Source organism: Monodelphis domestica, chromosome 3, assembly GCF_027887165.1.
Source record: "Monodelphis domestica isolate mMonDom1 chromosome 3, mMonDom1.pri, whole genome shotgun sequence".
Taxonomy (NCBI): Eukaryota; Metazoa; Chordata; class Mammalia; order Didelphimorphia; family Didelphidae; genus Monodelphis; species Monodelphis domestica.
This window is the reverse complement of record NC_077229.1, coordinates 71,741,481-71,878,176: the sequence shown is the minus strand read 5'-3', so window position 1 is coordinate 71,878,176 and position 136,696 is coordinate 71,741,481. Positions and strand designations below refer to the sequence as shown.

The following is a 136,696-nucleotide window of genomic DNA, read 5'->3' as shown; positions in this document are numbered from 1 at the left end:
CAAACAGAACAAGTCAAACCTTCCAGGTGACAGCTGGCCTGTTCCACTTGGTCTCCTCTTCTCTAGACTAAACACCTCATTCCCTTTATTCCCATAACCAATATAGGATGGATTAACACGATTTGAGCACCCAGCCCTGAGAGCCCTGAACTCTTAACCATTCTTCTATCTCATCTCTTCCTCACAAGCCTAATACTTTAGTTTCTGAAGATCTCCTCTAGCTCTGACAATCGGTGCCATGTGGCGACTGGCCTGAACTCCCTCACATCCTCCCGTCTCCTCGTCCCCTACTCTAACCTAACCCATCATTCACAAGCGATTGCACTCATTTTTCCTCAAAGCTCACTTCTGATTCTTACTTCTCCTCCATTCAAAAAATGTCTCCACATGAGGGTCTTCTCGGATGACCCCAGAAGAAAATCCAAACTCCTCGCTCTGACATTCAAGGCATTTCCTCACTCTAACTCCAACCAGCCTTTCCATCTCCTCTTTCCTGATCCCCTTTGTGTTCTTGATGTTCTGCCACCATCAAATGATCCTTTCTTCCCCAACACATCCTAGACCCCCCCCCAACTTTGGCATTCCCTCTGTTCACCTGGATTGCCCCTATATCAAGCATGTCTGCCTCTTGTGATCCGACCTGTCCTACCAAGCCCGCCATGGATGCTGCTTTCTCCAAACTCCCCGACTCATTTCCCACCCCTCAAGCCCACAACGACTGAAGAGATCCCTCTTGTGAGTCCTCAGCACCCTGGGGGTCCCCCTCTTGTGACCTTGGTCCTGTCCTGCTGGGTTCCATGAGCTCTCTTCATCCACTGAACCACCCAGCTGCCCTGCTGGTTGTTCAATTTTTATATTCTCTGATTGCAGGTCCCCAGCTCCCAAACCCAGATCCCCATGGGACTGTAAGATTTTAAATAGGACAACAACAGGAGGGAGGTTGGGCTGGGCTTATTTTAGGGAAATTCTGCCAAGAGGCAAAGACGTGAAATATTTCTTGGTCCCAAGCAGAGCAGGATCTTTCTTAATAGTCACAGGTGGGGAGGAGAGAATGAAGGGGAGAAGTTGCAGGAGTCACTGATTCATTTAGGAATTAAGACCTGGAGGCTCAGTGGATTGAGAGTCAGGCTCAGAGATGAGAGGTTCTGGGTTCAAATCTGCACTCAGGCATTTCCTAGCTGTGTGACCCTGGGCAAGTCACTTAACCCCCATTGCCTAGCCCTTACCACTCTTCTGCCTTGGAACCAATACACAGTACTGATTATAAGGCAGAAGGTAAGGGTTTAAAAGAAAGAAAAAAAGACTAGAACGATTACTTTCCACTGACTTCACAGATCAATGAGTATTTTTAAGGATGTCCTTCTAGTCTTTTCTACCCTTCCCCACCAGCCAAGGGAGAGAAGGAAGGGGAAAAAACAATAAGAGAGGAAGACTTTGAGGGAATAACAACGGGAGAAATCCTCCAGAGTCTACCTAGAAAAGACCAAAAGCCACGTTAACAGGAACACCAACGGAGACCCTTCCCCTCTCCTGCCCTGGCAGCCTCCAAAGTCTAAGGCTAGGGCTGGCTTGAGAGTGGGGTTGGGGTGGCGGGAGGCAGCACAGAGGCAGTTACCCCAGAGCTTTAAGGGAGCAGGAAAGGGAGACAAGGCTATCCTGAGGAACAGGACCAGCCTGGTCCGGTAGGTTGGTGACAGGAGCCCTTCAGGGCATCACGGTCTCCCAGTTCATGGGATTTGAACCTAAAAACCCAAGTTTAATTAGGGCTGCCCTTTCCTACCTCAGGAGATATGACCTTATGAAAATCTCTTACCCTCTCTGGTCTCAGTTTACTCATTTGTCAAATGATCTCTAAGTTTCCTTCCAGATCTAAATTCATGAGCCTCTGCCCCCAATGCATTGTAGGGCTGCTTGGGGTTGTCTCTCCCTCACTCCTCCTCCTGGGGTCTTTGTGTGCCTCCTAGAATTGAGAGAATCCGGGAGAGCCTAGAAGGAGAGAGGTACAAATCCGGCCACTCTCTAGGCAGCAGCACCATGTGGGTGACACCGGACTCTTTAAAGGACAGTTTCACCATTTCATAGCCATCGGGTTCTCTCTGTATTACTCTGGGCCAGCCCCTTCCCCTCATCAGGCCTCATTTTTCTCCTCTGTAAAATGGGTATGTGGATTCCAAGGTCCCTCCTCACTTTGACATTCTATGAGCCCAAGAGGGAAAAGAATTTTTGCCTCCAGATGCTAGTCCTCCAGGGATGCTTCGGGTGCCCCTCAGAGGCTGGAGGAACCAGGCAGGCAGAGACACTCACCCAACAAGAGCAGCTTGAGCTCTCCTCGGTCCCTCTTCTTCTGCTCCATGAGAATCTTATTGATTTCTTGGTCAATCCTTAAGGCCGTCTTCTCGTCCTCTGTCAGGCACCAGGGGCAGCAGTGCCAGCTGAGAGAACGAGCCATGGCCCTGGAACGTGGAGGCTCGGAGCCGTCGCAGGGGCTAAGAGAGCATGCTGAGTCTCCCGGATTCCCGGGAGCCCTTCCTCCCCACAAGTGAGCAGATCCTACCTTTCCCCAATCACCCCAGCGGCCAACAGAGCTCTGTGGGACAGCTTCTGGCTCTGCCGGGTCCAGGAACGAGTGATGGAGGCCAAGGGAGAAGGAATGGGAGCCCTTCTGTGCCCTCTCCTTCGTGGGTCTCTTCAGAGCCTTAGCTTGTCTTTCAGCAGCAGGAGGTAGCGAGAAGAGGAAGAGGAGGAAGATGGTACCACATGCTGGACCCGGCCAGAGACGGAGAGGTAAGAGCCAACGTCCCAGCTTCCCCCCTTCTTCTTCCCAGTGTGGATGAATAAGCTCAGACACGGAGACCCGCTTCCCTTAGAAGGCAGGCGTGCAGAGGAAGAAACTTCAACCACAGGCCAGCCCCTGGCTGTCACCCAGTGGGGAGCTCCTTCCTCATTCCAAAACCAGGGTGTGCTGAAGCTCTCACCTGGGCCTCAGGGTGCCGCACCCCTTCTTGGCTGGGGTTCCCTGGCCCCTCTGGCTGGGAGGAGACAGGGTTCAACCCCCCTCAGTAAAGGCTCCTCCTTTCTCCTGGGTCCCTGGCCACAGGCCTTCCTCCTCATCCAACCACCCAACCACCATGCATGCTCTCTCTCGAAAAAAAAACCAAAACAACCTCTGCGCCTCGATGAGAGAACAAACCATTTCCGGAAGGGAAACGGGGTGTCGTCTCTGCTATTTTGGAGACCAACAGGAGAAAGGGGAGGCGTGAGGTCCCTCTGGTACAAAGAGCTTAGAAGCCAAGCCCTGGAATGAGGGGCCTACACCCTTCCCAGATGAGGAATTAATTCTCAAGAAGTGCTTTCTGGCTTCCTTGACAGGCAGGAGGAAGTGGACTTGACTCCAGTTCCGATAACTCAACGGCCAATGGCCGCCATGTTCCCCTAACCTCATCCCACTCCCCCACCCAGACCCAAGCTTCCCAGCCACAACCCTGACACAATTCCAATCTATATGCCCTCATTCATTGGCCTGATCCTGGGATGGGAGCCCCCAACTCCCAGGGAGCAGCAGCCATCTGCTCCCCAGTGCAAGCCATCAGGAAGTCTGCTTCCTCTTTAGACTGCTCCCCCTCCAACCCAAACTCACCCCCCCTTCCATGTGGACGTTTTGTGACTTCCCCACCCAGGAACTCAGTCTAAGAAAAACTAAGATATCCTGAGGCCAAATGATTTGGGAATTTCTTCCAATTTGGTGCTGGAAGAGCTCCTAGGAGAACATGGAGACCAGGCCGGAATCACAGACCTGACCACAGAGCCTCCAGGAAAGGATTCATTTGGGATTTTCAGTATTGCAGAAAAACCTATTTCTATGTTACTCCTTTTTGTAAGTGAATAATCTTATGGAACTCAACAAGTGATAAAGCATGGGCTTTAATCTACAGCTCCACTCCCACGGTTCTTTCTCTGGAGGTGGAGAGCATTCTTTGTCTTAAGTCCCTCAGAATTGTCCTGGGTCATTGTATTGCTGAGAGTAGCTAAGTCTGTCCCCTTGGATCCTTCCATAGTACTGTAGTCATTGTATCACAGAATGTTAGAAGAGAACTTAGAGACCGTCTGGGCAAACTCTACTACCGCCTTAATTTTTTTTTTTAAACCCTTACTTTCCATCTTGGAGTCAATACTGAGTATTGGCTCCAAGGCAGAAGAGTGGTAAGGGCTAGGCAATGGGGGTTAAGTGACTTGCCCAGGGTCACACAGCTGGGAAGTGGCTGAGGCCAGATTTGAACCTAGGACCTCCCATCTCTAGGCCTGGCTCTCCATTCACTGAGCCACCCAGCTGCCCCCTACCACCTTAATTTTAACAAAGAAATAAAACCAAGAGTCTCTGACTTACCCAAGGTTGCACAGTTAACAAGCAGAAGAACGAAGTTCCAAACCCAGGTCTTCTGACACCAAATTCAATGATTTTCCCACTATACCAAATTGTGTCATACCTTTTCTATTTAAATTCTATGTTCTTTTAGGGCAGAGACTGTCATTCCACACACACACACTCCATCTTTATAGTCTTCTTCCAGAGTACACATACTTGGTACTTAATAAATGTTTATTGCATTGAAATCAGTTCTTGGAAGAACTGATCCAAAAGGTAGCATATCCTGCCTTTGGCAGATCCATCCACTCATGCCAAAGAATGCTCAATCCACTTCCAACGAAAGAACTGCTTGAATTGGAATACAGACCAAAGCATGCGATTTTTCATTTGTTTATTTGAGTTTATGTTTTGAGGTTTTGGTTTTGATAAGATCACTCACAAAAATGGACAACATGGAAAGATGTCCTGCATGATAATTCATGTATAACCCAGATCGAATTGTTTTCCAGCACCAGGAGGGAAGAAGGGAAGGGAGAGAGGGAAATAAGGCCAATCACATAACTTGGGAAAATTTGTGTGGAAAATCAATATTATGTATAATTGGTGAAAAAATAAAAAATATATATTTTTAAAAGGCAGTATGTCATGGGGAGAGAAAGAACTGGTCTAGGACTCAGGAGAGCCTGAATTCAAGTATGGCTTCTGACACATTTTGGCTGTGTGACTCTGGACAAGTCACATCCTCCCAAAGCTCTAGACAACTTTCTAAGGCAAATCAATAATGAATAAGCCCTGCTGTATGACCCTGGGCAAGTCACTTAACCCCATTGCCTAGCCCTTACCGCTCTCCTGCTTTGGAACCAATACATAGTACTGATTTCAAGACTTCTGTCTAAAAAAAAATCAATTGGTCTCCAGCCCTGAGCTAAGGCACCTGGAATTTGTGTTGTATTTGTCACAGAAAATTCCCAAGACAGTGAGTTGTAGAGAAGGTACCACTTTGCACTGGTAGGATATCTCTCAAGTCCCTCACTAGGCACTTGCTACATCAAGGAAATGACCAGTTTAAGCTTTATAATTTTGTTACATTTATTTATTTCATTGAAGATCAGCTCATATAGCTCCTTCCCTGTGTCCCTGTATTCATTGCACACATAGTTTCTTATAATACAATAATATTCCATTCCATTCATGTACTACAATTTATTTAGTCATCCCCCAATCAATGGTCATTTACTTTATTTCCAATTCTTAGCTATCACAAAAAGTGCTACTATAAAAATATTTTGGAATATGTGGGGAATTTCTTCTTATTGATAATTCCCTTAGGGTATAATCCAGGAATCTCTGGTTCAAAGAGAATCGACATTTTAGTCAATTTATTAGTATAATTCCAAATTGCTTTTCAAAATGGTTGTTCCATTTCACACCTCCACAAAGAATGTATTAGTGGGACATCTAGGAAGCACAGAGGATAAGAATGCCAGACCTAGAGTCAGGAAGACTGGAGTTCAAATCTAATCTTAGATATTTCCTAGCTGGGCAAGTCACTTAACCTCATTGACCTAGCCCTTGTCCTTCTGTCTTAGAGTTGTTACTAAGGCAGAAAAGGAAGAGTTATTTTTTAATGTATTAGTGTGCCTATCTTCCCATAATCCCTTCATAATTGATTGTTGCCTTTTTTTGTTTTTTGCCATTTTTGACAATTTGCAGACCATAAGAGGAAACTTTAGGGTTGTGTTCATTTGCATTTCTTATTATTAGTTATTTGGACCATTCCTTCATGTGATTATGAATATTTTGAAATTCATCTTGCTTGTTTGCATCCTTTGATTACTTATCTATTTAGGAATGGCTATTAGTTATCTATTTTATCTTTTATAACTACCTCCATTTCTTGTTTGGTTAAGAATACATTTCTTATCCATAACTGTGAGAGAAGCATATGATTTGTTTTTCTTCTAATTTTTTTATAGTATGATCTTTAATATTAAGGTCATATATTCATTTAAAATGTATTGTGGAATGTGGTGTAAGATGTTGGTCTAAGCCTAATTTCTGCCAACTACTTTCAAGTTTTCCTAGCAATTTGTATCGATAAATTTTTCCTTGGTAATTTCTTTTTTTTCTCCATTTTATCAAACCAGGTTAGAGTTCTAGTGTTTCTAATTCTCCCTTGTCTAATTTGTTCCATTGATCTAGTCTCTCTATTTTTAAGTCAATCTAGATAATTCTGATGACTGCTGCTTTGTAATATGATTTAAGGTCTGGAAGTGCTATTCCTCCTTTGTCTTTACTTCTTTTCATTCTTTACCTTGATATTCTAGATCTTTTGTTCTTCCAAATGAATTTTGTTATTGTTTTATCCAGTTCTATGAAGCGTAAATTGACTGGCATAGCATTGAATGTGTAAATTAATTTTGATAATATCATCATGTTTATTATATTGACACAATCTAATAACAAAATGTTCCTCTACCTTTTTAAGTTGCCTATTTCTATAAGGAATACTTGGAATGGCATCTATCTAAATTCTTTGTGTGCTTTGGTAGGCTGGGCCCCAGATATTTTTATGTATTTTGTATTTATTTGGAAAAGGGATTTCCCTTTCTATCATTGCTTTTATTATATAGAAATGCCGGGTGATTTTTGAGGATTTATTTTGTAGGCTACAACTTTGCTAATGCTATTCATTGGCCCAATTAGGATCTTTGATAGTTTTCTACGATTTTTCAAGTAATAATATGCTGAGCAAATAGGGATAATTTTTAACTCCTTACCTATTATTGATGTTGATAGTACTTCCAGAACCACATAAAACAAAATTGGGGGAAGTAGGCATCCTTGTTTCCCTCCTGCATTTACTGGGAAAGATTCTAGTGTATCCCCTTTGCCTATGCTGCTTGCTTTTGATTTTAGTTCAGTGCTTTTTATGATATTTTTTTAAAGGTCTCTCTAGGGAAGACTAAGTTATAAAGGACTTTGAATGGCATAGAATTTTTATTTGATCTAAAAAGTGTTATAGAGTCACTGGATTTTATTAATTAGGGAAGTGACCTGCACTTTAGGAAAGTCAATTTGGTGGATGATGGAGGATAGATTGGAGAGGGGAGAAATATGAGGCAGTACAGACCCACCAACCGGATATTACAAGAATTCAGATGTGAACTGATGAAGGCCTGTACAAGTGGTCCCAATGTCAGAGGAGAGAAGGGACATATTTGAGAGATGTTGCAAAGATGAAAGACCTTGGCAAAAATTGGAAAAAAGTGTCAATTATTTATAAAAGTTCCATGAGGTACTGGAGAAACATTTAGATAATTCTGCTGTGTCACTTGGAAGATGCCATATGGCTTTTAACTCTAACTTCTCCAGAAATTTATTCAGTTCTACATATTCCCTTTTCTTCATCTCTGTTAGACTTAACCCAAACTAGGCTTCAATTTGAACACCAGTATGCTTTGGAACATATCATTCTATCCCTTCTGTTTTGGGGTTTTAAAGACTAGTGTTGGATTGGTCAAATTGTTTTTCCTTTGTATTTTAAGTCTTTCTTAAAATGGCTTACAGAATTTATTTCTAATTTAAATTATTGAACATAACCACTATGTCTTGAAGTCTGCAACCTTGGATTTGGGGGGGTGTATATGTATGTGTGTGTTTCTGGAGGTGATCTATGAACTCTTGCCATTAAAATTAATTTTCTACATTTGGAAGTTCTGGGTAGTAGTCTTTGATTTCTTTTATTGTAGTGTTAAGATCTCTGAACTGTTGTGTGCTTCTGGGAGACCTGTGATCTTTAGGTTGTTTCTGGGCATCTTGACTTTGAATTTTGTAAATTTTGCTTGCAAATTATTAGCACATTTTCTTATATTTTTCTCCTTCTCTTTTGCTATATAATTCTTTACTTCTCCAAGTTTGCACTCCCAATTTATTGTTCTCTTTTCTTTCTTTGGTGCAGTTTGCAATTGAAGATCCAAGTTTTTCTGTTCTGTTCATTGTTTTTGCTGCACAGGACACAGATTCTGCTCTCATAATTCTCATTTCTCTCTTAAACCACTCAAGAACAGCATTTTGTGGTTCCATCTTCTCCTCAAATTCCAAGAATGCTCTGTCTCTTCAAGTGTTGCATCATTTTCCTTTATTCTGGAGTATTTCTCCATAGACGCCAGAACTTATTATTAGACCTGGAAGTCAAATATTTCTTTGTTACTACTTCTCAGTTGATTTATGCTTATATTCAAAGTCTTTGAGTTCTCTTCTTCCTGAGATCTTGGTAATTTCAACCTGTTTTCCCCCTATTCGTGTTCTAATTCTGCCCACTCTGATGATGGTTCTCTTTGGGGTTGGATCCCAAAGCTTCTCAGTCTCTTCCCACCCTGAGAAATTCACAGTTGACCAGCCTATATCTCTGTCCCAAGTGACTTATGAGTGCTCAGAACTGGTCTCAGCTTGATGCTCTGCTCTTTCCCTCAGATTTAGTGGAGGGCTACACAGCTCCCATACCCACACAGCCCTTTCCTGGTTTCCTGCCCCTTTTGTTTCTTAGATCTCTGACCCAGCACCCACATTCAGTGCTTTGCAGTACTGGTACTACAGGGTCGCCTACCCCAGCTCTGCTGGTGCTATGAGGTTTTCCATCCCTGGCACGCTTTTGCTCCTGAAGGGCTATGGCTTCACTGGCAGGTTCTCCTGGATAGTTTCTAATGGCATTGGAAAGAAGGAAGGGGTACTGGGGCATGAGGGTGGATTTTGTGGTAAACATGGGTACATCTTTGAATTTGCTAGTGTAGCCATGATGTTAGGAGTGGGAGGTGATAAAAGGGGTCAGTGATGCCTAGATTTGGGTTTGGGTTTGGGTTTTTTAACCTTCTTTTGGATTTTGGGTATCCTAGACTATGGAGATAGTTGAAGTTGTTTTGTCTCTGGCACCTAATTTCATCTTTAGAAAGGTTTGAGAGGTTGTGAGGATCAGAGAAAATATCTAGACTGCTAGATTTTTGCAAACTCTACCCCAGTAAGCATGACTTCAAAATTCTGGAACAGATCATTTAGGTGATGATTAGCAAACACCTAGAAAAAGGAGGAGTAATTGCAAAGAGCCACCATAGCTTCATGAACAATAGTATCAATTTTTAGGATAATCGACTATAAATGACGTAGCTATACCAATCAAGATACTTCCGAAGGACCATATGAAAAAATGCTATCTGCCTCCATAAAGTTCTGAACTCAGTGCAAACTGAAATCTAATTTTCTCACTTTCTTTTTTTGGTGATATGGCTAATAAAGAAATGTTTTACATAATTGCATAATAAAATATGTAATAACATGTATGATTGATATCTTATTTGCCTTCTTAGTGGGTGGGAGAGGAGAGAAAAAATGGAACTCAAAATTAAAAAGAAAAAAAGAAAAATTTAAATAAATAAACAATGTTTAAAAAACCCCACCTAACTGGCACTTGAAAAGTGAAACCTGGATGATCATTATGTGTATAGTCCCAAAGAAAGGGAAATCACCTCACCACCCTTTGCTGGCCAAATAGGAACAGGTGATGGAACTGTAGTTTGCTGACTCTTGCTTTAGCCTTCAGCTATAGTACAGTGCCTGGCATATAGTTGGTGATTAAGAAATATTAATTGACTAAAGAGAAAGCCCACAGAATCCAGTGGATCATATCACCCAGGAGAGATTCTGTACTCTGTGAAGAGCCCAGTTGCTGAATGACCTACTCGACTTAGTAGTGGCCTAGCAGCAGAAATGATGTATTGGGTCCAGCCCAACAGCCACCAAGCCTGGTAAGGAGCCAGTTCAGGAGCCGAGAGACCTGCCTGACAATCCCAGCAGATGCCACACCCTAAGGGGAGCCAAGCCTGGCTTGGTCACTTGTCTAGCTGAGAAACTCTCCCTTCCAACAAGTCAGCCCACATGAGCAGTGGAGCAACTTGTCCATGACTAACATCACACCTCAAAGGAAATTAAGCTTCTTAAGGGTCTTCTGTAGCAAGGACATCAAAGGCCTGACGCTCCAAAGCAATGACTTGCATTGGCCATGTATGTTCCCAAATGTGGCTCATTGCCATCAGGCCCTAAGTGCCTATGCTTCCTTCCCACAGATTTTGTAAGAAAGGCACATTAGACAAGAACCAGGATCAATGGAAGAAATCCACAAAGAGAATTTAGATTTAATGTTAATTAATGACAATTAATGCCGTTCCATGGTGGAATGGGGGTCCTTGAGAGGTGGTGGGTTTCTTCTTCTAAGAGGTCTTCAAACAAAAACTCCAGACATTTGTCAGATACCTGGCAGTGAGGATTCTTCACCATTATGGGTTGGATGAGATAGCAGATAAGGGGACTTCCAGTTCTCAAATGTGGCAGTATTGTGCCTTCCCTCTAAATTTATTTTCCTGGAAAAGAACTCAAGACAATGAATATACAAAATGGGCTAATCACTGAAAATTGGGAAAATCAAAATGATTCTATTTTGTTATTGATTTCGTTCTGTATCAGGCAACTCTTTTGTAACTGGCTAAGTCATGTTTTATTTGTCTCAGAATTAAGTTTGGAAATTCAGCTTTCCTACAGATCACTCATTGTCTCTGAGTTGTTCAGAAGTTGTTCTGCTAATCACAATTCTATTCATGTCTCAAGGACATCTGTAATCCTTGAAAGATGCAGGTAGACACCAGGGAGTCTGATCTATTATCCAAGGAAGTATGGTCCACTATTGATAAACCATCCTTGTAGAGAGACTCAAATAAAGGACATTTCTTAGCAACAGAATGGAAGGAGGGGTTAATGCTCTAATCTCATTCTCAATTTCCAGTCAATCATATTGTTCCTCATATCCATAATGCTACAAGCTTTGTAACCGATCATACTGTTTTTTCCCATCTATGATATGTTTCTGATAATCTCATCCATAAAAGAAAGCTGTTCCTTTCACTTCAGGTCTTAGCTTTTCTAAAACCCTGCTTATTGGCAAATTCTCACTTTGTCAATAAATTGATCATGTCCTGAACTTTGAGCCTCAGTTTGCCTTGATTTCAATTGTAACATCATCATGGAGGATTTCCAAAAAGTGAATCTCTGGGCTCAAACCACCAAGTGATCATGGAGACTCTTCCTAGGAAAACCTCCTTAAGGAGAGTGGAAATGCCTTGCCCTTGCCCTTGCCCTTGCAAGGCAGTGCCCTGGGAAGAGATTTGATCTGAAGAACCCTCCAAAGTACTTGGGAAATCACGAAATCCAGAACTGATGCAGAAATCCCTATTTCATCCTTCACAAGAGATATGGTTGGGGTAGAGGGGAAGGAGAGAAAACACTTAGAGTAACTGTTATTTCTCCATTTCCTCCCTGATTCAGTCCTCTGTGTCTCTTCCTATGCTATTTTGTTCTCATTTTTTAGAAGATGTGCTTTCCTCCTGGAGCTGGGCCTGCCACAGGCTCCGGAGAGGTCTCTGCTTGTAATCCTTGGCAGCTGTTCATATTGTGCCACAGGACCAATTTCCCAGGATTCTAAGACTGAAGGCTCTAAGCCTCTCCCCTACCAGAGGATACAAATAATTTTGGGATAGGTAGGGGTGGGGAGGCATAGATTAGAGGAAGATGAAGTTTGGGGGAGAGAAATCAGGTCAGGACTGTAGCCAGGTGTAGACAGAGGGCCTCCAGGGATGTGGCAGGGAAGGGAACTTGCCCTGCCCTGCCTCAAACTAGTCATGGGGCTCATGAAGGCTGATGGTGACCTGACAGGGCTCAGGTCCCCTGCCCAGTGGTTCTATCATTGATTCAGTGCCTGTCTCCTGGGGCTAGGGAGGTAGGAGGAGCTGAGGAACATGCCAGGGGCAGCCCAGGCTAGGAGTCCTCTTTTCCCATCCCCTAAACTCTTTCCTCTAAGGTAGTAGTTTCCAGACTTGATTTGACTGCACATCCCTATCAGAAAAATATTTCTGAGCATGCAAGTTCTAATTTTTATTTGTAGCAGTATTTATATTCTTTATAAATCATATACATAGGGGTGCAACTAGGTGGCATAGTAGATTGAGAGCTAAGTCTAGAGTGAGAGATCCTGGGATCAATCTGGTCTCAGATACTAGCTGTTTGTGCCTGGGCAAATCACTTGACCCCTATTGCCTAGCCCTTTCTGCTCTTCTGCCTTGGTGCCAATACACAGTATTGATTCTAAGATGGAAGGTAAGGGTCTTTTTAAAAAAAATAAAAGATAAGCTCCTTGAGGACAGGGACTACTATTGCCATTTCTTTGTATCAACATTTAATAAGTGGTTATCGATGGACTGAACAGTAAAAAGAGGAGTGAATTACGAGTGTTGAGAAAATAAGGGTAGGGGTGCTCGTGTTGGAGACAAGCCTCATGCTTAATGCTGCCCAGTGAAGGTGTGATATCACTCATCTTTCCATAACTCAAACAATTGATCACATAATCCTTGGGATAAAAAGCTGGTCCTCTCAAGGCCCACAGTACACACGTTGGAGCCAACTCTTCTAGGGAACACTTCTGAAATCAACTGAAAGCAAAAGGGTTCCTATATTCTCTTGGGAAAAAAAGTTTGGCCTAGATTGTGATTTATATTTATAAGGAAACGTGGGAGGGGTTGTCGGCAAACGAGATCAAAGAAAGAGGAAAAGGACCTGTTCATATTTAACTCTGTTGTCAGTTTCCTCATCTGCAAAATGAGTTGGAGAGGGAAATGGAAAAGCTCTCTAGTATCTTTGCCAAGAAAACCCCAAATGGGGTCACAAAAAGTGGGACATGACTCAACAACAACAAATGGCTATATTCTACAGTTTTCTCTTTGGTATCTAATAATCCATAAAAATGCTGAGGGAGAAAAAAGGTATAGGCTGAAAAAAAATTTTCAAGTAAAAATTATATTCTTAATAAATGACATTCCTATGGTATATTCCACAATACTTTGCATGGATTTTGAGACAAAAGCTACTTACATTCATATGGGTAGAATTCTTTATTTTTTTTTAAAATCCTTACCTGTCTCAGAATTGTATCAATTCTAAGGCAGAATGATATGACCTAGGTTTGTGTTGGTGAACTTATGGCACGTGTGTCAGAGAGGGCTGCTCCCCTCCCCCTCTCCATGCATGCCTAAGGACATTTCTCACATGACCCAAGGAGGTTAGGGGCTCACATGTGGTCTGAGGGTTGCTGTTTGGGCACTCGGTCTCTAAAAGGTTTACCATCACTGGGTTAGGTGTTGGGCTTAAGTGACTTGTCCAGGGTCACACAGCTAGGGTTTACAGTCAGCTTTGAGCCCAGGGTCTTCCAACTCTAGGCCTGGCTCTCTCTTTCTAGCCACTGGGCCATCTAACTGCCCCATAAAGGCAGAATTCCCAACTTTTTGATGCTACATTCAGTAAACTTCCTATTAAATCTTGATTTTTAAAGTATATACTAAGGATCTTGTGTAGGAAATAAGAGGAAAAGGCAGGGTCCTATCCTTGAGTTCACAGTCTGTCCACAGAGCTAACCTATTCCATCAACCACAATATCCCTATGTTCCCTGGAAATAGAGATATAGTTGTTTAGGGACAAACTAGTTAGGTTGGGGCCAAAGTATGGAAGACTTTATGTCAGGCAAAGGAGCTTGGACTGGCTCCTCTGAACCATGAGGAACTATGAGGGCTGGCTCAACAGGACAGAAATGTGAGCAGAGTTAGACTCGATAACTGAGGTAGCCTTTACAGGAGGAATGAAGGGGAAGATATTGGAGGGAGGGAGTCCAAGGAGCTAATACTGTGGTTCAAGTGAGAGTGACTGGGGTAGGAAGTAAGGGACAAATTCCATATGTAAAATGGAGGGTCGAAAGAGGTCCCTTCCAGCTCTAAAGTGAGCCTCTGATTAATAATGAAGAAGGCCTGAGAGGATTTCATTTCTTATATTTGCTTTATGATTCCCAGAGCATATTCCATGCATTCTTTACTTCATGACTTGTCCTTTAAGGGAGCCTCAGACATGCAGACCCACCATGGATCTAGTCCCTTGGTTATTCCATTCAGTTGTATCAGACTCTTCGTGAGTCCCTGAAAATCCATGGGATTTTCTTGGCAAGGACACTGGGGTGGTTTGCCATTTCCTTCTCTAGTAGATCCTTTTGTGTGGAGAGCCATCATACCCCCTCTGTCTGACAAGAGTTGCAGAAAAGATGAGGCCCCCACTGTGTGACTTCTCCCTCTGACTTCCCTTACTAATGGAATTTTTCTCTTCCCAGTACAGGAGAAATAAGAGCAAATACATACAGGGTTAATTAACACACATATGTCCCACTTTAATCCCCCCAGATTATTACCCTGAAAAGATTACATTCACAGAATTAAAACCGAAAGATCATTACCCATTACCCCCTCCTTTCTCTCTTAGCAGAAGTACACTTAGATGCCCACACCCACTGCTGGCCAAACACATACGCACCACATAAATCACCCCTCTGAAGCACAAGCTACTGACACACTTCACTTGTTCATTGTTTACAATAACCAGGCAACATTGTCAAGGTGCCTTAATGAAATACAAGAAAAATGTAACATGGAAATTGAGGAAATTCCTGATTTCAGTCTGTCTTAAATTACCCTCTAACCCCATACCTAGCTACAAAATGTTTGTTACCCATCTCCTAAGTAAATGGGTTTGATTGTGAAAGCTGATCAAAAGCAACAATGATTCTCCTAGCTGGTCATCCCACAGGTAAGGGGAAACTAACCTCCAGTTCACCCTATCTATGTCATTCATCTCCATCACGAATGTTTCTGTTGTAACAACATGATAAATGAACACAGAATGCTGATTAAGTGATTTGTTAATGTGTGAGACACATCCAATTATCTGTAGAACATGTATGTTGAAAAATGATTGTGTGCCAGAAAAGCATGTACTCACTGAAGCTATATAATAGCAAACTCTGTGCCAAGGCAGAACAGCTGTCTGATGCCTAAGCACAGGTTAGTTGTCTCTCATCTCTTCATTACTCGCCTGACCGCTCCACCTAGATAGAAGGACCCTCGGCTTTGAGAGACTGCAGGCTCAGCTCTCAAAACTTATTAGGCAATCAGAGCTTAAATGACTTTCTCAGGGTCACACAGCTAGGCAGTACTGGGGCTGGATTTGAACACAGGTCTTCCTGACTCCAGGCCTAGCACTACCCATTTAACTACTTAGCTGCTTCCTAGTCCCTGCTCCACTCCCAAACCTCAGGGTCCTCATTTTTAAAGGAGGAAGTTGTGGACCAAAGGAACAACTTGCCCAAGACTGGGGATGTCAAATTGGGGATACAAGAAGACACATTAAGTCAATCCCAAAGTGAGGAGAGCCCAGCTCCCCTCACTGCTAACACAGAGTTCTTCCTTGGCACCTCACAGACTCAATCCTCTTTTCATCATAGTAAGCTGCCTTTCAATTTGTGGTGACAGAAAGTCCATAATGTGTCCAGCTAGGGAGCCGAGCAATGTGGTGAGGACACTGGAGAGTGGGAGTCAGGAGCCCTGGTGACCAATGCAAATCTGTGTGAGACTCTCTCTCTGCATCTGTTTTCTCCTATTAAATGAAGCTTTGCTACCATGACACAAGTGAACCAAATTTTCTTCTTCACTTCTGCTCTTAGAATCCCTAGCTTCCTTCAAGGCACAGCTTGGGTACTATCTTTTGCACAGGGTTTCTTCTAATGGCCTCAGTTATGCATGATCTCTTTCTCTCTTCCCTCAATAGGACTGAAGATTCTGTTTCATTTTTGTCTTTGTATGCCTCAGCACCTAGCACAATGCTTTGCACAAAGTAGATGCTTAATAAATGTTACGTACCACCTCAGACACTTCCTAGCTGTGTGAACCTGAGCAAGTCATTTAATTCCATTTTCCTAGTCCTTATGGCGTTCCTGCCTTAGAATGGATACAAATTGATTCTAAGATAGAAAGGGTTAAAAAAAAATTTCCAACCTCATAGAATTGTGGTAAAGATACAAGATAAGGGATATAAATACTTTAAAACCCTGAAATTCACATTTTTAATTACTATTAATAGTAAAGGTCTCCACAAAAGTCCTGCACTGACATTTCATGAGCTGTCTAGTTGTCTTTGGGTTCCAAGACAGAAGAGCACAAGCTCTAACAGATCCCAACCAATCAAAATGGAAACAGTTCAAAATACAGGCCTGATGCTCTGTCCTGTCATTCATCCAGCTAGAGCAGTCTACCTCGGTTCAGAGACGGTTCATCATTAGGGTGGTCATACTCTAAGGAATCTATCTCGGCACCTAAGCAGAAAATGGCCGCCAAGAGGGAATATCCACCCCAAAAAGTCATACATTTGTAAAGTGCTAAAGTGAGAGTGGGAACCCTGCTAGCCAGGGCCGAGAGGATGAGGAATAAGAATCAAGTCAGGCCCCCAGCTAAGACTCTATACTACCAAGATCTCAAAACTGAAAGGGTCCTTGGACTCTATAAACTGTAATCAGTTCACAGAAAAAGAGCTGTTACTTCTAACTTTTACTATGGTGTGGCCAGAAAGTTACACCACTCTGGGTCTGTTTCCCCACATGCTGAATATGTGCTTACTAAACTATACGTTGATTACATCATGTGGTCCACCCAGTAGCACCTGTGAAACAAGTATGATCTCCATTTTACAGATGAGGTAACTGAGGCTCAGCAAGTTTCTCAGTAGCACAGGAACATAGCTAGTGCTGGAAGCAGCAGTCACAGATTTTTCCTGAATCCAAATCCAGCATCCATCCCAAAGTTTTTTAAAAAATCCTTACCTTCTGTCTTAGTATCCATTTTAAGACAGAAGAGCAACAAGAGTTAGGCAATCAAGATTAAGTGACTTGCCTAGGGTCACACAGTGAAGTGTCTGAGGTCACATTTGAACCCAAGTCTTTCCCGTTCATAGGCTTAATGCTCTATTTACTATGCTGCATCCCCACCCCTTTAAATTCATACTTTTTACATTAGTATTGATTCTAAGAGTAGCAAGGGCTATTTCCTTTTCTCCTAATTCCCTTGAGAATCAGCAAGGTCAGACTTGCTGAATGATCCCAGACAAGTCACTTCTTCTTTCTCAACCTATTTCCATTTTTTGAAAAGTAAAGTTCTTATCAGTTCTGATATTTTATATCCTACAATTCCTCTAGTTGTGTGGTTTTACATGAACTCTCATCCAAAGTCCCAGATCTCCATGGGAGGGATCCTGCCAAGGGATGGCTCAGGGTGACACCTAATGGCCATTGGGGGAAATTCCCTCCCAGCAATCCAACCTTATTGACTGCCCTGGGGAGATCTGAAGTCAACGCCCTGATATACACAAGTGCCCAGGCTCAAATTCCCCTCACCTTGACCTCATGAACAACTCGCTCCACACACATACACACAACCTACATGCATATGATGAGACAGCTAGAAAGGGACTGGGACATGGTTAATTGAATCTACTCTTCAGTCCTTGCTGTATCATAACCAAAATAAAGATCCAGTCTCCCCTTTCCTCCCAATCCCAGATAATCAGAGAACCTAAGGCTCAGAAGGGCCTCGAAGGTCAAGTCCAACTCTTCTTGTTAATGCACGAAACCCTTTTTATAGTATCCATGTGATTACCTAGTCTAGTGACAAACTCATTACCCTCCAAGGCAAACCATTCTCTGGTTCTAGTTGTGAATGCTTGTTTTTCTTCCAAGTTTTAATGACCTCCTTGTAATTTCTGTCCACTCTTGAGTACTCATTTTTCCTGACTGATTATAACCAGGCAGAGTATTCTAGTAGAAGAACCCTGGATTTGCATTCAGAAAGCTTGGCTTTGAATCTTGGTTCTACAACTCAGCTTCCTCACAGGTGATGTGATAAAAAATCCACTTTTGCTATTTTAGTCAGTTTATTATAGAACAAACCTGCTCACTCTCCCATGTCTCAGCTCTTCAGATTATTTGACGAGAGTGGTCCTCACACTCTTAAATTCTCTTCTAGGCTCAATACCCCCAGTTCCTTCAACTGATTCCCACAAAAGAGTTTCAAGATTCCAATTCCAAATCCATTTCCTATAAATTGGTAGCACAATTTGTGAAAACTTCCCTAGCCTCCTAACTTTTACTTCCTCTTAGACTGTTTTCCATTGAGGCTCAGTTTGAATATCCACCTCTTGAACGGAATCTTGACTTGAGGCTCCCTTCCACTGATTCTATCTATAACTTCATGTGTACATTGTCTTCCCCCTTTAACCTAAGAACTCCTTGCGTAGACTATTTTTCCTGCTTCTTTGTATACCAAGCACTCAGCACAATGCTTAAAGTTTATGACTGATGTGAGATTACAAGTCAGCAAGTCCCAACAGGGTCACTGTTCAAGGATAATTGGTTTGAGGATCTAAGTCCATTTTTTCTTCAATACACTTGCCTCCGGAAAGGTCTGGCTATTCTATGTTGGGTCCTTAGTCAGTTGGGCCTCTTCCCCCACCGTGGAGGCCACTCACTTCACCCATTGTGCCATGACACCGAACATTTCCACAGGTCAGTCCTTCTACACTAACCTGACTCTTGACATCTGACAAGTGGCCTCTGGCTGCCTTTTCCCCATTCCTACTTTGCCAAAGTCGAGAAATAAGTCCAAAGGGGCCAGAGCTTTTAGGAACAAAATTTATTCCAATTTGAAACAGAGAATTTATTTCAGGAGAAAGATATGAAAATCAATTTCCATCAGGTATTTCTGGAATCAAGGAGTCAGGGCCTGACATCAGAGCAAACTCCTATCTCACCTAGCTGGAAGCCACAGGCACCCATGTGGCTAGCTGACAGGCCCTGGGGCCATCTCCTCTGCCCCACCCCTCTACCCTCCCCCCACCCCAACACTCACAACAATACATGCATTTCAAATGACAAGGTTTAAAAAAACAGCATCTTATATAGTATCTTTTTAAATAGGTTAATGTTTAAATTGTCTTAAATCAGGATTGTAGAATATACAAGTATTACCAAATAATTTCCACCACATTGGCACTTTTAAAGAATCTCGTGCACTACTATGAGGGGGCATTGGCACAACTATACTTCTTTAGAAAAAAGAGGGGGTGCTGCAGTAGATTTTTTTATCTTTGTTGGGAACTTAGAACACCTGGATTCAGCATGACAGAATAAATGGTCAGCACACTCCAGAAGCATTTGAGAAAAATGCAGTTTATCAAGTGATCAAAAAAAAAAAAACCACACACACACACACAAGCACACATGACCACATGTGCGCACACACATACAGCCACATACACACAGGAGGGAGACCTGGAGGGGCAATATGGCAGAGTGGTGCCCCACCCAGCTAAATGCAAAGCCAACATCATTGAGAGGCAAAGTCAAAAGGTTTGGCTTGGGCAAGAGGAGAAACAAAGAAAAGCTGGCAGAGATGGACAATCTGGAGCCTTGGGCACTGGATTTTTATGGAATGATGTGGAAAAATAGATTGGCCTCACAGTGGGTCACCTTTCCTGCCTCTCTCCCCGACCAGGTTGACATGCTAGCACTAGTGGCCAGCTAAACTATATGTCCTCAGTGGAGCAAAAGGGATACTGGGAAGGAATCTGGCAAGTAGTGGGAGGTGGTCCTCTGTTCCCACTCTATGACCGACCATCTTTCACATTCCTACTCCTCACTTCACATGCTCTCTCCACCTCCCCTTGCCTAGAGAGGAACAACAGGTGTCTGGTTTTGAGTTTGGCACTTTCTGATGAGTGGGTATATTGGAAAATTCAATAACTCAAACAAGGAGCTGCACCAGTGGGGTAAGAATGTTTACCAACCAGTCAGACTTTGGTCCCTAGGCTCTGCTCTGTGAAATCCCCAGAGACACATGATCTAGACCAGAACTAAACACTTACCCCATTCTTCTCTTGGGTAGCAGGGCCCCCACAAAATTTTCTATCATTTCTCTGGATGGCAAGTAGTGTTGAAGTAACACACAGGACTCCCTACCAGATAAAAGTTAATCCAATTCCACTGAGAATCATGAAGGAAATCTACTGCATCAAGACATCCCTCTCTGGAGCCACTCAGAAACCTGAGGGGTTAGGGCAACCTGTCTTATTCGCTATCCTTCTACTCTTGGGGTCCTGAGTTTCCTGGTGTAGGTCCACCGCCAGCAATGGACCCCATGCCAGCCACTGGTACAAAAGGGGAAAAAAGGAATGGGGCTTAGCACCATCTGCTCCCTAAGGAAGCTATTTGGACTCACCCCAAGAAATTGGGTTGTTTGGTGTATGGTTTAGGTTTCTGGTAAAAATCCCTTTATATGATTTCATGCTACAAAAAAGACCTTTTTTTTGGCATAGACACGAGAGGGAAACTGGATCCAAGCAGCTAGTCACCCCCAAACAGGATTAAAACTAAACAATCAGGAATGTAGCTGTTGTCTCAGATGATGGCCTTCTTGTCCTTAGGCAGAAGGCTACCTAACAAGAGGGCCAAATTCTTCTGGATAGGCCTCTGATGGTGTGCTTCCTCCCCCAGGGCTCTCTGAGATACAACACTGATGTCCCTTGCCTCACAAAGACCAAAAGGCAGGAAGGAGGGGCTGAAAGGATGAAGACAAATGAAGGGAGGGAGGGAAGGGGGAAGGGAAAAAAAGAAGAAAAAAACCATGACAAACCACACAGCAGACTACTTGAAGTATAAGCTCCAGACTTAGTGTTATGGATCAAAGGCATCTCCGGCGGTTCATTTCCCGTTACGTTTTGTGCAAAAAAACACCGACGTAGTGTTCAGTCTACAATAAAACGATAAAGTCAATCTCCCCTTCTCTCCCCCTTGGGGAAAAAAGAGAAGAGAGAAAGAAACCCAAACTGGGATGCCTTCTTTCAAACAGTCTGCTTTGGGGAAGGGGTTCTTCATGCTCCATCCACCAGGGTCAGTCCTAAGTGCTATTGAAGCAGGGCTGGGGAAGGGCAGGGCACAATCCTGCCAGCAGCAAGGGGCCGCACTTCCCGCTACTTCCAACGGAGATGTCCCTTGGCTATTGGGTGCTGCTGTCTTCCTCAGTGGAAACCTAGGGAGGCATTGGCATTTGGCACCTCTATTGGCCTCAGCTTCAAAGGGACCCAAGTGAAACACTTGCTTCCTTTGGCACCTGGGATTCAGGCTGATCTGCAAGCCCTGGATGTCCGTTACAGTCCTAAGGCACCCAGCCTTCTTGCCTAACCAGCCTGATTCTGACTTTGGCAATGCCTGTAGACCCACTTCCCCCCAGAAAAAAAAGTGCCTGTGCTGCCCCCCTGACTCCCAGGCACGGGCAGCTCTGGACAGCAATCTGTGCAAGTGCTTTGACAAGGAGCCACCGCTGGCCACTAAGTAGCCATGTCAGACTCTCAAGTACAGGCCTGAGAAGCTTCTGAAGAGGTCCTCTTTCCTTCCAACAAAAAAAAGGAGACAATTCTTTCCTCTTTCTCTTGAGATCACTTAAAAGGAACACTCCTCCTGCTCATCTCCCCGACTTGTACAGTTGCATGATCTGATATGGGCCCTTCTGAGGGACCTCAGGCTGCGGCAGAGCAGGAGCTGTCTGCAGAGCTGCATGTGAACAATCAAATTCCCCTGCCATGGGCAAGTAGCATGCTAAAAAAGCCAGAAGCAGAGGTGGGAGCTCAGGAACCTGGAGGAAAACCTCCAAACCAACCACAAGACTTTGGCGTTAGACGTGTGTGCAGAATCACTCAGTACACTGGGACATCTTCACCACACCAAGAAAGGAGAGACTGGGGGAAAGGGGCCGATACCCATTTAACAAATGAGGATGGCACAGCTTGGGAGATCCTTTTCCATCAATAGAGCATATATGAATATTCCCCCCACCCACCACCCACCCAAAAAAGATACAGTCAGGCACTTCCCAGGGTCGGCAGCTGTTGCTTGGCCAAGCTCCCACCTTTTGGAGCCCATTGAACAAAAATACAGCCTGTAGCAAACTATATATAGAGCATCAATAACTTAAAAAAAGAAGAAAAATCACAGTCTCCATATCTTTTATAATCAAGAAGAAAGGAAAAAAAAACTTTAAAAACCCAGACTATATTATATGATGCACTGAGGAGGCAGAGGGATGGCTTGTTGGGGTCTGTTGATCATTGGATGGGTGGGGGCTTTTGCTTCCATTCTTGAGAGGAACACTATTCCCTAACCCCAATATCATCACAGTGGGCTGTGGAGCCTGAACCAAGCAGGGAAAGGGAAGCAAGCAGGTCTGGGGATCTCAACAGAGGCCCCCTGGAGCTCAGGGTAGGGGGGACTATCATCCCACTTCCCCCAAAATAAGTTCAGTGAGTCCATAAAACTTGGCCAAGAGGTGGGAACTTGTAACCGAAAAAAGGGTAGAGTTTTTTGCTTAGTTTTTGTTTTGTTGTTTTTTTTTTAAAAAAGCGAGCGACAAAAAATTGAGCCCACGAGAAGGCCGCCTTTGCTGTTGGCAAAAGGTGAAGAGGTGCACAAGGTGTGGAGAAGAGTGAAGTGTATCCCCTGATAACTGTGAAATAAAAGCCATTTGTTAAAAATATGAAAAAAAAATCAACTACTCCTGTGGACAGAGACATGAGATCCAAGGTAACACTGAGCAAAATTCGCCACTCCACAGATCAGACAATTGGCAATCATTACATCATTAAAAAGTAAAGATATTTTCCTGTAATTTTTTTTTCAAAAAAAAAGAAAAAAAATTTTTTTTTTGGTCTTTTCTTCACGTTGAGGCCTCATAGGGGAGAAAGCAGGGTCAGACCAAGTTATATTCTTTCAGATTGAGCTGTAGGATGGTGTCTTTGACAGCAGCAAAGACAAAGCGGATGTTCTCCGTGTCTGTGGCACATGTAAAGTGAGAGTAGATGATTTTGTCGCTGTCTGGGTTTAAATCCACAAACATCTTGAGGATAAACTCCCTGGCTGCCTGAGCATCTCTTTGTGGTCCTGAAACAAGGATAAAGCAGAGAAGGCAAAGGGATCAGTTATATTCACAATCCAAGAGTCTTCAGGGAATATATTCAAATGTGCCTCTTGAGGTAAGAGTGTAGGACCTCTACAAGGGCCCAAGAGAAGAAAGTATAAAACCTCTCTGGATTATCAATGTAGCAATAATTCACTTCCATTCAATTCAAAAGTTATTAAGACATGTGTGCTGAGCATCATTCTAAGCACAGAACACATAGGGGATAGTACTAGTTGGGCTCCTAAATTTGATTAAGTCATTTACCCATCCTGGTATTTGATTTTTTAAGGTTCTTTTTGCCTCTAACAATCTAAATTCTTTGCTCTAAGGTAGGGTTCATAACATTGGGGGAGGGTGGGCATCTGAAACCTCTTTGGCAAGCTGGTGAAGCCTATGGAGTAAAGTTTTCAAACCCTTGAACCCTATCCATAGATCCCTGCATTAAGAACACATGATTTGAAGCATCTTTGAGCACTAACCTTAGATCTAGAATTTCATTGAATCCACCCTGATCTATGATTCTATGAAATCCTAGTGAAACTCAAATTTTCCAAGGCTTTCATCAAAACTAATTCTCTCAAAAATCTAGTTCTTAATATGCCCAAAGGGCGACAAAAGAATATCTACCCTTTGACCCAGCCATAGCACTGCTGGGTCTGTACCCCAAAGAGATAATGGACACAAAGACTTGTACAAAAATATTCATAGCTGCGCTCTTTGTGGTGGCCCAAAACTGGAAAACGAGGGGATGCCCATCAATTGGGGAATGGCTGAACAAACTGTGGTATATGTTGGTGATGGAATACTATTGTGCTAAAAGGAATAATAAAGTGGAGAAGTTCCATGGAGACTGGAACAACCTCCAGGAAGTGATGCAGAGCGAGAGGAGCAGAACCAGGAGAACATTGTACACAGAGACTAATACACTGTGGTATAATCGAACGTAATGGACTTCTCCATTAGTGGCGGTGTAATGTCCCTGAACAACTTGCAGGGATCCAGGAGAAAAAAACACCATTCATAAGCAAAGGATAAACTATGGGAGTGGAAACACCGAGAAAAAGCAACTGCCTGAATACAGAGGTTGAGGGGACATGACAGAGGAGAGACTCTAAATGAACATTCTAATGCAAATACTATCAACAAAGCAATGGGTTCAAATCAAGAAAACATCTAATGCCCAGTGGACTTACGCGTCGGCTATGGGGGGTGGCGGGGAGGAAAAGAAAATGATCTATGTCTTTAACGAATAATGCTTGGAAATGATCAAATAAAATATATTTTAAAAAAAAAAATCTAGTTCTTAAGTCATCAGTATTAATTCCTAAATAACAACTCCAAAATCCCAAAACTCACACCATAAAAGCTGAACTTCATGAATTTACTCTAGCTTATTTCAAGGAAAAATATTCTGTCTGTCTTTAGCCATTTTCTCTCCCAACAAATCACCTTATCTTGATACTACTATTGTGATGTCTGTTATCAAATTCTGTCCTCAGTTCACCTCTCTGGAACTTGCTCCTCTAATTGGTTTCCTCCCTTCTCTGGGCCTCTTCAATAACAGTAGTGAAAGGGGGCAGCTTGAATGGCCAGTGATTTGAGAGCTAGGCCTAGAGACAGGCCTAGGTTCAAATTTGTCCTCAGACACTTCCTAGGTATGTGACCCTGAGCAAGTCATTTAACCCCTACTGCCTACCCCTTACCACTCTTTTGCCTTGAAACTAATACACAGTATTGATTTTAAGATGGAAAAGTTTTAACAATAAATAAATAACAGCACTGAGAATGAAAAGTTTAAAGTATGGAAAACAAGCAAGATGTCCTAGAAATCCTAATTCAGAGAAGTAGATGACTTCATAAATATAGTTTTGCTGAGATCTATTATTAGATTACAAACAGATTTGGAAGATTATCCCTTATTGAAAAGGAAGGGAAGATAATCACTTTATAGGGAAAACCAAGGACACTGGGCAAAGCTCAATAGATACAAAAGCAGAAACAATATTATTATTGTAGTCTATCAGAGACTACCTAGCTAGAACTAAGAAGTACAGTATATGGAGGATTTGGAAAACAAATTATAAGACTGGAACAAAAGTATGATTTAGAAGTGATGAGAGATGGCACCTGCTGGAAACTAATCTCCACAAAAGTAGAACAGGTAATAAAATGAATGATTTGCATTAATGATAATTTCATCCTTAAAAAAGTAAAAGAACAAACAAGAGAAAATTACATTTTGAAACTGATTTTCATGATAGCAAAAAGTGAGCTATTGGGTAAAAATGATGAGAACCTTGAAGGGAAGCAATCATCCCACCTCATAATTTGTAATAAAAAAGGTAAGCAGGGCATTGTTTTACATGATTCCTGATTTTGGTAGATAAAAGTTCAATGGGCTCAGAGAAAAAATAAGTAGGATCTCATGGGCTCAGATTTTACAGAAAACTCAAGTCAAAAGGGATAAGAAGATCTCAAGAATGAAATTTTGAAGATGAAGAGAAGCAATTCAAATGTCGAAGAAAAAGAGGAGTAGGTTGTCTAAAGACAATGATAAAGATGAACAAGGAATGCACAAACCCTTAAATTTTTAAAAGACAGGTACACAAGTTGGAAGCAAAGTCAAGTGACATTATGATATGGTCCCATCAGAGTGGAATTAGGAGAAGCAAAAGCAGAGACTGCTTGGGAGATGGTAGGAGAACCAATGACTATACATGTCACCCCTCCTAACAGAGGCGTAATGGGCTGAGAAGCAAAATAAGAGAGACATTTTTGAACTTAACCAATTTAAGGATTTGTTTTGTTTGACTCACATAATACTACAGGAGTTTGATTTGGTTATTTATTTTTCCAGTTGGGGAATGGGGTAAGAGGAACAGAAAATTGAGTTTTGTTCTTTGGAGTAAAGAAAGGGAGTGTTTTTTAGTCATCCAGGAGAAAAAAAAGGGAATAGTACCATGGCTTAATATGGACAAGACAGTGATAATTCATGAAAGAAAAGGCCAAGTTACATAACTCCTACTGTGTTTGTCTTTCAAGGAGCATTCTTTGCACTGGAAAAAACAAAACAGTAATAGAGATTTGACTCCCAAAATAAAGAAGGAAATATTAAGAGAACATCTTAATTCATCCAAAAAGCATTTAATATATACTTCTTATAGGACAAGGCCTCAGCAGGCCTCAGCCAGGTATCGGGATCAAAGCAATACAAAAAACAATCCCAAGTTCTTAAAGAGTTTTGGGGGGAGGGGAATATGGGCAGGGAGTAAGACACCAGGAAGAGATACAAACAAGTACACAGATAATTATGAAATAAACTCCAAAAAATTATAGGAGGGCACTAAGCAATTTGTTTGGAAGTCATTCATGCATTTACCCCAAGCCCTAAAAGAAGTAAAGGGAGTCTAATAAGTGAAGATAAAAACCAAGTCCATAAGAGTGAGTCTGTGCAAAGGCACAGAGATGACAGATGGGAGGCTCTCCTAAGGTCCCAATAAGATCCTTCAGGGTTAAAAAGGAACTGACAAGATTGCTATGCCACTGTGACTTCAGAAAAGCTCTGGAAAGCCAGAGATATCACAGTTTTGGAGAAGGATAAATATCCCAGTTTTAAAAAAGGGGAACAGGTCAGAGTCTGTGAACTTTAAGTCAATAAACTGAACTTTAACTTCTGGCAAGATTCTGAACCATATTAAAAAAGATGGTTAGTAAGCACCTTAACAAAAGGAAGTATCAGTAATATCCAGTGTTGTCAGGGCAGCTAGGAGGCTCACTGGATTGAGAGCCAGGTCTGGAGAAGGGAGGTCCTAGGTTCAAATATGGCCTCAAATATTTCCTAGTTGTGTGACCCTGGGCAAGTCACTTAATTACCATCGCCTAGCCATTACTATTCTTCTGCCTTGGAATCAATACTTAGTACTGATTCTAAGACAGAGGGTAAGGGTTTAAAAAAAAAAGGAAAAAGAGAGACTCAATATGTCTTGGACCGATCGGGATATTATTCTGTCAGGAATCAATGGTGAGGGGAGAGGGAGAGGGAGAGAGAGATGGAGAGAGGGAGGGGGAGAGACAGGGAGAGGGAGAGACGGGGAGAGATGGGGGAGACGGAGAGAGGGAGACAGAGAGACTGAGAGGGACAGAGAGTGTGTGACACCTAGATATTAGCAAAACATATGAATCTTCCATGCTATTCTTGTGGAAAATATGTTAGAGATAACTCTATAATTAGAATTTGGAAATGGTGGGAAATGGTTTATGTTTGATGTTAACCTGGAAGTTCTCCAGTGGAGTACCTCAAAGATGTATATTGAACCCTGTTCTGTTGGACATTTTTACTAAGGCCCAGATGGTATGCTTACAGCACTGGCAGAAGTGAGGAAGACCAGCTAACACTAGGTAAGAGCATCAGAACCCCAAAAGCTCTTGACAGGCTGGAGTATGGGGCCAAAATTAACAGAATGAAGTTTCACAGGGATAAATTTTAAGTCTCACAGTAAGATGCAAAAGATCAGCTTGGCAAGTACAAGATGGGAAATGTAACTAAGTAGCAATTTCTCTGAAAATGTTAAGTCAACAATGTAATATGGCCACAAAGGAAGCTAATGAGATTTTAGGTCCCCAGTGAGAAATTTAAAGTCAAAATCAAATCTCCAAATAATTGGAAGCATCCCCAACTGGAAGGGGCTCCCTTAAGAAAGAATCTCAACAAAATTAGCAGAACTAGGAGAACACTGTACACAATTATAGCAATATTGTACAATGATTATCTGTGAAAACTTGGCTACTCTAAGTAATGCAATGATCTGGGACAATCTTAAAAGATTTATGATGGGGATTGCCATCCCCTTCCACAGAAAGAACTGTTGGAGTTGTCTTTCACATCAGTGTATCTTTGGTTTTATTTTGAGGTTTTGATTATGTATGAGTATGCTCTTACCACAATGACCAATATGGAAGAGTATTTGGCATGACAATAAAAATAAAATTTAAAAAAAGAGAGAGTAAGAGAAAGAATCTCCATCATCACAGGTCTTCAGCAAAAGCTGGCTGACTCCTTGTAGGGAGTTGTTCAAAAATGAATTACATTAAATGAGCTCTGAGATCCTCTATGACTCTGGTTTTCTGTGATTCTTTGAAGTTTCAGAGAGGAAAGGCAGCAGCATGTGGGCCCATGTGAATAAGATCTAACTCTACTGAACAAAACACAGAACGGTTCACTTCTCCAGCCAGGAGATGAAGTCACGACCTTCCTCCTGCTAGAAAATCTGGGCACCTGGATCAAAACAGAATAGAAAGTACCTTTCACTCCTGCCACTAGGGGGCAAGATATTCCAAGGGAACAAGAAACTCACTTGCAGTTCAAATCCTCTATAAGCAATACTAGAATAGAACTTTGGCCCAGGAGCAGGAATGGAGAAGGCAGGTTAAGAAGAAGGACAAAGGGACTGACAGTAAAAAGTGCAAGTAAAACAGACCTTCTTCCCAGAGTACTGGCTTACTACTAGGTAGCATATCTCATCTGGCCCCAATCTTAAAACACCTTAAAGCCAGGGACTATTTAGCTTTTTCCCTTTGTTCACCCAGTACTATTTTGGGACTATGCTCAAAGGATTCTAAAGCTGGGCATACCCTTTGACCCAATAATACCATTACTGGGTCTGTACCCCAAAGATATAAGAAAAAAAGGGGGGGGACCTATGTACAAAAGCATTTACAGCAGCTCTTTTTGTGGTGGCAAAGAAGTGGAAACTGAGGAGATGCCATCAATTGGGGAATGGCTGAACAAGCTGTGGTTATGATTAGGATGGAATACTATTATGCCAAAAGAAATGACAAGCAGGATGACTTCAGAAAGAGCTGGAAAGATCTACATGAACTGATGCAGAGTGAAGTGCACAGAACCACAGTAATTGCAACATTGTATGATGAACAACTGTGAACGACTTTGCTGTTTTTGGTAATAGAATGATCCAAGACAATCCCAAAGGAATGATGAAAAATGCTATCTACCTCCAGAGTGAGAACCTGATGGAGTCTGAATGCAGACCAAAGCATACTATATTTCACTTTCTTCCTTCATTATTTTGTTCGAGTTTTCTTCAACAAAATGGCTGATAGAGAAGAATATTTACCATGAAAAATGCTTATCAGATTGTTTATTGTCTCAGGGAGGGGAATATTTGGAACTCAAAGAAATTTTTTTAATGTTAAAACTGCTTATGTAATTGGGGAAAAAATATTAAGTTTTAAAATGTATACTCCTTGAGGGCAAGGACTATGGCTTATTTAAATTTGTATCCTCAGTGTTTAGCATAATGATTGATACATATCAAATGCTTATGAAATTAAAAATAATATTAAGCCTGTATGTAATTATAACTGACAAACTGGGCCCTGGAGAAAAATTGAAAACCTGCTCCCTCTCTCCCTGCTTTGTAAGAGCAGGAGTCCTGGGAGTGGGGGATGGGGGGAGGGTGTAACCCAACACACTGCTGAGCTCTTTGATGGGCCTTCTTTGTGGGCTGGATGGCTTTTTTCTCCTCGACTCCCAGGGGAGTAGAAAGGGGGCAAGTTGAAGAAAGTCTACAAAAACCAAGGTAATGTAAAACCAAATGATATCAATAAAAAAAATCTATCTTTAGAAAGGCAATAAAAAATTAAGCCCCATCTCTAGTGAACTTCACCAAACAATTGTTAAGGGAGATAGTCCTACTCAGAGAACTTGGCAGAGAAATGTCCAGCCACTCCCTCTTTCTTCTGTATCTCAAAAGAAGACCAGAGAGCCAGAACCTCAGAGGGGAATTAAGTGAGTAAGCAATCTATGATTTTTTTAAAGTGCTTCAAAAGGGAGACATTAAATATTGTTGTTACTCTAATTATCTAACCCCCATGCTACATTAAACCTATAAACCCTTCATGCTGCTTTTACACAACATCATGGCACTTTGCCTAGAAAGAACATCTAGAAGACATCTGTCTAGAACCAAGTCAATTCTTCTCAGCAGAACTGGATCCTGAGCAGATGCACACAGAATGAGGTAGCAGTGATCCCAAGCCAGCTCTTGACATTGTAATTAGTGCTCTATCTTTGTTTCTTTTCACTTCCCTTTCCAAATGCTCAAAGGCTAGCTCCCTTTCAGCTACTAGATTCTCTGACAAGAAAAAGGTTAAGAACATGCAGGCCTCTCCTTTTTTGCCAATTCTAAAATGTTGGCTAAAAAAGAAGCTTGGTTGAAGAAGAAATTCAAAAGCAATGGCCTTGGATTCTTTTCTGTGTTCTAGTATCTGCAGAATTATGTTCCAAATGAAAGGAGTAAATTCATATTTCACATGTTCTCTTCCTCTCTTAGATCTTTCTGCAGCAGGGCTGCACATTGACAACAGTTCCTCACCCACAATGAATCAAACTACCTTCTCCCTCATGGAAGTAGGTAGGCTACTAAGTAAGAGGAATTCACTTGCACACCAAGCCTGGCACTGTTGGACTGGCATAATGCCCATGGCCTTGTAACTGATTGACAACAGACAAAAGAGGACACCCCTCCCTGCAACACTGTCCTTCCTGCCCATGGGCTCATCCCCACCTATCTGCTCCCAAACTGGTGTAGCCAACATGACCCAGGCAATTCTTCCCATTCTTCTGGCCAACCTGCCATCTTCTACCTAAGGCACATATCTCAAGCTGTCTGAGGTCAGATCAATGTGTCTTTATCACATCCTTCCATTTAACAATCAACTGATGCCGGATGGCAATACCGTTTCCCAAGAGGTTTCAGGAGGAAGCTCAGCTAAAAACAATGCTTACTCTGGAAAGCACAACTTTTACTCAGGATCAAAGGGAAGGTCAGTCTTTGTGAGATTTTTCTAGTACTTACATGGTGAGCCTAGTGAACCCTTCCTCCCTTAAAATCTCCTCCCATCTAGAGACTCACCATCAAACTCTGGGAAGTAGTCCACCAGGTGGGAATACAAGATCTTATCTTCCAGCAGGTCCTTCTTGTTGAGAAAGAGGATTACTGAGGAATTCTGGAACCAGGGATAAGTGATGATGGTCCGGAAAAGGGCTTTACTCTCCTCCATTCGGTTCTAACCAGGGAAGGGGAAAAGAGAGAACACACTTTATTAATAAAGGACCATTTTTGGGAGGGCCTCAGTACTTCACATAGTGTCTGCCATATAGTAAGACTTTAATAAATGCCTGGTGACTGACTGACTTTGGAAACATCGTAATGGAGGAGTAAAGGTCAATCCTTTGGTCCCCTACATAGAAGCTCAACTATAAAGATCTCCCATTCTTTGGGAAGTCCCACTGATTAGTCCACAGAACAATAAGCCATCTAACCAGATAGCCACTAAATAACTAACCAGATAGAGCACTAAAACCTGCCCACAGGAATTGGTTTTCCTAATTTAATAGCAGAACTGCTATGACCATTGATCACCAAGAGAAAGCCACCTTAGGACCAAGGATCAATTAAAAGGAAGGTGGGTGAGTCAAGCCAAGGCAAGTTAAGCAGTCTCAGAGAATCTATCAAATCTGATAGCTCCCTCCTCCAAAAGGCAGGACAAACTACAAACCTGCCAACATGAACACAGGTAACACTTCTCAGAAAGATTTCATAACACTCTAAAAATCTGGCATTCTCATTTGGACAAATTACTTAGTCCTACAGAATTTTTTTCTGTCTGAACCCAAATGGAAAAATTAATTAATAGGTCTCATTTCTCAAAATTCACCACCTATAGGAACTGGAGAGACATCAGGGTTTTGGAGTAGAGTCTTATCATAGACTGTCCTTGTCAAAGGCGCCTTGAAACCTCTGAAACCCTTTTCAAAATAATGTTTTTCAATAAAATATACAGAAATACAAAGGAACTCGATTATACTGAAACATAATTATCAAAATATGTATTTTTTTTTAATTTTGAAGATTTATGTTAAGAGCCCTGGTTTGGTGAAGTATGTTTGGTTTCAGGAGGCCTGGTTTTAATCTGCTGTTTGCTGGCTATGCATCTTGAAGTAGAATTACCTCTTAATCTCAAGTTCTTTGCTCTAGTTTAAATCTGCTGCTTACTAGGTAGATATTTGGGGTAAGTCATTTTATTTCTCAGTCTCAAGTAATCTATGTGTCAAGAGAATACTACTTTGACTAATTGTTCCCCACTCAAGGCTGATGTAAGGAAAACCTTTTTTAAACATAAAGGCAGAAGGTGGACATAACGACATTTAAAGATTCTTCCAATTCTATTAGCTTTTGTTAATATAAGTTATGAGTGGTTAGAGTTCTCTATCTTGCTCTCTTCCCCAACCTATTCATCTGTTCCAAAGGCTCACCTACCTCATTGTCAGACTCCACTAGAACTTGGTCATATTCACTAAGAGCAACTAAAAACATGATGGACGTCACATTTTCAAAGCAGTGTATCCACTTCCTTCTCTCTGATCTCTGTCCACCAACATCCACCATTCTGAGAAGAGAAAACACACACCAGATAGGGGTCAGCATTTGTCTCCAGGTCCTCCCTGAACAATGAACAATGGGGTATCTTTTTACAAACAATTTGAATCAATAATTGGTGTTCTGTCTCCCAAAGAAAAGAGAATGTCCCTTGAATATTGAATTGAATTTTTCTATAGTTAAAAGTTATTCAAGCACAGGCTGATGACTTAGGACCCTGGAGAAGGGATTCATGATTCAGGAAGAGGTGGGATTAGATCCCCCCCCCCCCCCCTTTTAAACCCTTACCTTCCATCTTGGAGTCAATACTGTGTATTGGCTCCAAGGCAGAAGAATGGTAAGGGCTAGGCAATGGGGGTCAAGTGACTTGTCCAGGGTCACACAGCTGGGAAGTATCTGAGGCCAGATTTGAACCTAGGACCTCCCATCTCTAGGCCTGACTCTCAATCCACTGAGCTACCTAGCTGCCCCCATAGATTCCCTTTTGAAGTACTTTCATTTCTAAAGTTCTGATTTATAGAAATCAGAATACAAGCCCAATTAATTAAATTAAATTAAATTAACAGACTAATCAACCACTCAGGCCAATCCATTTTTTTAAAGGATGAATGGGCTCCTCCCTAAAAGATGGAGCTCAATTCTGTTGTACTATCTTAAATGAAGAGGACTTGTTTAGTAACAATAGTAACTATGTCCCTCTATGAAGTACAAGTGAAGATCCTTGTAATGGCACCTACACCTTGGGTTACAGCAAAACTGTAAATTACTGATTCTCTATAACATATCTTTCTAGAATCCCAGGTGGGACTAGCATTACTTACTCATAGTCTGTAACATAGTTAATAAAGGAAGCACCAAGTTGAGGTCACAGCCTCAATAATAGCTTTAAAAAATTCCCCTAGCTAGTTAGCCTATGTCATAATGATGTATTAGAGACCTGTACTCAAAGAGAAAACATTTTTTAAAGCAATCACAACAAATTTCATTAAACTTCCTTACATTAAGGTTCCCAACTGAGCCCTATGCTCCAAGGCTGTGAGCAGAAATATGTTGAGAGCTACAGGGTGATAAATGTTTATTATGAAGCAGCTGAACCCTCTGGGGGGGACCCACAGCCAGGTTGAGATAACCAGCCATGAAGAGGCATCACTCACAGAGCAGGCAGTGCAAAGGAATGTTTACAATGAAGGAGCAAGGAGAAATTATTATTTTTTTAAACCCTTACCTTCCATCTTGGAGTCAATACTGTGTATTGGCTCCAAGAAAGAAGAGTGGTAAGGGCTAGGCAATGGGGGTCAAGTGGAGAAATTATTTTAAAGGAGCTGTCCTGTGGGTTAATTGAAGTTAAGTTAAAGAAGGGCCTATACCACAGTAGATAACTTGCTCTGTTCCCTAAAACTGGTGGCACTGGAAATCAGATTAGAGAAGTGCTCTTAGGTGGCAAGTAAACTAAATCAAAATTACCCAGACAACATGTCTGTGGGCAACAGCCTATAACAGTGATGGCAAACCTATGGCACGAGTGCCAAAGAGGGCATGCAGAGCACTCTCTCTGTGGGCACACAGCTGTCTTCCCTGCCCTACCCCCAACCAAGAGATTGTTGCTAGAAAGGCAGAGGGTCTCGGGCAGAGCTGCTCCCCTCCCCCTCTCCACTGCACCAGATGACATTTTTTCATATCCCTCGCCCCTCTGCCCAGTAGCCCAATAGGAATGCACAGGGAATAAGGTGGGTAGCTCACAAGAGACAGAGCTGAAAGGCAGAGAAGTGCTCAGGCCACTCCCCTACCCCTCTCAATACTCACTGAGGATATTCCTCACTTCACCTGCCCCTCTGCCCAGCAGCCCAATGGGAGTGCTTCCTTCCCTGTCTAGGATAAGGATAGGAGCAAGAAGCCTCCAAAACTCAATGGGGGGGTGGGGGTGGGGAAACACAACATGGGGGAGGGAAGACACGGCACTTGGTCTCTAAAAGATTTGTCATCACTGGCCTATAATATGGCAAAGGGAAGAAGGGGTGTCTGCTGGGCAGTGATGACAATAACCAAGGTCCAGCCCAGTTTTTCACTTTAAAATCCAATTGATCTTCCTCAGGCTAGTTTGTTCACAGCCCTATAATTCTAAGTTTAGGGGTAGTCCCTTCACCAGTCAGGCCCTGGAAGCAGCCTATACAAAGTTCAATCCAAGTACTATCAACCCACCCAGCAGGTGGGATCTTGGTACCTGAAGATGATATTCTCCAGGTCGAAAGGGTATTCTATGATCCCAGTTGTGGGAACTCGAACCCGCAGCACATCCTGTTGGGTGGGTAAGTACCCAGTGGTGGCAATGCGGTCAACATCAGTTAGGTAGCTAAAAAAAAAAAAAGCACAGGAAGGAGGATCCTTTAGGTCAGCAATGTAAAGAAATAGGGGAGAGGGAGAAGAGGGAGTTATCTCATCCACAACTTTCAAGGCTCTTTCAAGTCCAGGAGGTTCCATCGGAGAGAAATATGAGCCTATTTTGTTACTAGCACCATTATGCTTCCAGTCTCCCAGGTTCAAAATCTCAGCTATTCCTTTAAATACTCATTTCTCACATCCAATCATTAAGATCCATTGATTCTCCCTCTACATTACCCTCTTACTCCCTTTTTTCTATTTTTACAGCTACTTCCCCACAAAGACCCTCATTAATATACAACTTAGACTACCTCAGCAGCCTCCTAACCTGCTTTCCTGCCGCCAGCTCCCCTTTCTCTGGATCATCCTACATTCACTAACAAATCCCTCTTCCTGAAAAATGCTGTTCTGCTTCTGACCTTCACCCTACTGCTTAAAGGCAAACGTCCAAATTTCTAAGTCCAATATTCAAGGTCATTTATCTGTTTTCCTCTTACCCTACTTCCTACCAGGTACTCTATGCATCATCCAAACTGGACTCTGTTGTCCCTATTACACAACTATATGCTTTCCTATAAGCCTCTCTTCACATCAATTTCACATTCTCAGGATCCTGTACCACCCTTGAGCATCTTCCACCTGATGAAAGCCTGTCTTTTAGCTTAGATGCTGCCTCTTCTTTTTTCCTTCCCAGCTGGCAATAATCTTTCTCTCTTACAAGCTCACACAGTACTTTTGTTCCATCTTCTTGTTTTTAACTAAATGAGGGGAATAAACATACACATACATACCCTCTCATTTCCTACAACGGACTTTATTAAGGATAGAAACTACCAATACGTTATGTGAGAATAGGCAAGAGGAAGGTAGCAGTGGCTCTATTTAAGTATTGAGGCTTTGAGGTCATATGAGATAAGAAAACCTCACAGGAAAAAAAAACAAAAAAAAACTTGTTCACTCCGGGGGTTCAGGCCTTTCTGTATCATTCACTGCCTTAGAAACAAGGCTTCAAATAAGTCAATCAACTTGTTTCACCATATACAAGAAATGCTTAGAACCTAAAATAAAACAATCTACCAACTGGATTAATACAGAAACAAATAATGATTTGAGAGGCCAATAAGGTGACCAGACAGTTTTTTTTCCCCAATCCAACCTATCTTCTCTGATGTTCTCACTTGGCCACCAGTGGACAAGAGCCACTTGGAATCACTTCCAAAGGAATTGGTGCCATGTGTGCATCCTACAGCCAAAGCCACCCACTGTCTCCTAAATGAAGGCAGCTGCACACTCAGCAGGGCAGCTGGGAGAAGGGACTGAGGAGAATGCTAGGAATCTCTAGATACCTAACTGACCAATCTCAGGAAGAAGCCAGTCTGTCTATTATTTAATAAAACATAGGCAATGACAGATTTTTCCATATTATATTAGTAAACAACATTCAAAGGTGTTCCTAGTTTGGGGTATTTTATTTTGTTAAGTGATCAATTAACAATACAACCCCAAACCCCAACTTTCCTATCCCTTTAGGAACCTTATAGGAATCAACTCACTATGGTCATTCTACAAACAAAACAGAGCCAAGCCCTGATAGGGACAGTCTTAATGTGGCAAAAGCCTATTCTAACAGAATTAAAGTAGGACAATTATTTTAGTTTTCAGAAAAATTCAGCCAAGTACAGAGAATCTATCTGCAACTCAGACACAGTTTCATTTGTCATAGTTCCTGTTTTTCTACTAAGTGTCAGACAGATCCCATACTTACTATTTGGCTGAGTCGGAGAGCTGATATTCTCGCCTCCTGTCATAACACTCCTGGATTCCAGGGTCATTCCACAAAGTCTTAATTGCACTTACATATTGATGCTCAAATGTTGTGACCTTTTCAACATCTACCTCTCGAATCAGCAGTGCATTGGCCTAAAGCAATAGGAAAAAAGGAGGGTTAACTGGTTCCAGGTCTGGCCAATTTGTGCTCTTTTCTCACCCAAGTATTAAATCTCAAGTCGGTCCATCAGGAAAGCTGTGAACATGACTAGCTTTGGCAATACAAAGAAGCAATTTAAAAACTCAGGATTTCCAAAGTCATTCAATTTCCACTTGAATATTCATTAGCTAGAAGAGACAGTTCATTACTATATAGTCTTAGTAGAAATTACATCAATAAGGTTTCACCAAAAGCATATCACAATGCCACCAGTGAAATAAATAAATCCCGGAATTAGCATAGCAGGAGGAAAGGACATTTTATCCCCAAGTTATTTTTTGCATGTATGAGATTTTGTACACACATGCATGCATACTTTCCATAAAACTTAAAGGAAAGAGTACTGAATCAAATTTCTGCCCTAATCCAACAATGGAACCAGATGGCATGTTTACTAGGGAGAGTATTCAATTCCCTTTCTTAGATCTCTTCAGTTCTAATGTGATCAATGTGATTTCTCAAAAAAATATGACCTGGAAATGACTTGGGGATCATCTAGTATAACCCCTACCAGAAACACACTGAAAGGAGCCATAGAAGGTCTTCAAGACTAACCTCCTATCTCATGTCAGAATCTCCATTATAACATTCCTAACAGAGTCTCTACTTGGAAACTTTCAATGAAAGGAATGCAGTATCTCACAACATAGCCCGTTCCACTGTAAGATAGCAGTAGAATATAAGTTATATGTGGGCAATGACTGTTTTTTTTGTTTTTTTATTCCTAGGGCTCAACCCTATACTTATATAGTAAATAATTAATAAATATCCACTAAATGAATAGCTTCTAAATGAAAATTCTTCCTGATACTGAGCCAAAATCTTTTTTTCCTTTTAACTTCTACTTATTAGTCCTAGTTTCACCTTCAGGGTGCCATATAAAACAAACCTGGTCCCTCCTTCATGTAATCTTAAAATTAAAGGCACATATACTCAGCATAAATATTTACTAAACATCTATTAGATGAAAGATACCATGCTAGGTGCCACCAATATAAAGACAAAAATAAAAAATTTCCTGTCAAAGAGCTTACACTCTACTGGAAAGACAAGAGCATCTACAGAGATAAGTAAAAATAAAGTAATCTGAGAAAGGAAGGAGCACTGTCAATTAGAGGGGGTATAGATAACTCAGGGAAGGCTTTACAGAAACTGTGGCTCCTGAATTGAGTCTTGAAGGAAGTTAAGAATGTTAAGAGTTTCCAGAGTATCTGAGACATCCTGTGAAAAGACAACATGGATTTATACCAGGAATGTAGGACTGACTGGCTCAGTATTAGGACATTTTAAGCATAATTGACTATATCAATAAGAAAAACTACAAAAATCATATTATATCAATAGATATAGAAAAAGCTTTTAACAAAATACAACACCCGTTCCTATTAAAACTACCAGAATAAATGAAGTTTTTCTTAGAATAAGTAGTATCTAAAAATGTTCACTATCACCATTATTGTTTAATATTGTATTATAAATGCTAACTATAGCAATAAGACAAGAAAAAATTGAACAAATAAGATCAGGCAAGAATGAAACAGTACTGTTGCTCTTTGTAGACCATATAATGGTACACAGTTAGAGAACTCTAGAGAATCAGCTAAAAATTATCTGAAACAATGAACAACTATAGGAATACAATTACAAAACACTTCACATAAAGACAAATCTAAACCATTGAAGAAATACTTATTGCTCATAGGTAGGCAAGTCAATATAATAAAAATGACATCTATCTGAAATTTATTTATTCAGGGTCATACCAATTAAACTACCAAAGAATTACTTTATAATGCTAGAAAAGGTAACAAAAATCATCTGGAAGAATAAAAGGTCAAAAATATGAAGGGAATCAATGAAAAAAAGTGAAGGAAAATTAAAGTACCATATTTCAAACTATATTACAAAATACTAATCATCAAAACAATCTAGTATTGGCTAAGAAATACAGTGGTCTATCAGTGGAACCAATGATATATACAACATACAGAGGCAAATGACTACAGAAATATGATGTTTGATAAACCCAAAGGAACAAGCTTTTGGGACAAGAATTCACTATTCAACAAAAACCGTTGAGAAAACTAGAAAGCAGCTGGAAAGATACTAGCCATAGAACAGCAGCATCTCACACTATATATCAAGATACAGTCAAACTGGATACATGATTTAGACACAAAGGGAAATGGGTAGCATATGCAAATTAGGGGAGCATGGAAACAATTATTTGTTAGATATACCAATAAGGGAAGATTTTCTGGCTAAACAAGACTTAGAGAAGATCACAGGAGGTAAAATAGATCATTTTGATTACATGGAATTAAAAAGGTTTTGCACAAACAAAACCAATGCAACAAAAATTAGAGGGAAAGCAGGAGACTGGGGGACAGGGGGGACTTTTACAACACATTTCTCTGATAAAGGCCTCATTTCTTAAATATATAGGTAACCAAGCCAAATTTATAAAAAATAAGACCCATTTCCTAACTAATAAATGGTCAAAGGATATGAACACATAGTTTTAGAAGAAATCAAATCTATCAATAGTCATGAAAAAATACTCTAAATCACTAATAGAGAAATGTAAATTAAACAACTCTGAGATACCAATTCACATGTATCAGATTGGCTAGTATGACAGATAGAAAAGTTGTAAACTGGTCCACTATCATAGAAAACAATTTGGAACCATGCCCAAAGAGATATAAAACTGTGTATAGGGGGCAGCTAGGTAGCTCAGTGGATTGAGAGCCAAGCCTAGAGATGAGAGGTCCTAAGTTCAAATCAGGCCTCAAGACACTTCCTAGCTATGTGACCCTGGGCAAGTCACTTACTGCCCCCCCCCAATTGCCTAGACCTTACCACTCTTCTGCCTTAGAACCAATACACAGTATTGATTACAAGATGGAAGGTGAGGGTTTAAAAAAAAAAACAACAAACAATGTATACCCTTTGACCCAGCAGTACCACTACAATATCAAAGAAAAAGGGAAAGGATATACAAAACGTGTACAAAAATATTTATACTGGCTCTTTTTGTGGAATTTGAAATTGAGGGGGTCCCCTTTGAGAAGGGAGTGTCCGAGTTCTAGATCATGAAGATAATATAATATTGTTATAAGTGATTGTGAAATTAAAGGTATGGATCATAAGATAAAGATATAGAACATTAAATTTGATGAATTTGATGAATTTGATGAATTGGGAGGCCAGGATGTTTTGAGGAGACATTACTGTGTACACTGAAAATTATAAACAATAAAAAATTGGGTAATACTGAACAGGTTGTAGTAAATGACCATGGATGGAAAACTATTCAGCTATAAGAAATGACAAACAAGATGATTTCAGAAAGTGAGAACCAGGAGAACACTGTACACTGTTAACAGTAATATTGTAATAATGACCAACTGTAGAAAACTTAGCTACTCTGATTGAGTCAATGATCCAAGACAATTCCAAAGGACCCAACCCATGGTGAAAAATGTTATCTACCTCCAGAGAGAAAAACTTCTGAACTCTTAAGAGCCAGCTTGAAGCATTTGTTAAAAATTTTATTTATTCTTGCTTTAAAAAAAAAAGAGTTAATACAGAAATATTTGGTATGGTTTCACATGTATAATGATATTATTGCTTGCCTTCTCAAGGGGTAGGGGAAAATCTGGAGGGAAGGAGAGAATTTGGAATTCAAAAATTTTAAAATAAATTTAAATTTTAAAATAAAAAAGAAAGAGCACCATAATTAAAGATGAAACGCATACTTCAAGGAACAACTAGTAGCCCAGTAGACCAGTCTGACTAGAATACAGAACACATGAAGAAACAAAGTATGACTAAGTAGTGCTTTAAATGCTAGGCTGAAGAGTTTGCATTTTATCTTAGAAGCAAAAGAGAGCCTCTGATGATTTTTGAATTGGAGAGTAATATGACCAAGATTATTTTAGCAGGGATATGGTAGATAAATGGGAAAGAGGAGAAGCCAGAAATGAAACAATCAATTAGGACTATTGGAATAACATGACAGAGATGATGATGGCCCTAAACTAGGGTTAAAGTCATATGAAGACTAAATAAAGGGATGGATTTGAGAGAAGGATTGGCTGATCAACAAGATTAACATCTGATTAGATATTTGGCCAGAAGAATTGAAAAATTCATGAATAATGATGTTCTGAAGGTGGGTGCCTAGTAAAACAGAAGAACCATCAACAACAAAAAATAAAGAATTTTTAAATAGGGCTAAGTTTGAAGATTAACATGATATCTTCTGTTCTGGACACTGAATCATTGTGGATAATTTTTTTTTTAGAAAAATAGCTTAAAGCGATGGTAAGGTCAAGTGAAAGTTTAAGGATAGGGAAGATAAGGACATATCTGTAGGCAGCATGAAAAGGGACAGAAAATAGGAAGAAATGAATGATGAGAGATAGAGATGCAGTACCTAAAGGGGCAATTTTCAAAAGAGGCAAGAAAGTCATGGTTAAGGGCATAAATGGGTCGCCCATACCTTAGAGAGTCAAGAAAAGGAAGAAAAAACAATGAATGATGTAGTTAAGTAGCTAAAAATTGAAAGCATAAGGAGGACCCTTTAAGTCAGGGGGGAAAAAAGATGGAAAGGAAAGAATACAGAGTTATTCTTCCATGAACTTCAAAACTTCAGGCTCTAGATGTGCCATCCGAAAGAAGGATCAGGGGGCAGCTGGGTAGTTCAGTGGATTGAGGGCCAGGCCTAAAGATGGGAAGTCCTAGGTTCAAATCTGGCCTCAGATACTTCCCAGCTGTGTGACCCTGGACAAGGAGGGAGGGGAGGGGAGGAAGGGAGGAAAGGAGGAAGGACGGACAGACGGACGGACAGACAGACAGACAGACAGACAGACAGACAGACAGACAGACAGACAGACAGACAGAAAAGATCAAATAAATTGCCATCTAAGGAAGGGAGGACAGAATTTGGATTTCTAAATGTCAGAAAACAATTGTTTAAAATGGTTTTTACATGTAATTGGAAATAAAAAATACAACTTAAAAAAAGAAAAAAGATGGAATCAGATGTAGATGGGAGTTGTGAGAATGTGAAATAGAGAAAGTGGAGAAGCCAAATTAAAATGAATTAGCATCTATTTAACTACCTAATACTGGAACTATATTACATGTTAGGCGTACAAAGACAAAAATGAAAACCATCTCTTACTCTCAGGGAGTTTATATTTTACTAGAACTTAAAGCACATGGCTTCTATTTTCTTAGTCAAGAATGAAGTTGGAAAAGGAGGTGAGAGTTGAATAAAATAAGATAAAGATGACTCTTCTGAGGGAAGAGGGGAGAGATATATTAGGAAATGAAGGTGATGTAAAAACAAAATTTATCAGTAAAAATTAAAAAGCAAAAAGAATGTTTTAAAAGAGAATGCCAGGAGGCAGCTAGCTGGTGGCTCAGTGGATCAAGAGCCAGGTCCAGAGATGGGAGGCCCGACACTTCCTATCTGTGTGACCTTGGGCAAGTCACTTGACCCCCCCCCCACTGTCTAGCCCTTACCACTCTTCTTCTGCCTTAGAACCAATATACAGCATTGATTCCAAGACGGAAGGTAAGGGTTTAAAAAAAAAAGAGAGAATGCCAATTAGGAAAGAATAAAAGTTTACCCTATAGCAGTGAGGACCAAGTTAAGATTAGCTAAAACATTTTTAATGAACTCAACTGGCACAGTTTATACCACCTTCAGTTCACCACAGTTCAAGTACAAGTAGACAAAGATATATAGTGGAGGTATTCCAGAAGTTTGGCATAATAGAAGTGGCAATAGAATAAGGGGCATGATATTCATGGGTAAAAGACAACTTTTAGTTGATTTGATCAACTATAGGATCAAGACTATGAAAGGAGGTAAGATCAATAATACTGGGATAAAAGAGTAGAACAAAAATTAGAGGTTATGGTGAAGGACATGTTTAAGAACAATAAAATAGAGGAAAAAATAGGAAAGGTTATGGACTAAAAAAGAGAGTATTTGAGTTCTAGATTAGGAAGATAATATGGTTATAAGTGATAGTGAGACTGAAGGTATAGATCATAAGGTAAAGACACAGATCATTGAATTTGAGGAATTTGATGAAATCGGAGGCCAGGAAGTTTGAGGAGACATCCCTGTGTATGCTGAACACTCTAAATATAAGGACAAGAGGGAAATAATGTGATTCTTGTAACCAAGGAATAATGTTCTAAATTGGCCAAACAAACAAAATAAATAAATAAATAAATGTAAGGACAAGAATATTCACAGCTGCGCTCTTTGTGGTGGCAAAAAATTGGAAAATGAGGGGATGTCCTTCAGCTGGGGAATGGCTGAACAAGTTGTGGTATATGTTGGTGATGGAACACTATTGTGCTAAAAGGAATAATAAAGTGGAGGAATTCCATGGAGACTGGAACAACCTCCAGGAAGTGATGCAGAGCGAGAGGAGCAGAACCAGGAGAACATTGTACACAGAGACTGATACACTGTGGTACAATCAAATGCAATGGACTCCCCCATTAGTGGCTATGCAGTGATCCTGAACAACTTGGAGGAATCTATGAGAAAGAACACTATCCACATTCAGAGCGAAAACTGTGGGAGCAGAAACACATAAGAAAAACATCTGCTTGAATACATGGGTCGAGGGTTATATGATTGGGGATGTAGACTCTAAGCGATCACCCTACTATAAACATCAACAACATTGAAATAGGCTCTGATCAAGGACACATGTAAAACCCAGTGGAATTGCACGTAGGCTACAAGAAGGGGTGGGCGGAGGGGAGGAAGGAAAAGAATATGATTCTTGTAACCAAGGAATAATGTTCTAAATTGACTAAATAAAAATTTCCAAATAAATAAATATAAGGACATGGGTTAGGGTTGAAATAAGTGAGTTGTATCAGTTATAAAGAGATGGTAAGTTATAAATTCAAGTGTCTCTGTCTGGATCAGGCTGACAGGCCAAAATGGCGGGCCTCATTCCTGAATCTCTAAATAATGCAATCTGACTGATTTGTTATACAACAAAAAGGGTTTATTTGATAAACTTCTATATTTTATTAGGGTAAAGAGAAAGTTTGAGAGTCAGGTACTAAACTCCTTAAGAAAAGAGAGTGATCTGGAAGCCAGTAGAAAACTGCAACAAAGATATGATAAATGGAATAGAAACTTCTGGGACAACGGTCAGAGAGTAATCTGGAAGGTGAATCTGGAAGCAGCAGTGAGAAGCAGGAAGCATGCCTATCTATCTTGTCAGGAATATGAGAGAAGTACCCCAGTACTGGAGAGGGTGGCATTGTCTTTAAAAAGAGGCAAGTTTCGGGGGCAGCTGGGTGACTCAGTGGATTGAGAGTCAGGCCTAGATGGGAGGTCCTGGGTTCAAATGTGACCTCAGACACTTCACAGCTGTGTGACCCTGGGCAAGTCACTTGACCCCCATTGCCTAGCTCTTACCATTCTTTTCCTCTCAGTCTCTCAACTCCCTAAAATCTGGCTTCTGACTTCATTATTCCACTGAAACTGCTTTATCAAAGGTTTCCTCTTCATTGCCAAATTCCATAGTCCTTTATCAATCTTCATCCTTCTTGTCCCCTCTGCAGCCTTCACCACTCCTGAATATCTTCTTCCTATATGTTTCTGGGACCCTGCTCTCTCCTGGTTCTTCTACCTATTTGACCCTTTCAGAATCCTTTCCTGGATTTTCATCCAGCCTAACAGGTATCCTCCAAGTTTATATACTAGGCTCTTTTCTCTTTTTCTTCCTCATTATTTTGCTTGGTGATGTCATCAGTTCCCATGGATTCAACTATCATCTCTGCTAATGATTCTCAAATCTATTTGTCCAGCCATAACTTCCCTCCCTGACTTCTAGTCTTGCATCTCCAACCGTCTTGGATTTTTCTGTCCAACTCAACATGTCCAAAGTTGAACTCATATTTCCCCCAACACTTCTATTTCCTAACTCCCTAATGTCGAGGATACTATTACCCTCCCAGTCATCCTGGCTCACAGCCCAAGTGTCACTCTGAAATATTCAATTTCTCTTGTTCCCCCATATGCAATCAGCTGCCAAGTTCCATAGATTTTTGCCTTCATAATATCTCTTGAATATGCTTCCTTCTCTCCTCTGGCTTTACCATCACTCTGATGCAAGTCTTTATCACCTCATGCTTCAATTAGTGTAAAAGTCTTTTGATTGGTTTTCCTCATTCTAGTTTCTCCTATCCTCCATTCAGTTGTCAAAGTGATCCTCCAAACAGGTCAGTCAGCTCATGTCATACCCCCTATTCAATCAAGTCCATTGGAATCCTATTATCTCTAGGGTTAAACTTAAAATATTCTGTTTGATTTTTAAAGTCTTTCCTAACTTGGCCCCTTTCCTACCTTGCCTGTCTTCTGGAATCCTCTCTACTAACTCTTCAATCTAGCCATGCTGGCCTCTTTGTTGTTTCTTGAATATAACAATCCATCTTCTGACTCTTAAGGTTTTTTCCCTGACTGTCCCTTATACCTAGAATTCTCTTCTTCCTCATCTCCATCTTCCTGGCTTCTTTCACATCCCAGCTAAAATACCACCTTGCACAAGAAACCATTTCCAATCCCCCTTAATTCTACTGCTTTTGCCTTTGAAATTATCCCTAATTTATCCTGTCTATATTGTATGTACATAATTGTTTGCATATTATTTCCAACATTAGATATAAGATTCTTGAAGGCAGAACTATCTTTTACCTTTCTTTCTACCTCCAACACTTTTAGCCAGGGTCTGGTACATACGAGGTGCTTAATAACTGCAATGTAAGGTGAGAAGTGCTTGGGTGAAGATCTAAGGTTGAGAAAGAGGTAATTTTTGTCTTTCAAGTATACTATAGAACAGTGATGGTGAACCTTTTTTTTTCCTTTTTTTAAAAAATAATATTTTATTTGATCATTTCCAAGCATTATTCATTAAAGACAAAGATCATTTTCTTTTCCTCCCCCCCCACCCCCCATAGCTGACGCATGATTCCACTGGGTATCACATGTTCTTGATTCGAACCCATTGTCATGTTGTTAGTATTTGCATTAGAGTGTTCGTTTAGAGTCTCTCCTCTGTCATGTCCCTTCAACCGCTGTAATTGGGCAGTTGCTTTTCCTCGGTGTTTCTACTCCCACAGTTTGTCCTCTGCTTATGAATAGTGTTTTTTCTCCTAGATCCCTGCAGATTGTTCAGGGACATTACACCGCTACTAATGGAGAAGTCCATTACGTTCGATTATACCACAGTGTATCAGTCTCTGTGTACAATGTTCTCCTGGTTCTGCTCCTCTCATTCTGCATCACTTCCTGGAGGTTGTTCCAGTCTCCATGGAATTCCTCCACTTTATTATTCCTTTTAGCACAATAGTATTCCATCACCAACATATACCACAATTTGTTCAGCCATTCCCCAATTGAAGGGCATCCCCTCGTTTTCCAATTTTTGGCCACCACAAAGAGCACAGCTATGAATATTTTTGTACAAGTCTTTTTGTCCATTATCTCTTTGGGGTACAAACCCAGAAGTGCTATGGCTGGATCAAAGGGTAGACATTCTTTTATCGTCCTTTGGGCATAGTTCCAAATTGCCCTCCAGAATGGTGGGATCAGTGATGGTGAACCTTTTAAAGATAGAGTGCCAAGCCCTGCGCCCACCCCACCCCCAGACCAAGTGCTGTGCCAGCCCCCCTCACCCCCCCCCCGACCACATGCCCATGCCCCTTACCCCAGACAGGAGGGAAGAAGCACTCCAGTGGTGCTGTGGGGCGGAGGGACAGCAAGTATAGAGAGGGGGAGGGGAATAGCCCAAGCACTCCGTTCCCCTCAAGTTCTGCCACCTATGAGTCACATACTTACCCCCCAAAAAAACTCCCAGGCACTCCTATTGGGCTGCTAGGAAGAAGGGCAGTGATGTGAAAAAAAAGTCATTAGGCACAGTGGAGAGAGGGAGAAGAGCAACTCCACCCAAGCATTTCTGCCTTTCTAGTAACAAACTAGGTGGAAGTAGGAGCCTACAGAGAGTGCTCTGCATGCCATCTTTGGCACCCATGCCATATGTTCGCCATCACTGCTATAGACCACCTAGGTCAGCATTAGCAAACCTTTTCGAGTTTGCACACACAAACTACAACTTCAAGTTGCCTGTGAGCACCCTGCATTACCCCAGACAGCAAAGGAAAAAGAGCTTGCAATGGGTAGCTGAACAGTGGGGCAGGGTATGCAAAAAATGTCCTTGGGCACACTGGAGAGGGGGAATGGAGCAGTCCCCTCTGTGTTGCCAGGGCATGTGTGCCACACCTTTGCCAACATGAACCTAGGCAGAAACAGTCAATAGAAATAGTTTGGGAAATAGAATACAAGGTCATAGGGTCACAAGTCAAATGATTATATAGTAAGAGCTTAAAGGGGCTTCAGAAGCCATTGAGTCAACCCCCTCATTTTACTTATGAGGAAACTAAGACCCAGAGAAATTCCCAGGATCATACACCTAGTAAGTATCAGAGATAAGATTTGAACAAAGGTTCTTCTAACTCCATTATTTCTTTCTCCTAGCTATCTTTTGAAGGAAAAGTATTCAGAAAAGAAAAACTGATTTGGTAAGTAAATAACAGAGTAGGAAATACAGTGTCTAAAAATTGTGAGTGGATTTCTAGATCATAGCTTAAAATACAGAAATAATGGACTCTTGGCCAAAAAAGGTTGGTAAGAATATATTGGCTTCAGAAAACAGATAAAGAAGTATGTGTCCCCAGCATCTGACAGAAAGTTGATGGATAAGACATAATTTTTTTAGCGATGATCAATGTGTTGATTTGTTTCATTTGACTATACTTATATTACAGGTGAGGGGTTTTAGGGAACTATGGAGTGAGTTGTGGGTAATAGAAGAAAAGGGAAGGGTGTAAATGAAAAAAAAATGCAAATATGCATAAGACAACGGCAGAATTTTCAGAGGGTGACAAAGATGAACTGTGTCACTACCTTGTCAAAATTTAATATATACTTAAAAATCTGTATGTAACAGAAATTCCAGTTCATATACAAATCTACCTTTTTATTCTTTATATACTCTTATTTGCTTTTTTTCCTTATTTGCTTTTAATGTATTTGAATGGTATCTTACAATTTTAATCAAAAAAGTTTTTTAATAAAGGATAAGAGAGGGAGAAAACTTCATAACTTTTTTCTTTGTTTAAACCCTTACCTTCTGTTTAAATTTTAAAAAAGAGTGGCAAAGACTAGGCAACTGGGGTCAAATTACTTGTCTATGTTGAACCCCAGACTCTAGGCTGGAGCTCTATCTACTGTGCTACCTAGCTATCCTGGCTTCCTAAGTTTTATACAGCAAGCTATAAATGATAGAGGGGATTCAATCAAAGAATAAGTTGATATACATAGGAATTTATAGGAAATATAAATCTAAGAAAGTAAGGAGTAAAACTCATGACCTCAAACACCTACTAGAAAATAAAAGTTGTAATACAGACATAAATCTGATCTATAGTTATCAATGAGATTTATTTGGAAGTAAGAAACACAGGAATGGAATATGCTTCTGAATAGGCATATCTAATTTAAAAGAAAGAGAACAGCTTAAAAAAAAAGGGAGTGACAGTGGAATTGCTTGACAGCTCTGGGAGTAGGGAGGGAAGAGGGGAAGGAAAGAAAATGAATCATGGAAACATGGAAAAATATTTTTAAAAAAAAATAAAATTTTGGGGGCAGCTGGGTAGCTTAGTGGATTGAGAGCTAGCCCTAGAGACGGGAGGTCCTGGGTTCAAATCTGGCCTCAGACACTTCCCAACTGTGTGACCCTGGGCAAGTCACTTGACCCCCATTGCCTAGCCCTTACCACTCTTCTGCCTTGGAGCCAATACACAGTATTGACTCCAAGACGGAAGGTAAGGGTTTAAAAATAAAATAAAATAAAATAAAATAAAATAAAATAAAATTTTAAATTAAAAAAAAATAGGGAGTGAGTAGGGGGAGTACCATATATTAAGAAGCTATGTTAATGTAAGAAATTTCAGGAGTGAAATGGGAACATACAGAATGGAAAGCACTTTGCTAAAGATCATAGGAGACAGAAATAGAAAAAATTTTGCTGATAGATCATATATATAGAAAGATGAAATAGATGAGGAATTTGAGATCACAAGCCTAGGACAGAAAAATACTATGATAATGGAGGAGGTTTCAATTATCTGGACATCTACTTGAACTCTTCTCTCTCAAAAGCTAGTTCTTTTTGAGGTGGCAAAAAATTAGAAATCAAAGGGATATTCATTCATTGGAGAACGGCTGAACAAGTTGTAATATGATTGTGATGAACTATTATTGTGCTATAAGAAATAACAAGCAGGATGCTTTCAGAAAAACCTGGGAAGTCTCATATGAACTGATGCAAAGTAGGCAGAATCAGGATAATATTATACACAGTATAGCATACAATAAGGATAATAACTGTGAAAGACTTGACAACTCTGATAAAGACAATGATTCAAGATAATTCCAAAGGACTCATGAGGATAAATGCTATCTACCTACAGAGAGAGAAGTAAGGAATTCTAAGTTACAGATTGAACTATACATATTTTTTACTTTATTTTTCTTGCCTCGGTGTGTTTTCTTTTTAGTATGAAAATATGTTTTGCATAACTTCACATATAATCATATCATATTGCTTGCCTTCTCAGTGGAGAAGAGGAAAGAGAATCTAGAACTCAATTTTTAAAAAAATGAATGTTAAAAAAAATTTTAGGTGTAATTGGAAAATATTTAATGAAATAAACACACAAACACCTTTTAAAATCTTGCCTTCTTTCTTAGAATTGATACTCAATATTAGTTCCAAGGCAGAAAATATTTTTTAAAAAGTAAAGCAGTTAGTAATTTCTTGAATTATCTTAATGAAAATTTATCCTTAAAAAGGGAGAGGAACTCTCTAGGGGAAATCCTATTCTGGATCTAATTTTCACTAACAGGAAGGAACTGGTTGCTAGGTTGGAAATTATGGGAAATGACCATTTCCTTTTAGAGTTTGTGACAGAAAAGAGGAAAGCTGGGCATAGTCTGGTATGCTCCCTAGATTTTGGGAAAGCAGATTTCTTGGGGTACAGAGGAAGGATAGGAGCTCAGGCCTAAAATTCTATAAAGGGAAATTATTATGAAGAAGAAGGAAAATGGGATTTCTCTAAAGAGACTGATGTGGATGCACCAATAATACAATAAAATTCAAAAAGCATTACTTTATATTTCAAAGAGATGGAAACAAAAAAAGGTAAAAAGAGAACAAAAATAAGAGCATGGTGCTTTAAACAGCTCCTGGAATTCTAAGGCTCAAAAGTTGAATAAAGCTAAGAACAGGAAGAAATTTTTCCATAGCTATATTAGATAAAAAGGTAAATACAGAGAAAAATTAGGGCTGCTGTTTGGCATGGCATAGCTATGACAAGGATAAGTAATCCTAAAAAGAGGGTAATGTTCCTCACTTCTTATTTTGTTTTTCTTTCCTCTGCTGAGAATGGCCTAGACATACTTCAAGAAATTATCAAGGAAAATTGCCCTAATATCCTAGAACCAGAAGGTAAAATAGAAAATGAAAGAATCCACCAATCACTTCCTGAAAGAGACCCCAAATGAAAATTCCCAAGAATATTATACCCAAATATCAGAGTTCCCAGGTCAAACAGAAAATATATCAAAGCAGCCAGAAAGAAACAATTCAAATATCATGGAGCCAAAGTCAGAATCACACAAGATTTGGCAGCTTCCATGTTAAAGAATCAGAAAACTTGGAATGATATTCTGGAAAGCAAAAGAACTAAGATTGCCACCATAAATAGCCTACCCAGCAAAACTGTGTAATTCTTCAGGGGGAAAAATGGATATTTAATGCAATAGAAGACATTCAAGAATTCCTAATGAAAAGGCCAGAGTTGAATAGAAAAGATGACATTCAAACAGAAGACTCAAAAGAAGCATAAAAAGTAAACATAAAGGAGTAATCATAAAATCAATAAAGTTAAACTGTTTACATTCCTATATAAGAAGATAATAAATGTTACCCAAAAAACCTTTGTCATTATTAGGGTAATTAAAAGGGGTTCACATAGAGAGAGGGCATGACTATGAGACAATATGCTGGAATGATCTCCAAAATAAATGCAGGGGTAAAGAGGAAGGATAGAGAAGTGGGGAAGAAAAGGGTAGGATGGGGAAAATTTTCTCATGTAAAAGAAAGAATGAGCTTTTACAATGGAGAGGAAGATGGGGGAGTGGGGGTGACTGCCAATGATTGAACTTTACTCTCATCAGAATTGGTTCAAAGAGAGAAGAATATATATACACACAACACTCACCTATATACAGAAATTTGATTTACCCAATAAGAGAATATGGAAAGGGGATAAAAGGGGGGTGGGCGAAGTTGATGACAAAAGGGAAGGCAGACAAAGGGGTGAAAGAAGGGGGAGGGAGAAAAGAAACAGAAGGAAATGGGATAGAGAGAAAATACACAGTAATCTTAACTATAAATATGAATGAATCAGATGAGCTTATCACCCATAAAACAGAAACAGGAGAATCAATTAGAAACCAGAATTCAAAAATATGATGTTTACAAAAGACACACTTGAAACAAAAAGATATACACAGAATTAAAATAAAGGGCTGGAGCAGAATCTAATATGTTTTGGCTAAACTAAAAAAAAGAGGTAGCAATTATGATCTCAGACAAAGCAAATGCAAAATGTTATGTATTTTTAAAAGAGAGACAATCAAGAAAGTACATTATGCTAAAAAGGTCTCCCTGATAAAAGTGTTATTTCTCAAATAAATAATTCATATAGAACTGAATCAAATTTATAAAAATAAGAGCCATTCCCCAACCAATAAATGGTCAAAGGATATAAACAGGAAGTTTCAGAAGAAGAAAGCAAAGCTGTCTACAGTCACATTAAAAAATGCTCTAAATCATTATTGACTAGAAAAAGGGAAATTAATAATTCAGAGGTACCATCTGATAACTCTCAGAAATGACAAATGCTGGAGGGGTTGAGAGAAATTAGGCACACTAATGAACTGGTCCAACGAATTATTCTGAAAAACAATTTGTAACTAGGTCCAAAATGTTATAAAATCATACATACCAATTGATACAGTAATACCATTATTTTGGCCAATATCCCAAAGAGAGAAAAGAAAAAAGAAAAGGATTTATACATACAAAAATATGGCCAGTTATCAGTTGTTGTTTTTTTTTCTGGTGGTAAAGAATTGGAAATCAAGGGAATGCTCATCAATTGGGAAATGGATGAACATGTTATAGTATATTTTTCACTCCTCACTCTTTCACCCAGGAGAGTACTGGTAATTTTTAAGAAACAGCTCTTTTAAATTTTAACCTGAATTATTAACATTTACTCTTTCTTAAGCCTCAACAATCAACAAAATAATAAATCAAGCTTTGGTTTGTACTGTTTGTTGATAATGGTATATAAATGCTCACACTGAAAACTTAGCAATCATGGCTGGAGCTGGTTCCAAAACATCCCCTCCCCAAATGCACATTCAATCAATTGCCAAATGTTGTCAATTCTACCTCTGTATCTCTCAACTGTCTCCCGTCACAGCTACCACACCAATTCAGGAATATCATCACCTGTCACCCACTCTCTTATAATAGGCTCTTAACTGATCTTCACGACTCAACTCTCTTCCCTTTCCATTCTCTATACCTTTTGGTGTCAAATTGATTTTCCTATAGTCCAAGTTTGGCCAAATCACTCCCTGTTCACAGGATGATGACAATGATGGAGCATAATAGCTAGCATTTATGTAAGCACTTTAAGGTTCGTAAAGTACTTTACATGTTTTCTCAATTGATTCTCACAATAAACCTATGAAGGATGTGCTATTATTATCCTCATTTTACAGATGAGGAAACTGAGGCTGAGAAGTTAAGAGACTTACCCAGAGTGACATAACTAGTAAACATCTGAAAATAGATTCAAAGTCAGGTTTTCCTGATTCCAAATCCAGCAAGATAACAAACAACATTTATATTATGCTTAACTATGTGTCAAGCACTGTGCTAAGGACTTTACATAATTATTATCTCATTGGATCCTCAGAACATTCCTGGAAAAGAGGTGCTATTATCATCTCTGTTTCACAGTTGAAGATACCAAAACAGACAAGAGGTTAAGTTACTTGCCCAGAGTCATATAGTTGGAAGGCATCTGAAGTGGGATTTGAACCCATCTTCCTGGCTCCTGGCTCCAGGCTCAGCTCTCCATCCACCAGAAGCCTTTCCCAAAAATCCTGTGATTCTCTATTGCCTCTAGTATCAAATATTGCTTCATCTTCATCTTGTCCTTTTAAATTTTTTTTCTATTTTTAAGTTTCAGAATGTGCCTAACTTATAGATTTCTTATATAAAATATTGGACTAAATGGTTGCTCAAATCCATTCCAACCTATATTCTGTGATTCTAAACCCAGTCTCCACATTAACTGTCTTATCTTTTTCATGTTAAGGATCCCCAGCTTCTTTGACCATTTCTTAAAACTAATGTGGTTTCAGATTCTGGCCATTTTTCTTTGTGTGTTCTCCATTGTGGCCAAATTGCTCCCTAAAATGTGGTGCCTGTCATTTCCCCTCATTCTGGATTTTAGATTACTTTTATTGTAGCCTAAATTGGGATTCACTTTTTGATACTCTTGGCTCCTTGGAGTTTTACTCAAATTGACTGATGCCAAGCCACAGTAGGACTGAGAGCACAAAGCATGTACGCCATGAGACAGGATACCAAAAAGCTTCAGGATATTGTTAACAGTGATGAGTCTCAAATGAGCTCAGGAATCCAACAGGATCTTTTTGGAACTTGCTGAAAGACTAGCCTAAACTTGCCCCTTTTATTGTGCTTTAAGAAGCTCTTTTTCTTCATGACCCATCTATAACTGCACAAATGTCAACTTACGAATTCTCACTCTCCCTCCTCAACAGTCCAGACTAGATAAACAAATCTCAAAAAGGTGGGGCAAGGTAGGTGGCTCAGTAGATTGAAAGCTAGACCTCAAGTCAGGAGGTCCTGGGTTTGAATCTGGTCTCAGATACTTCCAAGGTCTATGACCCTGGGCAAGTCACTTAACCCCAATTGCTTGGCCCTTACCACCGTTTTGCCTTGAAATTAGTAGTTAAGTATTGATTCTAAGGCAGAGATAAGGGTTTAAAAAAAAGAAAAGGCAATGGAGTAGTGTTGATTCTGGGTACATCTGGCAGATAAACAGAAGTTTAAGACAGTAAACTCATTTCACCAAGACTATGCTGGCTACTGGTAAAGTAACAGGAACAATAACCATGCCTGTTTCCTTAGTAAAAAGCTGAACTGAATTTAAGAGAAGTGTTATGTTTTGCTTAAAATCCCTAAGCCAACACCTGACCACAGCTGCAAGGGGGGGGTGGGGGGAGACAATGTTTTTGTTTGGGATTACAATTTTGATCCACATTAGAGGAGGAAGAACCAAAAGTTAAGACAAATCTGAAATCTAGCTTATTGGCATTCTTAAATCTTGAAGTGAATTATATTAATTTAAACCATATTTGTACAAAAACTGCATTCCTCATACGCCAAGCTTCAGCCCAGAGTAAATTTTTGTGGTTAAGTCATAAGCCCTTGAAAATAGATCAATAAAAGCAGCAAGAGCATCCATGCACAGCTATACAAGTGAGTGTCATTATGGACCTACAGGCAGGTTCCTGCATCTGTCTGAAAAAAGCTGTGGGTTCCAATTAGATACCAAAGAAATCTTGCATTTAACTCAAAGAACTCTACATAACCAATGGCTCCTTATATTGGAAGAGAAAGTTACAACAGAGCCAGACACCAGCACTGTAAGCTGGCTTTATTCAGAGCCAGCTAAACAGTTCACTTACTAAGAGGCAGCTTTGGAGCTTTCGAACATTCCCCATAAACTAATCCAGTAAGTAACAGCCAAAAGAGGTAAGTCATGGGCCAACTGTGATTTTCAGCTGGTCTTCCAGCATCCCACAAGCTGCTGGCCTCAGCCTCTGGTCCACATTTCCAGGTTTGGAAGGTTTGTCTAGCAATGAAAATGACATTCCTCTAGTCCTCCTTATGCCATTATATATCCTTCTGCTTTATGAGCCCGAGTTCACACAGGGACATTCAACCTGTATGTAGCACTACAAGCACTGACAAGGTTGCTCAACTCTGTAACTCATTCTTAAGAGTGATTATTCATTCTCACAGGGAGGAAATCAAGTTATCCAGAAGAATTAACTATCAGGAAACTATGATATTGAAGAATCTCAAAATGTCCTCTTCATAATTCCATTCCCCAAAACATAATTAAAAGAGAGAACTCCACAATGAAGTTACTGAAGGAAAAGACTACTTGGTCTCTGCTCACCTTATTCTGCTCGTACTTGTAAAGAATCTTCAAGGTCTCCATAGCCCTGATCATGGACTGCATGGCAGTGAAGATGTTCTGGTAGACCAACTTGGTGAAGCCTCTCTTATCTTCTTCAGAGTAGCCTGAACCATGGATTATCCTCATTTGTTTAATAAATGTACTCTTTCCACTTTCACCAGTGCCTGAAAAAGAAGGGGGAATTAGATAAGAGCATATAAGCAATTTATGAAGATTCTGTACTGAGGAAAAATTTGCCACCTTCCTCTCCTGATAATTAAATAATTTGGATGAATTTCCCAACTGACCTCTGTAGCCTACTCTTTCTAATCTAAGAAATAGCAAAACGTCCTTTCAAGAAAGAATGTGTTACAGCCAAGGCAATTCTGGTATTCAAACCCAGTTTCATGTTACAGTAAACTCTAATGGACCTCAAAAAATATCTTCCTCTCCCACCCCACCCCAGCAAACACAACTCTATTAAGGCAACCCAGTAAAGTACCACATGTTGAATTCCCAATGAAGAGAATACCAAAATCTTAATCCCTGGCATACAAGTGATTACCTAACATACTGCTTCTTTTGCATAAAAGATGCCAATTACCTTGAAAAAGGTCAAGCCTGGCAACTGGGTTTTAAACTCCAATTTATTCTCACTTATCTAAGGATAAATAATATAGGTTTGTAACTTATCTGAACTCTTTGCCAGTCCCAATTCTTTCTGAATTTTTGTTGATTTCTCTGCTCAATAGAAATCAGAGAAAACAAACAAAAATATTTATAGCAGCTCTTTTTGTGGTGGCAAAGAATTGGAAATTGAAGGGATATCCAAAGCTGAGCAAATTATGGTATATGATGGTGATGAAATACTATTGTGCTGCAAGAAATGATGAACAGGATGATTTTGGAAAAAAAAACTAGAAAAACCTACGTGAACTGATGCAGAGTAAAATAATCAGAACCAGGAGAACATTGTACACAATAATAGCAATATTGTAGATTGATCAACTGCAGAAGACTTAGCCACTCTCAACTATACAATGATCCAGGATAATTCTAAAGGATTTATGTCAAAGAATGCCATCCATCTCCAGAGAAAGAACTGTGGGAGTCAGAATGCAGATCAAAGCATATGATTTTTCACTTCAATTTATCTGGGTTTTTATTTGGGGGGGGGTGGTTATGAGATTATTCTTTTACAAAAATGAACAATACAGAAATACATCTTGCATGAAAATACACGGAACCTAGATCAAATTACTTGCAGCTCCAGAAAGGGGAAAAGAGATGCGAGGGAGGGAGACGATGTGGATCATATATAACTTCAGAAAGCTTCTGTAGAAATGTTATTACATGTAAATGGTAAAATAACAAATATTTTTTAAAGGAAAAGAAACCATAGAAGAAACCAGCTTTCACAGAAAAGAAGTCAAACTACCAACTAAGCCATCTGATCATTTTTATAACTCTGAGGGAAATCCTGGGGATATGGAGGTAAGGGAGAGAGGAAAGAGAATAAAGTGAATTCATCAAGAATCAAGTGTTAAGATTATCTATGGATACACCTTAGCTATACTCCCTGATGCCTACGACCAGAGATATCAAAAGGTTTCTGTACTACCAAACCTTTCTGAGAAACCAACTAATAGATGGCCAACAGATAACAACAAATCACACTTAAATATGTTCTGAAGTCACAAGTCCAGGTAACAAATATTTAGACAAAGCATGTCCATACTACTTGATAGGGCAGTTGGAAAAGTGGGTCTATGTAGGCCCTCTCAAATACCAGTTACCCTATCATATCACTCACTCTTAGAATCATAAAATATTAGTGTGGGAAGGAGCTTTAGATGCTACTTAGTCCAACACTCTTATTTTAAAGCTAAAAGAAATAAGGACCAGAGAAGGGCTTTGCCCAAGGTGGGGTAGGTCTAGGTTTTTTTTTTTTCATTTCCTCATCAGTTTCTTTCTGCTTCACTTCATTTAGCACAAGAGGGTTTCAGAATTGGAGAGGATCTGAAGGGCCTTCTAGTCCAACCTATACCTGAACAAGAATTGTCCCTACATCCCAGAAGTAGTCATCCAGCCTGTGCTTGAGGATCTTTTTGCTTGGAGTTGGAGAACCCACTGCATTTTTAAAATAACTTCAATTGGTAGGAACTTTATCCTAACATCAAGTCTAAATTTCCTGTCTACAACTTCCATCCATTGCTCCTTGTTTTGCTCTCTGAGGTCAAGCAGATCAAGTCTGATCCTCCTTCCACATCTAAAGGCCTTTCACTTAAAGATGGTCATCCTGTTCCTCCCCATTAGTCTTCTCTTCTCCAGGTTATTATTTCCATTTCCTTCATCTTACCCTCATATGGCTTAATTTTGAGGTGCTTCACCACCCTCGATGTCCTACTCTAAACAACATCCAACTTGTCAACATCTTTCCTAAAATATAGCACACTTAAATGAACTCCAGATGTAGTTTGATAAAGGCAAGTATAACTATCACTTCCTTGTACTTGGACATTAAATGCAGTCTAAAAATAAAATTAGCATGCCTGACAGTCATATCAGAGTTGACTCAAATGTTATCATCCTATCAGACACATACATTGCTTCAAGATTTAAAGTTTGCAAAGCAATTTATAGACATTATTGCATTTGAACTTTACTATAAACCCTTTGAGGTAAGTACTTCAGGTAATTTTTTGATTCTTTTAAAGATAAGGAAACTGAGGCCTGGTAAGTTTTTTACCCATGATCACACAAATACAAGAGTCAGAAGTAGGACTTGAAAATAGATGTTCCCATTTTCCTTCCTGCACATATTTTCTACATACCTGGGTAAACATATTTGTCTCTTCTCTCCTCCTCAAAAGAATGTAGGCTCCCTGAGGGAAGGACTGCTTAATCTGTCTCTAACCATATCACTGAGCTCAGTGCTAATACACAGATATCACTTAACAACTTGGAACCATTCACCAAAATTTATTCAACTGTGTACACACTTTGACCCAGTGATACAACTACTAGTCCTATATCCCAAAGAGACGAGGAAAAGAACTTATGTGCAAAAATATTTATAGAAACTTTTTTGTGATGGCAAAAAAAACTGGACTATCAACTTGGGGAAAAAGCTGAATAAATTATGGTACATGAATATAAGCGAATATTATTGTGCCACAAAAGAAATTAAAGAGAGGCATGGTTTCAGAGAAATATGGAAAGAACTCTAAGAATTGATGCAGAGTGAAATGAAAAGAACCATGAGAACAATATCGGCAATGAGAACACTATAAAGACAAACAATTTGGAACACTTAAGAACTCTGATCAAGCAATGCAATAACCAACCATAATATCAGAGGGCAGATGATAAAAGCATGTTATCTACCTCCTAAAAGAGAAGCAAAGGTCTTAAGAGTGTAGAATAAGGACAAGAATAAGATCTTTTTGGACTTGACCAATGTAAAAATTTCTTTAACTTGACAAAGTTTTTATTTTTTAAAAAAAGCAGAGAGGGTTGATAGGGGTTTCTTTTTTTTTCTTATAGTGGGGGTATATGGGAGATGAATTAACTTTTGTTCATTGAACAACATTTAATTTAAAAACTTTTTAAACATAGTAGGCACCTAATAAATGCTTGTTGCTTGATTCTTGACTCAAGTCTGGTATACAAACCACATTGCTTCTATAAATATTGACCTGAAGGTCCAATAAAAATCCTCAGATCATTTTCAAACTTGTGTCTAACCATGCCTCTTCCATTTTGCATTCGTACTATTTCTCTAACTTAAGTATAATATTTCACATTTATCCTTTTTTGAATTTCATCTTGTATAGTCCAATTTTCTAATCTGCCAAGATCTTTTTGGATCAGATGGTCACTGAGTGTATTAGTTATCCCTCCCAACTTTGGGTCACTGGCAAATCTGATATGCAAACTATTTCTGCTTTTATTCAAGTCACTGATAAAAATGTTAAACAGGTCCAAATAGAGATCATCCCTGGGACACTCAACTGGAGGACTTCTAAATATCATTTATTTATTTGTTTATTTTTAAGTATTTTTCCAAGATTACACAATTAACGTTCTTTCCCTCCCCCCTCCTGGATCTGACAAGCAATTCCACTGAGTTATATATGTAAACCAAAGGCCTTCCAGAAAGCTGATACCGAATCATCAATTCTTTGGATCCTGCCATTCAATCCATTAGTTCTAGGTCCATCTAATTATACTATTGACTTAGCCTACACCTCTCAAGCTTTTTCACTAGAACATGAAAACCTCTGGGATATATCTAAAATATAGGTATAATATATACATATGGCATTTCCCTATCCTATGAGTGTAGCGACTTGATCAAAGGAAATAAATTTAGTTTGCTCTTGAAGCTAAACTGGCTCAGTAATTACCAATTTCTTTTCCAGATGTTCACTAATTATCTCTTTAATAATATTTTCTATAGTTTACATAATGACTATAAGAGTATAAAGGAAAAATAACATTTGCATCTGAAGGACACGAGAATTGTAACCAAAGCAGTATCCAACACTGATATCAAAAGATTTTAAAAATGAATTATATCTCCTTCCTCTCAAGAAATCAATCTCTAAGCATTTATTAACTGCTTATTATATGCTAAATAAAATAATACTGTGCTAAGATCTGAGGATACAAAGTGTATCTAGAATATTTTCAAGAATCAAAATCAAAATCACTAACCTATAATTTGTAGGCTATAGATTCTTTATCAACTAGCTAGGTAGTGAAGTGGACCTAAACAGCTATGTCTGGAATCATAAAGATATTAAGTTCAAATCTGGCCTCAGACACTGAGCAATTTGCTTTAACCTCTTTCTGCATCAATTTTCTCTACTATAAAATAAGAATAATAATCATATCTCCAAAACAGTGTTGTTTTAAGGATCAAGGAAATAATACTTTAAAAGTGCTTAACATAGTACCTGGCCCATAAAGGTGACCAATTAATGCTTATTCCCTTTTCTTCCTCATTTTCTTTTTCAAAAAAATAAAAAAGAACATTTTTCCTTCTCCAGTTCTGCAAAATCTCTCCAATTCTCCATAAGCTAACCAAAAACCCAAACCACTAACAAAAACAAAATTTATATCAAGTTAAGAATATAGTCATATACATTTCAGAATAGAAAATGAGTGAAAGAAATTCATGCAGGATATTTTACCTTTGAAATGTATCTAGAGTATTTTCCCCCTAGTTAAAAATCAATAAATAATTACTAAGCAGTGTGTGCTAAGTCTTGTGAAGTGCTAAAGAAGACATTATGCTCTTAAGGAGCTTATAATCCTGTGATGGCACATATGCCAAAAAGGGCACACAGAGCCCTCTCCATGGGTACCCCTGCAATTGCCCTCCAGAGTTTGTTACTAGAAAACCAGAAGGATTTTGGGCAGAGTTGTTCCCCTCCCTCTCTCCATGGGCCTGAGGACATTCCTTACATCACCTGCCCCTCTGCTCAGCAGCCCAATGGAAGCACTTCCTCCCTCCCCTGTTTGGGGTAAGGCGTTGGGGTGGGGAGGTGGGGGGCTCACATGGGGAAGTGGGGGGCTCACATGCTGGAGGAGGGGTGGGGAGCCACAGCACAGATGGCAGCAGTTTGAATCTGTGGTGCAGGTGATCTATGGTGAGGTTGGAGAGGAGCTAGGTTTGAGGGGAGCATAGCTCACAGAATGGCACATAGCTGGAGGGGAGCAGGGCTGTGTGTAAATGGGAATCTGTTACTCTAAAAACTGCATTTCCCAGGAGCCCAATAACTTCCTGACATTACATACTTCCTGTAGACAGATAAATTCAGTGGGCATTCCTGGTCTTGGGCTCTTTGGCTTCCTGTCTTGAGCACAGTGGTGGTAAGTGGGTTTTTGAACAGGCTAATTAGCCATGGACACATGGCTTTTATTTTGTTACCTTTTTATTCCTTTACTTCTAATGATCACTAATAAATCTTCTTAATATAATATTTTAATTATTGAGATTAATTTTAATTTTTACAACTGGAAGGGAGCAGAGTGCTGCAGTCACCCTTCTCCCCCTCCACATGCACCTCTCACCCACCCCTCTCTGCCCAGGGGCCCAGTGGGAGCACTTCCTCCCTCCCCTGGGGTGTGGGGGCAGGGCATGGGGTGTGAGGGTGCAGCACTTGGGGGGGGGGGGCCCAGCACTCCATCTAAAAGGTTCACCATCACTGCTATAATCTAATGGAGAACAACAAAGTAAACTATAAATAGAAAATAATTAGCATCAAGGTTAAGTTCCACATACTGGGAATATCTTTATTATTGTTGTTATGCTAGAACAGGTCAAGAAACTTGAGTTCACATATTTCTTTAAAATGCTGGAGTGTTTGATCAGGTAGAAATGGTCAAAAAAGATTTCTAGCTTTACTGAAAAATATCCCTCCAGTCAATAATGTTCTCTTTTTCATTCTACTTTCAGACCATTTGTCTAGAGTTACTTTATCACCATACCAAAACAGCCCAGGATCTCTTCCTATCTGTTACCACATCTTAGTTTCTAATAGGGCTCCCATATATTCCCCTGGCCAAACTTCTCCGAGCTTGTGCTGCTGTGAAGAGAGGCTTTAAAGCTTCACAGGACACCACCACTACCACCATCTGCCATGAGGTTAAGGATAACCTGTTTGAACAATCTAATCATTTCCTTTTGCCTCCCTCAACAGATCGTCTCTCCACCCATTGATAATGTCTGGATTCATTTCTTAATGGTTCTGAATATTTCACTTCACATTCACTCAAACTCCATTGACTCTCCATTGACTCTTTCCTAATATCTCCATGAAAAAATAGAAGTTTCTTTTCGACATTAAATTTCTTCACAATCTGGCCCCTTCCTACCTTTCCAGTCTTCATACACTTTACTCCCCCTCCACATGGTCTTATCTTCTGGCCAAGATTTATTACTCCCATAAAATGAACTCCATTCCCTGTCTCTTCGTGTCTTTGCAATGGCTATCCTACTGCCCTGGAATGCATTATGCACCTTTACTTCTTAAAATCTCTGGCTTCCTTCAAGACTCAGGTTCAAAATCCACCTTCTGTAGTAAGTCTTCTGTGATTCCCCCCTTGCTAGAAGAACTTTATCATCAAAGGCTACCATACCTATATACCATAGTTATCTGCTATTTCTACAGGCACTGTGTCCCCCATTAGAATGTAAGCATAGAATGTAAGAATGTAAGAGCAGGAACTGTTTTTACATTTCTTTGTATCTTCAGTTGTTAACTTGCAGTGTGTGAATTTCAAAACTACTCCACCCTTTTCAGACCATTCTTTAGAAGATCAGATTTAGCTATTTCCTGATCAATAACAATAGAGATGTTTGGAACAACAGAATCAGGTCTTAGAAACTAAGTTCTCCACCCTACTCAGTGTAACAAGATTAGGAAGGGCTGCAGCAAATTCAAGATTTAATTATTTGAGAATATGACCTTCAACAGACATGTGCAAAAAAAGGATAGACCTCTGGGCGGTCCTAAGTCAAGCTTGAGCCACACTGGCACATGTTAAGGCTCTCCAAGGCCTTAACTCCCACTTTGGCTCAGGCTGAGCCAGAGTGGTGTCTGTCTGTCTGTCTGTCTGTCTCTCTCTCTCTCCCCCTCCCACCCTCTAATATTTTCTTCCTCCTATTGTAATTAAAACACCATAAAAATTTGGCAGCTGACTTGGGTATTTTATTATTTGGGATTTCCCTTGGTGATAATATTCACCCTTTACAAGTATCAATAAATGCTTATAGCTTATTGGTCTCTTATTTTCTAATTCTAGATAGTATTATTCTTTGTTATGCTTTACCCACCAAGTAGAGCTATCAGATTCATGAGATAATAGTTCTTGTTTCATTTTTATCCTGTCTCAATGGCAAACAGTTTACTTCGCACACAGTAGATGTTTCATCATGCTCATGAAATGAATAAAATGGGGAACCTACAGTGAAAGGAAACAACCCAATAATGATTACCAGCACTTAAGACTAAAGTCTTTCTCATAATAGTAAAAATGAACTAAAAAATTAGGCAGTCCTTTGGGAAGGTCAAGACTGCAGTTCTGTGCCTGTCATTTTGGTTTCAATGACAGATCCTTTGACAACCCCAAGACAAGCTAGCATTCTACCCATTTAGCCTCCATGAAAACATTCTTTATTCCCAAATCTTGAAACTGTCACTCTCCTCTGATCTCACAACATTATGTACTCCTCTTATATGTAGAACACATTCTAGAACTGATTAGTTATGTGATAACATGTTTTTTTCTTCCTAGGAGACAGTGAACTTCATTAGGGCAGGAATTTTGGTCTTATCTTTTTCTCCTCCAGTGTGAAGATAGGGCAGGGCTAACTCTCCCCATGTCTATTTTTAGCTAATCAAATCAAGAACTTAAAGTACCCCCTACTTACCCTTAAGTAGAAGAGTTCACAAGTCACTTACTAGAGTAAGCTCACACCTCCAAAGGCCACTGCCCCTCCTCCTTGGGCAGTGCTAGGCAAACTGAAACACTGCCATTGGTTTTTGTGAAGAAGGGGAAGTGACAGAAGTGATGTGGAAAAAGAAGCATAAAAGAAGAGAACAGCATGGTATAGCATTCATGCTGTTCCTGACATTTGGAGAAATTGATTCTGGAGATTCCTTTCCTGCCTTGAAGGAAACTTTTCCCCTGGATCCTGCATCAGTTTGCTGGGTGAGTGGCTGAGATTCATACCTTGGCTTTGGAAGAGGCTGTGTTGGTGGAACCCTGGCTGAAGACACCACCAGGACTTCTGGCTAAGGATTATGGGGACATTCAACATGGAGACAGAATCTTGGGGAAGCCCCCTCGGGCTGAGCCAGACTTCCCAGGAGAAAGGTTAGTAGGCTAGTAGACTGGTTAGGTATCTGTCTCTTTATCTACATTTATACTTTCACTCTTCCCTCCTCTTTGTAAATAAAAGCTGCTAAAAGTCATTTTGACTTAAGCTATATTATTTTAAAATCAGCAACCACAATATTACTTTATAACTCTCATATTAGCATAAAACCCTAAATTTAAACTCTTACTCCAGGGCTGACTATATAGTCATTATTTACTATAGATGTAGATATTTAATAAATGAACAACAGGCCTTTATTTTGGTCATGAGAGTTTTGGGTGCTGAGGTATGCCTGAATTACAGTGAACACATTGCACTAAGGTGGAAGCATGGTACTATGGGGGGAAAAAACAACATTGAATCTGGAGTCAGAAAGTCTAGAATCTAATCCCAAATCTTCCACTAGTATAATTTTGGGCAAGTCATTTCATCTCTGTGGGTACTCAGGTTCCTCATTTGCAGAATGAATATGTTGGATTAGCCAACTTCCAATACCCTTTTCAACTCTAAATCTATGATTGTAGATCACTGTGGGACTAGCCAGCTTTGGTGAAATCTCATCTTTTTCCTACTCAAAGGAACAGGAGGCAACAAAGAAACATGTCCATCGAGGGAAGACAGACATATGGTACGACCAAATGCGAAAGGATCAGTCCTACAGATGAAATATTTCCAAAGAAAAGAGAAGGAACACACAGAGATGGCAAGCTACTCAGTTCAACTGTAATTAGATAGAATCTGTGTCCAGTAGTAAAAATGAAAATGAGGGCTCCAGTATCACCAAAAAAAAAAAGTGAAAATAGCATTATAAGTATGGGCCCTGGACAGGACTGAGTATAGCAACATAAATATTTAAAACAAAATCAACAAAAATGGGGAAGGGGCAGAGAGAAGTAGAAAGCAATCTGATCTATAATCTGATAAAACAGAAGGCTCAATCTGGATGAAAAAAAGAACTGAATATTTCATTTTGGCTATAAATCCACTGTACTCGAAGTCACAAAAATCAAGATTGCTATAGTTCCAATTATTCAAATGCCTCCTGAATGACAAATACTAAAGTATTAGCTCATATTAAGTATCCATGATGAGCCAGAAACCAAATTTAACAAAGACCTTCTTAGGGCAAAGAAATCTGGGTCTATATGTTACTGCACATGAAAACAAAAGACTATTCCACACTAGATCTTACAAATTGTGTCAAATCTAACGAAAATGACAGCATGGAGAGAGGCAATGTGGTCATGTTGAATAAGCATTGCATAGGGAATTACCCAAAAGGTCTGGTATATGGTCATTTACTAGTTAGGAGCAACTTTGGGTAAATAATTTCCCTTTCCTGAGCCTCAGTTTCCTCATTTGAAAAAAATAAAGATAATAAAGCCCTTTCCTGAACTCCTTCATAGGGTTGGGGGTGAGGATTAAATAGAATGGAGAAGTGCTTGCTTCAGCAGCACATATACTAAAATTGGAATAATAGAAAATTTAACATGGCCCCTGAGTAAGGGTGACTTGCAAATTCATGAAGCATTCCATATTTTTACCCATTATTATAATTTTATATATGCTCACCTTTGACAGGAGTCAAAGGAGAATGAGTGAGGGGACTCTCCCACTGAGCAAATTTGAAAGATAGGCAGAGAGTAGATATCCATGATCTAAGGGGGAACTGGAAGCAAAACTACAAACAGAAAAGTGAAGGCCAACCATGCCCCTACCTAGCATGACAGACTCAGAAACAGGGCAAAGACAACTTTGGGATCCCAGGTTGAGGGCTACACCAACAAAAGAGCACCTCAGACCTTTCCCTCAAAAGTCCCAGACCCTGGTAGTAAGGTCTGGAGGTCCATAGCTCTGGGTTCTCTCAAGCCTCTGCTGAGGCAATGAAGACAGCCATAGGGCAAAACCCTGTGAGCTGGAAGCTAAGTTAGAAATGTCCAGCAACATGCAGATTTCCCTGTCTACTGGTAGGAAAATGAGCAAATGGCAGCCAAACAAAAAAAAAAACAACTCTTGACCCTTGAAAATTTCTACAGGGAAAAAGAGCAAAGAACAGAGAACTAACAGGAAAATGGTGAGATATAAGCAAACACATGCAAAATCTCCACACTCACACACACACAATGGGAATTGGTCACAAGCTCTGGAAAAACTCAAAAAGGAATTAAAAAATCAAATAAGATAAAGGGGGAAAAGGCACAAAAAGCCAATCGGAATTGACCTACTGGAAAAAAGGCAAAAAATTCAAATGAAGAAAAGAGTACCATGAAAAGTAGAATGGACCAAATGGAAAAGAAGAATCAAAAGATCATGGAAGAAAGTCAGTCTTTAAAAATCAGAATTGGGCAAATCAAAGCTAATGGTTTCATGAGACATCAAGAAACAAATAAAAAGGATGAAAAAATAGAAGAAAATATGAAATGTCTCATTAAAAAAAACTGACTTGGAAAATAGATCCAGGAGAGAGAGTTTTAGAATTATTGGACTACCTGAAAGTCATGACCAAAAAATAGCCTAGATATCATATTATAAGAAATTATCCAAGAAAACTGCCCTGATATTCTTAAACAGGACGGCAAAACAGACAATGAAAGAACCCACATATCACCTCCTGCAATAAATCCCCAAACAGATATATAGAAATTTGTTTTGAGTTTTGCTTCCCCCCCCCCCCCCATGAAGTTGAGAGGGGAAAAATGTTTGAAAATTGAAAAAACAAAACTTAATTTTTAAACAAAAAAGAAACATAAATCATAAAATGAATGATATGGGACTTCAGAGATGATTTAATCTAACCTGTCACTTTTTAAAAGAAAAATCAGAAAGTGACTTGATCAAAGTCCCATAGCAAATTATTGGGTTTAGAACCTCTCTCATTATTTCTAATCCAGGTCTCTGCCAATTATACCATGCCATATCTAGTTTTATGTGTCTATACCCTTGACTAGTAAGACATCCTGCTTGTTCACAGAAAAATTAAGGTGTTTGGGGAGGAAGAAGAACTAAGTTTGATATGTAAAGGATAAAGTTAATGGGGCCACTAGAATATCCCAAGAGAAATAAAGTAGAGCAAATCATTTTTCTTCAAAAGAATGCTAGACTAAAACCACATGACTTCACAAAAGGATGCTCTAAAGATCATGTGGATAAAGCAGTATCTGTACTAAGAAAGGAAAGGAAACCAAAAAGAAATTTGATGCTTCAATTAAAGCTTGTGGGGGAAATAGGGAATAACAAAAAGCCAAGCAACAGGAAAGGGGAACAAAAGTAACTGAAACAAATGTCTGAAAGCTGTAGTTCAAAACTGAGGTCCTCAAACAATCTGGACCCAACTTTCCAACCCAACCTTGATTCATGCTGCTTTCCTTCTTATATACTATTTTCAGAACATACTGGACCCCACCCTAAAATTTGTGTGCTCTCCCACCTTGCTTGCCCAGTGCCCTATGCCTGGACTATCTGTCCCAATCTCTCAATATTTTTGCCTGTTGACATGTTACTCATTCCTCAAGGACTAGCTAATAAAATAACAGCCAAAAGGTCTTCTGATGATTGTCAGCTCCAAACCCAGACAAGCAGGCTCTTTATTCAACTTCTTGTGCAATTCTGTTCAATTGTATACCATAGCTATTTAAATGAATGTTCTATCATTCCACTAAATTGGTTTCAGTATAGGCACGAACCCCGTTTTATTCATCATTTTCCCCTCACACACACACAGATATTTTTACAGAGCAGGTTTATTATTGAATGAATGAAACAAATGTACACAAACAGCAAAGATACAGTTAAACCATAAAGAGCATAAAACTATTTGAAAATTTAAACATATTAATTCAACTAAGTAAGCAGCTTTGGCAAAAATTAGTTTAGCAAATGTTTGTCAAATTAATGAATACTAGGGGCAGCTGGATGGCACAGTAAATTGAAAGCCAAGCCTAGAGATGGTAGGCCCTGGGGTCAAATCTGGCTTTATACAGATCCTAGCTGCCTGACCTTGGGCAAGTCATTTAATTCCCATTGCCTAGCCCAGTGATAGCAAACCTTTTAGAGATAAAATGCCAGGTCCCACCCCCCAGACCAAGTTCCATGCTTGCCCACCCACCCCCAGAGAGTGAGTGCCACACCCCATCCTACCCCATATAACCTTATGCACCACACACCCCCAGATAGGGAGGAAAGAAGTGCTCCCATTAGGCCACTGGGCATAGGGGTGGGTGATGAGAGGTGCATGTGGAGGGGGGGGAGAGTGGCCCTAGTGCTTTCCTCCCCTTCAGCTCTGCTCCCCTCCAGCTCTGCCCCATGCTAGTAAGCTATATTCCTCTCAAACCTAGCTCCTCTCCAACCCCACCATGGATCACCTGCACCACAGACTCAAAAGCTGCTGCTGTCTGTGCTGTGGCCGGCCCCTCCCTCCCGCCAGCATGTGAGTCCCCCCCAGTGCCTTACCCCAGACAGGGGAGGGAGGAAGTGCTCCCATTGGGCTGCTGGGCAGAGGGGCAGGTGAAGTAAGGAATGTCCTCAGGCCCATGGAGAGGGAGAAGGGAACAGCTCTACACAAAGTCCCTCTGATTTTCTAGTAACAAACTCTGGAGAGCAACTGCAGAGATGACCACAGAGAGGGCTCTGTGTGCCCTTTTTGGCGCACATGCCATAGGTTCATCACAGGCCTAATTGGAACTAATATACAGTACTGATTCTAAGAGGAAGGGTTAGGGTTAAAAAAAAAAAAGATAAGATGAATATTCACTTAAGGCCTACTATGTGCTAATTTGAGAAGAGGGGGGAGTTTACTTTCCAAAAGAAAAGACTCTCTCTAGAGTTTTCAAGGAGTTTATGAGCTAGTAAAAAAATATGTCTGCCCAATTAATTATGTGACAAAATAAAATCTATGAACTAACTGATGAGAGACAATGTACTTGGAATCAAACACTTAGAGCTGGGAATTGAGCCTATCAATTCTTGGCCCTATGTCCATAAGCAAGTCTTTTTTCATCTCTTTGAGCCTCATGCCCTTATCCTTAAATATTTACATGATTTATCTAACATATTATAAGAATCCAATTATATACATATGTATATGTAGACATATATACATATATATAGCACTTTGATATCTATAAAATGCTATGTTAGTGTGGCATTAGGATGATGAAAGTACTGTGAAAGAAAGGTTGGGGAAATATTTCTGATAAATATCAAAACCATTTTAGGACATATGACAATAAAACCCTGCTCTGAAGCATATTCCTACTCACCCCAGGTCAAATCCCCACCCCCCCAAAGCCTCAAACACATCTCTCACAATAAAGTAAACAGGATATCCTTTATCCCCAGCACCAAAACAGATACAGAACCAAAAGACAAACTCCTCACCTTCAAGAAATTAATTACCATAGGTGAAGATATTACTATATTGCACTAATCCATATGATAACTTACATTCAAATAGCCCTATAGTTTGCAAAGTGCTTTTCTCAATCCTCTAAGGTAGATAGTGCTAGTATTATTATCCCTATTTTGCAGATAAGTAAATCAAGGTCAGTGAGGGTAAGTAGCCAACTAATAAGTGGCCAATTCAGTATCTACATGGCAAGTCTTGAGTCTATTCAAGTATGGTGTACATTACATTACACTACAATGAAACTATACATTCATTCATTCATATGGTATTATGAAAGTGCTATGAAATATTAAAATTGAAACAAATATTAAATTGAGTACCCTGCTCAGTAAAGAAGTGAAATAATTAGAATAACCACATAGATAAATAAATATAATTATCTAACTATTTATACTAAGGGAAGGAAAGGAAGGGAATTGGAAGATCTAATCTTAACCCCCAAAGTCAGAGTACTAAATCCCTTCCCCAGAGCTCCGGAATCTTACCCTTACTTCTGCCCTGTAGGATCGCCTGCTTTGCTTTGCAGCAAAGAGCTAATCCTATATTCTTACAAGAGAGGAAGATATAAAAGAATACAATGAATTCTAGTTCTCATAGAACTCATAGTTCAATGGCCACACAGAATCATAATTTAGGAGAAGGCAGAAAAACAGAAGCAAGAGGACAGCTGGGTGGCTCAGTGGATTGTTAGACAAGCCTAGAGATGGGAGGTCCTAGGTTCAAATTTGGCCTCAGACACTTCCTAGCTGTGTGACCCTGGGCAAGTCACTTGACCCCCATTGCCTAGCCCTTACCACTCTTCTGCCTTGGAACCAATACACAGTATTGATTCCAAGATGGAAGGTATGGGTTTAAAAAAAAAATTAACATATATCAACAAAACACAGAATTTATCTTTTTAGATCAACACATCTTCCAACTGAATTCCTAAAGTAGTTGATAAAAAATACAATTATGTAGTAAATGAAAAAATAATCAGAAAAACAGAATGTTGGAGCTAGTGTTCAACACCTCATGTGTTAATACAAATAAGTAAATGCTAGAAGAAACAATTTTGAGGACTATGGAAGGATCGCTTCAAGACAGCCAAAACATTTGGGGGTAAAAAAGAAAAACAAAAAAAGGCTTTATTATTGCCAAAGGAATGTGATGAAGAAAACATCAATAACTGACCCATATGCACATTTTTCCGGTCTCTATCAAATATTTATTTATTTGAAGTAGACAGGGCTAAGTGACTTGCCCAAGGTTTACACAACTAGAAAATGGCTGACTCTATCCACTGTGCCACCCTAGCTACTCCATTATCTTTATGAGTAATTTTCATCCACATTGAAAGTGCACCTTATGAGAACAAGCAGGCTTTCACAAATGATTTTCTACAGCAAAAAAATCTTTACAGACACAACTGACCAATCGGTGCTGAGAATGTATGATGTTACTGTACTTGTTAACTATAAAAAAGCACTTGATTCCATGTAACAAAGTGTTGTCTACCAAGTTTTCTTCTATGAGAAAAGTTAGAGGCCTTTCTAATAAGATCCGATTTAAGTAAAAAATGTCCATTATAATTATGACTACTTAAGAGTGCTTTCTATAGCAATAAGACAAGAAAAAGAAATCTATAAACACAAACAAAAAGGAAACACTGTTTTCGCAGATATTATGGTTTATATTGAGAACCCTTTAGGCATCTAAAATGTTAGCTGAAGCAAATTAGTAATGTTGCAGGATATAGTGACCCCCCTCGGGAGTCCTATAACATTTATCTGTAGGTAATGACCTGAGATGGGGAGAGGAGGCTAAGGAAATGGGAGAATAATAATGACTCAGACAAAAGCAGAAACACATGGGGAGTACCGAGGAAATAGGAGAAATAAGAGAATAGGTGGGGAGTATCAACTCCCTGATACTCCTAGACAAGAGAGTCTGCTTTGGCGACCAAGTCGCTAGGAAAGTGGGGTCTCAACTCCTGGTGCCTCTATAGCAATAGTAGGCACTGGGGCAACCACGTGGCTAGGAAAGGGATCTAGTGAAGCAAGAGAGTAAGGGGGAGGGAACAGAGGGAGAGAGGAAATGAAGGGCGAGAGAGCTAGTAAGAGAGCTGGTAAGAGAGCAGTTAGAAAGAGAGGAGTTTCGCGCTTGTTCCCAGGATTTATTGAGGGTTTTAGGAACGTATATACGTAACATGACATAGGTTTTAATATTGGTAGAATTGACAATGATGAGATCAAAGAGGCGGAGTTTAATCCATCCTGCACTTTGCAAATGAATGTAGTCCCAGCAGAGCACCTGCCTAATTCTAACCATGCTATGTTAATGAAAGTACTCATTACTTGTCCCCATCAAGCGCCAGCCCATGAATTTGCCTGTCCTTTGCTAGTGCCTAGGACTGTCCCTTTAACATCTAGAGGTCTAACCATGTGTCTGGTAGTACAATATCAATACATCAATCATACTTCCCAAATGCCAACATGCCTGGTATGCTACACAGAAAGTAAAATAAGTCCACATAAATTATTAGTATTTCTATATATTTATCAACAAAACAGAAAAAATAGAATGAGAAATACAATTTAAAATAATTACATAATGTGTAGGCACTTGAGAATCCATCTAACAGGAAACATCCAGGAACAATGAGAATTCAACCACAAAACACACTTTATAGAAATAAAGGGGAGCATCTAGGTAGCACAGATAGAGCACCAGGTCTGGAGTCTGGAGGATCTGGGCTCAAATCTGGTTTCAGGTATCTCTTACTCCCCAATTGCCTAGCCCTTACCACAAGATTTTAATATCTATTCTAAGTCAGAAGGTAAGGGGAAAAGAAAGGGGTGGGGAGGGGGGCAGAGATATTCACTGCTCATGTGCAGGTCATACCACTATAATAAAAATTATAATACCACCTTTGGACTTCAAAGCCATATGAGGGTACATCAATAGATGATAATGCACAAAGACAATTGTCATTCTCGGTCACCGAGAGACTACCACTATAATACCACCAAAATGAATTTGCTTATTTGTCATAACAATTACACTAGAAAAAATAACAAAATGTAAAAGGATGAATAAAAGGTGGAGAATCTCAAGGGAAATAGTGGGGAAAAGTGGGAAAGAAAGGGGTCTAGCAGTTCCAGATCTCAAACTATACCACAAAGCAATATTCATCAAAACATGTTGGAACCAGTTGAAAAATAAAAAGATTAAGCAGAAGAACAGATTAAATATACAATGTATAAAGAGAAACAAGCACAGTAGCATAGTGTTAGATAAACCCAAATACATTCTTCTGCAATGATGACTTGGTAGTTAACAAAAAGTGCTAGGAAACTGGAAAACAGTTTAATAGAAGTAGGTGTACACAAATAATTTTTTTTTACCAAATTTTAATTTTCCCCCAATGATAATTATCCCTTCCACATTATGATTTCCCCCATTGCTAGACAAATATAGCATATATCAAGGCAAATTCCAAATGGATATATGGCTTCAATTTTTTTTAAATGATACAAATTTAGAGGCATAAGAGAAAAAAATTACCTTTTAGATGTATAGTTAGGGGAAGAATTGACATTACACAAAGGACAGAGTGGGTGTCAGAAGATAAAATGGGCAGTTTTGATTATATAATATTTAAAATTTTTCATGCAAACAAAACCAATTGAGTTAATATTAGAAGAGAAACAAATTACCATTCAAGGTGGCAAAGCAGAAAGTAGTAGAGTCAACAACTATGTCTCAGAGGTCTAGAAAATGCACTAGATCAAATACTGATTGGGAAATCCAAGAAGAAAGTCAGTGACTCATTTTTTTACAGTCCAAGATAACAAAGGGAGACAAAGGGGTCCTGTAGATGCTGGGGACAGGATATAGTCAGGAAGGGCCAGGCTCACAACCTTTCTAGAGTAAAAGATGACCTGCCCAAGATTATGCACCAGGGAATGAACAGGTCCCAGATTCCCAGGGAAGAGCGAAACATTTTGCAATGGGTGTCAAATGGTATATTTGTTAATCACTCCCCAGTGATCCAATGCAACCTGAGGAGGGTACCTGTGCCTGAACATGAGCACCAGTAATACAGTTAACCCAAAATGAACTAAAAGCTGTTTGAAAGTGTTAATATATTTGTTATTGTTCAGTCATTTCCAATCATGCCTGACTCCACTGGACTTAATTTGTTTGTTTTTTGGTTTGTTTTTTTTTGGGGAAAAATAATGGAATGGCCATTTATTTCCTTCTCTAGCTCATTTTACATATGAGGAAACTGAGGCCAAGCAGGTTCAGTGACTAACAAGGGTCACACAGCTAGGAAGTGTCTGAGGCTGGATTTGAAATCAGGAAGATGAGTCTTCCTGAATTCAAGTCCAGTGCTCTATCCATCATACCACCTAGTTGTATGAATATATTAAATAGAACTAAGTCTTTTAAAAATTCATTTAGTAAATATTTGTCAAATGGCCTAGGGCCAGAAGTGGTAGAGGACCCTAAGCCTTGTACTAAACAAAGAGCAAACAGAAGCTCTGTACCCATGATCCTAAGATGGGACTTGGGTCTCACATAGATAGTCCTCAGGTTGGTCTGAAGCCTGCCGCTGAATAATCAGAGACAGAAGCCCATACTAAAGAGGACTGGCAGTTCTGTCAATATGAATCTGCAGAGCTTTCCAGCTGGCTGACAGTACCCAAGTCTAGTAACAGTCTACTGGAGTTCCAAACAGGGACAAGCCTGCATTTATATTGTTCAGATCCAAACCTAGGCTGGAACTTGTAGAGCTCAGGACAGGAGGTCAGCACTCAGACTGATTTATCTAAGTGCAATAAAAACCTGTAGGACCCACCCTGAACTATCCTTGAGATCCTGGTATAACACTATATACTCAGTACCTCTAAAAAGTAGCAGCAATAGCTAAAAGAACACAAAATAGGACAAAGTATAATACAGACATTCCTTCCAGAACTGAGGAGAACGTGGCCCTAACATAAAGTTCAAAGTCAGGAAGTATGAGGGAGGGAAAAAAACCTTTCCCCAATAAACAGCTATTATGGTGACAGTGATGTGTCAAGTCATAAACTCAGAAAACGGGAATGACTCTAAAACATCTGCAAGCAAAAACTCAAAAAAAAAAATCACAACATGGGCACAGGTTCAACCAGAAAAAAAGAGAGAATTTTCAAAAAAGAAAGAGCTAAAATTGTTTTCATAAATTAAATGAAAAACACTAGAGAAATCACCTAGAAAAGAAATAAGAGCAACAAGTTTAAAAACTACAAAAGAAATTAAAGTTATGGAAGAACTGGAAAGGGAATAACATCTTAGCACAAGAAGCGCAAAACCTTACCCAAGTAAAAGATACCTTGAAAATTAGAATGAACCAAAGAGAAGTTTCTGTTTATGAAAAAATAGAAGTATAAGGTATCTCGTATGAAAACAAGTGACCTGGAAAACAGATCAGGGAAAGATAATTTAAAAACCACTGGACTATTTGAAAGCCAGAGTCCAAAAAAAGGGGAATAAACACTGTATTCCCCCCCCCCCCAAAAAACCACAAACCCATCCAAATTCTTTTGAACCAGAGAAAAGTGAAAACAGAAAGAGTCCACTAGTTATCTTCTGAAAGAACCCCCCAAAACATTATAGCAAAAAAGTGTTTGGGGGTCAAATAAAAAATTAAATAGAAGACTTCTAGGCATTCCTAATGAAAGACTAGAAACTGCATATAAACTCTGAAATACAAACACAGTAGTCAAGAGCAATATAAAGAAGTAAATATGAACAAGCAATCATATAGTAATAAGGATGAACTGTTTATACTCTAATATGAGGAGACGGCACATGTCTGTCCGTCCCATCCCCCACCCCCATCACAGAGGAAATCTAATAAAAAAGAATCTAAGAATGTTATTTTTGTTTTAATGACCTCAAAAGAAGGGGGAAAGATACTAGATAGAGGAAACATGAGAGGAAGGTTGGAGGAAGTTATCACACAATTGTGCACAAACAGAAGATGTTATAAGCTTAAAACTTTACTAAGATTTTTGGAACACCCTTACAAACAAGTAGAGGGGCACTTTGTGGAGGGAGACATTTGAAACTCACTTTAATCTGAAATGATCAAAAAAGGAAAAATATACACGAATGCAAATATACATTCACACACTTGAGTGCAGAAATGCATTTCATTCAACAGGGAAGCAGGAGGTAAAGCCAAAAGGGGAATGAAAGGGTGGATTAGGGTAAGAATTACTCCTAAAAAAAAAAAAACTAATAAAGAGGACTTTACATGGAAAGAAAAGAGAAGACTGGTGATTAGGCTTTGGGTAAGGGAATATACTAAACCTAATGTTCTAATACACTAGTACTGAGCTCATTTCTCTCTCACCACCATATTCTTCTTTATGTATGTATATACTTAGCTACATATGTGTATATACAGATACATATACACACACACATGCACACAGAGGTAATTCCTTCCTTATCTTGAGGTTAGATCTGGAAAAACCACACAAAATTTTTTGGTTCTCCCTTTTTACCAGAGAAAAAATTGGAATTTTTCTTTTATGAGATGTTTACAGTACCTTATATACATTTATAAGTTACTAAACTTTTAAAGATATATTTACATTGCTAGCCTTTGTGTGTGGTTTTCTGGATTTTGCATTCTTTTGGTACACTTTAACTTTTTACTTATTTTAACTTTAAAAAAGAAATCGTGTATATTATAATGCTATACGTGTATTTTATGCATTTCTGTGTTTCTAAACTTTGTGTGTTGTCTGCAGGCCTTTATATGTCTATAGCTTCCACAAAACTCCCCAAAAATTCCTATTTCATTTCTTATGCTGGCCTATGGAATACTGAAACCTAGATGGGGAAAGTTATGATGTGGAAGGACTAACTATATAAATATAGCTAGCTAAAGAGACAGAGACACAGGATCCTACTCTGTGTATATATGTATGCATCTCAGTGTGTGTGTGTGTGTGTGTCTGTCTGTCTGTGAATATACTTTTGCAATACAAATAAAACATAGCCAATAAAGGAATTTGTTTTGCTTGACTATGCATATTTATGACAAGGGTTTTGTTTTCTTTCTTTCAAAGGAGGAAAGAGGACATTGGGAGAGAAGATAGATTTTTACTAAATGAAAAAATAATTTTTTTTTAAACAGAGGGTATGAAGTAGGCTGAATGCATCTAGGGAAAACATCTTAGCAGCAAGCTTCTCTGATAAGTCTCATTTCTTTTTTTTTTTTAAACCCTTACCTTCTGTCTTGGAGTTAATACTGTGTATTGGCTCCAAGGCAGAAGAGAGGTAAGGGCTAGGCAATGGGGGTCAAATGACTTGCCCAGGGTCACACAGCTAGGAAGTGTCTGAGGTCAGATTTGAACTTAGGACCTCCCATCTCTCTAGGCCTGGCTCTCTCAATCCACTGAGCTACCCTAAGTCTCATTTCTAAGATATATAAAGAATTTATTTAAATGCATAAGAGCCATTCCTCAATTGATAGGTCAAAAGATATAAACAGTTTTCAAAGGAAGAATCAAACTATTAAAGCCATATAAAAATGCTCCAAACCAATAATAATTACAGAAATGCAAATAAAGTAAGGTTCTACCTCATACTCATCAGACTAGCAAAACTGACAGAAAGGAAGCGCTTTAGGAAAATAAGCAGAAAATAAGCCCCACTGCTAGTGGGGCTGCAAATTGACCCTGCTATTCTGGAAAACTATTTAGAACTATTCCCAAAAAATTACTAAATTATGCATTCTTTAGATAAGAAGATACCACTACTAGGCCTATACTCCAGAAAGAATTTAAAAAATTAGGGAAAGGATCCATATGTATGAAAATATTTATAATAGCTACAGTGGCAAAGAACTGAACAAATTATGGCAAATAGAAATGGCAAAAGAGACAACCTCAGAGAAACCTAGAAAGACATATGAACTGATGCAGAATGAAGTGAGCAGAACCAGGAGTACAATTTATACAACATTATAAAGACAATTTTGAAATTCAGAATTCAGAACTCTGATCAAATGCAATGACCAACCATGATTCCAGAAGACCCATGATGAATATTATCTACCTCTTGTCAGAAAGATAATGGACTCAAGTTATGGAATGGAATATTGTTTTGATATGACCAATGTGGGAATTTGTTTTATCCAACAACATCTATTTCGCTTGAGGATTTTTTTTTAATGAGGTAAAAGAGAGAATATAAAGGTTTGTTAAGTAACAGCTAACACCTCCTTCTACCATTTACTTTTGAATTCAGTGACACTGGTTTCCTTGCTGTTCCTCCATTAAGACACTCCCATCTAGCATTTCTATATATTTCCAAAACAACTCAGCAGCAAGAGTTAAAAAGAAAAATTCCATTTAAAATCCCCTACACAATACAAAATAACTAAGGATTTATTTGCCAAGACAAACACAGGAATTATAAAAATACAACTACAAAATACTTTCCACACAATTAAAACTAGATCTAAATAATAAAACATTAATTGCTCGTGGGTATGATGAGCTAATATAATAAAAATGACAATCCTACCCAAACTAATTTACTTATTCAGTGCCATACCTATCAAACAACCAAGAAATTTGTTTATTGAATTAGAAAAAACAAAGTTCATTTAGAAGAACAAAATATCAAGAATATCAAGGGTAGGGAGCAGCTGGGTAGCTCAGTGGGTTGAGAGCCAGGCCTAGAGACAGGAAGTCCTAAGTTTAAATCTGGCCTCAGATACTTCCCAGCTGTGTGACCCCAGGCAAGTCACTTACCCAGCCATTGCCTAGCCCATATCACTCTTCTGACTTAGAATCAATATGTAGTATTGATTCCAAGATGGAAAGTAAAGGTTAAAAAAAAATCAAAGGAACTAATGAAAAAAAAAGTGAAGGATGGAGGCCTAGCAGTACCAGATCTTAAACTGTACTATCAAGTGGTAATCATGAAAACAATTGATGCTGGCTAAGAGACAGAAGGGAGGATCAATGGAATAGACTTGGGGTAAATGACCTCAGCAAAATAGTGTACAATATACCCAAAGATCCTAACTTTTGGGACAAGAATCCTCTATTTGACAAAAACTGCTAGGAAAATTGGAAAACAGTATGGGAGAAATTAGGTTTAGATCAACATCTCACACCCTATACCAAGATAAATTCAGAATGGGTAAATTACTTAAATATAAAGAAGGAAATTATAAGTAAATTAGGTGAACATAGAATAGTATGCCTATCAGATCCATGGGAAAGGAAAGAATTTAAGAATAAGCAGGAGATAAGAGAATATTACAAAATGTAAAATGAATAATTTTGATTATATTAAATTATTTTTGTACAAACAAAACCAATGCAAGCAAAATTAGAGGGGAAGCAACAAATTGGGGGAAAGATCTTTATAACAAAAACCTGACAAAGGTCTAATTTCTCAAATTTATAAGGAGCTAAGTCAATTATACCAAAAAAAAAAAAATCAAGCCATTCCCCAATCGATAAATGAGCAAGGGACATAAATAGGCAGTTCTCAGGTAAAGAAATAAAAATTATCAAAAAACACATGAAAAGGTGTTCTAAATCTCTCATAATTAGAGAAATGCAATCAAAACAACTCACACCTAGTGGATTGACCAATATGATAGTAAAGGAAAAATAATAAATGTTGGAGGGGATGTGGCAAAATTGGGACATTAATGCATTGCTGGTAGAGTTGTGAATTGATCCAACCAATATGGAGGACAATTTGGAACTATGCCCAAAGGACTTTAAAAGAATGCCTGCCCTTTGATCTAGCCATACCACTGGTGGGTTTGTACCCCAAAGAGACAAAAGGGAAAAATACATGCACAAATATTTATAGCTATGCTCTCTGTAGTGGCAAAAAATTGGAAAATGAGGGGGTGTCCATTGATTGGATAATGTCTGAACAAATTGTAGTATCTCATAGTGATGGAATACTATTGTGTTGAAAGAAATAATGAACTGGAGGAATTCCATGTGAACTGGAAAGACCTCCAGGACCTGAAGTGGAGTGAAAGGAGCAGAACCAGGGGAACATTATACACAGAGACTGATACATTATGGTACAATCAAATGTAATGAACTTCTCTACTAGTAGCAATGCAATGATCCAGGTCAACTGAGAGGAACTTATGAGAAAGAACATTATCCACATCCAGAAAAAGAATTGTGGGAGCAGAAACGCAACAGAAAAACATATGATCGATCCCATGGTTCAATGAGGATTTGATTGGGGATTTTTACTTTAATGATCATTCTATTGCAAATAATATGGAAATAAGTTTTGAACAATGATACATGTAACCCAGTAGAATTGTTCATCAGCTCAGGGCCTCCCTGGGAGGAAAGAAGAGGAGGGAAAGAACATGAATCATGCAACCATGGAAAAATATTCTAAATAAATTAATTTTTTTAAAAAGACACTCCCATCTCCCAATACTAGGCATTTTCATTGTCTGTCCCCAATTCCTGGAATGTTCTCCCTCTTCATTTCAATTCTTAGCTTCTAGAGCATCCTGCAATCACAGCTAAAATCTCACCTTCTTACAGGAAGCCTTTCATGATCACTCTTAATTCTAGTGTCCTCCTTCTCTTGACTATTTTCAATTTATTCTGTATATAGTTTGATTGTATGTACTTGTTTGTGTGTTGCCTCCCATATTTTACTATGAATTCCCTGAAAGTAGGGACTGTCTTCCCTTTTTTCATATCCTTAATGGTTATTAGCAAGCTACCTGGCTAAATGTTTGTTGACTGAATAAAAAAATTTTTTAACAAAAATTTTAAAAAGACAAGTAACTGAAGAAAAAAAATCTTTGCCACAGGTTCCTCTGATAAAGCTTTTACATACAAGATTCATCAGGAACTGATTTCAAATTATAAGACTGAGCCATTCCCCTATTAGGAATAATCAAAGCATATGAAACAGGCAGTAAAATGTTCCTGTGTAACAAATAACTAGAGGAATGCAAATTAAAGCTACTTTGAGATCTCTTCTCATCATTATTAGCATCATCAGATTAGCAAAGTAATTTTTTTAAAAAGAAAAACTGAAATTGTTGGAGGAACTACAGAGAAATATGCACACTAATGCCCTACTAGTAAACTGGTATAGTCATTCTGGAATACTATATATTACTATGTCACCAGGCTACTAGACCTAGAACCCAAAAAGATGAAAATATTTATAGCTACTCTTTTTTTAGTAGGGAAAAAAAAAACCTGGAAACTAAGGAAGTGTCTCTCTCCTGGAAATATTCTAAATAAACTATAACAGATAAATGAAATATAGTCATGTAATATATAACATGACCAAAATATTATTTAGCCTAAGAAATTACAAATTATTTCAGAAAAATTGATACTTATATGAATTGACATAAAGTAAAAATGAACAGTATTAAAAAAAAAAACAATTCAGGGGGCAGCTGGGTGGCTCAGTGAGTTGAGAGCCAGGCCTAAAGATGGGAGGTCCTCAGTTCAAATTTCCTCAAATTGCCTCAGACATTTCCCAGCTGTGTGACCCTGGTCAAGTCACTTAACCCCCACTGCCTAGCCCTTACCACTCTTCTGCCTTGGAACCAATACACAGTATTTGGAAGGAACGGTTTAAAAATTTTTTTCAGACAATAATATTATAAAGAAAAATAACTTTGAAAGACTTGAGAACTCTAATCAACACAATGACCAGCCACAATTCCAAAGGGTTCATAATGAAGCATACCTCCAATTTCCTGGCAGAGAAGTAAAAGACTGCAGATCTAAAATGAAATTAATCTTTGTATATAGTTAATATAAGAATTTGCTTTGCTTAGCTATGAATATTTGTTGTGAGTTTTCTTTTTTGTTGTTCTCAATGGGGTGGAAAGAGAATGCTAGTTAATTTAAAACTTTTTATTTAAAAAATATAATACTCCTTGAAATATGTAGCAAAAAAAAATTGAGGGCCATTTCTTAATACCAAATAATTATAACAACTCACATTTATATACTACTTTATGATTTTCATAGTGCTTTCCTAAGAAAATAATAAAAACAGCAATAATAGCTAGCATTTATGTAGCTTTTAAAGTTTGCAATGTATTTTTATATGTTATCTCAGCTGATCTTCTGTAAGGGTTAAACGGTAGGAGTTCAACAAAAGTGAGAAGAGGAGTTGAATAAAACACTTAGTTTAATTTGGAAAGAAGTACAGATAGAAAATAGAAAAGGAGGAAAGAGATTATTATTCAAATACCCTATGACTATACCTAAATTCCTAATACTATCTAAAATTTCTAAAACCCCACTTTTGTCTTCTGAGGACAGGTTCTTCTTGCCTGGCAAGACCAGGCCTACCTAACCTACACTACCTACACTATCTAAAACTGATTCACTAACTACCTCCCTAAATAATCTTCCTAAATAATCAGACATTCACAGCTCACAAACTCCTTCAATCAGTTTCTATACCCCAACTCTCAATAGTCAACTATTAGTAGCCCCTTGCCTCAGAGACAGACCTCCTGCTTTCTTGAGACCCAGAGGCAAAAGAGCCCCAACTGCCAGTATTCTTTCCTTATCTTCTCCCCTTGTCTCCCTGGTAATGGAATCTTCAACTCTGGCTCACAGACCCCTGTCAGTTCTGCTCTACCTAGAAATACTGCTCTCTTGCCTCTTAAGGAGACAGAGGGAAAGATTAAGAAAATTCCTTTAACACTTCACAACCACCCTGTGAGGTAGATGCTATTATCATCTCCATTTTGTAGATGAGGAAACTGAGGTGAAAGAGATTTAAGTGTCTACCCCAAGGTCATATGGCTAGTTAAGTATGTGGGGCAGAATCTTAACTTGTCTGCCTGATTCCAAGACCAATGCTCTAAAGTAAAGAGATTTGTCCATAGCCACACTGAAAGATTGCTGAAAATATAACTGGGGGCTTCTGCTTCTCAGTTCAGTACTCTGTTCATTTTCCATGATTGTCTTTAGTTTCCTAAATTCAAACACTTTATTGTTCAATTTTCGCTAGCACTCAGATTCCTAAAAGAAGGCCAAAAGGGGGAAAATAGCATTAGGCATGCCAACATCAAAGTTCTGGTAAAACAAAAATACAGCCTGAGCCCTTGGGCTTCTAAAGCTCAGAGCCATCAAACAATCAACAAACACTGAATAAATGCCCATCATGTGCCAGGGGATGTTACAAAAGGAGACAAAAACAAAGAATCTCTGTCCTCGAAGTACTTACAATCTGAGGGAGACAACAAGCAAATATATGCCATTGTTGTCGAGTACTTCAGTCCTGTCCAATTTGTGACCCCATTTGGGGTTTTCTTGGCAGAGACTAGTTTGCCATTTCCTTCTCTACCTCATTTTACAGATGGGGAAATTGAAGTAAAGAGGGTTAAGTGACTTGCCAAGCATCACCTAGCCAGGAAATGTCTGAGATTGGATTTGAATTCATGAAGTTGAGTCTTCCTGATTCCAAGCCCAGTGCATCATCCACTAAGCCACTTAGTTGCCCCAAATATATACACACAAGCTACCAAAAAAGATAAGTAGGAAATAATTAACACAGAGAAGGCACTAGAATTAAGAGGTGTTGAGGAAGGTTTCCAGTAAAGGACAGGATTTTAGTTGGGGAGTTAAAAAAAAAAGGAATTATTTATACCACCAGAGTACAGTCATAAACATCTGAATTGGAAGAAGCCCTTCAGATCATCACATGAAAACCATTAAGTTTTATTTAAAAATTACACGAATTTCATCAGTTTAATAAATTTTTGTTGCTACATTTGGCTAAGAGATTACAGTTCAAATCCTAAGTCACCACTAAGTCTAAGTCTATGCAGCAGTCATGTCAACCTAATTATGCCTAGGTTTATGCATCTGTATAATAGGGGGATACAAATCTGCCTTGGTACATCATAGGGATTTCAAGAAGATAAAAGTAAATAAGAATATTCTTGGAGCTCACCAGAAGAAAAGTTCAATTAAAATTTTAAAAAGTTATCATTGTAATTAAATATATTGATTAGTATAACCTAAAGAAAGAAAAATGGATACTTTTCAATAAGCTCACATTCCTGAGAATAAAAGGAGACTCAGTAGAGTTATATGGCCATCTCAGTTCTGTTACATACTAGTTAAGGGACCTTAAGGCAAGTCACTGCCTTAAGGGCTTCAACTTCCTTTTCCATAAAATGCCACCAGCCCAAATAGCAATGAACTTGATTAAGATTTCTTTCATTAATCAATTTGGAATTATTTGTAGAAGGAGAATAAAATGTTCATACCATGTGACCAGGGTATAAAGAAGAGAAACAAAGCATTTATTAATCACCTATTTTGCTGCAGGCAGTATGCCAAGCATTTTACAAATATTATCTCATTTGATCTTCACAACAATCCTTGGACATATGTGCTATCAGCCCCATTTAACAGTTGAGGAATCTCAGGCAAGTATCAATTCAGTGATTTACCCAGAGTCACAACTAGTAAGAGTTTAAGTTTCCATTAAGTGAATTCAACCAAACATTTGGAGATCGACTAAATCCAATATTAAATAAATTATTTGAAATGATAAGTAAAGGAGTTTTATCAAATTACTTTTACAAAACAACTATGGTGCTGATATCTAAATTAGGAAGAGCAAAATCAGAGAAATGACAAGTGTAGGCCAATTTCACTAATGAATAAAGGGCGCACAAATCCTAAATAAAATACTAGCTAGGAAACTACAACAATACATCTCAAAGATTATACATTTTGATCAAACAGGATTTATATCAAGAAGGTAGGGTTGTTTTAATATAAGGAAAATTATCAATATAATTGATCATACTAATAGCAAAAGTAATTTTTAAAAATCATATGATTTTATCAACAGAGGCAGAGAAAAAGCCTTTGACAAAATACAATACATTACACTGTAAAGTATATGTATAAATGGAGTTTTTCTTAAAATGACATGAAGCATCTATCTAAAACCATGAGCAGGTATTAATTTATACTAGAATAAGCTAGAAGCCTTCCCAATAAAAATCAGGAGTAAAACAAAGAAACCCATTATCACCAATATTATTTAACATAGTACGAGAAATACTAGCAATAAGAAAAAGAAATTGAAGGAATGAGAATGGGCAAAGAGGTCATAAAACTATTTCTTTTTGTAGAAGATATAATGGTATCTGTGGAAAATCCTAGAGATTCAACTAAAAAGTTAGTTGAAACTATCAATAATTTTAAGTAAAGTAGCAAGACATAAAATAAACCCACATAAATCATCAGCATTTTCATGTGCTACTAACGAAGCCCTACAAGAAGAGCTAGAGAGAGATATTCCATTTAAAATAGCCATAGACAGAATAAAATATCTGGGAGTATAACTGCAAAAACAAACCCGGGAACTATATGAACATAATTATAAAACACAAATAAAGTCAGATTTAAACAACTGGAGAAATATTAATTGTTCACAGATAGGCAGAGCCAATATAATTTAAATGGCAATTCTACCTAATCTATTTATTCCATGCCGTCCCAATCAAACTACCAAAAAAAATTTATTTTATTGAGCTAGAAAAAATAATAAAATTCATTTGGAAGAACAAAAGATCAAGAATAGTCAAAAGAATTAATTTTAAAAATAGCAGTACCAGATTTTAAACTGTATTAGTTAGCAGTAATTATCAAAACTATCCAGTACTGGCTAAGAAATAGAAAGGTAGATCAGTAGAACAAAACAGACATACAACAAAAAGCATCAAAAAATTAGAGTAATCTTGTATTTGACAAAAATATAGATTCAGACTATAAGAAATCACTATTTGGTAAAAAATTGTCAGGACAACTGGAAAGCAGTCTGGCAGAAACTAAGTATAGACCAGCATCTAATATCATTTACTGAGGGGTAAGATCAAAATGGATGTGATCTAAACATAAAAGGAGCTATCAGAACAACAGGGAAAATATTACCTATCAGATTTATGGAATGGAGAGGAATTTATAAGTAAACAAGAGATAGAGAGCACTGTGATAAGTAAAATGATAATTTGAGGACATTAAATATAAGCTGTTGTCCAAATAAAACAAATGTCAAGATTTAGAAGGAAAGCAGAAAATTGGGGGAAAATTGTCATGTCTCAAATAGAAGTCTCATTGAAAATATATAGAGAATTGTCAAATTTATGGAAAGAACTATCCCCCGATTGATAAATGGGCAAAAGATAAGGCAGATATTGGATGAATAAATCAAAGCCAAATATAGACATTAAAAAATGCTCTAAATCACTACTGATTGAGGAAATGCAAACCCAAACAATTCTGAAGTATCATCTCATATTCATCAGATTGGCTAAAATGGCAAAAAAGGCAAAATGACAAATGTTAGAGGGGATATAGAAAAGAAGGGACACTAATACACTATTGGTGGAACTGTGAACCAATCCAACCATTTTAGAGAGCAAACTTTGAATTATGCCCAGAGAGCTAAAAAAGCTGTATATATCCTTAGACCCATTGCTGGATCTATTTCTGGAGGAGATCACAGAAAAAAGAAAAGAAGCTAGATTGTTCCAAAATATTTATAACAGTTCTATTTGTGATGGCAAAGAATTGAAAATCAAGAGGATGGTCATCAATCAGAGAATGGGTAAACAAATTGTATATGATTATGATAGAATACTACTGCATTGTAAGAAATGAGTGGATTTTTTTTTAAAACTTGGAAAGAATTACATGAGATAATGAAAAGTGAAACAAGTAGTACCAAGAGAACATTATATGCAACTACAGATTTAATATTTGAAGAATAACTTGTGAAAGTTCACCTCCAGAGAATGAACTGAGAAATGGAAACATGAAAGGCATAATCTATATATTTTGTTGGATGTTGCCTTCTAGAGGGGCCAGGAGAAAAGGGTTGAATAAAAAAAACTAATTGAAAAAAAGGTGAATCTGAACTTGGGTCCTGACTCCAGGTCCATCTACTGTACCATCCAGCTGCTGCTACAAGGAAGTCATCAACAACAACTAAACAAAAGCCTCACAAACACCAAAACATTAAGAGCAGCACTTTTCACAGTAGCAAAGAACCAGAAACAACATAGATGTCTATCTATAGGAGAATGGCTAAATAAATTGTGGTACACATAATGGAACATTACTACTCTGTAAAAAAGCAATATGATGACTATAGAGAAGGATGGAAAGATACATATGAAATGATGCAAAGTAAAGTAAGTAGAAACAGGAAAACAATATAATCTATGACTATCACAATATAAAAAGAAACACCAACAAAACAATCAAGGCCAAATGTTGAAAAATTTAGAATGAAGGAATAAGTTGGCCCTAAAAAGGAGATAAGAAAAAATACCGCCTATGTTTCTTTAAAGAAATCAAGGACAGTGAGTATGGAATATTGCATACAATGTCAGATTTTCTGATATGTTTATAAATTTTTTTAAACTATCTTCTGTCTTTCTCTTTCAAAAAATCCTTTATTATAAGAAATGGCTTTCTGGGAAGGGCTGGGAAGAAGTTCACTGTAGTGAGAAATAAAAGTGATATAAAAACAAAAAATATCAATAAAAATTTATTTTTAAAATAGAGACCTTCCATTCACCTTGAGATATCTATAATCAATGATCTTGAGGTTACTTCATCCACATCCTCCTGCCCTCAGGGAAAAGAATACACCTCACCCAAGATGGAGGATTTCTAAAAATCAAATACTTTTCTCCATGAAAGAAACTCAAAAAAGGATCATAGATTTAAAGTTGGAAGAAGCACATGAAGTTGTCTGTCTAGTACAACTCTATCATTTTGGCAGCTAAGAGAACTGAAACCCAGAAAAAGGAAGTGACTTGACAGAGATTACACAGGTAGAAATGGCCAAGCTGAAATTTGACCCTGGAGTTCTCCAACTTCGGATGTACATTGCTTTTCTCCACTGAACCTCATCTAGTTCCACTCCTCTCATTTTACAACAGAAAACCCAAGGCTCCAAATTTAGGCCTGTTGTTCCAAGGATAATATGGCAGACCCCTGCAATGTGAGCTTAGGCCTTCTGACCTTTCTCTTCTTCACTCCAAGAGCTAAACTTCTATTGGTCGCTGGGACCCTCAGGGAGTTTTATAGGTGCTGTGTCATCTGACTGTAACAAACAATGCCTTAAGTTCATGTATATGTACCAACAAAATGGGCAGTTATTTAGGCTAGAGGAACACTTTGTTGGGATTCTTCTAACCTTCAAAACCTATTCACATGGAAAGTTCCCAAGTGAATGAATGCTAAAACAAATCCCAGTCATTCTTCTTCCCGTCTAAGAGTGTAATTTCCCTTAAATTCCTATTCTCCAGGAAATTTTTCCTTTTTACAGAATCTAGTTCAAACCAAACCTAATATAAACAACCTCTAAGATCATTTCTGACCAAAGATCCTCTATCCTGCAGAGACCAAGAACTTGCTCCCTCCCATGAAAATCATTTCTTTGGTGGCTCTAAATATTAGAAAATGTGTTCTAATGTCACCTGATATGTCTCTCAGCAGCTTATACATATATAGGTCCTTCTTCTGCCCTCTGGGACCAAGTAGAAAAACATAATCCTTCTCTCACATGTGAGCCCTTCAAACATTTGAAAATTATAATCATATTCCTCCAAATTCTCTTTTCTCCTGGATATTCTCCTGTTTGTTCAGTCTTCACATGATATGGTTTAGAGTTCACTTACAGATGCATCTACCCCTCACTTCATTATACAGAAGAAGCTGAAATTCTATAGGGCTTGTACTATTTAATCTAGTTTCTCTTTTTGCAATGAATAACATATCTTTATATGGTACTTTATATTTACAGAGAACTTTTACATTATCTCATTTGATGTGAGGCAATCTAATGTAATGGGAAGAAAACTGGATTGCAAATTAAGACATTTGTCCTTTAGTGCTAGCTGAACCACTGACTTGACTGCAAAGCTGGTGTAAATCATTTCTTTAAAAATGAGTAAACCAACTGTGAATTGGTCTAACTAATATAGAAAGCAATTTGGAATGAAGATAAAATGACCCTACCCTTTGAAGCAGAGCCCTAGAGGTCATCAATGGCAAAAAGAAAGGCTCTATGTATCCCCCCAAATAGCCAATACAGCACTTTTTTGTGGTAGCAAAGAATGGGAAACAAAGCCATTTGGGGAATGGTCAAACAAACTGTGGTACACACTGCACTGTAACAAAGAGTGAATATAAAGAATTCAGAGAAGCTTTGGAAGATTTATATGAAGTGATGCAAATGAAATAATCAAACCAGGAAAACAATATTATACAACTACAATATAAACAAAAGCAACAATAATAAAACTTTGAAACTAAATGCTATGTAATGACAGTAACCAAGGTCAGGACCAAAAAGAGTTGATAAAATAGATGATCTTTGCAAAGGTGGTGGCCTATGGTGTAGAATACTGCATATAATGTCAGACTCAGGTGGTTGCTTTCACTGAACTCTTCCATCTCTCCAAATCTGTTTTAAGGATAGTTCAGTTCACTGGGTAGGAGAGGGAGGAGATATATATTCTGAAGTGAAGAAAACAAAAAACAATTATTTGTAATCGGTTGTTGTTGAGTTGAAATGGATGGTCTCTAAGTCCTCGTTAAGCATGACACTAAAAAGATCTAATACTCAATTTCTAAATATTCTCATTCAAAAATTATCCTCACAATAACCCTGTTTTACAGGTAGTACAATTATCATTATCCCCATTTCACAGAATTCAAAGAAGGCAAAAATCATTTGTCCAAGGCTACACATCTATTAGCCAAGTACGGTCTTCACCCATGAGTATAAAACATGGTTCTTCACTACAACAAACTACTTCCATTAGTCTACTGCCCCTCCTTAGAAGATTAGCTGCATGATAGCTGGGATTACAGCTCACCTGAACCAGCTAATATAAATGCTCAGTACAGTGTCATATATTCTCTGTGCATAATGTTTAAGGAAGAGGAGAAAACTATACTTCTATACCTGGGACAGGCAATATTCTTCCTCTTAAAAGTTAATTTCTATTCATGAAAACACATAATTTCTTAAGTGAGAAATTTTCAGAATCTACCACTGAATCAAAATCTATGAGATTTAACAGAGAGGAATTAAGTCAAAGACTGGAGCTAAAAACACCTTCCTAGCCTATTATAAGAGAAAATGGGAGAAGCAGGAAGGGTGGAGGCAGAAGAAAGCCTAAAGGACACTAAATTGTACAATGTGTTTTACTAGCCTAGTACAGCTCCACAGAACAGGGTCATTCACTTCTGTGTCCCTTACTGAGACTAGCAGTGGGTCAGGCACATAGTGAACAACAAACAACTGAATTAAATTAAAAGTAATTACTATGTTTTATGATTCACGTTTGTTACATATTCCCCTTCCCACAACACCATTCACAGGATTGGTATACTGTTCTAGTCCTTAAGAAATAAGATAAACAATCTCAAAATTGGAAGGATCTTCAAAGGTCATATGGTCTCATTCTAACCTGAAGCAGGAATCCCTTCTTTCAAAGCCCCAAAAACCTCCCTATTTGAACTTCTCCAGTGATAGGGAGTTCACTACTATACAATGTGATTCAGTTCCAACTGTTTGGAAGTTCTTTCTTGTAACTCTACATCCCCCAAAATGGAAACCTACTAAATTGCATGTAGAAGGACAACCAAAGGCAAAGGTGAAATTATGGAATTTGCATAAAGGAGGCAGCTATAGATAAGCTCTTGGGCTGAAACTGAATATGAGAAGAAGTCACAGAAGATAAGACTTGGAAAAAAGGCTGAAACCAGAGTGGAAGACCTTGAGCAATAGTTGAAGAGTTTGGACTTTCTCCAATAGGCAATAGGAAGTCCTCCAAAGATGGCTAAGTAAGGAAGGATCTAATGAAGTCTAAGCTTTAGCATAACAATTCTGGCCAGAATATGGATTAGTCTAGTAGGCTGAATTTTTTCAAAGATTATCAGCCCTTACAAGCAAAGCCCAGAAGTCTAACACTTCTAACAAATGGGATGCTTCAACACAATTAGCCATCAAGAAAGAGTAAAAAAAATTGGGCCTGCTTTCCACACTAACAGAACACAGAATACTCAGATGTCACATACATGCTCCTCTACAATGCTGTTGCCTTTTGGGCACCTTCTGCATATTATTATTTGGGACATCTCTCCTTAACATTCCCAAGAAAACAAAAAACTTCTATAAGTAATCTGCCAATCACCAAGCAATATCCAGCTACTCTCCAAGCAGATTCAGGAGAGATAAATCAAGTCCAGCAAGAGTCTTAGTGATAAAACTGATAAGTTATAAGAAAAAAACTAGTTAGAAACTCCCTGCCCTACAGATAAAGTGAAAGTCAAAGGTAAAGGACCAGTGATAAGGAATGTACCTCTGAACTCTATAAATCCTATTGTCTAAAGTAGTATCAAAGTCTGCCAAGGCAGTTTCAGGTCTCTCCTCCCTATATTCATTTTCTTTTTAGACTATTTCTAATCAGTTCAAAAGCTTGGTCATTTCTGTTCCGCCCTACAGATTCCTTTTCAACATATGTTAACAGTTTCCACTATGATCTCAAAATCACATTCTTGGGTTCTGTGGTAGTATGACAATCTTAAAGAGTCCATGATAGTTTCTTGTTGTTCAGTCTTATCTGAGTCTTTGTGCTCCTATCTGGGGTTTTCTTGGCAAAGATACTAAAGTGGTCTGCCATTTCTTTCTCCAGCTCCCTTTACAGATAAAGAAACTAAGGCCAGCAGAGTTAACTGACTTGCCCAGAGTCACACAGCTATTAAACATCTGAGGCCAGAATTAAACTCACGTCTTCCTGGCCTGAGAATCAGGCCCCATTTCTGAAAAGGGATTTCTGAGAATCAGATCCCATTTCAAGAGAAGGAGGCCAAACACTTTAAACAAGTCAATCAAGGTACCATAATGCATTCTACTTGGCAGTGAAGGTACAGCAGAATATCCCATGGCTTGAGTATCAAGAAATCTGGGTTCCAATTCTGCCTTTGATGCTACTGTGTTACTCTTTCAACTGGTCTTCCTGCCTCCCATCTCTGTCCTTTTGAATCCCCATACCACCTGGTTGCCAAACAAATCTTAAAACAGAGAAATGACTATAGAAGGTATTCTATATGCAGTAGAAAGTGCACCCATACTGAAATGAAATCATACCTGACATTTACTACCTTTTATGACCTTGATCAAATTACTTGATCTCAGAACACCCCCCCTCCAGATTGAGGTTTGAATTAGATGACATATAAGGTCCCTTTAGGCATTAGTTCTATGAGTCTGATTCTTTATCACTCATACTCCAAAATCTTCCCTGGTTACTTACTGTTTCTGTGATAAAATACATCCCTAAGGTAGACATTTAAAAGTTCTCCAAAGTCTAGCTCTAATCTACCTGAAAAAAAAAATGTAGTGATGCCTATGTTTCAAAATACTCTTTTTTAAAAGACTTATATATGGCTAATACTCCATGTCCAGTGCCCAATGAGCCATCTCTTATTATAACAAAGATTTTTTTAAATTTTATCTCTATTTTATTCCAATAACAAATTTACACATACGTTTTCCAAAGTTACATGATTTGTGTTGTCTCCCTCCCCCCCCAGAGATGACAAATAATTCCACTACGTTATACATTTATTATCACTCAAAACATATTTCCATATTATTCATTTTTGTAAAAGAATAATCTTATAAAACCAAACCCCCAAATCCTATACCCAATAATAAACAAGTGATAAATCGTATGTTTAATTTGCCTTTCTCTAGAGATGGATAGCATTCTTTTTCATAAGTCTGTCAGAATTGTCCTTGATCATCGTATTGCTGTATAACAAAGATTTTTAAAAAGACAAAAAGCAAGATCTACAAAACCAACTAGCAGACTGATATCCTACCCACACTCATAATCCCCAACCTCTGCAATGAGGAGATACATTTTCACAACTCTTCTGTGGGGCCAAATACAATAATTACACGAGCTTTCAGTTTTGCCTCACTGTTTTTCCATTTGCATTGTAGCCATGGTGAATATTGTTTTCTTGGTTTTAAATACTTCACCTAGTTCATATAAGTCTTCCTATGCTTTTCTGAATTCTCCACATTCATAATTTCTTATAATATACAATCTTACATTCCTATATCTACACTTCTAGGTGGATACAATGCTATGAGTCAGGAAGACCAGAGATCAAATCCAACTTCAGATAGTATTAGCTATGTGACCCTAGGCAGATCACTTAAACCCCGATTGCCTCTGTTTCCTCATGTGTATAATGGGGATCATAATAGTATCTACCTCCCAGGATTATGATGAGCATCACCTGAGATATTTGTAGAGCAACTTCATATTCTGCCTGGCACACCCAGAGGCACTTATATATTACTATTTTTCACATTTATACTCCAGGGAAACTCTGGCCCACCAGCCATTCTCCAAACTTAGCTCCTTATCTCCCTGCCTTCCTAATTAGCTCGGTCAGCTTGCTCTCTCAACTCATCCCTTAAGATCTTTAGCTTTCTTCAACATTCAGTTTGGGTGACACCTCCCACACTAAGCCACTCCTGATACTCCTAGTTTATATGCCCTCTTCCTCAAACTATTTTGTATTTATCTGTATCTATTTTTTTTAACTCCTTAACACACACACACACACACACACACACCACCCTTTCTCTCCTCTAATATTGCCATCACCTTTATATAGGCCCTCATCACCTCAAACCTCAACTATTTCAATAGGTGACAGGTTGTTATCCCTGACATAATTCTCTTGCCAGTACTATCTATCCTCCATGCAGAGGCAGCTTTGACATGGTTCATGGAGTGTTGGACTTGGAGTATTCAAGATTTGAATGGAATTCTGACTCGGACACTAATCAACTATTAGTTGGCAATCTGAGCAAGTTACTTAACCTTAGGTTCAGGTTCCCCAACTCTAAAATGGGAATAATAATAGCATCTATCTCCCAGGATTGTTCTGAGGCTCAAATGAGAAAATATTTGTAAAAAGTTTCTTATTAGCACCTAGTAGAAACTTAACAAAAACTTGTTCCCTTTCCCCTCCTTCCTACTCTGATGCCAAAGTGATCTTTATAAAGCTGAAGAAGTCACCCTCCCTAGTTAAAAAACTGAGATTCCAGGAGCCCTCATATATGGAATACCTTTCTCTGTCATCTCCACCTACCAGCTTCTCTGGTTTCCTTCAAATCCCAACTAAAATCTCAACTTCTACAGAAAATCCTTCCCAAACCTCCTTTAATTCTAATGCCTTTCCTCTGTTGATTACTTCCAACTTATTCTGAATATAATTTGAATGTGTATTCTTGTTTGCATGTGGCCTCTCTCCCATTAGCCTGTGAGCTCCTGTCTTTCACCTTTCTTTGTATCTTAGCACACCACACTTAGCATACTGCCTGGCATGTAGTAGGTGTTTCATAAATGCTTACTGATTCTATATACCTATGTACCTTAATTATTTTTGTCAACTTTGTCAATTATCACCAATAAAGTAAGGGAGTTAATTTAACTTTGAAGATTTCTTCTAACCCTGACAGTAAATTCGATGTTCTCAGGTCTCTCTGTGCTCGAACAGTCTGATTCTGTTAAAAGAACTGTAAACAGTTATCCATACTATTATAATGAACAATCACTATGCTGGCACATAGTATGAGAATTGGCAAATGGGGAACATCTTAATCTATTGTATGCATTGTTTTGGGCAATAATAACTATATTATTTATTTAAAATATTTCATATAGAATATCTCATTTAATAATCACACTTGTGGGCAAGGATTATGATCCCCATTTTACAGGTCTGGAAACTAAGGTTCAAAGAGATTAGGTGATTCACCTAAGGACAAGTGGCTCATAAACAGCCAAGAAAGGATAAGAGCCTCAAGTTTTCTTTCTCTCCAGTAATTACTGTTCCAATGATCTTCCTGAAGAACAAGCCTGATGAAATCATCCCCTACTCAGACTCCAGTGATTTCTATTATCTCCAGAATGAAACATAAAACCCTCTGTTCAGCCTTTATAGCCCTTTCATAACCTGCCCCCTCCCAACTTTCCAGGCTTCTTATAACTTACCCTTCTTAATGTCATATGATCCAGGGATTCCGGCCTCCTAGCTATTCCTCACAGACTCTCCATATCTTCAGACTCCAGTCATTTTCCCTGACTGTTCAATACATCTGAAATGCTCTCTCCTCCTCGTCTCTGATCCTTGACTTCTTGGGCTGCTTGCGAATCTCAGTGGAAATTCCATCTTATGCAAGAAGTCTTTTCCACTAACTCCTTAATACCAGTATCTTATCTCTAAAATTACCTCATCTTGTATAAATGTTTGTAAATAGTTGTTTGCATGTTAAATTGTGAGCTCTTTGAGGGCAGGAATTGTTCTTGCCTTTCTTGGTATACCCTGAAATTAGCAGAGTATCTGGTATATACTTGATGACTTGTCTAGAACTCAGGTCTCAACTTTTTTTTTAATGGTCTCAACTCTTAAAGCAAACCACTTTCCAGTACAACAAATATGCTCCATAAATGTTTGGTAATTAATGAAACTTAGTTGGGGTTCGAATTCAACAAAAACTTAGGATCTGTGAACTTGGAGAAATGATATCCAAATATGTGAAAGTAAGCTCAAGCCTTTGCTATGGAGGTTAATCATTATGGATGGTTTAAGAGAACAATTTTTTTTTAACCCTTACCTTCCATCTTAGAATCAATACTGTATATTGGTTCCATCGAAGAAGAGTGCTAAGAGCTAGGCAATGAGCATTAAGTGACTTGACCAGGGTCACACAGCTAGGAAGTGTCTAAGGCCAGATATGAACCTAGGACCATCCATCTCTAGGCCTGGCTCTCAATCCACTGAGCTATCCAACTGTCCCCTAAAAGAACAATTACTAAAGAAATCATTCTGTCCGGAGATAATTCAAAGAGAAGGAAAAAGACCCCGAAAAGGAATGCTTATAAACAAAACATGAAAGTTTAAAAACATATTTTAAAAAGGTACTAATATTAAAGCAAACAGTTCAGAATTTCTGTTGAAGGTACTACATCATTCAAACAACCCATGTTTCAAAACTCAAGTCATCTGGATTCTGACCTCCCCAGAAGCCCTTAGAGCATGTCAATTCTACCTTCATAATACATTTAACATATAACTTCATTTATCTATGTCTCTCTTTCTATTCACATCGCTACTAATCTAGTTCAGACCCTCATCATTTCCCACTGAGTATTATAACAGCCTTCCCACTGATATCCCTGACTCAAATAATTCCCCTCTCCAATCCATTCTCAATGATATTCCTAAAGCATGGAATCACAGAATTTAAGAGCTGCAAAGGAATCTCAGTGGCCATGTTAGTTCTGCTCATACACATGAGTAGGACTAGATGAAGAGGATACACAAAACAGTTCTTACTATAACATCACACACACATGGTCATTCAGCGTCTGCTCAGGAAACTCCCTTTTGCCTCCAAGATCAAATTCAAATTTTTCTATTTGGCCTTTTTAAGGACTTTCACCACCTGTTTCCACTTTAGTTTTCTAGGTTTAATATATATTGCCATACTTCACACACTCTATATTCCAGTTGAATTGGCTTCCCCATATTCCCAGCTATGTATCTTTGCATGTACTGACCTCCCATCTCTGAAATTTATTCCTTATTCATCACCATCTCTTAGAACCCCCAGCTTCCTTCACAGTTCAAATTGGGTACCACCTTGCACAGAAAGTCTATCTTAATTCAAACCAGCTGCTAGTGCCCCCTTCCAAAAAAATTACTTTGCATATATTTTATATTTAATTTTTTGTCTAAGTGTTGTTTTCTGGCCCCCAACAGAATGTAAGCTGCTTAAGAATAGAAAGTTTCCTCCCCACTCCTCCATCTTTGTATCCTCAGCACAGTGCCTAGAATAGAGTAAGGGTTTAATTTTGTGGAACCTAACTTGTAGAATTGAACTGAATTTCTGTCACCCCAACAGAGCCATTTCCCCCTAATTTTTATGTACATATAATTGCATTTGAAATTCAATTCAGCACAAATTTTTTCCGTATAGGAGGATGACAAAAGAGCACTAGGAAGGCCCCACCATCAAAAGAGCTTATTTATTCCACTGTGCACTGCTCCAAATTTCCAGCACTGGAAGCAATGATTAAAAGTAATTAAAAGTCTAAGTGCTACTGCTGAAACTGGTCTCTTACAGGGAACAGCTACACCACAAAAATCAGAAAATGAAACCTTCTGTGGTTAAATATCTAGTAGCACACACTTCCTCACGTGCTTACCACAAAAACCACCTCAAGAGCAAGAAAAGCAAACGCAAAAAAACAGGCCCAGAGCTCCAAAGTGCTTGAATAATTCACAGAAAATTCAGGGGCTGGGTCACTGGACTCTGAGTTTTGACTATGAACCCAAAGCAACATGCCCTGCTATGATATACCCATTAATACCGGTAAAGAATATTGATTGCTCTGGTCAGGAGTTTCAAAATCTGAGGGTCAGAACTATATTTTCACATAACAACGGAGATATGAGGAAGTCATTTCAGCTAACTGGCCTACAAGCCCTAGAATGGATTCAAGAAAAAATAGTATTTTCAGAGTGTTTTGCTAATAAGAGTCTAAGTTTCCTGAAAGTAGCTTACACATAGTTTTTATTTTTTTTTAAACCTTTATTTTCTGTCATAGTAACAATTATAAGACAGAAGGTGCAAGGGCTAGGCAAATGAGCTTGTGACCTGTCCAGAGTCACAAAGCTAGAAAGTCTTTGAGGTCAAATTTGAACCCAGGTCCTCCCAACTCCACGCCTGGCAATCTATCCAAGGTACCACCTAATTGCCCCTTACAAATACTTCTGTAACACTTATTGTGACCACACTGATAGAAGTGATTAGTAAAACATCTGAGAGGAGTTGGAAAAAGAAGAATACGGCTGTACGTAATTCTACTTTGTTTAAAAAAAATCACTAGGATACAAACCCTTCCTATTAAGACAACCACACTGCAAGCCTAATTTTATGCTTTTTAGTATTCAAGAGGAAACAGGGGAGGTTGTGCAGGAAACCTAGAAGACAACTAACTAATATTCCATTTAATGATCAAAGAGTTACTTGAACTCAGCATTTCTTGACACTAATAGAAACCTGGAAATAGTATTCCTTACCTATTGAATATCAATGGTAAGTTCATAATGATCAGTTACATGAAAATATAATCAAGTTGTAAAATAGTGACTCAGGAAGGATAACAATGAGAGGTTTTAATCTTTTGTCAACCATTTTAGGTAACGCAGTACAGAGGTATGGTAATAGTACTGGACAGACACTCAGAACAACTGTATTCAAGTCCAAGTTCTGATAGTGACCTTGAACAAGACCCTAAGAGATTCAGATTTCTCATTTAAAAGCAAGTTACAGTATATACATGGACCCTCAAACCACAAACAACTTTACAGGAAAAAAGCAAAGCTCATTTATATACAAGGATCATGGTGGCATGGTGGAAACTGGCAGCCTTAAATCCAGAAAGAGTTGGATTCAAGGGCTATTTCTGACCCAGACAGGTGATATGACTGCAACTCTTTAAGTTCCAGGGAAGGGCTCAATCAACACAAATAGAGGGAGTTTCCTCAACTAGTCATTCCCTATACCAATAAAATCAAGGCCCAGGTTTAATCCTTTATATGGCACTTTGCATATATTACTCCATTTGATAATCAAGACCACAGGGAGGTAGAGAGGTGTTTGCTGAGTAGATAAAAGTGCTGGGCCTGGAATCAGGAATTCAAATCTAGCCTCAAACACTTACCACTTGTGACCCAAGTTAGTCATTTCACCTCTGACTGCCTCAGTTTCCTCATCTATAAAATGGGGGTGATAATAGCACCTACCTCCCAGGTTGTTGTGAAGCTCAAATAAGATAATATTTGCAAAGTGCTTGGGATAGTAAGCACTTAGGATAGTAAGGCACATAGTGAACACTACAAAAATGTTAGGTACTCCATTCCATACTTACAAGTACTCCATTCCACAGAAGAGGAAAGTGAGGCCCAAAGAAGCTAAGCAATCTACCTATAGTCACATAATTAATGATGGCTTTGAGGATCTTCCATTCTGTTATTCATTCCCTTTTCCGGACTTTGCCCCAACGGGAAGAAAAAGTGTGAGGCTTTAAATTGAATTTATCTATTCCACTTTGCTCTCAAAACAGGTTACCATAAATTCTTCTAGTAATATAATGCATTTCCATAATCCTTTTCTTTTCAAGCACAGCTAAAAAAAAAAACAACTTCCATCAACCACTAATGTAACCACCTGGAGGGCAAAAAATTAGCAGCTCTGCTGGCCATCCTGATCCACCACTCAGCTCTGGAGTGAAGCTCAGGAAATGGAGGACCCATACTACTGGAAATGAGGGAGCGATTAAGATAACAATAATATTAAGACATTAGGATTGAAACCTCTATTTCTAAAATTTCACCATTAATTTTTTTAATGGGTCTTGAATGTCTCACTGTTTTCCTGGGAGGAGGTAAAAATCCCAAGAAAATTGAAACCCCTCCCCCATCCCTTGAAGTGGCCCTATTGACTATATTCAACTCCAAAGAATCTCTCAAGATGCTACAGTCATCTCTACTTTACAGAAACCATCGAGTTTTTCTTTAAGAATGTAGACCAATCATCAGTCACCCACCAAGGCTGCAGAAGAGTGGCTGACCCGCATCCTTGAACCTGACTTCCATTTTAAGCCAAAAACACATGCAAGAGATACCAATAAATTCACACAAAACCACACATTCCACACTTCTCACAGGAACATTACTTTGGTGCTGACTGCCAGCATTATTCTGATAGCAGCAATTCAAAGCAACTCACTTTCCCAAGCCTCAGAAACTGCCACCTCTCAGTGACAAACAACTAACCAAACCTCGGTCAGCCCCAGCAAACACTAAAGACTATCATGAGTTTCCTTCCAGGTCAGATGCCCCAAGGAAATATGTACATCTCAGGAGTTCCCCCAAACACCCAAGTTTGCTCCTCTCCCCGGCAAACGAAAACGTAGCCAGTTCCCTAGAACATGTGAAAACAAGGATTTCTCAAGTCCATAGAGGAAGGGGAGGGAGAAGGGAAGGGAAGAGAAGGGGAGGTCTGTAAACCTAAGAAAGGTATTACGCCCAAGGCTCTCATCTAGCACCAGGGACAGGGGAGGCATTCATTTTCCTCCTGGCAAAAAGAGGGGGTTGGATCGGACGACTTCTAAAGTCCCTTCCAGCTCCGACTTTCCTTGCTCAGCTCTCTCAGCACTGGCATTCTCTTATTTCAAGGCCTACAGCTAGGGTTGAAGTGTCCATGTCTCTACCAACCAGAGAGGCAAAATCTGACCCTGCTAACCTCTTGAAATTATCACTCGTGCTCAGCTCATGAAATCAAAGTCAATCTAGCCTAGATACATTAAACTCGAAATCTCTATCCACATTCCGTTGACGGGGTACCTCCCCTTAGCCACAGGGATCAGATTTTTTGGAGGGGTAAGAATCTGCCTTCAAAGATGGAATCTCCAGATTCGGTCCCTGCCAGCCCAAAGGCCTAGACGCAAAATATTCTGAGAATAGGGGGAAGGGAGGGGGGGGCGCTGCTTTCCAAATGACCTCCAGGTATCTCGGGGAAGGGGGTTAATTCCTTCAACTGGCCCTTATTTTCACTGACAACAAGTTATTGGCAGGTGGCAAAACCTAGGTACCTGCAACAGGTGTGCCCCAGGAGGGTGAGAGGCCCGAGTCGGGCTCCTTCTCGAGGGCCCAGGATGATATGGGGGACTCGGAGCCGAAGGGCCCCCACTGAAGCCGCTCCGGCCCCGGGGCTCCAATTAGAATTCTTGGGACATTAGCCGAGAATCGGAGGATGAAGGAGTTGGGGAGCCCCGAAGCAATCGGACTAGATCCCCAGGGCCAGGAATGAGCCAAGGCCCCTACCCGGCTAAGGCGCAGGGTTCCTTCTCCCAATAGTGGGCGAGCTGATCGATGGCAGGAAGCAAAAGATCCCACGGGAAGGGAAACTGAGGCAGGGAGAGGCCCGGGCGGGGCTTACCGAGGAGGAGTAACTTGAGCTCCCGCCTGGCGTCCCGCTTGTCCCGCCGCAGCTGCTTCTCTATCTCAGCATTGATCCGTTTAGATTCCTTCACCTCGTCGCTGAGGCAACACGCCATCATGGACTCCAGAGTCATCGTCCCCGAGGCCCGCGGGGCCGCCCCCGCCGCCGGCGGCGCCCCCCAACCCACCCCCCCCCGCCGCCTCACCGAGCCCGAGCCCGGGGCCTGGGCCTGAGCCGGGGCCTGGCCTGGCCGGGCCCCTCCGCCGCCGCCGCTGAGTCTGCCTCAGCCCAAGCTCGGGAGGGAGGACCCTGCGGCCGCCTCAGCCGGGAGCCCAACGGCCTCCGCCGCCGCCTCAGGCCGAGTGCTGCCGCTGCCGCCGCCGCCGCCGCTGCCGCCGCCGCCGCCGGCGCCTCAGGCCAGCCGAAGCCCCCTCCCTCCCCCCCACCCCGGACGCCGTCCCCTCAGCGGCCACCGTCCTCCTCCCCCCGCTCCCTCAAGCCAACCGCTGCCGCCGCCGAGACCGAACGAGCAGGGCCGGACAACCTAACCCCGCGGCGCTGAAAACAACCTCGCAGTGAACGGACAGGCGCCGCGGCCAATGAGAAGCTGGCAGCGCCCCCCAGCAGCTGGGTGGGGGGGAGGCGGGACTTGAGCGGAAGGCGACCACTGGGGCGGGGCGCCGACGGCCGAGGCGACGATGGCGGCTGCGGTAGCGGCAGCGGGAGTTGCGCGCGGGATGGGCAGGGAGGTGATGGGGAGAGGAGGGGAGGGAACGAAAGGAGAGGCAGGCGGGCAGGCCAGCAGGCGCGTTTGGTTGCGCCTCAACGAGGAGGGGAAGGGACCATGCGCAGGCCAGAGCTCCCGGGGCGTGGCCGCTCGGGATTGTGGGAATGTGGAGGACTTACCAACCGGGGGGGGGGGGGGGGGGGGCGGTGTTGGGGGGGAAGCACTTACGGGGAGGGCTCCGGGAAGTGCGTGCAGACCCGCGCCCCGCGACGAGGAACGTGCTCCACTGACTTCCGCTTGCAACGTATTTCGTGGGGTGGGAAGGGAGAAAGGAACCTTTTCCTGGAATGACCCGCGCACGCCCCATTTTACAGATGAGGAGACTGAGGTCCGGCCAAGCGGGACTTCCCTCCCCTGGAGTGGGCATAGATCTGCTTCTAACTGCGTCACCTCAAACAGGGTGTGCCCCCCACTATAAGCTGCGCTTTAGGGGAAAGGAATCTGTGGTTTGAGCCCCCTGCAGTGACACCTTTCCTGGCCTCCTTTTCCTCGACCTGTCATGAATAGAAGTTTCGATTTTGTCGTTTTTCCGAAAATTAATTCTAGGACTTCCGGAGCTTAGGTTTCCTCATCTGCAAAATGGGAGAATAATGGATGGCAACTCCCTAACAAAGATCCTGTTAACTGGAATCAGGATATTTTCTTCAAACCAACTAGCATTTATTAGGCTTAGGGCTGGGGGTTCAAACTAAATATATATATGACCTCCAGGGGCCTACCTTCCGCTAGAGGAGCTACTAATACTTGACGTCTAGGAGGGGCTTTAAGGATTGAAAGGCTTGAACCTGTAGATACTTATTTACTGATTTATGTGACCCTGGGAAGGTCCAGGGAGTTCTTTCAGCCTCTTAAAGTGAAAAATAGGGGTCATGAGGGTATATACCTCCCAGGGTTGTTGAGATCCGATGAGATATGAGATAATGAGATAGCAGGCCTTTGCAAAACTTAAAGCACTGTGAGTGTAGGGTATTATTATCTCCTTCAGTGGAATGTTAGGTCCCTAAAAAAAGGAATTTTTTTGTGTCTTTGTATTCTCTTATTTTGGCACACTTAATTTGCTTTATAGATGTATATTGAATCTAGAAAGAAAACTGGATTACCTCTAAGGGGCTTGGGAACTCAAATTCTGAAATCTAAGCCTTTGTAACAGGTAAAAGAGTGGTATTTTTTATTTAAAACCATATTTCCGGGGTCACAGTTTAAGGCAAACCACTCTTTTATTTGTCACACCTTCCCATCTTTGAAAAATCCTGATTCCTGACTGCTATGAAATTATAATCAATCTCCAAGAAGAGACAGTGCAACTCCCCTTTCTTTGCAGAGGTGGAGAACTATAGGTATGTGAACATACTGTCAGACTCAGTTGATAGAATTAGTTGTAAAAAAACAAACCTTACCTTCCTCTTAGAATTAATATTTTGTATTGGTTCCAAGGCAGAAGAGCAGAAAAAGCTAGGCAATAGGGGTTAAGTGATTTGCCCAGGGCCATACAGCCAGAAAGTATGTGAAAGCAGATTTGAACCCAGGACCTCCTATCTATTCCTGGCTCTCCCTCCACTAAGCCACCCACCTGTCCCAGCTGATTTATTTTGCTGAACTATGTTCTCTCATCCTTTATGACAAGGAAGAGTCTTCAGAAAAATTTCCAGGAAACTTAGTGAGAAACCAAGCCTCAGTTCTGAACTTCCTAGAACAATGTTTCTTCATTCCAGCGGTTTTCTGCCCTATCAAAATAGGGAGCCACTGGAGTTTGAGTTGGGAGTGACATGATCAGACCTGCACTCTAGGAAAATGATTTTGGCCTGTTTAGGATACATGAAAGGACACAGAGGCTTGAGGCAGGAAGAATCCTGAGAAAGCTGTTGCAATAGTAAGGAGAAAGGTGAGGGAGGAGTGGCTGGAATAGGCTGGGGGCCCTGTGAGTGGAGAAGAAAAGGGTTTGGAAGACTTCAGATGGTGGAGCACACACACTACAGGGCTGCCTCCCAGCTCCTGCTCTCTTTGGCAAGACTCCTTCCCCTGAGGGTGATTGCAAAGGTTATAAAGGTAACCCTGAGGGGCTGAGACTGGAGTTTTGAGATCTTACCAGTGTACTCCCCACTGATTATAAACCAGACTTAATTAGCTTTTAGAAAGGTTATTTACTCAGCTGGTATGGCAAGGTTGGTTGTTAAAGAAAGATCCCTCCGAAATTGGGTGTGTACTTCTCCCTTGCAGATCCCAGCGCCTGGGGGAAACTAGCTCCAGTTCAGAGGGTGGCCATGGCCAAAATGTAATAATGTCTGAGCTCCTGCTTAGCAGAGGTCCCTTTTTCCCCTTCATGAAAGCCTCCTGAAGCTTCCCTTAGATGTGGCTCTCTGCAGAGCTCCAAGGATCAACACTGTTGTGGTCCTGTAGTAGCCTTTCCTCGGAATCTCTCAGCTCCCCATGCAGATGCTAGCAACCACAGCAGTGGACCCTACTACAGAAGCCAGTGGGAGCCACAGTTCTGGCAGCCTTCCAGACTTCACCAGGGCATCATCTCATCAGTGAGATGGTAGATGAATTAGAAGTTGGGGTTCTGAAGAACATTAGGCGTGGCAGAGATTAAATTTTATATATATATATATATATATATATATATATATACATATATATATACACATATATGTGTGTGTGTGTGTGTGTATATAAAATGGCAAGATCAGGAGTATGACAGTCCATTTAAGTGGGTAGAGGTGTCAGTCTTGGAAGCTGAATAGATTGGAGAACTAGGAAGTTAAGACATTTGAGAAGACTTCTGGTATGCTGAAATCTAGTAAAGAGGCAGAAGTTGGGCTTAAATGGGAAAATGTGAACTCATTGGAAAAGAAGGGAGTTCAAATGTGGCCTCAGATACTTCCTAGCTCTATGACCCTGGCAAGTCACTTAACCCCCAGTGCCTAGTCTTTACCCCTCTTCTGCATTAAGACTCACACATGGTATTGATTCCAAATAGAAGGTATGGGTTGGGGGGGGGGGGGAGATCAAAGAAAGAAGAGAAGGACCATATGTACAAACATTTATAGCAATTTTGTGGATGTGTGGTGGCAAAGAACTGGAAACTGAGGAGATACCTAAACACATTGTTATAAAGAATGTCATGGATTACTATTGTGCTATAAGAAATGATGAAGAGAATGTTTTCAGAGAAATCTAAGAAGATTTATATGAACTTATGCAAAGTGAAGTGAGCAGAACCAGGAGAACAGCCTACACAGTAGCGATAATATAAGGAAAATCAACTTCAAAGAAAGACTTAGCAACTCACACCAACACAGTGACCAACCAGGATTCCAGAGACTCATGACGAAAATGCACTTCCTGAGAGAGGTGATAGACTTGGGAGAGTAAAATGAAACATTTGATCTTTTTTTAAATTCTTTCTTTAGGCCTTGGCTAATGCAGGAATTTGTTTTGCATGGCTATACATATTTGCAAAGGATTTTATTAAGAACAAAGGTTTAAAAACAGATTTTTTTTTAAAGGAGAGTATTCTGAGAGTTGGTAGATAATGGTCCCTGGAATCTGAATTGAGTAAAAAATTTAGATATAGTGAAGTTGCAATTCCTTCACCTGCCCTTGGTTAGTTATGAGTATGAAAGTACACCCAGTGCTAGAAAGGGTGGCCAAGGATGTCACCCACAGGGAGCAAAAAGAATAGGAGAAGAGTCATAGAGAAAGAGGTCTAAAATGAAAGGAAATTTGTTCATTTTACAACAATAATTCCAGAAGTACAGTGAAAGAAGCAGGCAGGTGTGGATTTGGATGGTGGAGAGATTGAAAGGGGTATGAAGGGAGCATTGGCTGCTGGTTTGGGGAGAAAGTGACTTGTTCTAAGGGTATAGAAGTTCCAGTTTACTTGGCTAGGGAGAGTTAGAGGTGCCTGGGAATATGCTAATCATTGCAGTTATCATAGTGTTTGGCTCATAGTAAGCACTTAATAAGTGCATTATCATTCTTATTTGGAAATGAAAGTGATGTAAAAAAAGATAATACTTTGTTTTTAAAGTTAGTGACTCTAAGATATCAATAATAAGCTGTCAAATCCCTGAATAAAAAAAAAAACAGCTCCCCAGATTTATTTATCCCTCCCATCTTTCCTTATTTTTATAACCTCTAGATCAACTGGCTTTATTACAAATGTTATCTACCAGGTACTGTGCTAGTCCTTGGGGACACAAAGATAAAACAAAAGAAGGAAGATAGCCACCCAGCCCCTGCCTTAGGGAGTTTACATTTTATCTGAGAATAAATTCAAATTTATAAATTTAAAATACTCTATATGTGTCCCAAAAGTCAAAGTGTGTTTTAAAGCTTTAACTTAACGTGGAACACTGTAAAAAATAAATGAAATAATGGGAAAAAAATTTAGGGTAAAGCAGTAGTGAATGGGTTGAAGTTTTACTCACTTTGAGCACTTCAAAAATAACCCTTTCTGGAGAACTCATACTCTAAGAATCAGGGCTTTGATAGTATAGGGGAGGTGACTTCCTTACCTGAACAATTTTGTTTTTTAATTATATATTTTTTCAATCAACAAAAATCTGCCTTCTATTCCTCTCATCTCAACGTTAATTCCCCAGATAAGAACAAAAGAAAATGAATCCCCTATGTAACAAACATATATAGTTAAGCAAAACAAATTTCCCCATTGATGATATTAAAAATTATATCTCCCATTCTCACTCAAGAGTCCTCCAACTTTCCATCAAGAAATGGTAGTGTTTCCTAATTAGTCCTCTGGAATCACAATTGATCATTACACTGATCAGAGTCCCTAATTCTTTTTTTTCTTGGTCTTTAATCCTATTGTCGTTATTAATTTTTCTCATGACTCTGTGACAAGTCTTCCCAGATGTCTCTGAAACTATCATGGCTTATGACAATAATATCCCATCCTATTTATATGCCATAGCTTGTTCAGGCATTCCCCAATTGATGAGCATTCCCTCAAATTTCCATTCTTTGCCACCTCAATAAATATTTTTTATACATCCTTTGTTTTGTTTAAGACTAATCTCTTAAGGGGGCAGCTGGGTAGCTCAGTGGATTGAGAGTCAGATCTAGAGATGGGAGGTCCTAGGTTCAAATCTGGCCTCAGACACTTCCCAACTGTGTGACCCTGGGCAAGTCACTTGACCCCCATTGCCTAGCCCTTACCACTCTTCTGCCTTGGAGCCAATACACAGTATTGACTCCAAGACGGAAGGTAAGGGTTTAAAAAAAAAAAGACTAATCTCTTACTTAGGAGTAGAACCCAGAGAACATTGTACACAAGGACTGATACACTGTGGCACAATTGAACATAATGGACTTCTCTACTAGCAGCAATGCAATGACCCTGGACAATTCTGAGGGACTTAGGAGAAAGAATGCTATCTACATCCAGAGAAAGAACTGTGGGAGTGGAAACATAGAAGAAAAACCTGATCGATCACATGGTTCAATGGGTGTATGATTAGGGATGTTAACTTTAAATGATGACTCTATTACAAATATTAATAATATGGAAATAGGAACAATGATACATGTATAACCTAGTGGAATTGTTCATCAACTCTGGGAGGGGGAAGGGAGGAAAAGGGAAGGGAAGGAAAAAACATGAATCATATAACCATGGAAAAATATTTTAATTAATTAAATAAAAAATAATAAAGTTTTTTAAAAGACTAATCCCTTTTTTAATATATCCTCCTCATACCCCTTTGTCCCTTCTTTCTTCTACCTTTGCAGTCTGTTGACTTTGTTTTAGTATTTCCTGTTGTCTCATGGTGTTATTGGCTTCTATTTGGTCCATTCTTATTTTCAGGTAATTTGTTGCTTGGCCAAGGTTCTGTACCTCTTGTGACAAACTATTAATTCACTTTCCAATTCTTCCTTCTGTAGCTCTCATTTCTTTTACAGTTTTGCCCTCAAGCATTTCCAGTTTTTTCTCTTTGCATTTATAAAAACATTTAACCCTTACTTCATCTCTTTTAGTAATCCTGCTTGAATTTGTGCTTGCTCTGCGTTTTACTGTGTGGCTGTCATAAATATTTTGGAGTAGTTCTTTTATTCTGTGTGTCTCAAGCATTGCTGTCACCACAATAGCTCTTTTTGGTGTGATTCTTTTTTTTGCTTACCTGTTTTTTCATCCTACTTCCTGACTTTGGACTTGATGTGAAGGACTAAGCTCTATGCACTTCTAGAAGGAAGGTCTGGGCTGGTCCTATTGCTGTTTTCTTGGGGTATTAAGTGTGGGATTTTTTTAACATGCTACTCACTTTTTATTTAAAGATATTGCAATTTTTATACATTTCAATTATTTCTTTAAATAATTTTGCAGCTGTTTGGCTTTGTAGCACAGCAAACCATCCATTCTACTATACAAAATCACCAGCAAGATGGAAATGATGTATTAAGAGAAAGCACCAGCATGCTTATTATATTACCAGAGAACTAAAAATACAGTAAGGACAATTTTCACTGTGCATAGCTTAAAGAAAGGGCAAAGGTAAGGAAGAATGTATGGAGTAGCCATCCATCCCTAGACTGAATTGGGGCAGGTAGAAAATTCTTAAATAAGTTAGTACACTGGTCTGATATTCAAGACCAGAATAATAGAGTTCTAGACAATATTATTTAGTTCACACCTAAATGATTTCCCTCTAAAATATAAGTCTTGGTAAGGGGACCTGAAAGGTTTCAGTGCTGCCAAAGTATCCAGATTCAGGGCAAAATCTAATTGTTGATCCCCCTGTTTGGGTCTGAGGAATAATAGACTGCTGCTGGGTTTAGCCACTATTTTTTTTAAACCCTTACCTTCTGTCTTAGAATCAATACTATATATTGGTTCCAAGGCAAAAGAGTAGTAAGGGCTAGGCAATGGGGGTTAAATGACTTGCCCAGGGTCATATAGCTAGGAAGTGTCTGAGGCCAAATTTGAACCCAGGATCTCCCATCTCTAAGCCTGGATCTCAACCCACTGAGTCACCCAGATGCCCCCAGGTTCAGCCACTATTAACCAGCTAGGAAACTGCAGATTCATAGTAAAAGAGTTGCAAGAACCCCTTTGGTCTAGGATTTCTACCCTAGTTATTCTTCTATAAGCTTCAGATTGGACTAAACTGCGACCCTGCTCTATTCTGGGATTGAAGGCACAAAGCAACTGCTCGTTACTGAATTTATTCCTTGCTTGAAAAATAGCCCAAGACCTAGAGATGATCCTAATCCCTAAATTCTACTCTCTAGCACAGGGTGGAGAATATCTCCCCTCCTTAGTCTGGCCTGGATCTGTGACCCAGAAATGACTAGCAGAAGACCCAGCTGGCACCTATTCTGCATCCTGCATAATGGTTCTGGACCTCCTCTTGCCTCAGTTCCCAGCTCCCTGGACACTGGAGTGTTCTTCCCAGCCCTGGGCTTCTGGCCAGACCCTATCCCCAGGATCCACAGAATTCGCAGTCCCCCTATGTTGACCAGGAAGAATAAAATGGCTCACTGTGACTTTTTCTTGGATTTCTCCATCAGAATTCAGTCTGATGTGTTTTCTAACTCAGTATGGAAGAGTTTAAGAAAAGAGCTGGCAGTCTTGACCCCGCCTCCCACCTGAATAATTTTAGTTCTGATGGTCCAACCTTTGTTGGAAGACCCCTCCCAAGGCAGCCCGTTCCATTCTTAAGACACCTGGCATTATATTTAAGAAAAGTCCTTTCCTGCCCAACAGCTTTGTCTGCTTCTCTGCAATCCTTGCTTCTGCAATGTTTCTGCCCTTTGAGGCCAAACAAATAAGTCACATTCTTCTGTGCAATCACCCTTTCAAACACTTGAATGCAGTGATTACATCTCTCCCAAGTCTTGTCTCCTTAACAACCTCAGTTCTTGTTACCAGTCGTCATAGAACAGAGCTGGAACTGACATTAGACATAATTAGACATAGCCAGAGATTCTTAACCTGGTTTCTGGGAACTTGATTTTATTTTGCTTTTTAAATCTTTCCTCCTGTCTTAGTTTCAGTTCTAAGAGAGAATAGCAGCAGTGACTAGCCAATCAAGGTTAAGGGACTTGTCCAGGGTCACACAGCTAGGAAGTATCTGAGGTCATATTTGAACCCAGGTCCTCCCAACTCCAGGCCTGATAACTTTAAAAATATCTTGATAACTGTATTTCAAAAGAATTGGCTTCCTTTGTAGTCCTGTGTATTTTGTTTGATGCATTTAAAAAACCTTTCTGGGAAGGGGTCTCTGTATATCACCAGACCCCCCAAAATGTTTCAAACCTCTGGCTTAGTCCAACCTCCTCCCTCATTTTATTTTATTTTTCCCCTCTTTTTATTGATGAGGAAACTGAAGTTTCAGAATAAAAAGGCACCAACTCAAGATCTCACCACAAAGTCTCCAGCAGAGCTAGCTGCTGGCAGGCTTCCCCTGCATGCCCCAGGGTCTCTTCCTATCTGAGAGGGCCTAGTCAGGTGCTGTCCTCCAGGGTGTTCTCCAGTCTTGGCGCCCCTACCTCTCCCTGCCTCCCTTCCATTTGCCCTTTGGACCAGCCCATCCACAATAAACTCTGCTGTCTCTAGATAAAGCGGGAGTTATCGCAGAGCAAAGTCTAGGTTTATTAGTTGGAGGGCCAGGGGCAACATGAGCAACTCGGGGACTTCCCCAGTAGCCCAGGCAGGCCCAGGGAGGGGTAAGGAACTCTGGCATCTGGCAGCCACTCTGGAGATGTGACTTGGGTGTGTCCACAAGGTGTACAGAGGAGGGATGGCAATAAGAGAGTAGTCAAGTCCTGGGTTCAAGTCCTGCCTCTGACACATGCTGTCAGTGTGACCCTGAGAGACTCCACCCATGAGTACTAATTGGGGGTATCTCCCCAAGGGGATGCTACAGTAAAATAGGGAAATGGTCTGGGGGGGGGGGCCTGGGCAGTGAGGAGCTTAGTGACTGGATCATGTATTCTTAACCTGGGGCAAGTGGACCCTCAGAGGTCCATGGATAGATGTGGGGATCTCTGGAACTCGATGGGGGGAGGATGATCTTCTGGAGCAGCTGGGAGGCTCAATGGATTGAGAGCCTGGCCTGGAGGTGAGAAGTCCCGGATTTAAGGTGCCCCTTCTGGAATGAACTCCAGCTGGCTGCCTGGTATCCTTGGGGGCTGGGGGCCATTAGCTCTCCCCCCCCACCCCGCCAGCACCTGTCTCCCAAGGATTCTCAGCCTCAGGCAGCTCACCCCAGGCCCCTCGCCCAAAGCTGGCTTTGCACAGCCCCATCTGGGCATCAAACTGGTAGGCAGCAGACTCTCGGGCCTGCCAGGCTGCCCCAAGTCTTCCCAGTTAGGCCAGCGGCCCCCAGGCTGGGGAGGGGCTGAAGGAAAGCCCCTGAGAGAGGACAGGCGGAGAGGGAAGGGGCCAGGACAGGGCCTGGGCTGTGGCCCCCCAGAGAGGCCTGCTTTCTCCAACACGCCCTCCTTTCCACCTCTCCTTCTCCTGAAGCAGAAGCTTCGGCCTGAACTTGTGTGGGCACAACAGACGGGAAAGGGCTTTGGGGACCCGAGTCACCACCCCCTTCCTATGGGAGCTCCCACAAGATCCCTCCCTTCTCTCAGCATTCTGTTCCTCCTTTGAGAAAGGCAGTTGCTAACACTCATCCTAGCGGCCTCCTCCAGCAGCTGTTGGGATCATGAGAGATCACGTACTATCCCACAGTCACGAGGCGGGCAGACCTGGGAATGACCTTAGGACCCATCTCTTCCTCCTTTTCTTTTGTTTAAGCCCTCACCTTCCATCTTGGAATCAATACTGTGCATCGGTTCCCAGGATGAAGAGCAGTAAGGGCTGGCTGATGGGGGTGAAGGGACTTGCCCAGGGTCACCCAGCTGGGAAGTGTCCGAGGCCAGATTTGAACCCCATCTCTGGGCCTGACTCTCAATCCACTGAGCCACCCAGCTGTCCCCAGGAACAATTTCTCCTCAAGAGAAAGGAAGGAAGATAAGAGAGCGGCCGGGTGAGCAGAGAAGACTCAAACCCTATTCTAACTGTCTTAGTACCAATTGTCATCTCCCAAACCACCACCACATCACCCACATGCACACACACTTCATAGGTGCCTAGGCCTCAGCGGGGAGTACCAGAGCCCAGGAGCCTAGGGATGGCCCCTTCCTGGAGGGGGCAAAAATGTCCCAAATAACCCAAGCCATTGCCTGTTATTACTTCAACTCTTGTCTCAGGAAGGCAATAGGCTTAGGGCTTAGGGAGGACCCAGAGAGCCCTAGCCTTGAAAGGGACTTTAGAAAGTAGAACCTTAGACCTGGGAGAGACCTTAGAACAGAGAATGTCAGAGCTGGGAGGGAGCTTAGAACAGAGAATGTCAGACCTGGGAGAGACCTTAGAACAGAATGGCAGAGCTGGGAGGGAGCTTAGAACAGAGAATGTCAGAGCTGGGAGGGAGCTTAGAACAGAGAATGTCAGAGCTGGGAGGGAGCTTAGAACAGAGAATGTCAGAGCTGGGAGGGAGCTTAGAACAGAGAATGTTAGAGCTGGGAGGGAGCTTAGAACAGAGAATGTCAGAGCTGGGAGAGACCTTAGAACAGAATGGCAGAGCTGGGAGGGAGCTTAGAACAGAGAATGTCAGAGCTGGGAGGGAGCTTAGAACAGAGAATGTCAGAGCTGGGAGGGAGCTTAGAACAGAGAATGTCAGAGCTGGGAGGGAGCTTAGAACAGGGAATGTCAGAGCTGGGAGAGACCTTAGAACAGAGAATGTCAGAGCTGGGAGAGTCCTTAGAACAGAGAATGTCAGAGCTGGGAGGGAGCTTAGAACAGGGAATGTCAGAGCTGGGAGAGACCTTAGAACAGAGAATGTCAGAGCTGGGAGAGTCCTTAGAACAGAGAATGTCAGAGCTGGGAGGGAGTTTAGAACAGAGAATGGCAGAGCTGGGAGAGTCCTTAGAACAGGGAATGTCAGAGCTGGGAGAGACCTTAGAACAGAGTGTCAGAGCTGGGAGAGACCTTAGAACAGAGAATGTCAGAGCTGGGAGAGTCCTTAGAACAGAGAATGTCAGAGCTGGGAGAGACCTTAGAACAGAATGGCAGAGCTGGGAGGGAGCTTAGAACAGAGAATGTCAGAACTAGGAGGGAGCTTAGAACAGAGGATGTCAGAGCTGGGAGAGCTCTTAGAATAGAGGATGTCAGAGTTGAGAGGGTCCTTAGAAGAGAGACTGTCAGAGCTGGGAGGATCCTTAGAACAGGGAATGTCAGAGCTGGAAGAGCCTAGAACTTGACATGTTGGAGCTGAGAACATAAAACAGACTACTTGGGGTCTCACAGGCACCCTTGAGCATAGAATATTCTGGACTTGAAAGCCTCTGGTGCCATGAAACTCATCCCCGTGCTTCTACTGTTCCCCAGACAATCCAAGTTCCAAGAAACCTGGCCTCATTCCTGAACACCTTAGATTTGTACAAATAAAAGGACTGGACCTGATGACCTCTGAGGCTCCAAGCTTCTGACTCTGTATCTAGGATGTGATGAGGCCCCGATTATTATGGGTAAGTTTTTTTCTCATAGTAAGCAGAATCTTGCATCCCTGGGAGGGGAGGCAAACACTAAAAGACATGTTTAGGGTGGGGAGGGATTTGGGATAGAGCCGGGGAATACTAGAATTTAGCATTCAGATAGAATGAGGGGCTAGCAACGGGAAGGGGTGACTCCCCATCTTTTCTGATCAATCCATGGAGGCTTCCAGGATGAGGAGGGAAGGAAGGCCAGCTGTATCAGAGCAATGAAGGAGAAAAAGGTAAGGTAGGAAGAGGGGGGAACCAAGGCCCAAAATGTTGGCATCATCCTTGGTCCAAGCCCGGGTCCCAGAGAGACTGGGTCTCTGCTGCTATCTATATCTGGGCCTTGAAGAAGGGGCCTGGAGGGAGGAGGGAGAGGCAGCTGTCCACAGAGGAAAGGAGGGAAGGAAGGAGAGACAGACTTGTAGACTCCAGCCCTGGCTGCTCGTTCTTGGGAAGATTCTGCCTCCCAGTGGACACACCTTGTACCACTGTCCCTGGAAACAAGCCCCTCTCCCAAGAGTGGGGGCCCAGGAAAGCCTCGGACTGTTGGGGTGGGGGTGGGGGTGGGGGCCGCAGAGGATGTTCTGTCTGTGTGTGGCACCTGCTGGTGTGTGGCGGTCTGGTACCTGCAGGGCCTTGCTTCTGTCTGAGGTGTCTGTGCCTTTACAGGCCCGTGTTTGCCTGATCTCCACAGTCCTGCATGCTCCTGGCATGCTCCCTCCCATCGTGGTGGTGGCCTGGCCTGGAGCACCACATGCAGGCTGGGGCTAGGCAGGCCTCTCCACCTGGCCCCTTCAGGAGGGCCCTGGGCCTGGACAGAAGCAGCAAGGGGCAAATCGGCATCCAGAGGGGACCTCAGAACCCAGAGAAATCTGTCAGAGGAATAAGGAATTAGGAAGAAGGACAGCCCCAAACCCTTGACCTGCATGATCTCACTGGCACTGCACCACAACCAGGTGAAACTATCAGGCCCTGTTATTTATTCTCATTTTACAGATTAGGCTAAAGGTCCTCTGCTACTGGCAGCTCTCCCCTTGCAATATGTATGGAGGTTCCCTTCGTAGACACAGTTCCTATGGTCCACCTTCTCTTCCTCACCTTAGTTCCACACCAGATTGTTCGTACTCTTGACGATACCCTTCCCACAAGTGTTCCATGTGTAAAATCGAGAACTCAGAAATCCTTTCATTCATTTGTAGCTCTTCCTCCTTTTCTGGAGCTACTTCCTCATAATAACCACACTAGCAGCCTGGGGCCCAGAAAGGCAGCTAGCTACTCAGGGTCCTTGGGGTTTTTCTAATTCTGTTGCTTATGAGCCCCCACCAATGTGTTTCCCATTGATTATAGCCAGGCTCAATTAGCTTTTAGAAAAGGTATTGACTAAAAAGACTTGTTTAGCAAGGAGAGAGATTGCAAAACAAAAATAGAGGTACATTCTCTCCTTGAACATACAAGATCCCTGGGGAAAGTAAGCTCAAACTTAAAATATAAAGGAATTGTATTTTTGTAGGAAAATTGTAGAAAATACTTGTAGCAATGGAGTAATTCATAGCCTGGAAGTCTTTCTCTCTCCCAGGAATCCTAATAAAGTTTCCCTTAGGTATTGTCTCTCATGGGCTCCAAGGAGCAATAAAATGATCCAGGACAATTCTGAGAGATTTATGACAAAGAATGCTCTCCACCTCGAAGAAAGAACTGTTGAAGTATAAATGGAGATGAAGGCATATGATTTACCATTTGTTTGTTTATTTGGGTATATGTTTTAGGGTTTTGATCTCATGAGATTATTTTTATTTATTTTGTGTTTTTACATTATAATAATTTATATCTAACTATATATTATACATATAATATAAATTATTACTAATTTATTATTATATAAGATTATTCATTTACAAAAATGAATAATACGGAAACATATTTTGCATGCTAATACACATATAACCCAGAATGAGTTGCTTGCCAGCTCCCAGAGTGGGGAGGGAAGAAAGGAAGGAGACAATTTGGATCATATGACTTCAGAAAACTTATGTGGAAATGTGTTATTGATAAATTAATTAAATAAATATTTAGTATAACTATAATACATCTATTTAAATACATAATATGGACATATAAATTAAAATAAACCAATCAATCACCTGGGCCCCAAGGATGAGTGCCCTTGTAGAATCCTGAAACCACCTTTTCTAATTCTGGTTTTCTGGTGGGTCTCCTTTGGCCTCAGGGTTTGTCTCCGTTCCCTGTGCTGATATCAGCCCACCATTGCTGCTCTGAAGATGCTGCTGTTGACATCAGTGGGACATCTCCGTCTTTCAACTTTTCTAAATTTATATCAGTTCAGTCTCTAGTACTCTATTGCCTTTTCTCCGGAGACCTATGGCTTTCAGCATCTCTTTCTGCTCGCAGCTAGATCCTTTGCCTCCTACAAGTCTCATCTCTGGAAATATGGTTGAGGGGGAAGAGGAAGAGGAGAAAGAAAGGCACTCTCTCCTTTTCAGGAAGGATAAGAATCCCCATCTCTCCAATGGGAGCCCAGTCCCAGATGACTGACTGACTCCAAACTAGATCCCCATTTGATGTATTGTCCAAGATTCATGACTTGATTCTCTCAACCGGTCACAGGACACCTCCCGTGTGATGTCAGTTGCCTTTTCTCCTATGGCCCAAAAGGCCTTTGATCCTTTCCCCTGAACTCAGAGTTATTTATTCCTAATTTACATTCTGATTGATTGATTTGAGGGAAATGTTCATTGAAATGGGCCTTGAACAGTCACCTGTACAGGATTATAACCTCCTCTCTTTCTATTCTCCCCCCTTGTTTTAGTCCCCAAATTATTCTTGCCCCCTCACCATTGCCACCCATTAGCCCGGCCCTTAATATCTACTTTCCCCGGTGCTCTGAATTCATTTTCTTCTCTTTCCAATTTGTCTCAGTAACTAAACAGTTTGAATATATCCAGAAGGGATGCATCCCTTGTTCCCTTGCCCTATCACTGCTCACACCTGGCCAAACCCCAAACTCAGATCACTCCCACCATCTGCCTCCTCTGTTCCTACTCACATGCTGCTGAATGGAATTGGAATGAACAAATGAAAATTTATTTAAACACTTACTATGTACCAGGCAATGTGCTAAATGGTGGTGCCAAGCTGGGGAAAATCATATAATGTTTTGACTAGGTCCAATACAAATTTATGTTATCCAATTTCAGCTGGGCCCTAACTTCACTGTAGCAAGGCAAACCTTTTACTCCTCCCTAATCAGTTCTTTATCCTAGTGGTTGCCAAACTCTTTTGATCAAGCACTTCTACCAGCAAAAACATTCTTGAGCCTGAACCTTCAGTATTTACATATTTAAATAACACATGTTTGAATGACAATATAATCATGTACCTTATGAAACTTACACAACATTTTTATATTCTTTTTTTTTATTTTTTCCATGGTTTCATGATTCATGTTCTCTCCCTCCCCTCATCCCTCCCAGAGTTGGCAAGCAATTCTCCTGGGTTATATATATATATGTATAATCACTAGAGCCTATTTCCATATTATTCATTTTTGTAAAAGAGTAATCCTTTCAAATCAAAACTCTAAATCACATACCCATATAAATATGTGATAAATCATGTTTTTCTTCTGGATTTCTGCTCCCACAGTTCTTTCTCTTGTGGAGAGATTCTTTCTCACAAGTTCTACAGAATTGTCCTGGATCATTGCATTGCTATTAGTAGCAATGAAACATACACCCAAAAAAGCAATTAAAAAGATTGAGAAAGAGTTATAATTACATGAAGTTTCAAAAACTAGGATAGGTTTTAAAAAAAAAAACATCATTTAAAAGGTTATATCCATTTTTATTTTTTTCTGGAAATTTTTATTTAATTAGTTAATTTAGAGTATTTTTCCATCATTATAAGAATCATGTTCTTTCCCTTCCCCCTCCTGTAGCTAACGCACAATTCCACTGAGTCCATTTTTAAAATATTGATGTCTATTATTAAAATTCAACATAACCACTATCTTGTGCTGTAGTCGGTTTTTGCATCTTGTAAAAACTTTCATCAGCTGTTTCTTAATAACTAAAAGGATTATATTTGTAACCCCAAACATTAGTTATTAGAATAAAGTTTGGTACATGCATGATAGTTGTTGTTTTTTAAACCCTCACCTTCCATCTTGGAATCAATATGATTCCAAGGCAGAACAACAGCAAGAGCTAAACAATGGGGGTTAAATGACTTACCTAATGCCTGAGGTCAGACTTGAACCAAGTACCTCCAGCCTCTAGATCCACTGAGCTACCTAGCTGACCCATACATAACAATTTTTTTTTTAACCCTTACCTTCTGTCTTGGAGTCAATACTGTGTAAGAGTGAGGCAATGGAGGTTAAGTGACTTGCCCAGGGTCACACAGCTAGGAAGTGTCTGAGGTCAGATTTGAACCTAGGATTTCCCATCTCTAGCCCTGGCTCTCAATCCACTGAGCCACCCAACTGCCCCTCGTACATAACAATTGCGATGTCATTCCAGAAAAGAAAAAGTCTAATGGTGATGGGTCAAGTGCCCTAGCTGGCCAAGCAAGAACATCTCCTCTCCTGATCAACTGGTCCAAGAAAGTACCATCTAGAAACGGTCTCAATGAAATCCGTAATGGGTGCCTCATCTTGTTAAAATTTAAAATAAAAGCTTTTATTAAAAATCCACAAAACCGTATAGAAGAAAATTGTAAGTACTTAAACATCAAATGGTGCTTTTTGTAAATTTGTAGCATTTATACTTCTGAAGTCATTCAAGGTTAAGATGGAACTAAGACTTTAGGGGTGTCCATTTGCGAGAACCTCCTGAATCCCTAGTGGTCCCTTCTCCATAGGAGGCACATCTCCCTTTAGCCTCTGAATGGAGAGTGAATTAGAAAGGGGAGAGACTGGAGGGAGGCAGTTCCCTGGCTACTGCAGTAGCCCAGAGTCTAGGAAAGAAGGGCCTAATCTGGGGCAGTGGATACAGAGGGGGTATAGACAGAAGGGGACAGATTTGGAAAGCTGACAATATTTGGCAACAAACAGATGTGGGGCGAGGGAGAAAGAGGAGAAGAAAAGACCCTGAGGCCACGGAAACGTAGGCCACTGGAAGGCTGGTGTTGCACCCCCAAAGGTGGGCAGGGAGAAGATAATTAAACATCTGGGTCCAGAGTACAATCCGTGCGTCTTGTGGGGATCCCTCTGTCCCACCCAAATTTAAAGGGGATGAGGAGATATGGAGGTAACACTCGAATTCGGAGCCCCTTCTAAGGGCTCCTTGTCAGAGTCACAAGGAATTTCCCCCATAGCACCAGCCCAGCTACTCTAGTGGATAGTAGCCAGCTTTTAGGGTTTAACTACCCTGAGGGCCAAAACCCAACTCAGAAGCAGAGAAATGAGATTGATGGAGGATAGTTGTGCTTGTGATAGAAACAGACCCTGGGATTGGCCAGCAACACCAGAGGGAGACGCCCCCACACCTGTCTTCCTGTCCCCCAATGGGCTGATCATGGCTGGGATCCAGCTCACACCACCACTCGATCCCACTCCCCACACTGCAGACCTCTCTTCTTCTCTCTCCTTTCAATTCTCCCAGCCCAAGACCTTGCCGTCTCATCTCTTTGGAGTTGGTTGGCTTTTGACCAATAGATTTCTTCTCTGTACAGTTTAAATAAAAACAAAACAACAAAAAAACAGAAAGCAAAGAGCAGATTGAAGAGGTGATTGGAAATTCTTATGGTAAGGAAGTCAAGTGAGCAAGTGATAAGCATCTGCAGTATGCCTGGCACTGTGTGCCTCGGGTTACAACAGCAACAAATACTCCCTGCCCTCAGGGAGCTGCCTGGTACTCCTGGAGAGGAGCAGAAATGTTTCTTGGAGTACTCTGAAAAGGTTGCTTGGGATTGGCTAGCAGAAAATTGCCCCAACCCCCGAGAAGTCTTCAGAGAGCTAAGCTTGGTGGACGTAGCCAATGTAGGAATTCCTTTTGCTTGACTAGGCATGCTTTTTTACAAGGGTTCTATTTTTCAATGGGAGATCGAAAAATAATTTTTTTCACTGAAAATATACATTTACATTTAAAAAAAATAGGCAACCATAGGTAGAGAATGTTGCATAAATGTGAGATCATCTTGTTGGTAAGTCTGCTGAATTGTATTCTTCTTTTTAAAGGATGGGTCCAGTTGGAGAGGTCAATAAATCAGAAGATGTCTTTACTGTAAAAAATAAAAGGCATCAGTAAAAGTTGTTAAAAGTATAAAAATAGGGGCAGCTGGGTAGCTCAGTGAATGGAGAGTCATGCCTAGAGAGGGGAGGTCCTGGGTTCAAATTTGACCTCAGACACTTCCCAGCTATGTGACCCTGGGCAAGTCACTTAACCCCCACTGCCTAGCCCTTATCACTCTTCAGCCTTGGAACCAATACACAGTATTGATTCTTAAGACCGAAAATAATGGTTTAAAAAAGGGGGAAAAATACTAAAAAGATAAGGAAATAAATTCATGACTACACAAAGTTATGGATGCATACATGAGTGAATAGTTAGCCCAGCAGCCCTGAAGTCAGTTGTCCCAGTTCAAGAGTTAGTGAGAGTCCAGATGTGGAGCAGCTCTGTGGAGTGCCCCTTTTGCCTCTCCTAAGAGGGCTGCGGAGGGATGGAGGGGATTTCCTCTCCTCTCCTCTTCCCGGCATCCCCACTAAGCGTGGTGTTTAGCATCAAGCCGTTTGACAGAAAGTCTACTCCGGAGAGTTCAAGGCACAGTGAAGAAGCATCCAGCAGGGAGCAAAGAGGAACTCTCCAGTCAGACATGGACCCAGAGAGGCAGTCAGTGCCTCAAGGAAGGAAGCTGATTAAAGGAGTGTGACCTCTGACAACAGAAGAGAGTAGACCTTAGCATCAAGAGAAAAGAACTCCTCAGCAGATAGGAGCTAATGTGTGAGGAAGTGCAGACCCAATAAACCCAAGCGGCTGAGCGAACGAGATGCCGGCCATCGGGAGGCACTGAGGGGACGTCCCACTGGACGCCTGCCATGCCAGAGGGCCAAGTAGCTTTAAGCTAAATGTATTTCCTGTATGTATCACTCACAGACCAGGGGACCCTAACCCTCTGCTCATTCCTCCATAGAAAATTTAATGACTTAAACAGAACTCATCTCCCCCCTGCCCTAACCCCAACTCTTTCCAAATGACCTTATTTCTGCCAAGGACACCATCATCCAAATCAGCAACTACAATATCGCTCACTCTTTCTTTCTTTCTTTCTTTCTTTCTTTCTTTCTTTCTTTCTTTCTTCTTTCCTTCTTTCTTTCTTTCTCTTTCCTCCCTTCCTTCCTTCTGTCCTCCTTTCTCTCTTTCCTTCCTCCCTTTCCTCCCTTCTTTCTTTCCTTCCTCCCTTTTTCTCCCTTCTTTCTTTCCTTCCTCCCTTTTCTCCCTTCTTTCTTTCCTTCCTCCCTTTTTTCTCCCTTCTTTCTTTCCTTCCTCCCTTTTTTCCTCCTTTCTTTCTTTCCTTCCTCCCTTTTTCCTCCTTTCTTTCTTTCTTTTCTTCCTTCCTTCCTTCCTTCCTTCCTTTCTTTCTTTCTTTCTTTCTTTCTTTCTTTTCTTTCTTCCTACCTTCCTACCTTTCTTCCTTCCTACCTTCCTCCTTTCCTTCCTTCCTTCCTTCCTTCCTTCCTTCCTTCCTTCCTTCCTTCCTTCCTTCCTTTCTCTCTCTCTCTCTCTCTCTCTCTCTCTCCTCTCTCTCTCTCTCTCTCTCTTTCTTTCTTTCTTTCTTTCTTTCTTTCTTTCTTTCTTTCTTTCTTTCTTTCTCCTTTACCTTCCACCTTAGAATCAATACTATGTATTGGTTTCAAGACAGAAGAGTGGTAAGAGCTAGGCAATAGGGATGAAATGGCTTACCCAGTGTCACACAGCTAGCAAGTGTCTGAGGTCACATTGGAACCCAGGACCTCCTGACTCCAAGCCTGACATTCTATCAACTGTTCTATGTGGCTGTTGCCTATTGTGCCCTTTAATGAGGTACCTTCTTCCTCCATCCTTCACTATCTCAGCTTCCTTGTATATGTTGTCTTCATCGTTAGAATGTAAACTTCTTGAGGACAGGGACCACCTACCTTTCTTTTTGTCTATACTTGTATTCCCAGCCCTCAGCAAAGTGTATGGTAAAGTCAGGACTGAACAATTGCTTGTTGGCTGACTCATCTCCTATAGAAAATCGGTTCCCAAATCTCATTATTTCTGCCTCAATGACATCACTTACATGCTTCCCCTTCTCTCTACTTGTGTATCTACCGCTCTAATTCAGAGCCCCATCACCTCTTGCTTGAATTGTTGCAAATGGTCTTCCTGCTTTTGGTCTCTCCCCTCTACAGTCCATCTTCCTTTGGCAAGTCTCACCATTAGACTATGAGCTCCTTGAGAGCAGAGACTATCTTTTGTTGTTGGTTGGGTTGTTTTTTTTAATAGTGTCTGGCATTTGGTGATAAATCAATCACTATCAATCAATAAACATTTATTAAGTACCCACTATGTGCCAGGCACTGCACTTAGCATTTGAGATATAAAAAGAGGCCCCCAAAACCCAAAAACCAGTCCTTCAAGAAGCTTACAAGCTAATGGGAACCACACCAGCAAACAAATATGAACAAAGAAAGTCATGGACAGGATAAATAGAAAATAATTAAAAGGAGGAAGAAGCTGGGGAAGGCTTCCTGTAAAAGGTAGGATTTTAGTTGGAACTTAGTGGAAGCCAGAAAGGTCAGAAGTCAGGACACTTAAATATTTTTTGCCTAATTCACTGCCTGACCAAGTGACTCCCCAACTCCCTTGTTACTCTAGAATTAAGTATAAACTCCTTTGTTTAGTATTTACAGTATTTCACAACCTGACCTTCATCTACTTCTCCATTACATTTATATTGGATTGTGCCACAGTGTATCAGTCTCTGTGTACAATGTTCTCCTGGTTCTGTTCCTTTCACTCTGCATCACTTCCTGGAGGTCATCCCAGTTCACATGGAATCTCTCCAGTTCATTACTCCTTTGTGCACAATGGTATTCCATCACCAACATGTACCACAATTTGTTCAGCCATTCCCCAATTGAAGGACATCCCCTCATTTTACAATTTTTTGATACCACAAAGCTTCACTTCCATTTTAAAAAATCCTGAATTTTCTTCCAGGATTAGTTGAAATACCAGCCTCTACAAAGAGCCTTTCCTGACCCCCCAGGAGCTAGTGCCTTCCCCTGTCCCCCCAAAGAAAACCATTTTATATCACTTCTGTTTAAATTCTATACATACACACACACACATATATATATACATAATAATAATAACAGCTGACATTTACATAGCACTTTAAAGTTTACAAAATGCTTTACAAATATTGTCTTGTTTGATTCTCACAACAATCCTAGGAGTTAAGTGCCATTATTATCTCCATTTTACAGAAGAAGAAACTGAGGAAAGCTGACGTTAAAGGCTTAGGATCACACAGTGAATAAATGCCCAAAGCTGAATTTGAACTAAGGTCTCCCTGACTTTAGGCCCAAAGCTCATTCTACCAGATTTGTTTTTCTCTAGAGGGGAGAAACTGCTTCATTCCAGACATATAAACAGTTGATTTATTGATTGCTTTGGTTAAGTGCTTAGGACAGTGCCTTGCACATAGTAGGTACTTAATAAATGTTTATGGAATGATTGCCTTGGTTGAGTGACTTCCCTTTGGACTCATAGCCAGTGAAGGCTGAGGTAGGATTTGAACTTAATTCCTCCCAACTCCCAACTTTCTACCATGATATGTTTCTTAATAAAGAAGACAATTTTGGAACTGGCAGGAATCTTAGAACATAGAAGATCAGATCTGGAAGGGGCTTTAGAAATCCCATATTTCAACTTCTTGAATTCAGTTCCATTCATGGAGGATTTATTGTCCACTTCCTATCTGTTCCATGGCCAGAGAGTTAGGGAGATCTGCTTTTAAGCCCCGAGTCCAAGCTTTGACACTCCCTGGCTACTCAGCCCCGGTCAAGTCATGTCATCACCTCTTAGTACTCCAGGGGATTCGCTAAGCCCATAAATTGCAGAACAAGGGCCAATTTGTGGGCAGAGCCCTGCTGGAGGGAGTTTGCTCACTGGTAGTTCCCTATATCAATGAGGAGAGGAGCCCACAGCAAAAAATGCCAGAAAGGGAATGGTCCCTGACTTAAGGAGCTCAGAGTCTATGGAGGGATGGGCTGCTTTGTACAAAGCAATTTTAAGAGGGAAATAGAGAACTTCAATCAGCAAAGGATTCCTGTAAGAGGGAGCCCCCAGTTCTAAAGGGCAGAGAGCATACTCCATAGATGGAGAACACCTGTGCAAAGATGCAAGGAAGGAAACGAGAAATTGTGTCTGGGGAACTGTTAAGTTAGCTGGGAAAGGAGAGCACACGGAGGTGGAGGAATGGGGAATAGTGCTGGAATTATCTGTAAAATGGGATAGGGATACCAAGGTAAAAAAAGGGTAAAAAACACTTATCCAAAGACACTGGAAGGGATGGAAAGGGCCTTCTCTTCTCTTCCCTGATCTTCCTCCTCTCTTTTTCCCTAGCTCTATTGTTGTACTGGAAGCCCTAACCCTAATTATTTTTTTACTTTTCTTTTTAATAAAACTCTTACCTTCTGTCTTGGAATCAATACTGTGTATCTCACATGCTTAGTACAGTGCCTGGCACATAGTGGGCGCTAGAACATATGAACAATGAAATGCTGTGTATTGGTTCCAAGGCAGAAGAGAGGTAAGGGCTAGGCAACGGGGGGGGGGGGGGGGGGGGGGGGGGGGGGGGGGTCAAGTGATTTGCCCAGGGTTACACAGCTAGGAAGTGCCTGAGGCCATATTTGAACCCAGGACCTCCCATCTCTAGGCCTAGCTCTCCATCCACTGAGCTACCCAACTGCCCCCTCCAAATTCTTGACCCTGCCCTCTCCAGACCTTACTTCCTTGACTTCTTAAGAACATACCTTGGACAAGACGAATTCAGAAAGGCTCCTTCCCAGGCCACAGAACCTGGAGACCGTGCACCCTGGTCACCTGAAAAGCTCTAGATAGTTTCCAAAATTGGCAATGTCTCGTAAAAGAGCCAACCAAGTCATCTTGGGGTTGGGGGTGGGGGATTTAAAGGGTCTTAAATAGCACAACAAGCCCCTGAAGTTGTCTTTCACATCAATGCCTCTTTGGCTTTATTTGGGGGTTTTGGTTATGTATGAGTATGCTCTTACAACAATGGCCAACATGATGATCATCCTAGTGCAAACATCAACAACATGGAAATAGGCTCTGATCAAGGACACATGTAATACCCAGTGGAACTGCGCTTTGGCAACAGGAAGGGCAGGGGGAGGGAAGGGAGGAATAGAATATGATTCTTATAACCAAGAAATAATGTTCTAAATTGACTAAATAAAATTAAAAAAAAAAACCAAACCAAAAACAATGACCAATATGGGGGGAAGGCAGAATCAAGATGGCGGCTTAGTAGCCCAAATTACTCTGATTATCCTTCTGTACCAATCTTCAAAAAGCACTTCAAAAAGACCAGAATCCAAACCCGGGAATGACCAATATGAAAGTGTGTTTTGCGTGACAATAAATAAAATGGGGGGGGGGGGGATCCAACCAGTCTCTTGGAAAATGTCCACATCTAGGGCCTCTCTTCTTTCAACGTAGCAGCGTGGTGGCTCAGAGATCAAAGTTCCTGGGTTCAAATAGGACTTGAGATACTTCCCAGCTGGGTGACCCTGGGCAAGTCATTTAACCCCCACTGCCTAGCCCTTCCCCATCTTCTGCCTTAGAATCAATATTGATTGTAAGAGGGGAGGGAAGGTTTTAAAACAGAAAATAAAAATAACGAGACATATTTTGGGACATTGCAAATGAAGGACTTTGTTTTATTTCACCGTGTATATCCCTTACAAGGGTTTCCCCATTCATCCAGAGAGAAATAGGAGGGAGAAAACACATTTCAGTGAACTGAAAAAAATTAATTTGAATTAAAAACAAAACCATGAAAATAGCTGCCACCTCGGATCCTAAGAGCCTAGGAGATTCGGGGCTGCCGTAGCAGTGGTTCAGCCCCAGATCTGTGTCTCACTGAGGCCTTCTGAGGTCACCCCGTCTAGCCTCTGGGGGCGCTGACTTTTGCTTTTGTTTTTACATAATCATAATTTCTGAATCGATCTCCCCCCCTGCCCCAAGCAGCCTCAACCCCACTCGGTACCCATCCTCCCTCTGGAAGAGAAGGGAGCAGGGCAGTTTTTCCCATCTTTTCTCCCAGGCCCTTGGTTTGACAGAAGGGCAAACTGAGGCCCAGAGAGAGGAAGGGACCAGCGAGGGTCCCTCAGTGACCCAAGAGCCTTCCTGACTCCCAACCCAGAGTTCTGCCCCAAGTCGGATTTGGCCCAGAGAAGGTTGGCAGGAAGGAGGAGCGGGAGAGCCCGGCGGTGGCTGCAGGCAAGGACGGGGGATGTGAGCCGGAGGAGCAGCTGTTTCCCAGCCTGCTGCAGGAAGAGCCACTTCCCCAGCCCTCCCTGGAGAAGGGCAGGCTAATCACTGAGATGTTCCAATCGCTACATCTAATTACTCCGCAGCAGCGCAGTAAATGATGGGGGATGGGGGTGGGGGATATAAAGGGCCTTAAATATCACAACAATGCGTAATTTAGTAGAGCTGGGCTCCCACTGTCCCCAGCTCGGTGCCTTATGGTCTCCCAGGCCCCTGGCCCACACACCACGTGGAAAGCCCCTGAGAAGGCAGAACGGACAAAAACACATAAGGTTGGGGCTAAATGATCCACCACCTGGTGCTGGGGAAGGAGCTGGGGCTCAGAGACAGAAGAGCTCCATTAGAAACTTCCTTTGTTGTTCAGTGGGGTCCCGGGTTCAGATGTGGACACAGACACTTCCTAGCCAGGTGACCTTGGGCAAGTCATTTCACACACACCCCCATTGCCTAGTCCTGGCATTTCTGTCTTAGAGATCTTACTAAGATTATTAAGTAATTAGATTATTAGTATATATTAAGATATTACTAAGTAGGGTTTAAAAAAAGTCTAAATAAATAAATGAATGTCTATGTGGGCACATCCCTGACCTGTCCACCATTGCTTCAAGCAGAAGGGGAATGAATGGTTGACTTATTCCCAGTAGGCAGAACTGGGGCTCGGAGAGATGGTCCGTGCTAAGGTTTCAACAGCAATTCGGTTCAATTTGGTCACCTGAATGGAATTTATTAATTCATAACATTGAGATTCGTTTCTGCTGTCTCCTGGGGGCCCAGAAGGGTGCCCCGAATGACAAGCATCTGAAGTGGATCGAGATGGTGGCAAAAGCAAGATGCCAGCAACATTGGCTGAGGAATTTGGGAGAAGGAGAGAGGAGAAGGCTTTCTGCCAGAGGGCATCAAGGAAGGCTTCTGAAGGAGGGAGCACCCAGTGGAGTCTTTTTTTTTTTTAACTCTCACCTTCCATATTGTGTATTGGTTCCAAGGCAGAAGAGTGGTAAGGGCTAGGCAATGGGGGTCAAGTGACTTGCCCAGGTCACACAGCTGGGAAGGGTCTGAATTCAGATTTGAACCCAGGACCTCCCATCTCTAGGCTTGGCTCTCCATCCACTGAGCCACCCAGCTGCCCCTTAATAACTTAATTTTAATTTAACAACTATTAATAATTATAGACTTAATAACTATTTGCTTGTTGGTTGATTGAAAAGATATGTAAAGATACATAATGAATGTCATATTGTTTACCTTCTCAATGGAAGGTGCTGGAAGGAGGGAGAGGATTTAGAACTCCAAGTTTTAAAATAAATGTTAAATGGTCCCTAAATGGGAAAATCATTCTACCCAAAAAAAGAAAAAAGAATTCTCAAGGGCATCTGAACCATTTGCAACCCTGCCAGAAATTTCCTCTACAAAGATATCCAGCCAGTGCTTCTACAACCTACATTTGAACTCTTCTATAACGGGCAACTCCCTACCTGAAGAGCCAGCTCATTTAAATTCGGATGATTAGAAAAGTTTTTGTTTCTTTTTTCCTTCCAAAAAATAGAAGTCTGACCATTTGCAACTCCACACATTGCTTTGAGATCTCTTTCTCTGAAGCCAAGCAAGACATGCCTATTCCCTCCATCTCCAAGGAGAGCCTTCAAATACTAGAAGCAGTTATTCTATTCCTCCCCTCAAGTCTTCACGTTTCCAAGCTGAATACCCTTTTCTGCCTCCATAGATATGAGATCCTTCTATGGATGGGTTTCTAGTCTCCTCATCATCTTAATTTCCCTCTTCTCTGTGCCTTTGGACTGGTTAATGTCCATTAAAAAATGTGACTAAAACATTCTCTCTCTCTCTCTCCCTCTCTCCCTCTTCCTCTCTCTCCTCTCTCCCACCCCCCCTCTCGTTTTCCCTTCCTCTCTCTCTTTCTCTCTCCCCCTCTCTCTCTTTTTAGCTCTCTCCCTCCCTCCCTCCCTCTCTCTCTCTCTCCCTCTCTCTCTCTCTCTCTCCCTCTCTCCCTCTCTCCCTCTCTCTCTCTCTCTGGCTCTCTCTCTCTCCTCTCTCTCTGGCTCTCTCTCTCTCCTCTCTCTCTGGCTCTCTCTCTCTTTCTCCCTCCCTCTCCCTCCCTCTCCCTCTCTCTCTCCCTCCCTCCCTCTCTCTCTCTCTCTCTCTCTCTCTCTCTCTCTCTCTCTCTCTCTCTCTCTCTCTCTCTCTCTCTCTCTCTGTCTCTCTCTGTGTCTCTCTCTCTCCCCACCCCTATCCTGTCTATCTATATAGTGGTGCCTTGACACACGAGTTTAATTGTTCCATGGCCACGCTCAATTTGTTCCTATGTCAAATCGAATGGACCCATTTAGATTCATGGAAATGTAATTAATCCGTTCCAGCCCCCTCCCCCCCCACCACACGAATTTGTTGTTTTATATGCTTTTAAATATGAAAATGTACTTTAAAATAACAAATAAATAGATTTCTAGATAATAAGCAAGAATGGAAAGAACTAAACTTACTTATGAAATGTTATTTACACAAGTGTCTTCACACAGCTCCAACCCATGTCCTGGGTGTGTCTTTTCAATAAACTGTCTCATTTTTTCCCCAATCCTCAGCATTTCCTTAATCTCGCTTTGGGTTCCTCCCACCTGCAGAAGCTCGAGATTCAAATATCCACTCGTGACTTAAAGCCAAAAATCTGGGTCTTGACTGCTGGCACCTCAAATGGCTCATGCCTTCAGGTGCTCGCGTATCAAGGTGCCCCTGTCCTTTGCAGACACATTCCCCTTTTTCTGCTGATGGCTGTGGGCAGGCTGATAGAGCTATGAGACATTCCAGGGCACTGGCATTCCAAATACTCAGTCTGGCCCTTTTGGGCTGGCCCTACCGATTTGGGCAAAGATTCCCCCATCCCTTTCTTCAAGGTACAAACAGATCCTTTAGAGAGGACTCTGACAAGCAGTGAGGACAGAGTGGCACCAGAGGTCATGCTATGTAGCCTGTCTGGAAGAACTGAACATGAGCCAGCTTTTGGGAACTGATATTGCCATCTCCTCGAATCTGACAGGCTCTCAGAAAGGAAGACTTTGTCTTTTTTTTTTCTTCTGCTGAATACATCACCTCAGATTTTCTTTCCACTGATAACAACACTCAGTCTTAAAATGCCAACATTATCTTCAATTCATTCCTCCCTCTCCCTCACCTTCCACATTGCCAGGTCCTGCCAATACCATCTCCGAAATATCGGTTACAACCACCGACAGAATTCGACAGAATTCGCTTTAACAAATGTTCCTTAAGCATGGTACCTGGCACACAGTAGGCGTTTCTTTCATCAAGATTTATTAACTAGGTGCCGAGCACTGTGCAAGGCACCAGAGATGCCAAGACAAGTTGAAAAATGTTTCCTGCCCTCAAGGACCTCATTCTCTGCTAAGGAGTTTTCATTCTATAGGAACATATGTTAGCTTCTATTTTCTCAGGAAATTAAGGGTCAAGACCCTCTGCTGAGAGAGAAGGGGAGAGAGTGATGTAAAAAACTTGTTGAGAGGAGAGGTTTGAAACAAAGTGTCAGAGTCAACTTGGAAAGAAGAAAAGGATCACCATGCCATAGTGAAGGTCTAGCTGAGATCAAAGAACATAAAGGTTTTCTCATTGTTTTTACTTATTTTATTTAAAAATTCCCCCAATTACATGTAAAATTTTAACTCTTCTTTAAACTCTTACCTTCCCTCTTAGAATCATCAATACTGTATATTGGTTCCAAGGTAGAGCCTTCTTCCTTCCTCCCTTCCTTTTCTCCCTCCCTTCCTTCCTTTCTTTCACTCTTTTTCTTCCTCTCTTTCTTTCTTCCTTCCTTCCTTTCACTCTCTTTTTCTTCCTCACTTTCTTTCTCCCTTCCTTCCTTCCTTCCTTCCTTCCTTCCTTCCTTCCTTCCTTCCTTCCTTCCTTCCTTCCTTCCTTTCTTCCTTCCTTCCTTCCTTCCTTCCTTCCTTCCTTCCTTCCTTCCTTCCTTCCTTCCTTCCTTCCTTCCTTCCTTCCTCTCTCTTCTGTCTTGGAACTAATACACAGTATTGATTGTAAGAGGGAAGGAAAGGATTTTTCTTTTAAAAGCATGCTTCATGAAAACATTGATATTATCTATATCACCACCTGGGGAGAGGAGAGGGAGAAAAAATCTGAATCACAAAATGTCAGAAAACAATCATCAAATATTATTTTACATGCAATTAAAAAAAAACAAAACCAAAAAGCCTACTTCTATCTGCACTCAAGAGTTCATGTAGTTCTTTCTCTGGAGATAGGATCTTTCTTTCTTTCTTTAAACTGTGCCTTCTGTCTTAGAATCAATACTGTGTATTGGTTCCAAAGCACAAGAGTGTGGTAAGGGCTAAGCAATGGGGGTAAAGTGACTTGCCCAGGGTCACACAGTTAGGAAGTGTCTGAAGTTCAGATTTGAACCCAGAACCTCCCATCTCTAGGCTTGGCTCTCAATCCACTAAGCCACCCAGCTGCCCTCTAAGATCTATCTTCATGGGGCCTTTGGAATTCTCTTGGATCATTGAGCTGAGCCTTTCGTAGTTGATCATCATACAATATTGCTGTTACTGTGTACAACATTCCCCTGGTTCTGCTTACTTCACTTTATATAAGTTTATATAAGCCTTCTCAGGTTTTTCTGAATGCAAGCTACTTGTCATTTCTTATAGCACAATATATTCTATCACAATTCTATAACATAACTTGTTCAGCCATTCTCTGATTGATAGGCATTCCCTTTATTTCCAATTCTTTGCCACCACAAAAAGCGCAGCTGTAAATATTTTTATACAAGTGGGTCCTTTCCTCTTTCTTTGATCTCTTTGGGATACAGACCTAGTAGTAGTAGTAGTATTGCTGGGTCAAAGGGTATGAACAGTTTTATAGCCCTTTGGGCATAGGAGAACATAAAATTTTAGTGGTCCTAATTGGCACAGATGTGTAACTTTTTCCAGTGGTGATCAACAGAATTTAAACATGAGCAAAGAAGGAAGACTGCAGAGATAACACAGGGATGGGGTTTGACAAGACAGGAGTAGAAATGGGCAAGGCCGTGATGGGAAGAAAATGAGGCAGAACTGGGTCTGAAGGACTGGGAGAGAAGGGAGAGCTTTGGGGTCACTGTGAAGAGGGAGATCTAGCTTAGCAATAGTGAGAAGGGACATGGAAGGAGCATAGCTTATGATCAGAAGGGAATTTCAGAGTTCAAAATCACAGAGGTTGTGTAGTCATGAGAGATGACAACATCTATATCCTTTTCTCCATTTGATTCAATTCAATAAGCATTTATTAAGTACCTACTATGTGCCAAGAATTGTCACACATTCACACAGCCATCCCCTTAGTCCAGACCCTCATCATCTTTTCTTCCTTCCTACTCTTTCTTCCTTCCTACTCTTTCTTCCTTCCTACTCTTTCTTTCTTTCTTTCTTTCTTTCTTTCTTTCTTTCTTTCTTTCTTTCTTTCTTTCTTTCTTTCTTTCTTTCTTTCTTCTTTCTTTCTTTCTTTCTTTCTTTCTTTCTTTCTTTCTTTCTTTCTTTCTTTCTTTCTTTCTTTCTTTCTTTCTTTCTTTCTTTCTTTCCTTCTTCCCTTTTTAAGAATTAAATTTTATTTTGTTTTTATATCAAATCTCTCCCACTCCCTTTCTTTTTTTCTACCCATTAAGAACTCATGAAAAATAGAACCCATTACAAATATGTATAGTTACAAAAATCAAATTCCTCAGTCACCATATTCTAAAGAAGAAAAAAAAAAACAAGACAATATGCCTCAATTGGCACTCTGGGTCCATCACTTCTCTATCTGAAAGTGGAGAGCATGGTTCCTCATGTGTCCTTTGGAACTGTAGTGAGTCAGTGTCATCACCTCTTTCCTGAACTATTATGAGAGCCCTCTAGATGATTTCCTTGTGTCTGGGCACTCTTGACTGTTATTTCCTGGCTCAAAACCCATCAGCGTATTACCTCTGATAAAATACAAGGTCTGCAGCCAGGCACTCAATGCCCTTCACTATTCTTTTTCAGCCTAATTTCATATAGCTATAGCCTCCGGGATGGGCAGCTAGTTGGTGCAGTGGATAGAGCACTGGGTCCTAGAATCAGAAATACTCATCTTCATGAGTTCAAATCCAGCCTCAGACATTAAACTGTGCCACCTTGGGCAAGTTACTTCACCCTCTTTGTCTTAGTTCCTCTGTTAAAATGAGCTGGAAAGAGAAATGGCAAACCACTCTAGTATCTTTGCCAAGATAGAATCAGACACAACTGAACCACAAATTTGCCTCCAGGAGCAAATGCAAATGATCTCTCTGACATTGAAAGCCTCCCCTCTTCCCACTCCCATTTCCAGGCTCATACTTTACTCCCTATTCATGGGCTTTGGTCCAGTGACACCAACTTCCCTGCTGTTCCAGTAACAAGACACGCCAGCTCTCTGCTTCTGGCGTTTTCTCTGGCTGTCTCCCATGCCTGGAAAGGTTTTCCTTCTCTGCTCTGACTCCTGACCTCTCTGGTTCCCTTACCTCCTCTGGGAAGCCTGCCCCAGATCCTCTTCATTCCAGTGCCTTCCCCATGTTAATGGTTTCCCATTTGCTCTCTGTGAAGCTTGGTTTGTAGATATGTTGTTTCCCCCATTAGATTATACCCTCCTTGAGGGCAGGGACTGTCTTTTGGGGCTTCCTACCTCCAGCATTTAGCACATAGTAGGTGCTTCATAAATATTTATTGAGTTGAATCTATTCTTCTCCTTCACACACACATACAAACACACACACATTCCAGTCACACTAGTCTCTTAGCTATTTCCCCGTCTCCCATCTCTCTCCATTCACCCAGGGTCATCTCCCATGCCAGGAAAATATTTCCTCTGCCTTTCTGCTTTTCAGGATTTCATCTTCTCCTTCAGGGCTGCTTCTTCCAGGAAGCCTTCCTGGATCTGCTCAGCTCCCTCCTCCAATCTTCCTTCATCTCAGTGTCTACACCTTCCCCTGTATTGTTCTCTCTGTGAGTAACAGAGGCATGGAGGTATCCACTGAACACAGGGATGCTTCCGTTCATGAATGAACTTCTTTTTAGAAATACTTTAATAGCTGTTTGCAGTAGAATTGGTTTCCTTTGTGATTTTATGCCCATTTTATTTTAAAAATACTACTCCATGATGATACATGTATAATGCAGTAGAATTGTTTGTTGGCTCTGGAAGAGGGGAGGGAGAAGGGGAGGGAGAGAACATGAATCATGTAACTATAGAAAAATACTTAAGGGGGCAACTGGTTGGTTCGGTGGATTGAGAGTCAGGTCTAGAGACGGGAGGTCCTAGGTTCAAATCTGGCCTCAGACACTTCCCAGCTGTGTGGCCCTGGGCAAGTCACTTGACCCCCATTGCTTAGCCCTTTCTGCTCTTCTGCTTTGGAACCAATACCTGGTATTGATTCTAAGGTGGAAGGTCAGAGTTTTTAAAAAAAACTTAAAACAAATAAATAATAAATAAATAAAAATACTACTCCAAGTAGAAATGCAGGTGAAAGCATACAATTTTTCACATGCTTATTTGGGTGTATATTTGGGGGCTTTGGTTTGATAAGATGATTCACTTACAAAAATGAACAATATGGAAATATGTTTTGCATGATAATATATGTATAATCCAGACAGAATTGCTTTCCAGCTCCAGAAAGGGGGAGGGAAGGAGAGAGGGGGGCAATTTGGATCATATAATTTGGAAAAACTTAGGTGGAAATTTGTTATTACATGTAATTGGCAAAAACAATTAAAATTTTTTTTAAAAAATACTATTCTAAGAAAGGGTCCTCAGGCTCCTGTGTAGGGCCCAAAGGGAAGGGTTCAAGCATGTATTATGTATTTACTATGTGCCAGACACCATGCTAAATGCTTTACAAACATTTTCTCATTGATTCCCACACCGATCTTAAGAGGTAGGTGCTATTATTATCCCCCTTTTGCTGTGGAAGAAAGTGAGGCAGAGGTGAAGCGCATGCAGAGAGCTGTCTGTCCTTTATTTTCAGAGGACTGATGATGTCACAAGGGTGGCAGCTTTTGAGTGAGTTCAATTTAAGTGAGGTAGAGTTGTACTGAGATGTCAGGCTCACTCTCTCTTCCAGAGTCATTGAAATCCAACAGTGAGGCAAAAATTGGGACAATTGATGATAGCTTGGGACTATAGTGAGGGAATTCTTGCAAGGCATAACAAGGCAAGCTGACAGCATGAGACCCTGCAGATAGACCAGCTTTCTACTCAGAACTCCCAGGACTGGTACTGGATTGCTGGAGGGAAGAGTTGGTGAACTCTGGTAGAGTGAGACTGCTTTCCTCTGGCAGCCAAGAGAGCCCAGAGGTACTATCTGGTTATTTCTGGGGTGGACCCAGAGAGCCAGTGGTCCCTTTTCCTTTGGGCTTCTTTGTTTCTTGCCTGTCCCTGCTACTGAAGCTGGTGCATCTGACATCTTACTGGGATTTGCTGTTTGGATCAAAGAAAGGACTCCTATGTTGTGAGATTTCTTTGGGCCCCTTTGTCCTTGCCTTTACTAATCCTTCCTTAACTTGAATTGATTAGTTAGTTTAGTATAATTATAGAGAGTATCAGATTTTAATATCTGTGTGGGTTTGGAAGTAAGTCACTACCTGATTCCCTTCCCTTCCTTTCTCCCTTTAGTTAAATAAACTTTTATTTTATATTTATATATAGCTTGAACCCTTCCTTTACCCTTCCCTATAACAGTACTTAGTGGATGACCTTGGCGTCTTCCGTGTCTAACCACGATCCACAGAGCCTGCTTCTGCCGCCTTTGTGACCAATGAAACAAATTATTCTTATCTACCCATTCTGTCAGGGGAAGTTATCAATCACACATTTGGGGTGGACATCCAGCTAATTCACAGAGAGTTTGAAAGCCAGTTAGTTACCTTTAACCTGGGACCATGGCCACTGCCCACGCTATCGCTTCTGGGAGCCACAGATGAGAGTTGGGGGAGGGCAAGACTCCAAAAGTGAATAAACCGCTCTGAAAAGAGCTCAATAAGCCCTCATACCAGAGTGCTTGTTCTCCCTGAGCACCCCATACACCTCACACAGTAAGTGTCTAAGGTAGGATTTAAACTCAGCTCTTCCTGACTCCAGTATGGATGGCAACACCCAACTGTTCTTCCCAAAAGATGCTCAGAACGATTCCTAATGGAATAGAAGTCCTTTGAGAGAAGGGACTATCATATTTTTTTCTTTCTATCCCTAGCACCTAGCAGGAGGCACAATAATAAATGCTTGTTGACCTGACCCCTGAGAAGAAAACTGGGAAAGAAAGAAAGAAAACTGATGGGTCGGATGTGGTTACAAGGATCAATTTCAGCTCCAAAAATAGGGATGCTTTCAAATGGCCAGCGCTGTCCAGCCATAAGATGGAGTGCCCAGGAGGGAGGGAGCTTGCTGTTACTGGAGAGGTAGGAGCAGAGCCTGGCCCACTGTCTGACCACCTGTGTGGCAGGGGCTGGATGAGATGACCTCTAATGTCTCTTATAGTTCTTGGATTCTGGGTTGCCATGGTGGTTCTATTATTGTTCTGAGGGAAGTTTTGGGAGACTCAAACAGTAATATCTGTATCTGGGAAATGTTAAGTGGGTACAGGCCCATGTGCCAAGAACCCAAGAACTCTGGTCTTGGAATTGGAAGATCTAGATTTGAATCCTGACTCTGACACTAGCTAAGCTGTGAACAAATTATTCCCTGATTCTGGGCCTCAGTTTCCTCATCTGCAAAATGAAGGGCAGCTACTGGTGCAGTGGATGCAGTTCAAATCTGACCTCAGACACCAACTAGCTATGTGACCCTGGGAAAGTCACTTCATCTTGTTGGCCTCAGTTTCTTCATCTGCAAAATGAGCTGGAGAAGGAAATGGCAAATCGTTCCAATATCTTTGCTAAGAAAACTCCAAATGGGGTTCCTGAACCCTGAAACAACCGAAGAACAACTACCATAAATGTTCAGATCCTTCCTTCCTCCATCAATTTATGATTGTTTGGTTTTTTTTAAACCATCACCTTCCCTCTTCAATACTGTATATTGGTTCCAAGGCAGAAGAGTGGTAAGGGCTAGGCAATGGGGGTCAAGTGACTTGTCCAGGGTCGCACCACTAGGAAGTGTCTGAGGTCAGATTTGAACCCAGGACCTCCTATCTCTGGACCTGACTCTCCGTCCTCTGAGTTACCCAGCTGTCCCCTCGATTTATATTTTAAAAGGATTAAAGAAGTAGTTTATGGTTTAACCTCTCAGTTCTCCTGCTATTGTCTCAAAATATCAAGTTGCTTCAATAGGATCAAATCAGACAAATTGGAATGAATACTAGGGCATGACCCAAGACCCAGGCTGGTGGCTCCTGATGAAGGCACTTCATAAACCCTTAGAGGGAACAGAAATGGTTGCTGCTGGCTCTGTCCTTGCTGCCTCCCTTGACAGATACGACCTTGGCCTCTGGGACTTGGGGTCAGAGCCCATCTGACTCTCCCTTGGGATATTTGGACCCTTCTGGGAGAAGTTTCCTGACCTGGGGGTCAGAGGGAGGTGAGCTTGGGGCTGGCCTAAACTGGCCCCAAGTCCTTGGCTGACTCCTGGGTGCTTCTGAGAGGAGAGAGAAGGTGGATGGGTGTGG

General features: G+C 40.5%; 2 protein-coding genes and 1 non-coding gene across 3 annotated transcripts in view; 1 reads left to right on the top strand and 2 right to left on the bottom strand.

Moving 5' to 3' along the window:
* Window positions 1–3,430, bottom strand: part of GNA15 (G protein subunit alpha 15) — a 22,528-nt gene extending 19,098 nt beyond the window's left edge. The window contains 1 exon segment of the mRNA XM_001362240.4: window positions 2,305–3,430. Coding sequence (XP_001362277.2) covers window positions 2,305–2,449 — 145 coding nt within the window. The 5' untranslated portion in view covers window positions 2,450–3,430.
* Window positions 3,431–19,003: 15,573 nt separating this feature from the next.
* GNA11 (G protein subunit alpha 11) lies at window positions 19,004–101,562 on the bottom strand. Its single transcript, XM_001362158.5, has 7 exons — window positions 101,116–101,562; window positions 55,634–55,818; window positions 36,941–37,095; window positions 35,018–35,146; window positions 32,677–32,806; window positions 31,270–31,423; window positions 19,004–23,316 (listed from the first exon to the last, which is right to left on the bottom strand). The coding sequence occupies exons 1-7, from the start codon at window positions 101,249–101,251 to the stop codon at window positions 23,126–23,128; spliced, it is 1,080 nt and encodes a 359-aa protein (XP_001362195.1). The 5' UTR covers window positions 101,252–101,562; the 3' UTR covers window positions 19,004–23,125.
* On the top strand, window positions 65,965–66,068 carry LOC130458611 (U6 spliceosomal RNA). Its single transcript, XR_008918025.1, has one exon. It is a non-coding gene; the product is annotated as a U6 spliceosomal RNA (small nuclear RNA).
* Window positions 101,563–136,696: the final 35,134 nt, after the last annotated feature.

Coding starts and splice junctions, on each gene's coding strand:
- GNA11 (XM_001362158.5), bottom strand. CDS start 101,251: ATGACTCTGGAGTCCATGATGGCGTGTTGCCTCAGCGACGAGGTGAAG. Junction 55,819..101,115: donor GCTCAAGTTACTCCTCCTCG/GTAAGCCCCGCC, acceptor CTTCTTTTTCAG/GCACTGGTGAAAGTGGAAAG. Junction 32,807..35,017: donor CTGGAGAATATCATCTTCAG/GTACCAAGATCC, acceptor TTCTCTTCTCAG/AATGGTGGATGTTGGTGGAC.